The following is a 144,179-nucleotide window of genomic DNA, read 5'->3' as shown; positions in this document are numbered from 1 at the left end:
TGAGGTCTTCTTCGATTTCCTTCTTCAGAGACCTGAAGTTCTTGTCATATAGATCTTTCACTTGTTTGGTTAGAGTCACACCAAGATACTTTATATTGTTTGTGGCTATTGTGAAGGGTGTCATTTCCCTAACTTCTTTCTCAGCCTGCTTATCCTTTGAGTATATGAAGGCTACCTGGTGGAGGTTTTCGGGTCACTTAAGTAGACTATCATGTCATCTTTAAATAGTGATAATTTCACTTCTTCCTTTCCAATTTGTATCCCCTTGACCTCCTTATGTTGTCTAATTGCTCTAGCTAGAACTTCAAGTACGATATTGAAAAGATATGGAGAGAGACGACAGCCTTGTCTAGTCCCTGATTTTAGTGGGATTGCTTCAAGTTTCTCTCCATTTAGTTTGATGTTGGCTACCGGTTTGCTGTATATTGCTTTAATGATGTTTAGGTATGGGCCTCGAATTCCTGGTCTTTCCAAGACTTTTAGCATGAAAGGATGCTGAATTTTGTCAAATGCTTTTTCTGCATCCAATGAGATGATCATATGTTTTTTTTTTCTTTGAGTTTGTTTATGTAGTGGATAGCATTGATGGATTTCCTTATATTGAACCATCCATGCATCCCTGGGGTGAATCCTACTTGATCATGGTGGATGATCGTTTTCATGTGTTCTTGGATTCGGTTGGCAAGAATTTTATTAAGTATTTTTGCGTCAATATTCATAAGAGAAATTGGCCTGAAGTTCTCTTTGTTTGTTGGATCTTTGTGTGGTTTTGGTATCAGCGTAATTGTGGCTTCATAGAAGGAGTTGGGTAGAGTTCCTTCTGTCTCTATTTTGTGGAATAGTTTGAAGAGTATTGGTGTTAGGTCTTCTATGAAGGTCTGATAGAACTCTGCACTGAAGCTATCTGGTCCCTGTTTTTTTTTTGGTTGGGAGACTTTCTATGACCCTTTTTATTTCTTGAGGGGTTATGGGACTGTTTAGATGATCTATCTGATCCTGATTTAGTTTTGGTGTCAGATTTCTGTCTAGGAAACTTTCCATTTCCTCCAGATTCTCCAGTTGTGTTGAGTATAGACTTTTGTAGTAGGATCTAATGATTTTTTGAATTTCCTCAGTTTCTGTTGTTATATCTCCCTTTTCATTTCTAAGTTTGTTAATCTGGATACTGTCTCTGTGTCCTTTGGTTAGTGTGGCTAAGGGTTTATCTATCTTGTTGATTTTCTCAAAGAACCAGCTCCTGGTTTTATTGATTCTTTGTATGGTTCTCTTTGTTTCTACTTGATTGATTTCGGCCCTGAGTTTGATGATTTCCTGCCTTCTACTCCTCTTGGGTGAAATAGCTTCTTTTTGTTCCAGGGCTTTCAGGTGTGTTATTAAGCTGTTAGTGTATGCTCTCTCCATTTTCTTTTTGGAGGCACTCAGGGCTATGAGTTTTCCTCTTACTACTGCTTTCATTGTGTCCCATAGATTTGGGTATGATGTGTCTCCATTTTCATTAAGTTCTTAAAAGTCTTTAATTTCTTTATTTCTTCCTTGACCAGGGTATCATTGAGTAGAATATTGTTCAGTTTCCACGTGTATGTGGGTTTTCTGTTGCTATTGAAGACCCCTTTTACTCCATAGTGATCTGATAGGAGGCATGGGATTAGTTCGATCTTCTTATATTTGTTGAGGTCTGTCTTGTGACCAATTATATGGTCAATTTTGGAGAAGGTACCACGAGGTGCTGAGAAAAAGGTATATTCTTTTGCTTTAGGATAGATTGTTCTATATATATCTTACTCTAAGGTAGTGTTTGCCTTTGACCCTGAGGTGTGTTTCCTGTATGCAGCAAAATGTAGGGTCCTGTTTATGTATCCAGTCGGTTAGTCTATGTCTTTTTATTAGGGCATTGAGTCCATTGATGTTAAGAGATATTAAGGAATAGTGATTATTACTTCCTGTCATTTTCGATGTTATTTTTATATTTGAGTGGTTATCTTCTTTGGGGTTTGATCAGAGAAGGTTACTATCTTGCTTTTTCCAGGGTGAAGTTTCCCTCCTTGTATTGGTGTTTTCCTCCTATTATCCTTTGTAGTGCTGGGTTTGTGGATAGATATTGGGTAAACTTGGTTTTGTCATGGAATATCTTAGTTTCTCCATCTATGGTGATTGAGAGTTTTGCTGGGTATAGTAGTTTTGGCTGGCATTTGTGTTCTCTTAGAGTCTGCATGAATCTGACCGGTATCTTCTAGCCTTCATAGTCTCAGGTGAAAAGTCTGCTGTGATTCTGATAGGTCTTTCTTTATATGTTACTTGGCCTTTCTCTCTTACTGCCTTTAATATTCTTTGTTTAGTACATTTGGTGTTTTGATTATTATGTGACGGAAGGTATTTCTCTTCTGGTCCAGTCTGTTTGGAGTTCTGTAGGCTTCTTGTATATTCATGGGCATCTCTCTCTTTAGGTTAGGGAAGTTTTCTTCCATAATTTTATTGAAGATGTTTGCTGGCCCTTTAAGTTGTAAATCTTCACTCTCATCTATGCCTATAATCCTTAGGTTTGGTCTTCTCATTGTGTCCTGGATTTCCTGGATATTTTGGGTTACAAGCTTTTTGCATTTTGCATTTTCTTTAACTGTTGAGTCCATGGTTTCTATGGTATCTTCAGCATCTGAGATTCTTTCTTCTATCTCTTGTATTCTGTTGTTGATATTTGTATCTATGTCCCCTGATTTCTTCCCAAGGCTTTCTATCTCCAAAATTGTCTTCCTTTGAGTTTTCTTAGTTGTTTCTACTTCTGATTTTAGATCCTGGATGGTTTTGCTTAGCTCCTTCACTTGCGTGTTTGTGCTTTCCTGTAATTCTTTAAGAGATTTTTGTGTTTCCTCTTTCATGACCTCAGCCTGTTGACCAAAGTTTTCCTGTATTTCTTTAAGTGATTTTTGCGTTTCCTCCTTATTGGCTTTTGTATTCTCCTGAATTTCTTTCAATGATTTTTGTGTTTCCCTTGTAAGGGCTTCTAACTTTTGATCCATTTTCTCCTGAATTTCTTTAAGTATATCCTTCATGTGTTCCTGTACCAGCATCATTACCAGTGATTTTAAATCCAAATCTTGTTTTACTGGTGTGATGAGGTATCCAGGACATGCTGTTAAAGGAGAATTGGGTTCAGATGCTGCCATATTGCCTTGATTTCTGTTAGTGACATTCCCGCATTTGCCTTTTGCCATCTAGTTCTCACTGGTGTTAGTTGGTCTTGTCAATGCTGGACTCACCAATGCAAGCTGCCTCTTCCCAGGTGGCCTCTGGTGCACAGCTGACCTCCTGCACTGCCTGGAGACAGGGTGCTGTGGCCCAGGCTGTTCAGATCCGGAAGCAGACACCTGAAGGCTCCCACAGGGGCCTGCTGGACTCACCAGAGCACACTGACTCCTCCCAGCCGGCCTCCTGGATGCCCCTCTTGCCTCTTGCAGGACCTGGAGATGTGGTGTTGCAGCCCAGGCTGTTCTGGATCCAGAAGTGGAGATCTGAGAGCTCCCGCCAGAGGCCTCAGGACTGGAACCTAAGCTCTGTCCCACCGGAGCAAGTTGTGTGCTCCCAGTCTGCTGGTGTGATCTCTTAAACTGTCAGAGATGCACATCAGTGATCTTAATTCTTTCACGATACTTTCCTGCTGTGTTTAAGATCATAAGGTAGCCAAAATTCACCATTTTATGTTTTACTGTCAAGGTCACTTGTAAAGCTTGTCCCCAGGAGTCACCTGGGTTTGAGAGGAACATCTAACTCCTCCCTAGACTTCCTCTTACCACTTGTTCTGTGCATCTTCCCTGCTCTCTCCTCCCTCCCTCTCTCTCCTCCCCCCTCTCTCTTCCCCCCTCTCTCCTCCATCCCTCTCTCTCCTCCCCCCCCTCTCTCCCTTCCTCCTTCCTCCATCCCTTCTTTCTTCTTTTAGGTTAGACACTGGCTAGACCTCACCAGTTGAGATCTCCTTGGCCTCCCTTAGCAGAATAGGTGACAATTATAGAACTCTTTTAGAGATACCCACAATCCCTTGAGACTTACTTAACCTTAGATGTCAAGGGGGAAAATATACTCCCTTTTAATCTTCCTGACCTCATTAGTACAACCTCAGAGTATGGTTATGAAACACCCCGAAGGTTAGTTTTATGAGTCTGGTACTTTTAAGTACTGTGTATATTTAAATAAAAACCAAACAGTTAAATAAATGTTAATTAGGCATACATTTTTGTTCTTTGAGCCAGGTCTCATAATTATTTTGAAAAATAATCCAATAATTTGTTTGATATCAACATACTGAAATTTGATATTTTACACACCTTAGATAAGGTGCTTAGGCATCTGTAATTTAAATTTTCCAGTTTTCTTCTCTATTCTGGTAAAGCACCCAGCCATCTTATGAAACATAATAACATGAATAAGTGCACAGTGGGCAAGCCTGTCTGTGATAACCTGTCACAAGGTAACACTGTTGATGGTTGACTTGGACACTGTTTGACTTGGAAGACAGGACATGCAATTCAACCTTAATAACAGAAAGCTGAACCCAAACTGCACACATAATAAATTTATATTGCTCTGTATGCATTGTCAACACTATGGGCCTTGGTTAGTGCCCAGGTCAACCTCACAGAAAACAGAAGAGAGTACATAGCATTATCTCTCATGACCAATCTGCCATAACCCTGCTTGGCTCTTGAATGAGTGTGAGTAGCAGATAGAGATTAAATGTTAACCATGAGATAAATAATAGTCACAGTGCCTTTACTCTTTCGCTGCCCTGTTCTTCTTTCTGCCTGTCACAGAGTCAGGAGAGGAGCACAGCTCAGGAAAGGGGACTGTGAAGGACATTTTGAGATGAAATATACTTGTGTCTGAAGTGGGAAAGTCAAATTCCATCTCCAGAGTCAAATTCTTCATGAACTCAAACAGCACATGGCAATTTAGTGTACACACAAAAGACATTTATTATTCTATAAAATTGAACTTAGTGGTTTACACTGAAAGGAGACTTCTTGTTCAGTTCAGTAACTACTATCTGGACCCAAAGCCCTTTCCTTTCTTGTTAACAGTACAGATTTTCACAGATGACTCTTATCTATTGGGTCATGCACTTGAGTAGGTTGACAAAGCTTTTTCTTTCTTTCTTTCTTTCTTTCTTTCTTTCTTTCTTTCTTTCTTTCTTTCTTTCTTTCTTTCTTCCTTCCTTCCTTCCTTCCTTTCTTCCTTTCTTCCTTTCTTCCTTTCTTCCCTCCCTCCATCCTCTCCCCCTCCTTATTCTTTCTTTGTTCATATTTTTTTAAATTGATCTCCCATATATTACATCCCAATGACAATTTCTCCACCTTCCACCCCTTCCACTCCTTCTCTCCGCCTTCTCTCCACACCCAGGATCCACTTCTCCTCTTTTTCTCTCCCCATCCCCCTCCAAATAGAACAAGTCTCCCAGAGATATCAACTGAACTTTGCATAGCAAGTTACAGAAAGACTAGGCACAAACCCTTATATCAAGGCTGGATGAGAAAACCCAGTGTGAGGAAAAGGGTCCCATGTACAAGCAAAAGATTCAGAAAGAGCCCCAACTCCCACTGTCAGGAGTCCCACAAGGACATAAAAATATTCAACCATAAGGTATATGCAGAGTTCCTAGCTCAGACCCATACAGGGTCCATGTTTGTTGCTTCAGTCTCTGTGAGCCCCTATGAGCATGAGCCCTGCTTAGTTGATTGTGTGAGCCTTGTTCTTGTGTCCTCAACTCCTCTGGGCCCTATAAGCTTGCCTTTTAGAATCTGAACTTTATAAGTTTATTGGTGAGTGGCAACGAGCGCATGTGATCAGGAAGGATTAAGCCAGCAGATATCTCTGTCCAACCTGAGGTTATAGTTAGATTTGAGGTGACTAATTGCTTGGAAGTCTGTATCCTAAATAAGTATGTAATGTGCCTGCAAATAGAAGCAAGCATCCTGAAAAAACTTAATACCCTCTGTTTTTTTCTTTTCTTTAGGCTCTGCTAACAAGAAGGCTCTGTGACTGTAGGTACAAATTCCTGCAAGGAAGTACTCCAGGGGATCTTGGGGCCTTGGTTCCTAAGAAAAGAAAGTCAGGGGTTCCCAGTATTTGAAAAAGCAACTTAGTGGTGATTTGGACATAATCCTGGAGTCAGTTAGTGTCATCTGCAACAAGATGGAGAAGCAAAGGCAGAGAAGTTTTGAGTCAGGCTTGCCTTTCCCTATGCTCATCCCCTAGTCTACCTGATGAGCATTTCCAATCAGTCAATAGGAAACAGCTAGGGCTCTCTAGAATGTCCTGAGGAGAGGCCGAACTGAGAAGTGGCATCTCACACCTTACCCATGGCCCAGTTCCCTTTCAGTGTTCTTCTTTAGCAAATCATAAATCATATATTCTCTGAGAGAAACCAAAGATCCATTTACCTATGGGGGGGGTGCTTCCCTTCTCCAGCCACAGGTGATCTAGTAGTCAGAGAACTGGAGACAGAGACAGATGCAGAAAGGAAATGACTAGATACCAGCCTGTTATCCCAGTAGCCAAGAGTTACCTGCTTCATTCTGGGACCCATCCACCTACCAATTCAGAAATGGTTATTTTCAGAGATCATCTAACAGTTAGAACCAGGGGACAATAATAATCTGATCATAAACAAAACAAAACACCCCACAACAACAGCAACAAAAAATAGTTTTAATATTGAGGGTTTACTCACAATCTTATGGTTCTAAAAGGCTTGGGCAACTCCACTTCCCTGGCACTGTCCTCCACAGTACACAAAGCTTGTCTTGTAGTAGACTCAAGTCAGCTGTGCCCCACAAGTGAGGCAGTGCTTGCCAGACATCCCACAGTCATGGACTTTCTTTGACTATTCCACCCAAACTATCTCCAAGTGGGAGACTTTATGCATTACTATCTTCAGCTGCCAGCACAATGAGCAGTCCTTGGTCCCCTCTGGATCATAGTTTCTGCAAGATGACTCTAAGGAAATAATTCTCAGAAGATTCACCACAATGATGTTGCTTCCTTAATAATCACAACTGACTCCTTAGCACCAATTGACCACTACCTATTGCCCCTAAAGCAAAGGTTTCACTTTGTCTCTTCTTAATCACAGGTGATTCTTCAGCCTTGGATGACCATAACCACAGATCACATGAATGACCCTATAGTCTTTAAGACTCTCAAACTTTCCTTTAAGCCTCCACAAAGCCAGCCAGGCCTAACCAGCCCATTATTACTACCCACAGCTAACAGACAAGGTTTGTCCTCACAGGTTTGCCTCTGGTGTCCACTACATTCCCTAGACTCTGGGGCCTAGAGGAAGCAATGAGCAGAGCAGAGGCCTTTGGAGGAGACAATTTCTGGCATATCTGTGATCTGTGTCTATGAATCTAGTGTTATCCAGATGAAAAATGTTCATGCATCCTTTCAGACATGGCCAGTCTGGTTTCAAGTACATGATGAACCGGTATTTATGCCACTGTTACCTCTAAACACTCTGCCCAATTTTCAACAGAAACTGGATCTTGATATCTACCTTTATTCTTACATCTCACTATAATACCATGAGGTTTAAGACTGCAACAATCAACACCTGTAGAACTGATGTCATACCCTTTCCACGCATAAGAAGAAAAACTAAAAGGAGAATCACCCAGGTGTGCACAACACAGCAGTCTGACTTTCGATACCTAATGCTTTCCAATTTGTTGCCTCTGGGAGATTACCTGAAAGTGACTCCTTTAATAAAGATACTTGATAGAAATTGACAAGGGTTTAGGAGACATAGGAACCCACACCAGCCAGAAGCCAGCCTATCTAACTCTTAACCCATAGTAGAATCAGCTAACGGGGCGGAGACATTCTACCTCTAATTGATATTTCCCACTAAAGGTCACTTTTTAAAAAAAATAGTGCCATCTCTGTTTTCTTTTCTTTCATTTTTTAAAGATTTATTTATTTATTATACGTGAGTACACTGTAGCTGTCTTTAGACACACCAGAAGAGGGCGTCGGATCTCATTCTGGATGAGCCGCCTTGTGGTTGCTGAGATTTGAACTCAAGACCTTTGGAAGAGTGGTCACTGCCCTTACTCACTGAGCCATCTCACCAGCCCATAAAGGTCACTTTTTAATACTCCAGTTTATATTTAGGACAGATGATTCTTTCTTAAGGTTGTGGAGGACACAGTCTAGGGGATCCTTTGCTGACAACTACCTGTCCATAAAACAGCAGAAAATATATTGGGACATGTTTCAAATCTCTGACTCCCTCTGCAGAGTATCTTCTGGAGATTTACTAAGATTGGAATGGGCACTGAATCCTCTCCTTTCTTTTCAGTGACCACGAAAACAGGAGGAGTCTGTTCAGAATACTGCTTTATGTGACCCTCAGTACTCCATGACCTTAATGAATTCCTAATCTAATATTGCTTATCTAATCTTCACCATTCAGAAAAGCCTCTGAAGTAAACATTCCCTTTGACCCTTTTCCTCAAATATATAAACAGTCAAGATAAGAACCAAGAGTGAGTAATTACCACGTGTACTCATGCCTATTTGCACGTAGAGAATATAGAATGATCTTTTACCTAAACCTGTTTATGTTACAGCAATTGGAAAATGAAAATAAAAGTGGGCAGGCCCAGTGTGCACTGGGAAAGAAACAAAAACAGGCAGGAGGGAGGAAAACTTAGAAAATGACAGGCGTGTGGATGCTGGGCAGAACGAGTAGCAGAATCCTTGTTTCCAGCCTCTCAGTCTCTAATTTTAGCTATCACCATCAGAAGCTTGTCTGGTATCTGGCCCGCAGATGCCCAAATTTAGTGCTAGGGATGTAACCCAGCGCCTTTTGCATATTTAGGAAAGTTCTCTATTCCTGAGTCCCACACACAGCCCCATAGTCCACATTTCTCCACTCTCTCCATCATCCCCAGATCCTCAGAGACCAGTGTCTACTGCAAAGTGTCTCCAGCCCATACAGAAGGGAAAGCCTGAAGTGGAGAAAGTGTGTGTGGAGGGGGATTTGTCATCCATCCCAATCCAGCTAAGAATGACCCCTACCTCAGAGTTCCCATATAGTAACAACTCTTGGAGATGACATTCCTACCTCTCACCCTGAGAGTTGCAAGGAAGAGCAAGGACAAGCAGAGGAAGGGCCTTCTCCGTGGCTCTTCCCCAGGCACACTGCGTGGAAGTGTGTGCTCTCCTCGCCTTCCTCCCCAGAAAGATTCCTTGGGGTCTGTTCTTAGAATCCAGCTTGTGCTTTTACTTGACATAGGGACAAAGGGAAGCCTTAAGCTTTCACTTTGGTTCTCAAGGGAGAAATTCTCAAGCCATGAAATATAAAATTACCCTGCTCCATCAGAACCTGAGACACGCCCTCCCCCCCCCCACACCCTGCCCCTATTTCTAGTGAGGATGGAGCTGACCGGGGTTCCCATCCTGATAGTCACAGTGGACTGTCCCCTCAATTAGAAAAGAGTCTTGGAGTACTGTATAGGTTATGGCCATTTCCAAGTCCTTCTTCAAGACTGTTAGTCGGGTATATAACCTTGAGGTAGTAGTGATCTTCTTAAATCCCAGATGAGGGCCTAAGAAATGCAGTAGATTAGGAGAGGCAGTAAAGATAGTTCTCTAGGGCATTCCTCAGTTTATCCCATGACACAAAGAATTGAATGACCAGGCATGGCAGACCAAGAGATCAAGCCACAGAGAAAAGAAACGAAACATATTTATACAGCTGGGATAGGAGAAAAGCTAAGGCTGAAAGTCCTCTAGACACTGGCTTGGGTATTTTTTAGGGTTCCCGCATCATCCCCTTCTCGCTATCAGCCCTGCCTAGATACCCCAGTGCCTTCCAGCTGTTTCCCCTAACAAAGTCTTCTGGGAACAAGAAGCACCCTTTCAAGATGCCCACTTCTGCTTTCCTGACATGCCTATGTTCCTCCAACTCTCCTTTACTCAAGACCTGGTTGAGTTATGGAGAATGACCAAATGGACAGTCTACCACACAAAAGAAGTCATGGCCATGCCGGGTGGTGGTGGCGCACTCCTGTAATCCCAGCACTCTGGGAGGCAGAGGCAGGCAAATTTCTGAGTTCAAGGCCAGCCTGGTCTACAGAGTGAGTTTCCGGACAGCCAGGGCTACACAGAGAAACCCTGTCTCAAAAAAAAAAAAAAAAAAAAAAAAAAAAAAAAAAAAAAAGTCATGGCCACACTCTGTCTCTGCACTCTATTTAATTGTCAGTTTCCTTTATGTGTCAGAGCTGCCTGGCTTCCCTTGTGGCTGGGAAACTGGATCCCTTCTCTATAGGGAGCCTGGGTTGAACTTGGGTCTTCACTCTCGGTGGCATTGAGACACCTTGCTGGTCCTTGACATCTGGTTCATTAGAGTATTTCAGACACTAACAATTACAGCTATCCTTGATACAGTTAAATTTATGCCTATCATTTTACCTTTGCTTTTCATAACTGATGTCTCTTGTTTTTCTGTTTCTTCATTGCTTTAACATTAAGTAACTATTTTTCTAGTATAGTATCTTGGTTATTTTTTTTTCTCTTTTTCTTTTTCTTTTTCGTGGGGAAAGGGTATTCTGTAACCCAGGCTAGCTTTCAGCTTTGTAACCTAGGATGGACTTGCATTTTTTTTCCTTCTACTTCCATGTGCTGAGTACTGGGATAACAGGTATGGGCCACCACACCTGATTTTATGAGGTGCTGGGAATCAAACCTATGGCTTTGTGCATGTTGGGGAAGCACTTCACCAACTGACGTATTGTAGGATTGTGGGCCCTCAAGTCACCTCTGCCACTGGGCATGACCGCTTGGAGAGGCGGGACTCAGGAGGCCCATGGGCAATGTCTAGCCCCAGCACTGGGGGAAAGGGGAGCTCTAGGTAGTCCCAGTGGAGATAGTCCTTGGCTTGATGGTAGTTGGCTTGGTAGCGGTTGTGGCTGGGAGTGCAGAGAGGCTGTCTATGAAAAGTGACAGTCCATGGTTCCAAGCAGTTTATTGTCATGGTGTAGAATGGATTCATAAAAGCATACCCCACTTCTCAGGATGGGCTAGAGATTAAATACCTGTTGCAGGGAGGAATGTCTGGTAAAGGAAGCTATTGGCTAAGCCCTCCAGGACTCTAGGTACCTCATTAGCATGGACAACTCTTTCTTGAGCCTATGTGACCACAGATCATGTCTCTTTTATATGAGAAGCATGGCATATGTTCCAAGTCAGAAGTCTGGCAGGGAGCTGGGAGTCACCTAAACCTCAGGTGTGTGCCCACCAAGTCTCCCGGTCTCAACCTGTTCTACCTTACCAAACACCCCACAAAGTATATCACCAGCCCCTCTTTTCATGATTATTAAAATAGTTTTTACTTATTTTTCTATAGTTGCTTTAAGGCTTAAGACATTGATCAATCATCAATAGTTTTGGATTTATAGTAAAGAAATTAGAACTAAGATATAAATGCCTTATTCCTTACTAGTTCTTCTCTTTTGCCCCCTCTTTGGGGTATAATTTACAAATTATAAATCCAAACACATAACCATTATCCTCATTACTCTATAGAAATTTTATTTTCCAGTTGAAGAAATTAAGATGAAATCCATCATTGCCCCTCTCTCCTTCTTCCAACTACACCTGTGTAACACCCCCCTCTCTCAATATATATATTGAAGAGGGCTTATTATATATATATTAGGTTGTACTTTAAGATCTGTAGATCTGTACCTTCACTAGCCTCAGACAGTAGACTAGGGTCTAAGTTAAGATTTCTATTACTATGATAAAACATCATAGCTAACTGCAACTTAGGTAGGAAAGAGTTTATTCAATCTTATAATTCTTGGGTCACATTCTGTCACTGAGGGAAATCATGGCAGGAACCCAAGGCAGGAACTAATGGAGAAGCCATGGAGGAGTGCTTCTTTCTGGCTCACTTCTCATGGCGTGTTCAGCTTGCTTTATCTTGCTACCCAGAACCACCTGTGCACCAGTGGCACTGCCCACAGTATGCTGCTCTGCCACATCAGCTAGCAATCAAGGCCCCATAGATTGTCAACAAGCCAATCTGATGGAGGCAGTTCCTCACATGAGCTTCCTTCCTCACAGATGTCTATAGGTTTGTGTCAAGTTCAAATATGCTAGCCAGCACCACTAGGTTTGTGGTACAAGGCATGATTTTACTCCTCTTGACTGACCTGAGGTTCAATAGACTTTATTACCAAGAAGGTTTAAGAATATCTTTTTTTGATAGTCATTGCTATAGTTTATACTATCATTGTTGATTAGGAATATCGATTGCTTCTTTCCAATGGCAGCAGGCATATTTGTTTCCAATACTATGAAAGTTGTTTCTCCGGGAGGAAGCTTTCAGGACAGGCCCAGCTCGCTTTCTCCAAGTCCTGTGTTTGAAGCACATGGTGTCTTTAGTAATAGGACTCATTTTTATATTCTGGAGGTCAACAAAGGGCAACAGCATTAAACTACATTCCTTTGGGTGTCTCTCCACTCTGACCAATGACTTGAAAGGAGTTTTCTCATGTCTAGTACAGGGAGATTTGTTACTCTATGATGCTTATGTGGAACATTGTCAAACCAAACAAGATAACTTTATTTAACTATGTTCACATGTATACATATGCACTCACATGTATTATATGTAATATTATTCCTAAGAAAAATTTCAAATATCCTTAGTGTTATGTATGCTTTCTCCATCTCTTTTCTTTTCTCCCTCAGACAGGGTTTCTCTGTGTAGCCCTGGCTGTCTTGGAACTCACTTTGTAGACTAGGCTGGCCTCGAACTCAGAAATCCGCCTGCCTCTGCCTCCCAAGTGCTGGGATTAAAGGCATGCACCACCACCAGCCATATCTCTTATTTATTGATCTTTCTCCGTAACTCTAATTAAAGACCATTGTTTTTTTCTCAGTATTCTCTGCATATCACCTTTATTCTGCTATTCACATCCATAACACTTATCTTTCACCACATCGCTTTTTTACTTTCCTTGTTTTTATGGTTACTCCAGGTTTTATATTCACATCTGAAGGTTTAGATCTAGGAATCACAGATGAGAGAAAACACGTGGCATTTTTCTTTTTGCGTCTGGGTTATCTCCCTTATGTTTTCATTTACCTGTATATTTCATGATTACTTTCTCCTTTAAAGCTGAATAGTATTCCATAGTGTATATATGTCACTTTTCACTATCAATTTATCATTGTAGGACACTCTATTTCCATTCCATTTGTATGTGGCTAAACAAATATCTGTGGAGTAGGATATTAACCTAAGCAAGAGTTTAGCTGGGTTATATAGTAGGTTTTGTTGTTGTTGGTTTCTCCTTCTCCTCCTCCTCTTCCTCCTCCTCCTTCTCCTCCTCCTTCTTTCTCCTGGTTTTTGAAAGGTATTAACACTGATTTGGAGAATGACTGTACCAGTTTTAATTACATTTCCTTAATTGCCAAGGATGATGGAGAAAGTTTAAGGTATTCCATAGACATTTTTTCTTGAAAATATTCTGTTCAGATTTTTGGAAAAATTTTCATTGTATCATTTTAAAATTCTTTGAGTTTTGAGGTTTTTGTATGTTCTGGATATTAATCCTCATTCATATTGTTGTTGGGACAGGTTCTTTTCTATCTGAGGGCTTTATTTTTACTTCATCAATAGTTTCCTTTACTGTGCGGATGGTTGTGAGATTATGAAGTTCCAGCTGTCAATTACTGGTCCAGCCTGTCATTCTATGTCTTTTTCTTGGGGGAATTAAGTCCATTGATGTTAAGAGATATTAAGGAATAGTGATTGTTGCTTCCTGTTATTTTTGATGTTATTTTTATGTTTGTGTAGCTATCTTCTTTTGGGTTTGTTGAAAGATGACTTTCTTGCTTTTTCTAGGGTCTAGTTTTCCTCCTTGTATTGGTGTTTTCCATCTATTATCCTTTGTAGGGCTGGATTTGTGGAAATATAGTGTGTAAATTTGGTTTTGTCATGGAATATCTTGGTTTCTCCATCATGGTAATTGAGAGTTTTACTGGGTATAGTAGCCTGGGCTGGCATTTGTGTTCTCTTAGGGTCTGTATGGCATCTCCCCAGGACCTTCTAGCTTTCATACTCTCTGGTGAGAAGTCTGGTGTAATTCTGATAGGTCTTTATATGTTACTTGCCCTTTTTCCTTTACTGCTTTTAATATTTTTTCTTTAGTGTTTTGACTATTATGTGCTGGGAGTACTTTCTGGTCTGATCTAGTCTGTTTGGAGTTCTGTAGGCTTCTTGTATGTTCATTGGCATCTCTTTCTTTAGGTTAAGGAAGTTTTCTTCTATAAGTTTGTTGAAGATATTTACTGGCCCTGTAATTTTGGAATCTTCACTCTCTTCTATACCTATAATCCTTAGGTTTGGTCTTCTCATTGTGTTCTGGATTCCTGGATGTTTTAGGTTAAGAGCTTTTGGCATTTTGCATTTTCTTTGACTGTTGTGTCAATGTTTTCTATGGTATCTTCTGACCCTGACATTCTCTGTTCTATTTCTTGTATTCTGTGGTGATGCTAGCACACCTGACTCCTGATCTCTTTCCTAGGTTTTCTAACTCCAGGGTTGTCTCCTTTTGTGATTTATTTATTGTTTCTATTTCCATTTCTAAATCCTGGATGGTTTTGTTCAATTCCTTTATCTATTTGGCTGTGTTTTCCTGTAATTCTTTAAGGGACTCTTTTGTTTTCTCTTTAAGGGCTTCTACCTGTTTATCTGTGTTCTTTATTTTCTTAAGGAAGTTATTTATGTCCTTCTTAAAGTCCTTATCATCATCATGAGGTGTGATTTTTAAATCAGAGTCTTGCTTTTCTGGTGTGTTAGGGTATCCAGGGCTCACTGTAGTGGGAAAACTGAGTTCTGATGATGCCAAGTAGCCTTGGTTTCTGTTGCTTATGTTCTTGCTCTTGCCTCTCACCATCTGGTTATCTCTTGTGTTAGCTGTGCTGCTGTCTATGACTGTGGCTTGTCCCTCTTGCAAGCCTATGTGTCAGCACTCCTGAGAGATTAGGTCTCTTTGGGAGGAATTTGGGTACAGAGAACTGTGGCACACGGTCAGCTCTGGGGTGCGTACAGAAACCAGAAGGATCCTGTTCCTGGTTGTTCCTTGGTTCTATGAAGTCCCACACCTAGTTGTGGGGTAGTGGACCATGCCAGGAGACTTGATAAGCTTGAGTGGGCTTAGAAACCTTGAACACAAACTTGAGGACAAGTGGGAGTTTCCCTACTCCTGACCAGATTCCTGTTCTGGAACATGTTACCACAACTCCCCACATAAGAATGTGACCACTGGTCATGTAGCACAGAAATCAGTTCTCCATGCTAATCAGATATCTAAATGGGCCCTGAGGGTTTAGCCAATGAGCTTCCCTTCCTGGACATTCCTTCCTGCAAAAGGTATTTAATCTCTGGTCTTCCCTGAGGAAGTTGTATGTACTCATTTTTCCAAGATGAACAGTGAATAAACAGTAGGGGCAAACAAAACCTGTCTCTTTCTCATCAACACCCGCCATTGGGGTAAGCCTTCTTTGTACAGAGCTGCCACTTAGGTCTACCACAAAAGGCCCCTACATGACCCTGGACAATTGCTAAGTCAAGCCAGAGCTCTCCCCTCATCAATCCCCTGGGCTTATCATCCTAGGCCTAAGGGCCACCAATCTGTTCTCAACTCTTTGCAGTGGCGACTGGATGTTGAGTAGTTAGGAAACCCCCGCTTTGGCCTCAGCTTGCTGAGGCCTCATCTTAGGCTGCATTTTCCAATTCCCTGAGGGTGTATCAGCACTTCCCAAGCACCCAATGGTAGTGTAGGGTAAAATTCAGACTAGTATCCTGCATTTTGACTACTCTGCAGAGTTCCTACACTCAGGCAGTATGATATCACACTTTGTCAAAGAACTATAGGCAACTAATGATTACTGAGAGAAATACCATTAGCCTTTCCCAGGGATGAGTCCCCTTACTGGTTGTGATAATTTGTATATGCTTGTCCCACAGAGTAGCACTATTAGGAGGCATAGCCTTATTGGAGTAGGTGTGTCAGTGTGGGTATGGGCTTTAAGAACCTCGTCCTAGCTGCCTGGAAGCCAGTCTTCTCCTAGAAGCCTTCAGATGAAGATGTAGAATTCTCAGCTCCTCCTGTGCTATATCTGCCTGGATGTTGCCATGTTCCTGCCATGATGATACTGAACTGAACCTCTGAACCTGTAAGCCAGCCCCAAATAAATATGGTTCTTTATAAGAGTTGCCTTGTTAATGTTGTCTGTTCACCCTTACTAAGACACTGGTTATCCAATATAGAGTGGTCAGCCTTGCAGCCATATATACACAAAGAACAAAAGTGGACTAAGCAGGTAGTATTTAATATATCAGAGCAAAAGATACTATCAACTTGAGATTTGGAGAGCACAAGGGAAATGTTGGAGGGAAGGCACCTGGGAGACAGAGTAAAGGGCTTGGGGCAAGTAATATACTTTTTCCAAGTAGAAACATATTAAAAAACAAAAATAAATAGTTCGGTGATCTCTAAAAATTTAAAAACTCTTCGATTGGAGAAAGCTTAATTTTATCAACTTAGTAATTATTCAATTTATAATTCCTTAAGGTATCAAATTTTATATGAATATTCTTTACTATTTTACTCATGAGCTGCTAATTCTTTGACTGACTACAGAAAATATTTCATGTTATTGGCAGACCCTACTGGGTATATAGTTAAGATAATTCATAATCCCTGGTCAGACAATACAGTTACTAATTCCAGAATGGCTTGGCAGTGGTGGCACACTTTAATGCCAGCACTTGGGAGGCAGAGGAAGGCAGATTTCTGAGTTTGAGGCCAGCCTGGTCTACAGAGTGAGTTCCAGGACAGCCAGGACCACACAGAGAAAGAAAAACAACAACAACAACAACAAAAAAAACCTCACCAAAACAGTGATAGTAGCTATTGGAGCATACTGCATACTAAGGGAAGGAAAACCTTAATGTACAGCACCTTTTGGCATTTATCTGCCAAACAAAAACAAATAAATATTGGGACAACCCAATCATCCAGGAAGGATGTCAATCAATGCTGACTGACATTTTGTATTGTTACTTATCCTGACTAGTCTCTTAGTTCTTTGACCAATGTGAGTTCAGCATAGATTTCAATATGCACCTGCAGATGTATAAAGCTGTGTCTTTATTTCCTGATGCCAGTTTTTGAACTCAAGGACAAAAACAAACCCAAACTTCTTATGAAATAATCATTTTAATATCTTATTTATTTTATACAATTTGTTCTTTAACTGGACAGAACATTTACTTTTTATAACATTAAAGTCTAAGATTTAAAAGGTTTAAAACTATCTTCCAAGTCTCATATTGAGTTTAAAATAAATTGGTTTTATCAAGGCCATGGCTAGGTTCTATTTTACCTTGATCTCTCACCTGTAAATATGACCAAGTGAATTCTGCTGAACTTCTATACACACAAAAGTTTCTTAGTAACTTTTCATTACCACTAAGATAATCCTGTGCATAACAAATTTTTGCATATATGTATATAATATACTCTCACATGGGGTACGTCTAACAAGTATATCACACCTGGGGTCTGAGGCTGGTGTCTGGCATCTTCCCCAGTCACTTTCCATCTCCATCTGCTGAGGTAAGGTTTGGTTAGTCCTGAGAACAATGTTGCTTCAGGGATTCTGTCTCTCCTTGGCCTGATGGGATTAGGCACTGCCATATCGGGAACATAGCTGCCATGTTCTGGGAATTGAAACTTTGGTCCACATTCTTGCACAGGAAGCACTTTACCTGCAGCCATGCCCCCAGCCCAACAATTTATTTTTCTTGATGTATGTTGTATCATGATTCTCACACCAACCCCAATATATACTTAAGGCATTTTATCTCAGCCATGACCATTTTGTTTTCCTTTCCATCTCAGGACTATGCCTACCCCACCCCCCACCAATGGACCATTCTATTAGTTTCCAATATATTAAGAATGACTTTTGTTTATGTTATTTTTTCTTTATTCTTCTCCCAGCAGCATCCTCTAATCCTTCCACCCCTCACTTCCTTTCACTTCCAGGTCTACTGTTTCCCTTCAGAAAAGAGCAGACCTCCCTGGGATATCAATGGAACAGGGCATAACAAGATGCAATAAGTATCAGCACAAACCGTCATAGGCTGAACAAGGCAACCCAGGAGGAGGAAGAGGGTCCCAAGGGCAGGCAAAGGAGTCAGAGACAGCCTCATGCTCACTGTTAGGAGTGGCAGAAAACCCCCAAGTAGACATATATTATGTAAGTTCACTTATACTAATAAAAAGGCATTTTTCTTGACACTACAGTATAAAGGCTAATTTGTTCCATATTATATAGTTCTAATAAAGTACTCTGACAATTGTATCATATTTTATGGCATCAAGCAAATCATTTTACTTATTATTTCTATAACAAATAGTTGGTTGAAATATCTTTGCTTCAAACTAATTCCCATGTTAACTTTTTAATTATCTTTTTTCTGTGTTGTAAGAGTGATTGGGTCATATATACTGAGGCAGAAACTCAAGCAGGGACAGAGCAGGAACCACGGTGCAAAGCTGGGTAAAGGCTTGCTTCTGGGCTCCCATCCCTTCTTCCACTTCACAGGCGCTGCTTTCGGGGGCAGGCGTGGTGAGGGGCTGTATAACACCACCAACAGTGGGCTGATCCTTCCTACACCAAGCGAGTATCAAGGCATGGTCCACAGACAAGCCCATAGGCCCATCTGATGGCAGAATTTTGATTGACATTCCCCTTCCTAGGTGACTACAGTTTGTGTCAAGCTGACATAAACTAGCTGGCATTCCTCTTCCTGCTCAGGCTGCCGTGAGGGCATTCCCTCTGCAGACTTCAGCCAAAATGTGCTCTTCCTTTGGCTGCTACTGGTCATAGCTTCATCTCAGAGATAAAAAGGAACTGCTCTGAGTAGGAAGCCTGTTTTCACCCAGCCTGTTTTACATTGGGACTCCTTTACCCCCATTCATTTGGGGAATATGCCATTGCATTCTTCAATTTTACATAATAAAGACCATTCAATGTTCTGCCTCGAGTTTTGGAGGGTCACATAAGCCTGCCTATGATCACAAACTTTGTAAGAACTCACATTTTTTACCTTTCACATTCAGTTTACATTAAGACTAACTGTTGCTGGGCAGTGGTGGTGCACACCTTTAATCCCAGCACTTGGGAGGCAGAGGCAGGCAGATTTCTGAGTTTGAGGCCAGCCTGGTCTACAGAGTGAGTTCCAGGACAGCCAGGGCTACACAGAGAAACCCTGTCTCAGAAAAAAACAAAGTGTAACTGTGTATAAGGTCCATGAGTAGTTTTCCTATAATTAGCCTCTCAATACTATTGAGTCAGTAACTTTTCTAAGTAGTTCTCAGTGTCCTGGGTATATTTCAGATTCACATGTATGCAAATTTAGCTGAACTTTTTGTGTTCATATTTCTATTATTGTCTCAAACAATTTTCATTATTATAAATTAAGTAGAAATCTCAGGTAAGATGATTTCTCTTAGTTTTAATGTTTGTTTTGATTCTTTTGTGTGTGAATGTGTTTTCCATATAATTGTTAGAATACATTTTTATTAGTTCCTGTAAAGGAGGTTCTTCCACCAAAATTTAATGAAAATTGCCTTAAATTTGTTGGTTTAAGAAAAACTGCCATTTTTATAATATCAAAGCACAAGTCTCTGCTTATCTAGATCTTTCCTATCATTTGTGTCTTGAAAATTCTTACAAACCACACATATTTGTTAATACAATGGTTTTAGTGTTGCTAAGCATTTAATACTATTTTATGATTCTGTGGACAGGATGAACATACTCCCTTGTCTTCCATTGTATTACAGTCAAATGGTGCTATTATTAAGAAAAAATAAATCACTACTTTTCTCATAAACTAACTTTAAAGTTAGCACATTTGTTAAGGGCCAAAGCCTCTATGTTTTGACTGCTCAAGTGATCTGTAAAACATCCTTTATGTGAAACATAAGGACAGGAATTAACAGTTAGGGATTAATAGTTACAGCAGTCAAATGGTCTGAGTGGTAACATCACTGTGTTCCTCTGAGAGAATGGACAAGACAGGAAGGACATTGCTCATACGGCGGCAACAGCAGGAAAGTGCAGTGAGGAAGAGTAAGACAAAAAAGGAGGAAATGACTCTGTCACTTCCCGGTGACAGCAGGAAGGTATGCTTCCATAAGGTCCCAGAAAAAACATAAGATGGGGCATTTTTTTCCTGGCCATAATTTCTGTTGATTAACAAGTGCTAACCACTGTAATTATAGAATATAGTTTCACAAAACTTAATTACTATTATCTTTGGAGAATGATAAGCACAGAGACGTGGAGGGATATGTGGTCTAGGCTGAAGATGGGATGATGTCCTAATGGTTTAAGCCAGCAGGGCCCTCTCAACTGTAACTGCAGCTAGAACTGAAGATGCTGGGGGAGGAATGGTCAACACTGGGTGCATCCACTTCAGTGCCCTTCATACCACTTACACCCACTCAGGCACACCTAAGTCTACCTGGCTTGACGAGTGAAAGGTTCACTGTAATCTCTGGGAAATATAATATGGAAGGATTAGTGGAACCAGAAAGTCTCCATTTCTGTTGCTGGCCACTGGATCTGATGACTTTTTTTCATTTTTCTAGCATCCTATGTAGAATTCCCTGCACCATGGAAAGAGACAAGGATGCCCAGTCTCCCCTCTCCTCTTGTATAAACTATTCCAAGCTACTAGACAAAGAATAACCAATCAACAACCCATCACCTCTCAGGGCCCTAGCATTAATATATCCTCTGAAAAGTCCATAGAATTCCAAACATCACACAATCACAGAAACTATCTGACAAAACTACATCCTCACAAGAGCACCAGGCAAGTCACAGTCAGCAGTGAGCTTCTGTAGACAATTAGAAGCTACTAAGTCCTGATACTTGGGATTAAAATGAAAACATATTCTTATAATATTTCTGTTTTTTTTTACATTAACCAAAAATTGAAAATTGTCACTACACATACCTTCATCTTGTACAAAAACCCACTCAAAGTGGATCTTAGAACTTAATTCAAAATCCCAAACTCTCAATCTGCTGGGGATATAAAGAATGATCTCAAGACTTTTCTGAGTAGAACCCCAATAGCACAGTAATTGGCCCAAGAATTAATGGATAGGATTACATGAGATTTCAAACATTTCTGTAAAATAAAGGAAACTATCAGCAAACAGCACACAGACTGTTAGAAAATCTTTACCATCTATTGTTTAAAAAAGAAAATAGCCAAAATTTACAAAGAACTGCAAAAATTAACATGAAGGAAACAAAACTGACAATCAATAAATGGATTAAGGAAATGAACCAATAATTCTCAAAAGGAGAAACGTAAGTGGTCAATAAATATATTTTTAAAATATCCAATACCATTAAAAGTACTCAAGAGATACCATTCATCCTAGTCAGAATACCTATAATCAAAAGAGCAGACAAAAATATTGGAGTAGATATAGGGAAAGAACAACTCCCATTCACTGCTGATGGGAGTGAAAATTAATTACGCAAATCAGTTTGGAAGTTTCTCACAATATTAAAAATAGAATTACCATATGACACAGCTATACCATTCTTGTGCATAGAACAAAAGAACACCTTACCTTGCTACAAAAATATCAGTACATCCATATTTATTGTTGCCTATTTATGATGAAAAGGAAATTGAACCAGTATAGCTGTTTATCAGACACTATTCATTTGAATGGATAATGAAATTGTGGTACATATATATAATAAAATATTATACAATTGTAAAGAAAATGAAATTAGCAAGAATATTTACGGACCTAGAAAGAATGGTATTAAACAAGGTGATCCAAACTCAGAAAGAAAAATGTTCTCCCTCACATATGGACTCTGGCCTTCAATGTATTCATGTACATAAGCAAGTCTAAGCGTGGGCAGTCTTAAAGAATTAAGGGATCAAGAAGGGAAATCTTGTGCGGTGAGGAAGGATGGAGCACAGGTAAAAGGACACATAGGGTCGGAATAAGTCTAATTTTTCTAGTTTCAACTATGTTTTCTGATGGATATATATAATTTCAACTTTCTGTGTACTGAAACAGAAATAACTATTTTCACATTCCAAAATAATGCACGTGTTATTCCTTTAACATGGTGACTCTGAAAGTTGTGCTTTCTTTTTTAATTCCATTGGCCAACAGGAATTAGTCATGACTAGGCATTGAATATATTTGTCAGACTGACACATTATAAAAAGTTAACTTTAAAGAATGTTCTGAGATTTAAATCTAATACTCTACTGCTGAAGATAGCAAGCACTTTTACCTTTTAACTAAGAGGCAGTTAAGAACCACTCTCACTAACTGATAAATAATTATCTGTTACTCTAAACGTTAGAATGAAGAGAGCGTATGAGTAAGTGGGACAAACATGATATATCAAAACACTCAATGAACTGTAGGCTACAATTTCACTGCTAGAAAGGACTGGAAATTTGCAAACCCCTAAGTGGTAGATTGTTTTTATGTGGGCAGCACTGCAGGCCCCAGATCTTGCACTGTTTCTTGGTAATGTTTCTCAAAAAACTCTGATACTCAGATTTTAAACCCCTGAGCTATGCCAAAGAGTAAGTGACCGTCCAGGACTAGAATGACCTAGAAGTGGTATAAGAGCCATTTATCATAAGACCCCTAGCCTTCTGGTATACTAACAGCCCAAACCCCCAACCAGAAAGATAGTAAGTTTTACAATAGATTTCAGACTTCTAATATAGCTTTAATATATGTGTGTGTGTGTGTGTGTGTGTGTGTGTGTGTAAGACCATAAATTCACAGATTATTCAAATCCTACTGTCCTACCTTATTGTCTCGCTTTCTGTTATTTTAATGCAGGGTCCCAACAAACTTTGACCTACAATCTGTTTCTGCCTCCTAAGTGGCAGGATTACTAAGGATGCCACCATGCCCAGCTTCTCCAGGATGAAATGTGTATTAGTGACATGTCAGCAGTATCTAGAATTCAAGTCTCCCCTTTTCAATTCAGGAAATATGACTGGATGTTCTGCCCATGACTACTAACTGATGAGCTCAATATGTATCACATAATGTCCTTAGTTTTCAGTGTTAGGTATTTTTGTAGTCAGAATAGCTGTGAAGAAAAGAACACTGGATATGTTAATCAAAGTGCTCATATTTAATAGGAGTACAATTAATAGTCCATTAAAGGGAAAATTAAGAATACTTTTTAAGAAACAACAATTTCAGGTAGGCAATTGTGAGGAAGATAACAATCATACAAGCCAGGGCTACATGATTCTTCCACAGTCCCCAAGGTGACAGATCGATGCCCTGACTTATCAAGTAGCCATCACCAGTACATCTGAAATTGAAAATACACAAAATTAACTTCATTTCTAGCATGTCAAATATTAATCAATACATTCAGCATTTCTTTTGTTACATAAACCTATTGATTAGCCAAATAAATACTTCCCCTTATAATTTACAAGATATTGTGCTAAGCAACTTGTACCTAATTAAGTTTTGTTAATCCTAAAACAATCTAAAAGAGTATAACTGTTAAGTAGTTTAAGAAATTTGGCCATGTTAACAGTCTCACTAAGAACTGAGTTTCTTGCTTCTTCACATTCATTAATGTTAAACCTACAATGTTTTTGCCTACAAAGCACAGGAATACTTCAACAATGCCTTTAAAACGAAGACCTCAGCTGTAGCCATACCAGGCTCAGTCCTTCACTTGTAGCGTGCTAACCCACAAAGCGAAGGAAACAGGTCAGAATGCTACACCTGTCGAGAAGGAAGCAGGGCCTTCCTCCAGTCAGCCCTCGCCCTGCAGACACTCAGCTGGAGGACACTGCTGACAGCCACAGAGAGTAAGTAGCTCAGAACAGGATGCAGTGGCCCAGGCAGCGAATCTATCTGATGTGGCTGCTTTTCCAGAGCATGATGAGATTCAGTAGCTCCCTAAACGGCCATTCCTCTCTGCCTTGAGAGCAGGTTTCTCCTTTTGTCAGTATGAACCGCATGTGAGCATGAAGCCTGCTCCTCCTTCTCTGTACCACTTTCCCTGCCCACTCCCTCCTGACCAGCTGGGAGGGAAAGATGCCACACGAGACCAAACCCATAGTAAGTGGGCATGCAAAGAGAAGCTCGAGAAAGAACCTCTCTTCACAAGTTTCTCTGCTCACAACCAAACACAGAAAAATCATCCTATCAGCAGCAATTACTTCTACAACTGAAGGTTCAGGAGACCAGCATTCTTTTTGTTTATTAATTTCTGTATTCAAAATCAAGCCATTAGCAATTATCATAAAAAAGAATTAACATTTTCAAATAAGATCATTTAATTTATTAGAACCTGAGTTCTATTTTAATTCTTGAAAGAATGCTTCTTCTTATAGGGAGAGTTTTATTCTGTTTACACACACACACACACACACACACACACACACACACACACGGCCCTGTCTTCCATGATGTTCCTAAAGCCAGCATGAGGTGACAGGGTCACAGGATCTGGGACTCCATTTTTGCATTCACTGTCCTAGTGCTAATGACTGTCTTCCATGCTGGGCTCCTTGTTAGCACCCATTCCAGTTCAGAGACCACAAGTCTCTTCCAAACACGCAAAGCAGCCCATTTATAACCCACAAGCTCTGAAAGGGAAGAATTCAAACTGACATTCAATAAAATAATTAAGGGAATTTTAAAATGTCTCAGTCACTAGACAGGAAGCATTCTTTTTTTTTTTTTTTTTTTTTTACATCAAATGTGGATCTATCTGTGATAAGTTAAATGAACTGTTCAGCATGCTCACACGAATTACAGTATACAGAGTCCCTTTCCAGACTGGAAAATTAAGGCTCAAAAGTTTGACTCATCCCACCTCTAAATCCAGCAACTACTTACAGCACACCAAAGTAAGACTCGAACATACTCTGACCCTGAACACAAACTTACATTGTATAGTTGGCAGCACAGGTGTCATTTTCACTGAGTCCTGAACAAAAGTCTTGTCCCAAGAATTCATTATGCTGCAAAGCCTAGAATACACATAAAATCAGAGCGACATTAATAGTGTTACATTCCAAAGTGTTTCCACAGGATTATCACAACTGTATGCACAAATTTAATCTTTATTGTTATTTCTAAGAGCATGGCAAGCTGCATATGCATGTGTGTTCTCCCTCCCTCTCTCCCTCTCCCTCCCTCCCTCTCCCTCCACCTCTCCCTCTCTCCCTCTACCTCTCCCCCCCCCCTCTCTCTCTCTCTCTCTCTCTCTGCACTAAAATAGCTGAAGCCCTGGCAATCAAGAAACTTAAGGTTGGGATGCCACTTCCAACTGGCCCACAGGAAAGCCTAGTGACTAGTCAGAGCGTCCTCATCCTGATTTTGTAACCCATGAAATCTATAATTTAAATAATATAATGATGCTCAATGAATAGTGTTTATTTATAGTAACAATATTTCCTTATTTTAATACAATTGTAACTATGAAAATGAGAATGCTCATTACACTGAATTAAGATGCAGTTGTTTCTTTGTATTTGACTAACTGCTAAAACCAATACAGTTGCTGAATATTAGTCTATTTCTCTTCAGACTTATTTCAATGTAAACTATGTATAATAGTCCCCTGTCATCTCATTTACTTTCTTTTTTTTGTTTTTTTTTTCTTCATTTTTCTTTTTATTTATTTATTTTTTTATTTACATTGCAAATGATTTCCCCTTTTCTGGGTCCCCACTCCCCGCAAGTCCCATAAACCCTCTTCTGTCCCCCTATTCTTCCATCTACCCCTTCCCACTTCCCTGTTCTGGAATTCCCCTATACTCTTGCACTGAGTCTTTCCAGAACCAGGGCCCACTCCTCCATTCTTTTGGGACATCATTTAATTTGTGGATTATGTCCTGGGTATTCAAAGTTTCTAGGCTAATATCCACTTATCAGTGAGTGCCACTTTCATACTAAACAGAAACAGGGTATTTTTCATCAATTAGTCAACCTCTCCCCTTTATGTGATTTCCCCCACACCCCCCCACTCATCGTGTCCCTCCAATAATGGAGTGAAAAATCCCAGATTATTCTTTGATGCCCTAATTTCCAAGACTAATAGGAAATTATCATCCACTGTTCCTGGAAGGAAACCTTGGATGGGATAGTTTCATACTTGTGGCTAAGGAAATGACGAGGTTAGACTTTACTGTACTGTTCCTAGTCTAGAACCCAGTCATAATGACAAACAAGCATAACTTACTGTGAAGCCATATCGAGGAATGCTAAAGTACTGAAGCCAGGACAGCCAAGGCCCAATGGTTCTGAGATTCACCAAGAGGCCAGAAAAGAGCTGTAAGATGGAAAACCTGCAAGTCAGAACCAGTCCAGTAACTTTGTAACTACAGACAAGACCTCTTTTGAGGCCCCTACAAATAGACAAGTGAGACAGTGTAAGTCTGTAATCAAAATTAGAGAAGGTAAGACAAGGGATCATGAGTTCAAAGTCAGCCTAGGCTACCTGGCATGACTATATAAAAAACAAACAAACAAACAAACAAATAAACAAGCAAAACCCCTCCCTCTCAAATAACCTTCACCTTGTAAATATTTCTGTAAAGTCCAAGACAGTATGAAAACTTCTCAGGTATTGTACATACTAACAGTCTTGCTTGGCACAGAGTTGTTCTATAGTTGGTATTTATAGAATTAATGATAGGATAATATATCTATCATTAATATTATAGATTCAAGTTATTTAAAGATCCTTAATCATTTAGAATAGGTCTTCAACTTTCTGTTTTGTCACCCAAGGGTGTAGGTTAGCTCCAGGCTTCTAACACAAACCAAATTATGCAGATGTGCAATTCTCTTACTTTTAAGATGGCACAGTACTATAATATAACCTTTGCATAACCTCCATGCTTTATTACTCTTTAATTTGCGTGTATATGTGTTCTGGCTGCGTGTGTGTAAGTGCACAATGTGCATGCCTGACACTCATGGAGACCAGAGAGGGTACTAGACGCCATGGGATGACCGACAGCTATAAGCCTCCATGTGGATCAAACCTAGATCTTCAGAAAGAGCAGCCACAGGCTTTAACGGCTAAGCCATCTCTCCAGCCCACCCTTCACACTTTACATATCACAAATGTTTCAAGATTACTCATAGAGTGATTAAAATACCTAATATAACAAAAATCTAAATAAACAGTTGATATACTCTATTATTTATGAATCAGTGAGTGAATGGATGAGACAGGGAATCCCTGGCTATATAATCCATATAGTCCTGGCTGGTCTAGAATTTCCTATGTTAACCAGGTTGGCCTCAAACTTGCAGTAATTCTCCAGACACTGGCTCCTAAATGTTAGGATGTGCTGCCATTATCAGAATATACTGTTCTTTAAGGAATAATGACATAGGAGAAAATGACATACACACATGGGAAAAATGAACATTTTTTTTTCAGTTGAATCTTTTCATGTGGGAGGCAGACTGTACTAATTCTCCTTCTAATAATCCTGGAAATATAGAACACTAGAACAATTCAGAGCAGGCATGGTGCTGTACATCCAGACAAGATTTGTTACTTCCACAATTTACATTTGATAGTCATAGCTCTAGGAATAATTTTAAGTTCAGAATAATCTCCAAATTAGAACTGTTAAGAGTATGTGCAAATTTACAGCAGAAAACATAGCTAATACCTTCATGTAAGCTACAATGGCTCAGTGGTCAAGAGAATTTACTATTCTGGCAGAGGACCTGAGTTGGGTACTCAGCACCCATACTAGATGGATCTCAACTACCTATAAGTATCTGGTGCCATCTTTGGACTTTGAGAGCACTGTGCTCTTTGTAGACTCCACACAGAAGCACATACATTCACATAATTTAAAAATCAAAATAAATCTTAAGAAAAACATGACTGCCCCCAAAACAGAACCACTGGATATCAGGAATGGCCTGCTCAAGAGGAAAATAAGCAGAATAAGGTTCTTATGGGATGTGTCTAACATACTAAGAGAGCTGGGATATACAAGACAATGACAATGTTGTTGGCCTGTGTGTGCATGTTTAGAGCTGTGTTAACCAAGTACTGACTGTATGACAGGGCATCTCTGAGCAGAGTAGAGTTTGATGACTGGCTTTAAAGTCCTATTTATAAACACATAGTCAGTCCAAACAAGAATGAAAACATGGGCTGGAGAGATGGCTCAGTGGTTAAGAGCACTGACTGCTCTTCCAGACGTCTTGAGTTCAATTCCCAGCAACCACATGCTGGCTCACAACCATCTGTAATGGGATCAGGTGCCCTCTTCTGGTGTGTCTGAACAGTGTACTCACATACATAAAATAAATAAATCTTTAAAAAGTAAAAACATTCATTTCTTGCTATTTTATTTATTAGATGAGAATATGAACAGATTGTCATTTTTACATGGTATGCACACTGGTAGTTTCAAAATTCAAAAATGAAAGAACTAAACCATAGTAAATCCTCAGTTAATGACACCTCACTAAAAGATGGCCTACTCTAGTAAAGAGGATGAGCGTGTTGATGTGCTAGCTAGTCCTATTTAATGATGTAAGAGAGAAATAAATATGAGAATTGGCCCTTTCGATTTATCACTTGAGTGCAAAATTGAACAAGATTAGGAATAAGGAAACATTAAACAAAATGTGAAGTAAGTATATACTGATAGAAAACAGTCAGAAACCTAAAAAAAGGTAGGTGGACTTTGAAAATTTATACCCTTTTCTTTTTAAAGACAGTCTCCAGTAGCACAGGCTGCCCTTAGACTTATTAAGAAGCTAAAGATGACCTCACATGACTGATCCCCCTGTCTCCAAGATCTCCTTTGGGCTGAGATTATGAACATACACTATTTAGTTTTTTTTTTTTAATTTTGTTTATTTATTTATTTATTTACTTATTTACTTATTTACTTACTTACTATTTAAAAACACTTCTTAAAATATAAGAAGGACCCAAGATAGACCCCTTAGTATACACTGTTACACTTCACAAGAGCTTCACTTTCCCCTTTGTGAGAATTAAAACCATTTCTGGTTATTAAACAGGAGATGGCATGAAAAATATGCTGCTATTTTTGTGAAGAAATCAATAATGACTTTTGTTTTCAAACTTCCACTCATCAATATTGTCTAAAAGATTGTCTAATACCAGCAAGATGCCTATTTCCCATTTCCCCTTTCTGTGACTTTTCTTTGCAGGTTATCAGAGTTTCTGAATAACAAGAAACATACTAGGTACAGTGGCTTCAGTGGCAGTCATCTTGAGACAGGGTCTCACTCTGTATTCAGATCTGGACTGAATGCACAGGAACACTCCTGAGTGCCCAGATCACAGACACATACCACATGCCAGGTTAAAAACCATCATCTTAAAAGCTTATTAGTAAGGACATGTCAGCAAAGTCATAGCAACAACTTAGGTAGCAATACAGAGACTTGATAGGGTTGATGAGGACAGCCACTGCCTTCCCCAGTCCTCACTTTATTTCAGCATCTGGCTTTCTGAAAGTTTCAGAATCCTGGTGCAAAGGGTCCTCAAAGCAGGTATCTGCAACAGATGGAATAAATACAGAGAAAGAAGGGCAGGAAGCAGCTCCTCGGAGCTGTTTGTACTCACCATCATAAATACAAAAGAGATTGTCATGAGAAGTGTGGCTACAGACACCACACTTTGGCCTGCGGCTATGGCCAGTGCCATGGAACTGGCTGTATAAGCCACCATTACAAGGGTAAACATCATGATGAAAAACGCCTCCGCCGTCTTCTTCAATCCTTGGAAAGAGAAGGGTTTGTCAGTGCAGCTACTGTGTATTTGGTTTGTTTGCTGAGTAAAGAACACTGTTGACATTATCATCAGAAGTAATGAGAAAGTGTCACTCATCACCAACTCCCCTGGGTCACCAATTCATTGTTCTATCCTGTGTAACTGCATCAGCTACCAGACTTTTCCTTGCTGTGCTTATTTTAAGAGCACTATTTCAGATAGTATGTGGATTCCTTTACATATTTAATTACTAAGATTAGTTCTGAATCCACAGGTGAACAGCCACAGGAAACGCAGCAGGCTCCACGACTACTGCCTTCTCACACCCATCTCGCTTGCTGTATCTACATTAATGAAGAAACGTTAATCATAATTACATGATCTCAGGGTGGCTTAATATGGAGAGTGGAGGGTTCTCCTATCACCTGTCTCACAAGTCATAAAAAAAATGGAGCTAAGTTCTCAAACTATGTTATAAACTTTAATAAGATTACATGTGCACGTGCACGCACGCGCGCGCACATACACACACACACACACACACAAATGATTATGGGTGTGTGTGTCATACAAACTGCAAGATATGAATATATACAGAGCAAACACTGAGAGATGTGGAGATGTGTAGGTAAATGAATGTTTTCTGTTGATTGAGTTTCCTGCAGTAGAAGAAGGCAGTAATCATGGGACCAGCTGTGTTTCCTGTGGCTGTCCATCTATGGACTCAGAATTATTCTTAGTAACATGTAAGGAAATCCACAGAATATGTGAAATAGTGGTTTTATATATCTTGTGTGTGTGTGTGTGTGTGTGTGTGTGTGAGTGAGATATAATCTGTTGGTTTTAGAACAGTGACAGGAAAACAGATCAGGAATCTAAGGTTCTAGATCCCACCTCATATTCTTTATGATAAACCACGTATATAAAAATGGAAGTTTTAAACTCTATCAGTGCTTTATAAAAACAGAATGATATCTATGCATATGCGCATATATCAGTGAAAAATATGGGAAATTTGATGTCACCATCCTAAGGTGGAAGCCTAGGGACAATGTAAAATTAAATAAATAAACCTCCAACCTCAATATGGTTTTCTTACTACGGAATATAAATTGGAATATGTGAAATTATTAAAATGCTTAGGTCTCTTTCTACAGTCACATAGAAAAAGGTAAATAAAAATATACAGAGAAATTATCTTCACTTTACATCCATGACTAAAGGCACTTTCACTTGGTCTGTTACTTACCTAACATGAAGTATAATATACAAGTGAATATAACACTTGGCAAGAACCTCATGGGTAGTAAATCAGATACAATCTTTCCAAAGAAGTAAGAAGACACTCTGTAATATCCACTGATGTACTCATGTCTATAAAAACATAAAACATAGATCCCACATTAGTCTAGAAGGCACAGAACAGAAGATTGGTTGCTTGTTGCACCACTAGATTTCTAGTAAGGCAGCATCCCACATGCTCCAGGCTGCCCTCCATGTCTTCTGCCATCTTAGGTGTCAACTCCTGCGCCCTCAGCTTTAGGAGGCTCTCAGACTGTGGCTCTCTCTCATTACAGTACTTCCTCTGGCTGTAATGCAATCCAGCATCTGAAGGCCTCACTCTGAGGAAACAGTGTCTATGCACACTTGTTCTGCTCAGAGACTGCTTCTCTGATGCTGGGTTCTTCTGGAGAACTGTACCTCAAAAGTTCATCCCCAGTTACAGCGTTTTCAGCTACTCATTACAAAGAAGATGAAGCTGTTATTCTCCAAGCTCTTCAGTGTGGCTTCAGCTCATGACTCTTTTAACTTCTGCTACTCACATTTTTTTAAGCAAAACGTCTTCCTTCAAAAGTCACACCATACAACCTTATAGATTTGTCATATACCAAATCTAATCTCTCCTCTTCCTGACCTCTTTCTCCAGTTATTCTAAACTCCTCCACCAATGTCTTTGTTCCTTTTCTCTCTGTTGGTTCATTCTGCTGGCAAATATAAAGGTAAGAAAAATCTCCCCAACCTATGAAAAACACAGGAGAAAAAACACCCAGCTCCCTGCTGTGAAGCAGGCTCTTCCCAGGTTGCTACCCCTCAAGGCTTATAGCTGCTCTCTGCCCTACTGACCCACTTTAGCTGCTGTACCACCTAACTCTTCTGAAGCCCCACACCAATGTGTGACTAACCAGAAGATACTTTGAGCTCTGCTGTTGTGCTTTCCCTCACAGCACTGAGGTTGCCAAACTACAACCCAATCTTGAAACTTCTCTCTGGCAAGCAGGCAACATATTTACTTTCCCACCTTCCCTGGAACTGCCTTTTCTTAATACTATAATTGTATACATTTTCAAAAATCCATATTGTATAACACAAATATATACACATGCAATTAAGCAGATAAATAAGAGACACTAATAACACCAGGATGGTATTTTGACCCAATGGTGGATGTGACCAGTTTCATATACTCACATGAAGAGTTTCTTCTCCACTACAAACAACTCCACAGCCGACACACTGGAAAAACACTGGTTGGTAGTCAGGAAAAACAAAACCCCAGCTCTGCCAGGACAGAATGGGAACAGAAGTACCAGTCAATTCTGGGTACTCACACTAGTAGTCTACAAACGATGTACCATTAACACATCTTTAAAAAAAAACAAAAAAAAAAAAAAAAACGAAACTGTTCTGGTTAACACAGAGAGGTGCCTATGCCTAGGGGCTTAGCAGGTATAGGTGGCAACCTAAATCAATCCTCATGATCTCATGGTACCACCATGAGAGAGCTGACCCTACAAGTGCACCATCGCACATACACATACATGCACATATGTACATATGCACAGAGAAGGCAGGATGACTGTCCACACACACCAGGCACCACGTACAACCCCTCATCCCCCGTGTCTGTGGCCCTGTGGTTGTGACTATGTGACTCCACTGACTGCATGTTACAGCACACTCAGAAGTTCTTGGCCTTAGGTTGTTATGAACTGAACTGTGTGTGTTGTTCCCGTAAAATTCCCATTGAGTCAATGACCTCTTAATATGATGCTATGGGGAACATATTTTAGGGCATGTCCAACTGTGCCCTGGCACGAAGCAGAAGATGGCTATCAGTGAAGCCTATACTATCTAATCCTAACTGTCAAATTGATATATGACAGAATCACCTGGGAGGAGTCTCAATGAGGAGTCATCCGGATCAGCTGGCCTCTAGGCATGTTTACTGGAGGCCTGACTATCGTAACTGTTCACTGAAGAGAATTAAACCTGAATGTGGGTGGCACCATTTCATGGGCCAGGCCCTGGCATGTGTAGGGAAATAGAATGCCTGCTGAGCCAAACTGGCATGGAGGCCTGTGCTAATTCTCCATCTGCCAGCTGAGTCCGGCAGGCAGAGAGATCCCTGCGCTTCCTTCTCTGCTTTTGACAGTAGCTTTAAGTTCTGGCATTGACCTTCCCAAAATAATGTGGATGTTCACCCAGAATCCAAATAGTCTTTCTTCTCAAAGTTGCTTTTTGGTCAGGGTATTTTATAACAGAGATTAAAAAATAAGACTAGGATTTAGCCCAACATAAAGTTGGGAAATGGCTTAGAAACTGGGAACTGAACTCAGGGCCCTAAAAGAGCAACAAGTGTCCTCAACCTCTGAGCCACTGCGCCAGGCCACAGCAGTGTATGTACGAAGTCCTCAGCATCTAGTTCCCTCGTCTATGCTGTGTTGGCTTATAAATGGCACCCCCAATAACCATCAATTGCTAGCAACTTTGGAAACAGTCTTGCTATCTCAACCTTCAAGGAAAGTAAAAATATAATGCTATATCTCTAAGAATAGCTCTCTAGAATATTAACTGACTCTATACAGAAAGAAAACTGATTTGAACTGAATGATAGACTTTCACGTTGATTCTTTTGAAAGGAATCGGCCTTTTCCAGATGTGAAACAAATGCAACCATCCTTGATCGTAAACTGAGAATAATATCATCTATCCACTCTAGCCTCCAGATGGTGGCCTGAGGCAATGGATGCCAAACGCTGAGTGAAATCTCAATGGAAAACTGTGACTCACTCTATAGGAATTGTGATATGGACTATGATCCCAAGGTCAGTGCTTCTCACATATACTCACAGCATGACAAAGCAAAATATCTCATTGTTAAGCTGGCTGCAATACCATGTACTTTTTAGGCTCAGCTCCCTGGAAGGCTAAGGCAAGAAGATCAACTAACTCCAGACGAAGAGTTCAAGCCAGCCTGGGAATCATGGTAAGACCCCCATTTCAAAAAAAGACAAAAAAATAAATCATTTTGAAAACAAAATTTTCAATAATGTGCTGGAGAGGTATCTCACTGGTTAAGAGCATTTACTGCTCTTCCAGAGGACCTGGGTTTAATTACCAGCACCCACATGGCAGTTTACAACATCTGCAGTTTTGAACAATCTGACCCCCTCTTCTGGCATCTTCAGCACCAAGTACATACCATGTGCATAGATGCACAGTCAAAACACCCAAACACGGCCAAATCTTCAAGAAAAATTCAAGAACATAATTATGACTGAATCTACACAGATTATCGTATTAAAGAGTTAACATAAACAGTCCCACACACTCGCTCAACTTCCAAGTCAAATAAATCAAAACATACACATACCTTGTCTCAAAAGCAACAGAAGAAAAACAAATAAGCAATTCAAAATCAAAACCATGCATGCATCAACAGATACTACCAACAGAGAGAATTCCTAGAGAACTAGAGAAAATACATATAAAACTTTATCTGGTAAGCACAAATAGCCAAGAAAAATGAAGGTTTCTTAAAACTCAACAACAAAGTTTAAAAAAAATAGATGAAGGACTGAAATATGTATTTCTTAAACATTAGATGGATCTTTATTATTAAAAATAAATAATAATCATGATACAGAAAAATTGAGACCCTGTGTGTAACAGCCAAGAATATAAAATGCTACAGCTGTTATGGAAGATAAAATTACATTTCCTCAGAAAATTATCACATTTTAGCAATTTCCTGGTAAGGTTCCTGTGAGAACTGAAAGCAGGGATGCAAAATGTACTTGTAGAATTATACTATTCACAACAACTACAGGGTGGGAGCAACACAAAATTTCTGGAACAGGTAATTCGATAAACTAGATCAATTGATAGATACATTATAGACAGACAACACACAAACACACAGTGAACTCAATCAGCCTTATAAAGGCAAGTCTTACTGACTAAGCTACAAAATGGATGAACCAAGACATTACATAAGGGAAATAAATCAGTCTTCAAAGGGCAAATGCTTATGATACCACATATAGCAAGCTTCTAGAATAGCCAAATTTAGGGACACAAAGTAGGATGCTTTACTGAGGTGAGATGAGGTGGGCACAGAGTCATTACTTAACAGATATGGTGGATGCATTGGATGTTGTCAACAGACACAGTAAGTAGTGTGAATGTTATTAATGCCACTGAAGTACATACTGGTTAAAAGGATATATTACTTTTTTATGGTTATATCGATACATACATATTTATGTGTTTTGTGTGTATGAAAAATCCAACTCTTCCATTTTTCAATTCACCAACTGTAATGGTTTGTATATGCTTGGCCCAGGGAGTGGCACTATTAGGAGGTGTGGCCTTGTTGGAGTACGCATGTCACTGTGGACATGAGCTTTAATACCCTCTTCCTAGATGCCTGGAAGCCAGTCTTCTCCTGGTTGCCTTCCAAGTAAAATGTAGAACTCTCAGCTTCTCCAGCACCGTGCCTACCTGGACACTGCCACGCTCCCTGCCTTGATAATAATGGACTGAACCTCTGAACCTATAAGCCAGCCTCAATTAAATGTTGGCCTTATAAGACTTGCTTTGGATATGGTGCCTGTTCACAGTAGTAGAACCCTAAGACAGACATTGTTACCAGGGACTGGGGTAGTGCTGTTGAGAGGCCTGACCATGTTTTTGTTTGGAAGAATGTGACTTTTGGGACTTTGGGTTTGGAAACCCCATGTTTTTTTTTTTCTTTTTTTTCTTTTTTCCGAGACAGGGTTTCTTTGTATAGCCCTGGCTGTCCTGGAACTCACTCTGTAGACCAGGCTGGCCTCGAACTCAGAAATCCACCTGCCTCTGCCTCCCAGAGTGCTGGGATTACAGGCGTGTGCCACCACCGCCCAGCTGAAACCCCACGTTTTAAGTGGGGATTAATGAGCCATCCTAGTAAGATTATGGAAGGCTTTGTTGCTGTGAGTGATTTGAACTGTGCAGCCCAGGCCCAAGAAGTTTCAGTGGAAAAGAACTTCAGAATGTGGCCTAGATATTTTGGTAAAAATGTGGCTGCTTTTTGCCCTTGTCTGGAGAGTCTGCCTGAAGCTAAGGTGAAGATACGCAGATTAATTGCACTGACAAAGGAAGTCCAGGAAATTCCCTGCACAGACTTTGTTCTCTGGTTAAGTCTCATGAAGAATGTTTTGAACAAGTGTAGCAAGCTTAGAAAGGAAAAAATATATGGTTGGAGTACTAAAGGGGCACCAGGAAGTGGAATGGAGCTGGATCCGATATTCTAGGAGATAAACAGATTAACGAGTGGGAATTTGGGGCAAGATCCCACCCAGCTAAATTTAGGTCCAACAATGGTAGTACACACCTTTAATCCTAAGAGACAAAACCAAGCAGATCTCCAAGTTTCAGGCTAGCCTGGGACAGGGCCAGTTTTAGGTAAAGAAAAGATTAAGTCCAAGTGTGGTGGTACACACCTTTAATCCCAGGAGACAGAGCCATTCAGATCTCTTGAGTTCAAGGTCAATCTATAGAGCAAGTTCCAGGACAGCAAAGTAAGTTAGAACTCACTTTCAGCCATGTGACTCTGGCTTTCGAATCAAGAATAGAAGGGACTGCTGGGACAATTGATGCTGGTTAGCTAGAGCTAAGAAATTAGCACTGATTAAGAAGAGACCAGCATAACTGAGGTGAAATCTTCTGGGAAGTGTTTTCGGAGAGCACAAAGAAGCCATGTTCCAGAGATAGTTAAAGTTGTACCTCATGCTACAGCTGGACTTGGTAATATGTAAGAATCACCCAGGTGGTACTGGTTTTGAAGGCATGAAGGGGTCATGGAGAGCAGCTGAAGCCTGGCACTGTGAGAGGCTAGAAAAAGCCACTAGTGAAGGTGCAGCCTCAGTTGCAGCTGATGGCCCAGGTCTGGGGGTCATGCAAAGAAGCTGAGGCTTGGCACCATGGAGGGAGCCTGTGAGAGGCTACTGGTGAAGCCTAGCTGCAGTGGAACACCTCAGCTATTGGAGATGGCAGTACCAAGGGATGACCACCAAGAACAGCAGCAGCAGTGGAGTGGAGTCAACCAGAGCCTAGAGTGCTACAGAGGGCAGAGCTGGAGATGTAACCCAAATACTTTGGAGAAGCCCAGAAGATCATTTGTGGAACAATGTGAACTTGAAGACGCCTTGGAGATAGACTCCAATATGTTAAAGATGCCAGAGCCACAGGATACCTGCGGAGGAAGGCTGCTTGCAGAGTGGAACCAGCCCAGGAGAAAGAAGTTTGTTGCAGTCAACAACAACAAAAAAAAAGGAGTTGAAGATCTGAAGACAGCTTTGATATCGGCCATGGAAATGCGGAGTTTCCCATCTGGTTTCCTGCCTTGCTTTGGGATTACTGTTAAGTGACTGAATGAAGCTCAGATGAGACTTTGCACTTTGGACTTGTAACACTGTTGGGACTGCTATATAATATGGGGACTTTGAAAGTTGGACTAAATGTTCCTTTTTTTTATTATGCTACGGCTAGGAATGACTCCCATAGCCTCGAGTGTTTTAACAAGCCTATGAGGGCCAGGGAGTGGAACATGATGGTTTATGTATGCTTGGCCCAGGGAGTGGCACTATTAGGAGGTGTGGCCTTGTTGGAGTAGGTGTGTCAGTGTGGGCCTGGGCGTTAATACCCTCCTCCTAGCAGTCTGTCATGGTATCTGTTCACACAGTAAAACCCTAACGAAGACACCAACTCATTCCTACCAACAAAGAAAACAGTAACATTTACCCAGAACATTCATTATATTTAAATCCTTAATCAATATTCATAAACGTAAAGTAAGAGTATTTTATCAAAACTAAGATCCAAATTTCGTTGGTTTTCATCTGGAATAGATTTCTGTACCACTTTTTGAAAACGTATGCTTTTGCCCTGAATTAACCCATGCTAATTTTTATCCTACGGAATGGGGGCAAAAATTCAAATTTACTTACCTATTTTGTATTCCAGTGGAATCATTTTTCAGACCAAAGTAAATGGCACCAATAATCAGCCCCAGTATGACTGTAACAATTAACTTTTCAAAAAGAAAAATGAAAATAAAATAATTTCCATTAGAGGTTAAAATGCTTGATTATTATTTATTATTTTAAGATACATGTACGAAATCCAATTTCATAAGCACTTTAGACACTTGGCTACAATAAGTTCCTGATAAAATATGGAATGATGTGTTCCTAGACTGCTTTCTAGATTAAACTGAAATCAGAGCATTTATAGCCAGGGAACTGAGAAGTCGGCCACATATGCCCTAAGATCTACCAGTCATGGCCAGTGAAGTCTCAGGTGAGACACTGGATCCACGTACCATACGTAGGGCAATCTCAAGAGGTTGTTTTGAGAACAAACCAAAGTCCAAGAGTCTAAAAGTTTTGAACTGAAATGAACTAAGCTTTCCTGTTAATGAACAAAAAGTTTTCCATAAGAGGTTAAAATGAGAACACGATGTCTTTTCTGTTAATGTTAAAGATTAAAAACAAAAACATTAAAGCACACAGGCACAAATGGAAGTAACAGTGAACTGGGCCCCACCTATTCCAACTCTGGAGTTTACATGCATGGGAATGTAAAGAGTCACTGTCAGAATAAACAGATAACCAACCAACCAAATAAATCTATCCATCTGTCTTGCTTTCTCTAGGGGTATCCAAGCCTCCCTTTCCTGTCTTTTTTCTCACTACTTCCCCATCAGCATCAGCAAGCTATGTGCCTATGGTTACCGCAGAACACCGGAGTTGCTAATCTTCTATTTCCTCACCCACAGACCCATCTTCAATTTGTGCAGATTGCTCCCAAGAAGACTGCATCTGCATCACTTTGAGAAAAATTCTTTTAAAGGTGATTCAAGCAGCAAGTCTGACATAGTGGGTACTCTGAAAATTATACTTTGGAAAACTACACTTACTTATATATGTGCAAACTATGTATTGATAGAGCCTTCAGAATGTATTTTATAAGCTTGTCCTGCTTATAAAAATGGTACATAATGAGATTATTTATCTAAAGGATTCTATTTATGAAAATATTATTCACAGGTAATTTTTAAAATGTAACAAATATTCACCTAAAGAAAATGAAATATTCATTTATATATCTTGGATTTTTCAGAGCTCAAAGAAATCTTAATACTTTAAGAGTATCATGATATAAAGTACACCTTGAACAGAATTAAAACTGGTTATAAACATACATTTAAACATTTAATGTCCTATGTAGTTGCAGCAATACAAACATATTTGTGTGTATGAAAAAAGCCAAGTCTTCTGGTTCAAAACATGAAGAGTGTGTGCACGTGTGTGTGTGTGTGTGTGTGTGTATGTATATGTGTGTGTTTGTGTGAATGTGTGTGCACATATACACACTAGCATACACGAGAGCAGAAACCTAAAGAACCAGAAGTGTCAGCTCCTACTGGAGTTTGAGTTATACATGACTATGATTTCTCTGATGAAGGTGATGTAATGAGCTTCAGTCCTCTGCAAGAGAAGTACAAGCTCTTTTAACACCTAAGGCACGTCTCCTGCGTGGCATAAAGTAATTTGTGAAGGCCATATCTGCAAAGAAGCAAGGTAAATTAGACAAAGAGAATCATGAACTGTGAAGACTGGCTAGAAATACCATATTTGGGAGAGAATTACAAATCTCTTTGCTATTAAGGTATAAATTTAGGATGGGGAAACCCATTCACTTGGTATATTTTTATAACTCTCCTACCTAACCCTAAGCAGGCCAAGCTTATAAAATAAATTCTGAAAGTTCCATCACACATAGTTTGCACATATATAAGTAACTGTAGTCTTCCAAAGTGTAATTTTAGGAGTACTTACTATTCCAAAGTACACACTTTGTTTTTTTTTTTTTTAAGCATTCAAACTCCCTTTACTCACATTGCAAGTATTACCCTTAGAATGTTTCCATTCTAAGCCTTCCTAAAGGCTTCCAGTCATCTTTGAAACTTACTGTCCAAATAATTAGCTCCTATGATCCCGCCAGTCTTTTACTATATGTAACGGTTATGGTGGCTAGTCTGGGTTGCCAACTTGACATAGCTGGGAAGGTGGAACTTCCAATGAGAAAGCACCTCCATCAGGTGGCTTATGGACATGTCTGAGGAGCATTTTCTTTATTGCTAAATTACATAGGAGGGATTATCCCAATGTGGGCAATGCCAGTCCCGGGTAGGTAAGAAAGCCAGGGAGACAAGCCACAGGGAGTAGTCCTTCCTCCACGGTCTCTGCTTCCTTCAGTCCCTCCATAACTGACTATAACCTGTACACTTTTCTCCCCAGAGTTGCATTTCACCAGTGTTTTATCACAGCAAATAGAAAAGCAAACTTGAAACAGCTATGATACGTCCTGTACAATGGAACAGAGGAGACTTTCTATGAGCTTTTGGTATTTCTGACTTTTGTAGTTTTGAACAAAAGGGTAAAAAAATAAATTCTTCAAAAATGTTATTGTCTCTTTAGTCTAATGTGTTGATCCATTTTTTCAAAGTATGTTCTGAGTGACTACAGTTAAAAATTGTACTGAAGTTAAAAATTATGAGTTTGAGCTAGGCATGGTAGTGCATGTCTTTAATCTCAGCATTTGGGAGTCAGAGGCAGGTAGATCTCTGTGTGTTTGCCAGCCTGGTCTACAAAGGGAGTTCCAGGACTGCCAGGGCTACACAGAGAAATACTGTCTTGAAAAACCAAAAACCAAACCAAACCAAACCAAAACCAAAAATAAAAAAGAGTTCTTAGCTCCTAACAACTCTACAAGAGACAAATATAGCTTACAAATGGATTTGACCAGAAAAACATTAGCATATTAATATTAGACTAAATTTTTTATACAGTTAACACATTCATTCTAAGATTTTGCAAATATAACCACATCTGGTTATATGCCAAGTCTAAATTGTGTAAATAACTAAATGGTTCAAACCAAGTTCAACTATTTCAAACAAAAGAAAAGATTTATCATCATAACACCACTGTATCAACTCAATACTTTAAAAAATTAAAAATACACATTATAAAAAAAACCCCACGAATAGGTCAGTTAGCTGTGGTACAAGTGAAAAGCAGGGGCGGCTGTACATTTCTACTTCTGTAAGCTCATGAGCTAAGAGTGAATGTCACCAAATTTTACTACTGGGGAAGAGAACCACAAAAAGAGAATTGTTTACAATTTGAAATTGAAACCAGTATCTGTTAGCAGAGATACAATGGAGATGACAGAAAGTTATAGAAGGATAAGTAGAAAGTAAATAAAATCCTGAAACAAATGTAATAGTAGTAGAAGAAGGAGAAGACCCATCAAGAAGCAAGCTCCTCCTCGTGACTATTTCATAGCACATCCGGCATTTGTGACATTACCTGAGCTACAGAAGCTTGAGGATTCCCGAGCAGGTTTTTAAATGAACGCCTGGCAATCCATCTGAGCTGATGACAGAATGAGGTAACATATACGGGCTCTCTGACCGTCGATGTTCCTTTATTTTTCTGAGCTACTGGAAGTTGATCTAATTCAACTTTTGTTTCTCCATAGATGGCGGAGTTGATATAAAACTCAGCTAAGTTTTCTATTACTGGCTTCTCTCTCTTGGAAGGCTCATCAGTCTTGTTTGCTTTGGATCAACATAGATAAAGAAGTGAAATATTAACAATTAACAACAGATTATTTTTCATTTTTCTATGGTTCCATAATTATATAATTCCTTAATTCTACATTTGTGTGTGTGTGTGTGTGTGTGTGTGTGTGTGTGTGTATACATATATAAAACACTAGCTGGGCATGTGTTGGAACATGGTCAAGGAATGGAGTCATATAAGGAAAATTCTCAGTGCTTGTGAGGACATTTCAAGAAAACAAGACAAGAGTTGTGCTGCCACTCAGTGCCTCGCATCTGCTTCTCCCTTGGGGCAGCTAGTCCCATTGCATACCAGGCTGGACTGGAGGGAAGGAAGCTTGGCTCGGCATGGGTGAGTGCAATGCAGGATTGAGGAGTGTGAGGACAAAGAACACACCTGGCAACAGCTTTGGAGAACTGGTTCATTTATTGGGACAAAACAGGGTATTTATGCCCCTGGGGAGGTAGCCAGAGTCTTTGGGGCAAGGTTTGTGTGGCCGTATACCACTGGCAATGGCAAGGGTGTTGGACTCTTCATCTGCATACTCAACGGCTGTAGGGTTGAACACTGTGGAGTGGGCGCGCCTTATAAGATCAAACAAAGAGGGAAGCCTGATACCTGTCAGGGTAATACATTCTTACTAGGGTTGATGTGGGAGAGTCAGCTTCATGGCGCCAGGCTGGGAGAGGGAAGAGTGCCATCTCCTGACATCCTCATGACTGAGGAGGTATCTGGGGTTGATGCTCTCTTGACCCTTCCTCCATAACCCTGGGCCATTAAGGTACCACACCTTATGACCTTAGTTCCTTTAAAACATGGAATTGTCCTTGAATATGTTTTTGTGCTTCTCACAGGTATAGTGGATAGGAATTTACTTTAGATTACTCAAGATTGCTTGCTGTTACTCAACGAAATGTTTAAACTATCCTTTATATAGCCTTCTATGGAAAACCACATGTTTGCCACGTACACTTTGTCTTTGTGATTGCATACAGCCTGAACTCATGAGAATGTTACTAATTTGACCTTTCTTAACCCTCAAAGTTAAGAGGCTTTGAATAAAGCTGGCTATTACGTGAGATATTAGTCGGCCATATTCACTGGTTCTACTGCCTCTGTTGAGTGGCATTGTGCAACAGGCAGAGAAGCAAAAGTCTCTGAGTCTGAGGCCAGCCTGATCAACACAATGAGCCCAGGCTAGCCAGGGCTTCAATGTAAAACTCTCTCAAAAGAAAAAAATTATTTACTATAATTAGTTTACATATCAAAAAACCCAGCTAACTGAGCTGTGCATAGTCACATCTTATGGATACAGAAAACACTGTGATAATAAATGTATATATACATACATACACACATAAATTTAGACCCTCATTATTTAAATAGACATTATACTGTGCAGAGTTAGAATTCACTTTTAAAACGATTCTTTCTGGCCTTTACCTTCTATGGACAATACACAATGTGCTGCTTCCTGGTTTGTGTTTGTTTTGAGATAATCACTGTGTAGCCCTGGTTGGCCTGAAACTTGCTTTATAGAACAGACTGGCTTCAAACTCACTGATATCTGCTAGCCTCAGCCTCTCAGTGCTGGGATTAAAGGCATGAGCCATCATTTCAGGGTTGTTTATAAAATACTTGCGATAGCTAATCTTGGTTGTCAACTTGACTATATCTGGAATTAACCCATGTGGCTAGGTATATCTATGAGGCATTTTTCTTGATTAATTCCCTTCAGGTGGGAAGTCCAACCCTAAATCTGGATCTCTTTTTAGGATAGGAAGATCTACCTTAAATATGGGCCATACTTTTTGATGGTAGCCTATATAAAGGGTGTGGAAGATGAAAGCTTTTGCTTCTTGCCTCCTTGCCTTCACTCCCACTGGCAAGTCCATCCATCCTGCTGCTGAGGCATTCCATTTTTGGCATTAGAGCCTACTTCTTCAGGATTCCAACATACACTGAAGAACTAGAGACATCCAGCCTCTTGCTGAACAGCTACTGGATTCTTGGACTTTCTATTAGTAGACAGCCTTTACTGAACTAGCTGGACCATAGCCTGTAAGCCACTCTCATACATATATACATACATACATACATACATACATACATACATACATCTATCGATTCTGTCCTCTAGAGAACCCTGACAATACTATTAAAAATAACCATTTTAACTGATAATTTGCCTTAGAACTGATACTTTCAGATAAACACTTATTTACAAATTATATTAAAAACACTCATAGCACTTACAGAAAATAGTCTATTTACTATTTTCACATCACTGAATTAACATGAATTTTAATGGCATGATTTTTGTTTTAAGTTAGGGTCACACTATGTAGTCCTGGGTGGCCTACAAAAGAACGCTTTAATGAGTCACACTACTGGCTTGGATCAAACAATTAGACACCAATGTATGAATCTACAAGATTCATGTACCTTCATTGTCTTGCTCCTCTCTATTTAACATCACAGCAGAAGAATCTCCATTGATGACATCAAGGAAGAAATCTGCAGGATTGTTGTAGGGCTCACAGTGGTAACCTACAAGAAAAGACAATAAGAAAGGACACCACTTTGATGGTCTTGGAAAAGAGAACGTGTGTTCAGGTGAGGGAGGGAAGGCTTGGGAAGACAGAACTCACCAAGTTCTCCCCATTCTCACTCTCCCTTCCCTTCACTAACAATCCTTTTCTCATGTACTTAACAAATACTCCAATAATTCCAGAGGAATTTTGGACACTTGCAAGACTCTTGCATTGGTGTGTACTATAAATTATGAGCCACAAAGGGCCACTGATGTTCTCGAGTGCTCACCAGTCTTCTGGCCAAGATCTAAATCCAGGTCAAAACAAACAAACAAACTAAGAAACTATTGGCTGTCCTTATAAGCTCTGATTTCGAGATCTGCACTTCATTGTTGTTTCTTCAGCTACTAAGTGGGGAAATTCTAATTCTCTTCTGTCATCCTGCCATCATTCCAAATAGAGAGCAAGTTTTGGGCAGCATTCTCAAGGGAAGATAGACAGTACACCGCACTTTAATTCTGGTCTCAGCTTTATAGTTCTCTCAAACTGGCCCGAAGTCAGTCTCAAATTCATAGCTCCTGAACTCCCCACTTATTTAGGCTCAATTATTCAATTTTTTTTCTTAAAAAAAAACATTTCTTATGTATATGGGTACTTTGCCTGCATGTGGGCCTGGTGCCTGCAGAGCCAGAAGACAGGGGATCTCTGTGGACTGGAGTTACAGAAGCTTGGGAGCCGCCAAGTGAGCGCTAGGACTCAAACTAGGGTTCCCTAAAAGTGAAGACAGTGCTCTTAACCAAGGAACGCTCAAGTATTTTAAATGACAGATTAATTTTTTTAAAAAATAAGAATGATAATGAATATTTAAAAGTATATATGAGGTTATAAAGAATCATTTATAATTATAGCCAGGTATGTCTAAAATGAAAAAGATATCTACTGAATATAAAAAGATGGGCTGGAGAGATGGCTCAGTGGTTAAGAGCTCGGACTGTTCTTCCAGAGGTCCTGAGTTCAATTCCCAGCAATCATCCATATGGTGGCTCACAACCATCTGTAATTGGCTCTGATGCCCTCTTCTGGTATGTCTAAAGACAGTTACACTGTACTCATACACATAAAATAAATAAATCTTAAAAAAAAAAAAAAAGAAATAAATCACAGGGCTGGAGGTGGCTCAGCAGTTAAGAGCACTTGTTCTTACAGAGAACCTAGGTTTGCACCCAGCACTTTTATTGCAGCTCAGAACTATCTATTAACTCCACTTCCAAGGGGATACAATTCACTGTTCTGATCTCTGAGGGAACCAGCCCTACATATGATGCATATAGATATATATACAGATGAACCAATTCATACATATAATGAATGAATCAAACAAATCTTAAAGAAATCACAAATGTCAAAAATGCAGGCTCATCAAAGTGAGATTTGAGACTAGTCACTCTACTAGTGAGTCACTCAGACCCACCCAGACTAAATTATCAATCCCACATCACTAGAAAGGCAGGGATCATTTCCATGACATGACTACCCCCCACCCTCCAATCAGAGCAAAGCATGATTGCACACCTGTAGCTTGTGAAAACTGATCTGCCATGATCATCCATGTAGTTAAGGAGACAACAATCCTAGTGTTTGCAAAAACTGTTCAACTGACCAAACTGCTAGGTGTGAATCTACTCTCACATCTACTGAGTTTTCAGGGAAAGATCACCATGACTGGGAAACTGAAGCAGTGTTGATGGATACACTTGGGCACAAATGATACAGATATTCAAGTAGCACAGGAAAGGTTAAAGGTCTACACAAACAAGCACAATGAAGAGAAACAGTATCACAAAACTGAGCAACGGTACTTACCATGGAGGAGCCATGGTAAGTTACAGGAAGACTAAACAGCAGGCCTGCGGACCCTCTGCAATATCCACAATTCTGTGAATAAAGGACCTACCACACAGGAAACAATCAAATATACCTGCTGATGCAAAGTACTCCAAGGCCTTCTGTGCTGGCCCATGGAACATGAGTTTCCCAGAAGCCAGCAAGGTGAGGCTGTCAAACAACTTAAAGATGGAATACCGAGGCTGATGAATGGAGAAGATGATTGTTCGACCCTGCTTAGACATCCTACACGACAAGAAGAAAAGTAATGAGTCATTAAGAATCTGGTCCTCACATTTATTGTTAAAGAGTACTTTATTCCTTCTCTTAGAACATCTGTTCCAATTTCAACTTGATTTTCTCTTATACACATAATGTATTGCTCATCTCAAGGTATACGTTTGAGATCATCACTTCTCTTACATGTTTTTAAGTATCAACTGTATGCAAGGAAAATTAAACTTGATGCTTTGAAAAACAAGCGTAGCCGGGAGTATAGCAGTCTTGGAGATCAGTTGTAAATAAAGTGTTTAGCATGTGATAGTTCTTGGACTTAATCCTTAGAAACAAACAAGAACCAAGTCAAACGAATCCTGCCAGGATTTCTTAAGAAAGGAACAGTTGGAGAATGGATTCCACTAAACCTTAGAATGCTTACTGTCAAATGCAGTCAGTGGGACAGTCTTCACAGATACTGAATAAGAGTCTTGGGAGAATACATAATTCACACACACACACACACACATACACACACACACACACACACACAAGAAAGATAAAGAAAGGCTTGTACTAAGGTGTGGAAACACATACAGCAGGGCACTCAGGGAGAAGAAGGACCCTCTTGCTTGCAAATGCAGAAGCAAACAGAGTAAGTTCTGGGACTACACAAACTCCGTCTCAAAAAACAAAAGCAAAAACAAACAGAAACTCACCATTACCACCATTAATATCCCACCAAGCCAAAATATCAATAACTGAATAACTGAAATAGAATATGAAAGACACACATCTAGGAGTTATTGTACATCAAATACAAAATATAAAGCTCAGTCTGAAGTTTATCAAGTAGAATATCAAAGGCCTCACAAGAGTGACCTAAGGAAGAAAAGATACGCAAGGAAGAAAAACACATCAAACAAACTTACACAAGAAGGTCTACTCAGTAAACTGTAGGTCAATGTTACAGAGCAAGTATCAGTCTGTGTGTGTGTGTGTGTGTTTCTGTGTGTGTGTGTGTATGTGTGTATGTGTATGAACATGTGTGTATAGTGATGATGTTAGATGAAGAAACTAAGTACAGAGAATGCAGCAAAATTTATGAAACCAACCTAGGTGTCAATACCAGAGAAACGTGCAAACAAAAGTTCCTGGCATTTGCAGGAAAGGAGATTTTATGAGAAAACCATGTTAAATAAATTAATCTAGTCTCATAAAGACAAATATCTTTCATCTTCTCTCATCTGGGTTCCCATATCTTATAGATACATAAAATCATGCATGTATCTATGACATAAAATTAGTAGTGAGACTGTCTAGGGGACAAAAGGGCACAGGATTAGAAATGTGAAATGGGGAGTGAGGGAATACAGAGGGGGCATGCTCACCACACTCCATATTTGTGTGAAAATGTTCTTATAGAACACAGTAGCATGGTACAAATGAGTATATGCAACGAAATTTGAAGCTCAAAAGGAAGAGAGACTGGAGTAAACAGACCCAGGATGAACATTCAGTCAGGATCTGTATGAACTGGAAGGCAACAGGGAGGAACCTGGAGGAAGCAGAGCTGTGTGAGGCCTGATCCTCAGAGCTGGCCTGAGGACTAGGGACATCAGAGTGACCATATGCTCTAAGAGTCCCCAGGGAAGACTCCCAGGCTCCATTTCCGACATTCAGAAGCAATGGCTGCACATCTATCAGCCTGCAGGTGGTATGTTTGCACAGTAGTGCAGATTTCTGTTGTTAAACTACCTAGTCTGTGGTGTTTTGTTGTAACTGTATGCTACCTACATACAACCCTAAAGTAACTAGGTTCTTGTGTCTATTTGATGTTCCAGACATATCAAGCATGTTGTCTTGGGGCCAATGGCTGTCCTCTCCAGCCAGATTCTGTTCCATCTAGAGCCAGGCCTCACTCTCCTACACCCAGGTCCCTTGTCCATGCCCAAGAGCCTCCATGACCTTCTTGCTATTTAAAACAGCAACCCCGCCCCACCACAGACCTCCTTCTCTATATTCTTATCAACCATTCTGAGCATCTTTTCTTTCCCTTTAACAGAGGAGGAAGAAATCTGGTTGTCAAGGTGCCACATATAAGTGACTCAATAGCATATAAATGAAAATGTCCTGTAGCATTTACCTTTTCAGGAGCAAAAGGACAGCATTGGCTGTGCTTGAGTCCAAACCAGTTGTGGGCTCATCGAGGAAGAGGATGGAAGGGTCAGTGATCAGTTCCATTCCGATGCTTGTCCTTTTTCTTTCTCCTCCAGAGATACCACGGGTGAACTGAGTTCCAACCTAGAGCAAGTGTCAACTTTGTCAACCAGGGTGAACACGATTGCCATTACTTGGTAGATGGGGCTAATGGTGCGGCCCAGATTGTCTCCGGATGTGTCTTGTAAGCACACACCCACCGCCTGCCTCTGTGGGGATGCTGTATTGTCTTTACTCTGAAGATTACTGGCTTATCAACACCAAAACACCTGGGGGAAGATGGTTTCTTTTTTATCAGATGAGTAAACTGAAGCTCCAGTTGGAGCTGCAGTGCAGCCTGACCTCAAAGTAAGGTCCGTGCTTTTTAAAAAATATTTAATTTTTTTAAAGATTTATTTATTTTATTTATATGAGTCTGGCACTGTACCTGTCAGACATACCAGAAGAGGGAATGGGATTCCATTACAAATGGTTGTGAGCCACCATGTGGTTGCCGGGAACTGAACTCAAGACCTCTAGAAGAGCTGCCAGTGCTCTTAACCGCTAAGCCATCTCTCCAGCTCAAGGTCTGTGCTTATAACAGTCTGTTATCCCTCAGAAGCCATTCAATTTATTTGGTTTCTCACCAAGTTGGCTAAGCCTCAGGAATCTACCTGTCTCTGCCTCCCCAGTGCAAAGGTTACAAGAGAGTACCCCCACACCACACAAGGCTGGCTTTCCATGGGTGCTGGGGACTGAAGTCAGGTCCTTGTGCTTGTAAGCAGGTTCCCAGTTGTGACACAGGTAATAAAGAGAAAAGGGAAGCACACTGGCCATAATTTACAAGCATCCAGCACCTAAACCCCACACTGCCCAAAGGTTCCTAAACAGACTGAGACTAGGAGGAGCAGAAAGTTCCCATTCCACCACACCATGTTAAGTACCTTTCAGTCTCCAAGTTCAGAACCATGCAAGGTTATTTTTCCCAACAAAATAATAGTACATGAATGGCTGCTAGCAACTACCAAGAAAAACAACAGTCCCTTATGACTGCCATTATCCATGGCCTCTAAGGAATTAAATAATTATGGGCAGGAGGGTTAAACTACAACCACTGTATTTTCACCCAATGCCCAAATGTCTGCTTAGCCAAAACTAGATAGACTGATGATTTATAAAGTTCACCCACTGTCTCAATTTCTCTTCTTGATCCTAATTAATATTCAAAAGGAGAAGCACCTTCTTTCTCTTTGTTACTCTCTTACTAACACAGCCTGGTATGTAGGAGTCTGGAAACAAAGGCTGACAGTAGGTAAGGAAGAAAGGAGAAACAAAAGAAACTGAGGAGAAATAAGACTGTCTAAAGAAAGACTACAGAAAAGTAACTTGAACCCTGGACAAATTATAAGTAAATCCTAATGTGATTTATATTTATAATTTTCAAATATAAATTTGAAAGCCAAATTATAGCAAGATGTTGCATACAGAGCAAGAACCTTTGAATTCTTGTCTTTCTTGTGTCACAACTATTCCTCCACAAGCAGCAAAGGACTTAGGGCAGATAAAGGCTGAGCTCTGACTAGAAGAGTGAGGTAGGGAAGAGCATATAGGAAAAGCCATATGAAGAATCTGTTTCCCTGCTGGGCTACACTCCATTTCCAGGAATCAATCATTTTTCATTTTTTGTTTGTTTTTTTTTTTTCACCTTGATTTCTATCTAGAATTCATTTAGCCAGTTACTTTTTCATTATACAAACAGCAGTTACTTTTAGCCCCAGACATTATAGGAAACTTTTAGATAACGTTATATTGCTTACACAGGGTAATTTCCTGGCTATAATACTGTGAGAGGGTTTCATACCTTGGAATCAGCTACTTTGTCCAGACCTAACTCTTTAATGATCGTGTTAATCCGTTCGTTCTTTTCATCATTCTCCATAGTCGTTGGAAGCCGAAGAGCTGCTGAGAACTGTAAGTTTTCTCTCACCGTCAGGGTGCCCATCACAACGTCATCCTTAAGGCAAGGTGGCATTTTAGTGAGATATGGGAGGGAGCCTTTTCTATGACCATGACTTGTGTATACGACTTGAGTTCAGTCCATATACATAACACATCCAAGGTAAAACTCTGGCTACTGGTAAACTGCAAGTTCTCTTGAGTTGCAGTGACTGCACAGACAGACACATGCAAGGTTCAATGGCTTCGTTTTCATTACCTAAAGAACACGTGTAAAAGTACTACTATCTCAAGGCTGCCTGATGGAAGGATTTGGGTAAGATAATGACAATGTGAAGAAAGAAAGTAAAGGCTGAGTAAACCTTATTTTTTTGGTGGAAATCATATAGCAGCCAAAACTGGTATCACTGCCTCACAAGGGCCATAGTACAGGTATGCTGTCTTTCACTTAATATCACTGCCAGTGTAGTAGATTATGAAAATCTGATGCAAATACACAGATTCTACCAGCATGTTATATATTCAATTGGAAGCAATCTATACTACAAGCAAACATACTTGCACAAATATGGCCCAGATCTACTAATACTCACTTGAACCACATAACCTGAACTGCATTTGAAATTGGCAGGTTGAGGTGCCCCGTTTATTAAAACATCTCCAGATAATCCTCGTGGATCTTTCCTTGCTGCTAAGACATCTAGCAACCTGTAAAGGACACACGTTATGAGGATTTTCTTTTTTGGTTTTTTTTTTCCCCTTCAACACAAGCCATATGGCTTAGCTGTTCTACATGCAAATCCTGCTATTTGATATGTTTATAGTTTAAAAACAAATGTATAGGCTGATCATGGTGACACACACCTTTCCTGCCAGCACTCAGGAGGCAAAGGGAGGAGGATCTATGAGAGTTCAAGGCCGACTTAGACTACTACTGCCAGTGAGTCCAGGCTAGCCAGGGCTACAAAGCTGAGGTCCTACTTCAAAATCAAACAGGAAGAAAAGAGAAAAAAAGTTTACATGCTTTAAGTTCTCGGTTTCCTTTCCATTATGTGCTACAGCAAAAAAACGAAACTATAAAAGCAAGAAAACATTGGCTAAAATATTAAGACCTCCCCAAATGACCATCTTGGTTAACAGACCTTGGAGATCGCAAGACAGGTTAACATGCTGTTTAACGAATACTCAAGACTTCAGTTGTACCTTCTCTAAATGCCTTCAGTTTTAGCATTACTTCATCTTTTTCCTCCTTCCTAGTACATGATATGGCCTTCCACTGTATACCAATCATTTCATCATATACTAGTAACCCCATATTATCCACCATACCTAAGACCAGACCACATATAGACTGCAAATAATGAGCTAACATCTGCTTATGTAAATGTGATGCTTAATGAAGAGTAAAGGCTTATTTATTTGTATGTTATACTCACGAAGACTTGCCTCCGCCTGTGGGTCCCAGAATAGCGTTAAGACCAGGTTTCATGATCCCACTAGAAACAAAACCATATTGTTTTATTGCTGTATTTTATATGAAGTTCTTAAGACTTATTGCCTACATTGAATACACTAATAAGGGAAGATTAAATGCAAACCAACACAGCCTCTTAAAATGAACAAAGAATCACCGATACTAGATGTCTAACCCAAAGGCTGTCAACCACAAGTACCTGTAAGAAAGAGCTCAGTCCTTCTTAATTCCTTTCTTTTATTATTGTTTTGTAATTTGCTCTTGAAACAACTTAATCTTCTGGAAATGGCATAGCCAATATTTCTTGATGTTGAGTTGGGATACAACTCAGTAGTTTAACCCATGCTTATCCTGCATGAGGCCCTGGGCTCCGTCCCAATAACAGCAACGAAGATCTTTTAAGTAAGAAAGATTCTAATATAAGGTTCTTAAAATAACAGATTCCTGAAATAAGGAAGGGAGACTCTCAAATGAGATCATTTTAACATTCCTTTTAACTTATATAAAGTACACAACCGTTTTTGAGTAAAGCTAATGATTAGTACCTTTAAACTGTTTTCACTTATAATCAAAACTTGAAGATTGCCAGTGGAAAATATTCTCATTACTAAAATATAATCAGAATAAAAAGTCAAGTATCTTAAATCAAAGTCTCCACATTAGGACAGAAGCATCACCAGTACTTAACACTAGAGCAAAACATGTCAGGTAGGCAAGACAGCTCAGCTGGTAAAACACACAGCTATGCAACTCTGAAGACCAGTTTGACCCTCAGAATCCATGGTGGAAGGAGAGAACTCACTCCCAAAGCTGCCCTCTGACCAACATATGTGTGCCCTGGTCTGTCTGTCTATCTGTCTCTGTCTGTCTGTCTGTCTGTCTGTCTGTCTCTTTTTCTTATAACACACATAGACAAACACACAAAAATAAATTTGCAACAATGAAAATTATGTTACTAATTAGAGAGGGAAACAGTCTTGGAAGAGATTGCCATTCCTGTGAAATGTTTAATGACTTACAGACACACAATACACAGCCATCCATTTCAACCAACTAAATGGATATTTAGACTGATTAAGAAAGAATAATTGCAGCAATGTTGACTGTGATGATATCTGTGAAAGTATGAATATTATCCTGACAGTGACAAGTGGGATGGCTAAAGAAAATAAACAAGAGAAAGGGGAATTAAGGGCAAGGAACAGCTGCACAGGAATGGTGAAGAGAGGTGAAGAGTTGTCCCATACAATACCCTTTGTGGTGTTCAGCCCCTAGAACTTTTAAGTAGGTCGAGCTGTATTCCACAGAACACAGGATCTATTCCCTGCACTTAAATCAAAGAGAAACTCACCATGTATTGCATGATACCTGATGTATCACAATTATATGAGGGCTGATGTGGATTAAGGTAAAATGTACGTTTTGCTTTGCTTGTTAACTGATGTACCTCTTTGTGAAATATCAGACAAATATGACAACAGGCCACTAAGCCTCAATCAAGTTGTAACACAAAAAAAATCTTATTCTTTTACTGTGTTACCCCTCTCCCTGTCCAACATACAAAGAGATGCCAGAGAAAATTTTCAGTGTGCATACATTTATACCTCTTGATGTATCATCTGTATTAATAGCTACCTAGTACCAGCTTCTAAAATGAACAGAACTTTTATTTAGTAAGGATTCAATGCCGTGAAACTATTTCAGTATTTAAAAATATCTACTTATAGAGACTAAGACATCCAGAGTGATTTAAGCAGAAATGACATACTAGAATGGTTTAATAAGTCTCTGGGGTTGGCTTATATTTACACTAAATTCTACCATTAAAGAAAACAATAGTGCCAGATTCTAAGAGTCCTAACCTGAGGCAGTGGTTAATTCCAATTACTCATGATTGTTTGATATGTGTTATGGAAACAGAGACCCTCTTGGTCCATTCCATCTTAGGAGGTGAAGTAAGATAAGAAAACAAGCAGATAAACAAATGAAAAAATAAAGTCTGGTTCTTCCTGGATCAGCACAGGTCACCTGTTTCCTGTTTTCATCAGGTTTGTGATATGAATGGAACTATGTTTTCAGAGCTATCAGCTGTTATGCCATGATGCCAGGGCTCAGTTACAAGGCTGCTGTATGGCTAATAAACATGAAAAGTTATGATATCTGCCTTTATAGAAAGTATCTGCTGATGACTTCTGTTCTACTCTTGACCTACATTTTCCTCACTGCCCCCACCCTACCCTTTTCCCTAGTGTCACTCCCCTCTGGCCATTTCCTACTCTGATTATTGCTTTACAGCTTTGCATGCAAGATTAACCCTCCAGTAAGAACTGTGGCAAGAAGACTTTGCTCACTTTTCTGAATACATAAAATGAAATATTGGAGGATGTTGTCATTTTTATTGCACTGTAGTGGATAACAGCCAATTCTTCTGTCCTATTTTGCTTATAGACAGTTTTGAAGGAGCGCCATTTCCCCGCATGCAGATACCCAGAAACACAAACACACTTCCTCAATCCTGATGCCCATTCCTCCAACTCACAGCAATCTGCTTCAGTTCTATCTTTTCATCCTCTGCCACAGCAGAAATTAACACAGTGAAAGAACACCAGCTTCTAATTCCTAAGTGAAATATAAAGTCTCTGAGAACAGAAAAAAAAATCTGTGTAACATCAATAACCTAGCAGGCATTCAAAACTTATTGAATAAAGGAATCTACATCTGTATTGTTGAGGCTTTTGTCTGAAAACAGTTCCTATCACTATAACCCAGGCTAAAACTCACTATGTAGCTCTGACTTGTCTTCAATGCACAGAAATCTTCCGGCCTCAACCTCCTGACTGGTGAGATCACAGGCTGGGACTTCTACAAAGAACATTTTTATTTAAAAAAGCAAAAACACAAAAATACAAAACAAAACAAGCAAAGCAAAACAAGCCATAAATTAAGATAATCTTATTGATAAATGTCATCTTCATGTATCACTTAAAACTAAGTTCTATTAATAAGAAATCAAAAACAACTTAGTTACTATAAGTATCAGTCCAGAAAATTTAGTTTTATATTATCATTTGTGATTTCTTATTCAAATAATGTATTAATCCTTTCTATTAAAGGGATGTGGTGGGCACATCTGTAAGCCCAGATCCTGGAACAGAGAAATGGGAAGATCAGGAATTTAAGACATCCTTGCTTTAATGGTGAATTTAAGGTTAATTTGAGAGTCATTAATCCTTGTTTCAAAAAGTCAAAAACATTAATAATAACAACAACAACAACAACAACAACAACAACAACTTCTGATCACTTCTATTAGACTTCTCTTCCCTGTCTCAGTAGGAAGACTATATGAATCCTGCCCAGCCAACACCAGCACCCAAGTACAGGAACTTCAAAGAGGATGGGCAACAAAGATATAGCCACAAGCTAGCAGATTATTACTTATCTGTATTACTCGCCCCCCTTCTCCTCCGGATGGAAGAAAAATGAGCTGATCATTAAGAATAATGAAGAATGGTGAAGGCTGGAGATGAATCTTAGCATAGAATGAACGCTCGTATGTTTATGACCCCATAGAGAAGGGCTGGGGGTGGAGGGAATGATCAACAAGTTTAAAACATCCTGATGGGAAAGAAAAGAGGCAAATTCAGAACAGGTGTAAAGCATTAGATTATAACTGATACATCAATGAGGAATTATGTGTTATCTATATACAGACAGCTACAGAAAAGCCAGGAAACTTCCAGTAAACGAGAGTAGACGCCCACTAACTGCCCCTTCACCAAAGCTTTACACTGGACTAACTTCTATCATTCCACCTAACAAGATCTGTATGCATCTGAACATGAGAGATTTTTTTTCATACCATGATTCACCTTTTGAGTCAGGGTTACCTCACTTAGTATGATGTTCTCTAGCTCCATCCATTTGCCTAAGAATTTCATGAATTTATTGTTTCTAATGGCTGAATAGTACTCCAAGTATGTGAATGTCTAGGTGTGCGTGCGTGCGCGTGTGTGTGTGTGTGTGTGTGTGTGTGTGTGTGTGTGTGTAGGAAATCTAGCTCTTCTCATTCAGAAAGCAGAGGCAGTACACTGTGACAGCAATGAAAACTCTAAGTACCCAGATCCTGGTTATAAAAATGAGCATCCTGAGTGCAAGTCACAGGCAGGGTTAATGACCAGTGATTCTAGAACTTCCTCCTATATCAAAGAAATACTAAAAACAAGGAATAAATCAAAGTTGCAAAGAGTGCTGGAAATCATCCTGAAAGATCCCCCTGCAACCAAGTCGAGAACAAAAGGAACACCAGCACTATAGTGCCGGTGCATTACTGCTGAAGGCCAGTGAGGAAAACAGAGATTCAGGAGTATATACAGTTGTTAGTTACTCTTCTGTTGCTGTGATATAATACCAGGACCAAAAGCAACTTAAGAGTTTATTTAGCTTATGGTTCCAGAGGGCAAGATGTCCACAGCCGCTGGAAAGGCTGGCAGCAGAAAACAGAAATGGAGAGCTCATATTGCAACTGCTCTTCGAAATCAGAGAATGCAAGAACTGTGGTAAGGCTATCTACCCTCAAAGTCAGCCCACTTTCTCCAACAAGTCTCCACCTCTAAAGGTTCCATAATATCTTCCAACAGTTCTCCCAGCTGGGGACCATGTGTTCAGATTTAAGAGCCTACGGATGCCCTTTCTCATTCACAACAGTAAATGAAAGAAGAGATGACACAGCTCTTCCCAAGTGAAATGCAAACTATGAGATGATGTTAATAGAAAAGAACCCTTTGGAATCTCTCACGGTGGAGCCGTATCCAGACACGAGTCATCTCAGAGTCTGCAACTCACAAATTTATATTAAATGAGGAATAGGGTTCTGGAAGAATATCAGGAGACTCTTCCATACCGTACCAATCAAGTACAAAGAGTCGAATTCCTAACATTCTGGTATAGCTTAACAGACAATAACATCACCAAGTAATCAATTTTATTATCACAAGTGGATGAAACAGCATGTTGGATGAAGCAAAGAAACATGTTGGAGGAAGAAAAAAACCACAGGATGTGGCAGTCAATCAACTGTGAGAAATCTTCAGAGGCCTGACTACCTAGGTCATGAGGCTACTACAGTTCCCCCCTGCCTGCTGCCAGTCAACTAAGTGATTCCATGAGAAGGTCCTCTTTCTATACCACTTGAACTAGAGGAATTGGACATAGAAGAGTGCCAAGTAAATAGCCTAGTTTTATAAGAATCCCTCAAACCACCAATGACAGTGGGTACAAGGGTGACAGCAAAGTCAGTGGTGCATTATCAGGGAAACTGGGTGGAGTGTCATGTTCGTACAAGTTTAATTCTGAAGTTATTTCAAATAAGTTGCTTAAGAATCTTCCCAGGAGTATAATGAATTCCCCTCCCTACCTCCACATGTACTGGTATATATGATAGACATACATGTACTGAGAAGGTGATTTCTTCCAGACATCTTGAAGACCAGGGAACTCACATGTTGAGTGTTGAGTATGGAGACAAAGAAAGTGTAAGAGAAAGATCATACAACAGGGAGGAAAACCTTTGGCATTCTCAAGAACAGATTTTGTCTGGTTTTCTTCTCACACAGGAAAAGAAGAAATAATGATTCAACGAAAAATTGATTCTCATTAGGTTTTTTAGAATGCAATCACTGCTTTGAATGGGGATGCTATTATTAAACACAGATAAAAAACAAAGTGATGAAAGCAATCCTTCCTGCATCACACAGACTCTGCTTATTTGAAGCCGACAGAAGGAAAAAGATTAGAAAACCTGGGGCTGGTGGGGGGGGGGGGCATGAATGACCTTTTAAGTCATGATCATTTCAGGTCTTGAAGCCTGAACTAGATGTAGTGAGCATGAGTACTAATCCTAGCTGTCCCTTTAATTGAGCCTGGATCACAAGATATACTCAACATATGGAGCCATTTCCTTCACTGCCTTGAAGAGTCACAAGGGTCTGGGAGCATGGTTTAGTTAGAAGACATCTGCCAAGTATGCACAAAGCTCTAGGTTTAATCCTCAACACTACACACATAACATGCACACACCCATGCAGAGTACCAGCTCACAGTATGCACTATAAATCTATCTAAACAGTTCTTATTCAAATAATATTGCCTTTATCTTTCTTTTATTACTTCATTAAAATACAGAGTTTATTTCACATGTCTCCCTACCATTTCCACATCTGACCACCACTGTTACTATGTCCTATCATAACATTCCATACATACTTAAAACCAAGTTAAGGGTGGAGTTCCGTCCTTGAAAACTAAACAGGCATCTGATACAACACATTCTTGGCTATAGAACCTGGACAACTTTTATCAGACTTGGTAGGAAAAGTTCTCACTTTGCATTATAAAAAGGACAGGTATCAAACTGTTTAAACCATTTTCTTAAAGAGACTTCCTCTTCTACCAGAGTTCTTGAATAGACTCTCGGTCAGTCACCCAGAAACAATTCTTCACACAACTAATGAACTTGGCTTCCACTTGGGAAGAGAACCACTTTTTTCTACACTTGCTTACATTTTTGCCTTAATGTCTTCTACAGAACTAGGTCCTTTTGGTGTTTTAGGAGTTTTTACTTGTTTTTTTGAAGGACTCTTGATCATTTGATGTTGATGGTTTTGAAGGACTCTTGATCCTTTGGTGTTGATGGTTTTAAGTAATTTCCATTTTGATCTGATTTTTGTGCATTTTTGGCTGGGGTATCTTGTACAGATTTCTTCAGTCTCCTCTTCATCAAAATCACCATCATCTTCATCATCATCTTCATGAAGTTTTCCTTTTTTCTGGGGAACCTTGTTACCACCTCCAGGAGCAGATCACTTTCCAGACATGCCTAAGAGTTTTACACCCTCCCCACCTTCATCTTCTGACTCTGCATCTTCCTCTACAGCTACTAGGTGCTGTCCACTAATGTGCATGGCCCTGAACCACACATCAACCTTAAGACCACAGGTGGTGTGATTTCGAAGCCCCCAAGGGAAACCATTGGTTGTACAGACATTTTCAAAGTTGCCAGTGTTACTTTAACTGGACTGCCTTCACAGTTCATTGCTTCTGCCTCTACAATGTGTAATCCATCTTTTGCCCCTGCTACTAAACTGACCGTTCTTAATGATAACTAGTGCTCATTTTCATCATTCTCCACTTTAAAGTGATAGTCTCTGCCAGCCTTTAGTTCACAACCGAAAGGTAGTTCTGAGGCCTGAGAGGGCTCATGTCCATGTTCACAAGTCTTCCATGAGGTGGAAGCATGCACTTCGGTGTGTGAGAACAGACACGCAGGGCAGAATCAAGCCAAGGACCACCTTTATCTTTCAATACAAATGTGAAGTGATGGATGGATTGTGTGTGTGTGTGTGTGTGTGTGTGTGTGTGTGTGTGTGTGTACCAAACCGACTGCCTTGTGTATGACTGACAACCCACCTATTGATAAACTATATAATTGCTAGATTGTTATGCTTCAAAAAAGATATCTGTTTTTCATAAGTCAATTCTATCTAAGCACATACAAAAGGTAACAGCTTTGCACTCAACAGACATCCGTTTCCTCTTAGTTAGGATTACCTAACCTAAGAAGGAAAAGAAAGGGAAGCATGCCAGCAGGTTTGGTCCCATGGGTAGCTATAATTCTGCCATGCCATGCTCCTGGCCTCAGGCCAAGCCAGTCTCAGAACCCCATCATTTTTTTTCTACCTACATCCAAAAATTCTCTCCCATATTTTGTCATCTTCCTGCTTTCTGGAGGAAGTAGGTCGGTATTAGCAGGGAGAAAATATAGTTCCATATAAAACATCAAGAAAACGGAAGTATATGATTCCAAATAGCCCTGTAGTTACATTGGGTGAAATAACTCTTATAACTGCTCTCCAGCCCAAGAGACACAAAAGAAGATGGGCTGTCTGAACAAACCCAAACTGATTTATCGCTCAAGTGTAGACTCACTTCTCTAGAAACCAGGTAAGGATGAAAAGCTTAATAACAACCAACAGGCCAGAGGTCACATTCTAGTCATAGTCAGCTATTCTGCACTCTAGTTCCTATTTTACTACCATATTCTGATCATAAACTCATCCCCTGACCAAAGAACAAATACCACACATGACTAAGTGCTTTTGAAGCAGAGCTGGCTACACTAAGGTGGAACCCCAAATCCTCATCACTTTGGGCTTTAATTCAGTGAAACGAGAGTTGCCTTACATGTTAATATTTTCTACCTTTGTTTTTGTTTTCTTTTGTTGTTTTGTTTTGTTGTTTTGTTTTGTTGGAGGCAAATTTTCACATAGTGCAGGATGCCCTTGATCTTCTGATCCTCCTGCCTCCATCTCCCAAGGGCCGGGATGACAAACTTGCTGGCACATGACTTTATGTGCTTCTAGGAACCGAATTCAAAGCTCTATGCATGCTAAGTAAGCACTTACAAACTGAGCCATATCTCAAGCCCCTTTATGTGTCTTTATAATGTAGAGAAAGTACTAAGTAAATCTTTATAGTCTACAATGTGCTCACCACAAATAAGCCATCTATTAAAACAGGTGTATTTGAAAAACCAAAGGACTTTCAAATTATACTGCACTTCTACCTCATTTTTACCAGAATATAATAAACAAAAAGTACACACATATTAAAAAGTGTATTAGCAAGTCTTCTATTTCAAAGACTGGGAAATTAAGTCTGAGATTATAACTTCATTACAATCAACACCTCAAAAATTGCAGTCAGACCTCCACCTTTAAAACGTAAGATTTACCAGTCTTAACAAAATGATATATTAAAACGTTCAATTTCTCAAAAATATAAAACCATGTTTTAAGTTTCTTTGCAAGTAATATATATGCCTAACAAGAGATCAAGTAACTAATGTCCTAGTTTAGACAAAAGGAATGAAAGGATGTGTCTATATACATATTACAAAGACATGAACTGAAGTATCTACAGCAACTGTTGAGAATAGAAATTCTGGTTAGATAAATAAAGCAACCTTTTAAAGAGTCCATACACTTACTTGATATCCGATAGTATTTCTTTCTCAACTCTTTTCCGGGCTAGAAACCCACTCTTTACTTTCACTCGATAGGTGATGTGATGAAAACTCAGCACATCTCCTTCTGCGAGTGTCTTCACGGCTCTGCAGCTCATCCCAGGAAGGCCATTGTTGTTTCTCTGTGACATCGGTACTAACACGTGGTCATTACTAGAAGCCATCTTTAGGATCTATGCCTTTCTGCAGAGGCAAAAGCAACAGTCAATGAATAGCATGAATAAAAGAGTGCATCAACACAGAAACCAGCACTTTTCTTTTGGGTTGTGAGCCTAGCCTGTAAGGCTGAGCTATCTCTCTAGCTGAAATAATAGAACTTTTAAGTCTAATTAAATCTATATTATTAAGTCTAATTAAATATATATTAAGTCTAATTAATTCTATATTATTATAAGTCTTTAAACTGTTCTGTTCATCTGTAGATTCCTTTCAAATGGACATTCTTCTCACATCACTGGGTGAGAAGCACCTTAGGTCAGGTAACATGGAACAGACATAATTCTGAGTGCCTCTGCTCCCATTGGCTTTCCAAAGCCTAAGAAACGGGACCTTAATTTTATGCAAAGTACTATATCTAGTCAAATAGAAAAAGGATGGGTAACTTTTTATCTTGTCTAGTTTTAAAGCTTATATAGTAAAGCTTAAATTCAGAACACATGATTGTTCAATCTTTAGAGTTTGTACCCTGTTATTAGCAAATGTCCAGTACAGGAGGGTTCTCTGATTACCAGACTTTGTGTCTCTAGTTATTTTGTCCCTTCAAGAACAACTCTCAAACTGCCTCCAGTGAAAAGACCATAATGGAGAAATACATTTAAATTCTAGGATAACTTAAAATGTGGAAACTATTAACTACATCAAATGAATAATTAAACAATGCTGGACTTTAAAGTAAAAACTGAGAATTAAGTTTTCAGATCACGATTATAATGCTTCATAAGATACACTATTAAAAAGCCCCTTGAAAATATGATGACTCTGAGACCTGAAGGTTACCTGAGCTTAGGCAACAGGCTTAGCAGGTTACATTCAATCACCTTAGTTTCCATATTTAAAAGATATCAACCCATGAAGAACTTTATTTCTATTTTTCCTGCGTTTTGTTTCACATGTGCGAAATTTGTATGTGCAGACATGAGAAAGTGATCAGGGACTTTACTTCACTGCTGTCCTCTCCTTTCTAGAATTTTGGTTCCTACAAAAATTATACAAGAAATATCTAGGAATAAATTTCTAAAATTATGAACACTGTCACCATCAAGGAAAGAGAAACTCCAGATTTAAGGAGCACTTCATTAGAGTGTGTGGGGAGAACAGGATTAAAATAATCCCTCATGCATGGAACTGAGACCTGAGAAGGGAAGGGAAGGGAGGGGAAACAATAGAACCAATATTTTAAAAAATGTTGGGCAGTATTTTTCCAAACAGATTAAAGTTTCAAGTCTCAGAATGAAGTTCCAAAAACAACAAGCATAATAGATACAGAGCAATCCAAATGTGTTCCAGGCAAAATGCACACATTTCTGAATAATGGTTTTATATCTGAAATATAGCATTTATTACTATTCATGTATAAAAATGGACTAATAAAATATATCATAGTAACTATCCAAAGTTTATTCTGAAGCATTTGAAAAAAAAAAGCAAAGTGATATAGAAACTGTACTGCTATATTTTAATTATTTTGTTAAATCTCTCCACATCTTCAGAAACCAAGATATGTCAATGCAAACACACCAATCAAGTCTTCTCCTACTAACCCCACGGTGGCTACTTTCTATACTCCCAAAACAATGTAAGAATCAGGAATATATGACTTAGATTGGTCATTGACTCAAAAAATAAACAAAATTGAATATTTTTTTATTCGATATATTTTTTATTTACATTTCAAATGATTTCCCCTTTTCTGGCTCCCCACTCCCCGAAAGTCACATAAGCCCCCTTCCCTCCCCCTGTTCTCCCATCCACCCCTTCCCACTTCCCTGTTCTGGTTTTGCCCTATACTGCTACACTGAGTCTTTCCAGAACCAGGGGCCACTCCTCCGTTCTTCTTGGATATCATTTGATGTGTGGATTATGTTTTGGGTATTCCAATTTTCTAGGCTAATATCCACTTATTAGTGAGTGCATACCATGATTAATCTTTTGAGACTGGGTTACCTCACTTAGTATGATGTTCTCCAGCTCCATCCATTTGTCTAGGAATTTCATGAATTCATTGTTTCTAATGGCTCAATTGTGTATATATACCACATTTTTGCATCCATTCTTCCATTAAAACTGAGGGTTTTTTTTTCTTTTGTAAAATACTCACTAATAAAAGGCTACAACTGTAACTAAGGTTAAAAGAACCAAAGAACAAGCAAATGGAGATCTGGAATTGATAGAGCAGTAATGATGTTAACCAATGTTAACCATGTGTGCAGTTGATTGTCTTCCTGGTAGCCAGGGGAGCTGAGTCTGTACCCTCCCTGCTGAGCAGCTACTTAATTCCTAAGTGGAGTTCTACAACCTCCCTCACAGGCTTAGGGCCTTCCTGTCTCAGAGTTACAACCTAGTAGATTGGATAGGAATACCACTTAGCAGGAATGAGAAAGACTCAAAAGAAGGGAAAGAAAATGGGACAAATTCTGGAACTCTCCTATGGAAAGACACATCATCCTAAGTTGAAACAAAAAAAAATACATTAAGGATTAAAAAAAAAAAGGAAGTATGAGATCTTCATACCATACCACAGCATTCGACTTCTAGTTAAAGTAGATGATTTCACAAAAGTGCCACCATCACATTCACAGTAACCTTTCCTGTGGTGGTTGCCTTTCTGAAATCAACTCAGACCGAATGCGGACTTTGCGTGATAAAAATGTAACATCCTACCTTGTTGTTTTCTGGTTTCTAGAGGGCTGCTACTCACATGGGGGTTTCGCATTTTCTGTATGCCAGGACCTGCTTTATAGATGATGAAAAGTACACCCAAGTAGGACAGGCCAACTCTGTCCTCAGACAGACCTGCCCATGTGTTAACTGCAGTACGTGCTAGCAGCCACGGGTCAGAGTACAGAGCTAGACACGTACATTTTTTCTACTGTAAACAATTCTCGAATATAGAGAGCTAGTATCTGCTTCACAGCCACAGGGTCACTGATTAAATGCCTAAACTACTTATTGACATTAGGAAGGAGTTACAGGCTTCAAATCACAAATGGAAAAGAAAAAGACCACCTAAAGCATGGTTTTTAACTTCAAAAATCATTCCTTACATTTAAAATGCCTTCTGTTATTAAGTGCTTTTTATGTGTCCATCATCTGACACATCTACCTTAAAGCATCTGGAACTGAAAACACTCTAGACTGCTTAGTAATTAGGTTTGTAATTAGTCCACTGACATAGTTCTAGGCTTTCCCATCATGGTAGCCGTGATCTGAGGACAAGACAGATATGGAGAAACACCCCATAGTAGAAGGCACAAGTCTGGCTAGTTTTATGGTAACTTAACACAAGCTAGAGCTGTGGGCAAGCCGTGGGACACTTGCTTTCTTGACTGACGATAAGAGAGCCCAGCTCACGGTGGATGGTCCTGTCCCTGGGTAGGTAAGTGGTCTTGAATTATAAAAGAAAGAAAACTGATCAAGCCAGGAGGAACTACACTCCTCCATGAATGCGGCTTCAGTTCCTGCTTCCAGGTTCCTGACCTGGATTCCCTCAGTGATGCATTATAAGCTTTAAAGTAATGTTAATCTCAAAGTTGCTTTTGGTTATAGTATTTTATCACAGCAATAGAAACCTTAATTGTTTTCAAAGAACACTCCCGACTGTTTCATGGTGTGAATGTTGGACAAAGCTTTGGAATTAAATGCAGAAGTAAGGGCCAGTTAGTGTTGAAAACTAGGGTAGGTCTGCTTGCAAAGGGAGCATGTATATGAGTATTACAGAAAGGATCTTGGGTTCTAGAGCTACAAATGAACTTTTGTTAAAACCAACTAAGCACGAACAAGATGACTCTCCTAGATGACCAACTGCCTTGGCCTCTTTGAATCTTCTTTTTGCAAAAATATATTTCCTGAGTTTTCCTTTTTCTTTAAGATTTTAAAACATTTTATGTTTCTGTCTCCATCTTCCTCTCCCTCCTTCCCTCCTTCCCTCCCTGCTCCCCTCCCTCTCTCCTTCTCCCTCTCCCTCTCTCTTTCCCTCTCTCTCTCTCACTCTCTCTCTCTCTCTCTCTCTCTCTGTGTGTGTGTGTGTGTGTGTGTGTGATTTGTGTGCAGGTGCCCAAGAAGGAGGCACTGGGTCCTCTGGTGATGGAGTTAAAGATGGCTATAAGCTGACCAAAGTGGGTACCAGTAACTAAACCAGGTCCTTCACGGACCAGGAAGATGATTCAGTGGGTAAATACACTTGAATCTGAGTTCAATCCCATCATCCCAGACGGTGAAAGGAAAAGAATCAACTGTTACAAGTTGTCCTCTGACCTCCACAGGTGTTCTGTGGTACACACACACACACACACACACACACACAAAGATACACACACATACAGACATAATAAAATAAATAATTGCAAAAATAGGCAAATATATAAAAAATGAGAACTGGGTATGGTTCAGTGAGTAAAGTGTTTGCTGTTAAATCATGAAGACCAGAGTTCAATCGCCACCAGCTATGTAGACATGTCAGGGATGCCTGTCATCTCAGCGGTGGAGAGCTGGAGACAGGAAGATCCTTAAGGATTCCAAGCCAGACAATCTGGCCAAATCAGCAAGCTGCAAGTTCTGTGAAAAGACTGTCTCAAAACATAAGAGCGACTTAGCAAGCAAGATCCAACATCAACTTTTGGCTTCCGCCATATGCCTGCTTCTGTGTAGGTATACATATGAGCATGGATACATACAAAACAACAGACAAAAGACCCAATTAGCAAAAGAAAAGGTCTATTTGTGCATATCTTCTTCTATATACGGGTCTCAGTCCCATATATAGCCCTGGAACTAAAAAGATTGGGGGAGGGGAGGGAGTATCATACAAAATTTGGCAACAGTAAAGGTATCTGAATAAATGGCCAAAATTAAATTCAGATTTAAAATCAAGCTGATAATGACACTATGTTTTTCCCGGCAGAGCTCACCCATGTCTCATCAGATAACATGTGCCCTTGGCATTATACATGCCACCATACAACAGCAATAAATGCAGTCTGAGTACTGTGGCTTAGATTTCACTGTTATATGTTATGAACTAGGAGAAAGGTACAATTTTACTGCACAAAATTTTCTACTCTTAAAGAAGCATAAAAGTGAGCTGAGCTAAAGAGATGGCTCACAAGCTAAGAGTACTTGTCGCTCTTCCAGAAGACCCAGGTTTGATTCCCAGAACTCACACAGAAATTCCCAGAACTCACAGTTCAAATTATCTGTAACTCTATTTCCAGGGGATCTAACAGTCTTACGGTATCTGAGGCAACACGTATACAACTGTGGTGCAAAAACACCCATTCACATAAAATAAAAGTAAACGAATCAAAGGAGGAGGAGATGGAGATGGAGAAGCAGCAGCAGAAGAATGGTTTTGTTACAGAAAACAAAGCCATAATACTTTCCTATTATTCCTCATAAGTATCTAAATAATGTGTCTTCTATTAAATATATCCAGTGTTAATACATTATGTGTTAAGATGTTTTATTTTTAAAATGCTGGTTGAAATGCTAACTTGATCTTCATTAAAAGAAATTATTACATGAATTTTGGCTTGAGATTAGAACAGGATTTGCTGAGTTTCTGAAACAGCCACAGACATGCCACTGCTAATTCGTATGTATCTATGTGAAGTGGTATTCCTAGCACTAAGAATTATAAAATCAAAATACTGATCATCTCAGATATTTCATTAAAGATAACAAATACACCCATTTTCATTACATGCACAAATTTGCTTTTGTCTTTAATAAATAACTCATATCTCTCTCTATCTCTCTCTATATCTCTCTCTCTCTCTCTCTCTCTATATATATATATATATATATACATATATATATATATATAAAACAATATCAAACACTTGTTCTAAAATAGATTTATCTCCACTTGTTTGCCATAGCACCAATATCAAAGGGATCTCATTTCCCCACATTTTGGCAGTGTTTCTTTTCTTGACACTGGTGTTTCTGCCTGGGGGAAAATGAAATCTGAAAGTACTATTTCCTTGCATTTTCCCAATAGCTAAAGATGTTCAAGACTGTTACAGATATTTCTTGGTCATTTTACTTTTTTCTTTCAAAATTTCTCTCACCCATAATCTATTTTGAATTGGTTGTTTGATTCTTTGCTTTTGGAGTCCTTTACATATTCTGGATTTTAATTATTTGTCAGCTGTATAGTTGACAATTATTCTTTATACAGAAGATTCTACTTCACTCAACTGACTGTTTCCTTGGCTGTACAAGAACTTTTTAAGTTTTATAGGGTCCTATTTGTCAACTGTTAGCCTTAACTCCTGAGCAAATGGAATCTTATTCAGAAAGTCCTTTCCTATGCCTATATCTTAGAGGTCTATTGCCTGTCTTTCAGATTTCATGGAAAAGTCTTTGATCCACCTAGAGTTGAATTTTGTGCATGGTAATAGATACTAGCTTACTGTCATTCTTCTACATGTGGCCCAACTGTTTTCCAAGTCTTTTCTGCAGCATGTTCTGTTTGTATCTCTAAGAACTAAGGTTCAGGGATCATCCCAAATGATGGATGGATGGATGGATGGATTGTAAGAGCCAGAGAACCACAATATGGCAGTGAGATAGCCTTCTTCTATATTTGACAAGACAGCTACACCCATGAAATATCAACAAGACGGTAGCCTAAACAAGACCTACATGACAACAACTGCCAGTGTACATGGGGTAAATATGACGGGACCCATCCCTAGATGAAGAACGCTATAGAGGCAGCTAATGGCTGCTGAGAGGGAGAATCAGTTGTTTCCAGGGATAAGGCCATTGAGATAGACTGTCTAATCTTAAGTGATCACCTCTAAACACATATACATAGGAGCAACACTCAACAGTCAACAGGTTTTGTACACACATACAAACACACACACATATGCATGCATGGACATGCAATTAAAAAAGATAATTTGAGAGTGAGGACACACTAGAGGAGTTCAGGGGGCAGGAGAATTGGAAATGATGTAAATACAGTACTTGTGTATAAAATTCTGAAAAAAAACCTGCCCAATTTTTAAAAAAATAACTTTATTAATGCTTAATTATCAGCAAATGTTAATTTATATACATATATAACCATATACCCTACCAGGTTATTTCATTAAAAAGTCTCTTAGGTTAAAGATGACTGAGTGGGGAAAGGTTAAAGCTTGATTTACTCTGCAAAGAAATTCCCCCCCCCACAATGATAGTCTAGAGGGGCTGGGTGGTTGAGGGTTCTCTCCCTCCTAGGGTTAAAAGGAAGAGTCTAGGTTTCCAGTCACAGGTTTGGGAAGCTGAGGGGAAGAGAGCTAAGGCCGATGAGGACCATTTTACCATTACATCTTCCCCAAACCATCTGTAACAGGCAAAACACCCACATAAATATGAAACCCCTTTGTAAATGCAAACTTAATACAAAAATATACATTTATACTCTTTATGTGTAGTTGGAGGGAAAACACTGAGTTTTATCACTGTCCATGGACTTATAACAGGCTTATAGTCAATTCAAACACCACAAGAGGTATATTTTGGTCTGGTTCTTTCTGGCAGCCTCTAAACAGATTTAATGAATAGATCATACAAATAAGAGCTGTTTTAATTGAATTACTAATTAAATATCAAAATTATAATTATTATCAATTAATTTGGGGTTTTTTAATCTTGGGTTAACGTTCTCTACCTTGGTAGCTAGAACAATTGCAGAGTCCATAGAAGAAATGTCTGTCTTTGGCTTCCCATCCTAAATCATCTCTCTCCTAAGTAATCTTGTCTTCCCCACTACCCCACTCAAGCATTCTACCAACTTACTAATCTATTTTGGCAGCTCGCTTCTTCCAGTTAGATATTCTGACCAACTTATACTGTCTACTATTCTCAGTCAATGAAATGTGTTGGCAGACACTCAGAAGAGATAAAATAATGTCAAATGGACTAGAGTTCACAGGAGAGGCCTGGACACATTTAAAGGGCATTAAGTCCTGAAGCCAGAGTAAGGAGGACCGTAATTTTGAGCTTGAGACATTCAAATTCTCCCAACTCCTTATCTGCTTGAAAGAATGGAATACAAAAAGAAGTCTTTTCACAAATCCATTCTAGAAACTAAACGCAGTGGGGGTCAGCCCAATATAAACACTGTCACAGAAATACCACATTATCCACCTGCTGTGCTAAAAAGATACACCATTCCATTTGTGTGCGGTACCATGTCCATGCACATGCACACCCACTCATGTGGAGGCCAGAGAACAACGTGTAAGGGTCAGTGGCTCCCTCCACCACGTAGGGCCTGAGGATTGAACTCAGGTTGTCAAGCATGGGGCAAGTGGCTTTATGTACCAAGTCATGAAGAAGGCCCAAGACCTAGTTACATTAAAGTGGTTTGTTTCCTCACAACTGCCCCTCCCCACCTGCCCATTTCAAGATGAAAATGGTGAATGAGAAAGTGGACCATAGCACTGCAATCCTTGTACCCAGCAGGCTTAGGCAGGGGGAATCTCAGGAATTCAAGGCCAGGTTAGGCATGGTAAGACCCTGTCTCAAATAATAAGTAAATAAATAGGCCCCAATTCCATCTTTCCCCTTGACTTACAGTTTTCTCTCAATGTGCAGTTAAAATTTCCCTTATTGGTCTGGTTCTTCTCAATTCAGTTCACATATCCAAATATTCAACCTGAGAAGGGAAAAGGGTTTTTCCTCTACTACACCATAGGCACTGAGATTCAGGGACTGAGATTCAGATCAGGAAGCACCAGCTACAGGTACACATTGGCTAAAGTTCAAAATTAGCAGCAGTGAGCCAACAAATTATATTAAAAAGTGACTTAACAAAAACCTGGTTCCTGATGTGTAAAAAAAATCCACAAATAGAACTCTTCAACTTGTTTTTAGTATTGCAGCTAAACACAACAGCATCAGTTTAAAAATTACCTGTGACCTGGGATTCTCCAATCCCTAACCCAGCAGCTGTCTCCTATTAATAGGTAGTCACAAATGAAAAATTAGTTTTCTCCAACAGAGTCTCACTGGGGATATAAACCACTTTTAAGCCAGGCCCCATGCTCAGTAGTAGATGCCCCCAAACAAAATTAATTCAGTGGCATTTTTAGAGGTTCCCTGCCTCAGAATGGGTTGCCAGGACTTTTTTTTAAAACCTCACAGATACTTTGTATATACATTATGGCTTCTGGCTTTACGTTTTTAAGGGATTTTTCTGTATGCAAATGTGTTTCTATATGTATTTACTGACCTTTGGCTTCGGCTCTGGTTCTTCTGTTTGTTTTGTCCTATTCTGATTTGCTTTCATATTTTCTAATTTTTATTACTATTTATTATTCCTTAGATTCTTGTTTGCATGCTAATGAGAGAGATTTCAGTAAGTGGGTAGGTAGGAGTTGTGTGAGGGGAAACTATACTCAGAATATGTTGTATTTTTAATTATCTATTTTCAATAAAAACAATTGCCTGTGCTACTCTGTTTCCTTTGGAAACCATCAGGAGATAGGCTATAAGGGAGCATCAAGCACGATCCACCAGACACATTCACCTGAGCATATGTAGCATGTGAAACAGACAATGTGACTGCGAAATTCAGACTTCCTTAATTTTAATTCAATTTCTACATGATACTGAGCAAGATGATACAAGTCTACATTACTTCTAGTTTTAGTATATATTTATTATTATTAATTATTTATAAACAACTTTATGAAGCCCTAAGATTTTTCTATATCTTATACAAATTCATTCCTGAGTTTCTAAATAGTACAAACCATGGCTGGTGAAACAGCTCAGTGGATACCTGCTGCCTGGTAAACTAAGTTTAATTCTTAGAACCCACATGTTTGAGGGGAAGAACCAACTCCAAGTTCTCTTTGACCTCTCCATGCTCATTGTAACACAAGCACACACTCACACCTGTACACACACAGACTGTTTAAAAAGTTTTAAAATAAACAGTAGTATATTTTTTCAACATCATCAAGTGCATAAATAAAATTTAAAGTAAACATCACCAGGTAACTGCTACATACTTCTAGCTGAAAATAACAACTCTGTAACATGAGCACAGCCTAAAGGAAATACTTCTGTTTTCACAACTGTCTTCTATGTGCTAAGTTGATCTTTTTCCTCACACAAAACAAATGAGATGAGTCGCAAAGAATTAGACCTGATCTCTAAAGAGAAATTAGTAAGCTTCATACTATTTTGTTTAGTATTTCAAATATGAGTATGAGGGAGGGAAAAGATCAAGTTAAATAACTATAACCTTTCAAGATAACCCCTAAAAAAACACTCCTTACAGATGTGCAAGGTCACTAATTATAAATACAAAGATTTGAGTTACAGCATTAACAACCTAGGCCAGGTCACAAAGCATGAACAGTCCTTCTCCCACTAGCATTTTATTTAGATCACATTGCAAGCCTCCTAGAAATTAGCCTCAGCAGCTAAATACCCTTACCACCAAGCCACATGCCTTGAGTTCATTCCCCAGAGACATGCATGCACGCACACATATATACAAACACACAAAAAAATAATAAATGTACTCAAGTTTCAATAATAACCAATTCTACAAGTTGTATTTGTAAGATAGACATATTGGCCCATAGGAGTTCAAGGCCAGCCATCGGCTACATGGAGAATCTGAAGTTACCATGGGCTACATGGGACCTTATTTCATAAAAGCAAGAAAAACAGGCTATGGCATACCTATAAGGTCCAGTGCTGTGGCATTTGGGAGGTAGAAGGAAGAGGATCAGTAGTTCAAGACCATTCTCTACTACTTGGTTCATAGCCAGCATGTGTTACAGGAGACACTGTCTCAAAACGACAAAAATTAATTAAAACTATAAGTCATAATTCATGAAAACTGAGTCTGCCAGCAGATTACAGCTATAAAAGAAGGGGTCTAATGTTGTCTATTATTTCTGGATCCTTCAGATCTCCTCATACCCTATTCTCAATGATCCCTATAAATAAAAGACAATGTGCCACAGGTATTAAAATCACTAGCCATCATGGTAAGGATGAGATTTTAAAACTTGACCAGAAATATTATAGCGGTTATTACTAAACTACAAATAAAATTTAGAAAGGGAATAAACACAAATGAAGAAACTTTGCTTCAAAATTTTGAAAGGTAGGACAAGTCCCAAACACTACAATCTAAGAACTCTAACCTAACCCTGACTGGCATCGTGGGAAGTTGAACATCAGTGAATGGGAAGAGATCACAGAATTTTAGGTCCTAAAAGCCAAAGCAAAAATGAGAATACCAGGAAAATATGAGGTTGGATTTCTCAATTAGAATTTTACAGGAAACTGGACAGCACAGGGTCTATATCCTAGTCCTTTCTAACAAGTCTAACATGTGTATAATACATGAACACTACATTAAGGTCAATATTCATGTTCAGTTCCATTTTATAATTAAATAAACATAATCACAATCAGATGTCAATAAGCTTAAACAGAAAATCAGAAATCAATAGCAGCACTGTTTCTCAAAATTACTGTGAGACTTAGAGTGGTACATCATATTAGAACCCACAATTATAATAGAAGAAACCTCTATTCCACGGACACATCATCTCAAATCCAATAATGCACTCTGGGGGAGCGGGGTCCTGACAAGACTCCCAACTGGCAGGGAAATGACCAGGGTGGGGTTAATAAAACTCAGGTCAGCATGAATTTAGCAGGTTCTGGGTTAAAACTTCTCTTTCTTCTTCTTTTCTCCTCCTCCTCTTCCTCCTCTTCCTCCTTCTCCTCTTCCTCCTCCTCCTCTTCTCCCCCCTCCTCCTCCTCCTTCTAAGATTTATTTATTGTTATATGTAAGCACACTGCAGCTGTCTTCAGACACACCTGAAGGTGTCAGATCTCATTACGAATGGTTCTGAGCCACCACGTGGTTGCTGGGTTTTAAACTTGGGACCTTTAGAAGAGCAGTCAATGTTCTTAACCACAGAGCCATCTCACCGGCCCGGGTCAAAACTTCTTAAGTCTTACCAATCAGTTTATTTTATTATAGATTTAAGCAGTAAAACTTTAGAGGAAAGTTTCAATATAACAATCATCATAACAGAGCTTTAGGCATGACTACACCAAAATTCCCTTGCAAAGTGTGTCTCTTTAGCAAAGCACCTGTGATCTTTACCATAAGAATGAGTTCTATTAACTGATTAACAGTGTTCAAGGAAAGGCTCTAGGGAGGAGGGATTCATAAAGATGGGTTCTATAGACTGAGAGGATTGCTCAGGATCTTGGGGAATTTGGATGGAGGCTGGGTTCCACAGAACAGCAAAAGATCACCAGGCAGTTAGACAATATCCACTCCAGCCTTTGGGGTAAGCAGGTGCCATTTCCTCCCTTAGAAGAAAAGAGCCTGCCTGTTTACAAATTCTGGTTTCTAGTGTTTTCTGTAAGCTGTGCCCCCTACAATGGATCATTGTAATCTGTGCCACTGTTATCAGGAACAACAGAAATATTTATTTGAAATTTAACTTAACATTTCACCATTATAAATTTAACCAAGTCAAAGGTTAAAAAACATAGAGGGAGAGTGTCTCAAATTCTGGGCATATTACATTATGTTCTTATCTTTGAAAAAAAAGCACAGGAAATAGAAATATTGCTACGGACTTTTATTTTGAGAAGGAGGCAAGTTTAAAGACTTGCCCAAAAAATAATTCTAAAGAGGAAAGGCTTCACGACTGACATAAGTACACTTGTGAAAATCTACACAACTTCCTTTCATATACATTATTATTAATTAGTATACATCTTTTTTTAAAAAAAGATTTATTGATTTATTATTATATGTAAGTACACAGTAGCTGTCTTCAGACACACCAGAAGAGGGTGTCAGGTCTTGTTACGGATGGTTGTGAGCCACCATGTGGTGCTGGGCTTTGAACTCAGGATCTTCAGAAGAGCAGTCAGTGCTCTTAGAGAGCTGAGCCATCCCTTCAGCCCCAAAAGTAACCTGTGAGATTTGAACTTGAGACCCCCTGGTTTTCTAGACCAGTGCTCTAACCACTGAGCTATAGAGCCAATCACATCAGTATAATCTTAATGAAGCCACTAAGATGATAAAAATATTTCTGGTTCCTTACCAGAGCCTAATAAACAGAAGCTAATAATATGTGGAATATTTATTTTATAATACTCAGTAGGTCAGTATTTGATTTAAAAACTTCAGCTCCTATATCTTGTCAAATTTATCAGTCTCATATAAAGAGGAAATCCAAACTGAGGACAAGAGTCAGGCCTTATCTAACATAAGAAGCTGAATGCTGTAGTAGTCAGGGTGAAGATCACACGTAGTGGGAGAGAGTGCCTACTGACATGCACAGATGTACAGGCCCCAGATGCTATTAACATCCAAGAGAGAACCAGAGGATACCTGGTCCCCAAAACAAACTTAATTTTCCATATCATTCTAAATAAACATAACCAGAGCATCAGGTTTGATTCATGACAATGAGCCTATAAATGTTTGCAATCCTAGAAGAAGGAAATGCTTCAACAAATGATGGTAGTGGTAAATACATAAAAATAGCATAGCATCCAACTCTGTGTCAAAATCTGGGAAAATCTGAGCAGCAAACCAAATATGGATAACACTGGATTAAGAAGTAAATAATGAAATAAAGGTTAACATTGGATTAAGAACTAAATAACGAAATAAAATTGCATGAGTCAATACCGACACAAATAGCTAAATAAGTGAAAGAAAGGTACAGCTAACTGCACCTTAGAGGAAAAAAAGGGATTAGAAATACAGGAGTGAGACTCCTTTCAAATATGTCACTAAAACAATTATAAAGTGCAACATGTTACCCAAATCAGGTAAAAATTTGCCAAGGAGAAGTTTGAGGAGAAACAGGATACACAGAGTTCAAGTGTGTCTCCTAAGACACACCGTATCGGCAAAAGGAAAGGTGAAATCCTTCCTCAAGGTGATTATGATCCATAAGAACATGTTATCAGCCTCTCATACCCTGGTATACTGACAGGATGCATTTAGATAGGTATTTCATCTTCCTTATATTGTTCCCCTAAAGCAGAGTTATCAATCTAGTCATGAAAAAGTATCAAACACAAAGGAGATGGACTGTACACATTAATGAACTGATGTCTTCTTGAATGTCAAGACCATAAATAAGACAAGACTTCTTTTTATATATATTGGACTAAATATATAGCAGTAAACTATAATGTGGCAAATTTAGATGAATCTCTAGATAAAAACAATGGAAAGACAAAAGAAAGAACATTAGCAGCGGCTGGTTCTCCAGTACCGCGCTAACCTTAGATGAGGAGGAGCTCTGTTAGCTGTTAGTTCCGGCAGGTACCGCCGACTGCTCTGGACGAGACTGCCATGTTGTTTACCTGAAACTCTTTAGTAATACTTCAACATTAAGACAAGTAAGAAAATAAACATTTGTCAATGTTTATATTGAAAGTATGATCGTTGCTCATGAAAATATTTTAAATTCAAATCTGTATTTAACTCAGTCAAGGCTACATTGTTGCAATGCACTATTTTATAAAACAGTAATATAAAATGTTTCTTGAAATGCATACATTTCTGATTAGCAGAAGCTGAGATGAAGTCAGTTATGAGCCCCTCCTATAACCCAAGCTTCAGGGCATTCCCTGGACTTATGAGGTAGAGCATCTGCTGCGTCTTTTCCCATTTAAAGTGAAGGAATGAAGGAAGCAGTGGCAATTGCTTTTTGTTGAAAACTCAAGCCACTTCAATGAACTCTTAGTAAAGTGGTAAGTATTTATGACCTTTGGGGATCTTACTCAACTTCCACAAGTGGAACTCTGAAGAAAGACTGAGCAGAGATCTTTATCTATACCTGGAATTCAAGATGTAATGTATATTTACGGAAATGAATAGCAAAGAAAGAATCTCAGTGGAATGGATCCACTGCCTAAGGTGGCTACTTACTCACTGGGTAAATCAAGGCCGCACTGCCAAATAAATTCTATTTGTGGCTTAGATTTGAAGGCTGGGGGTGAATTAGAATGGCACTACTAGATTTAGCCATGACAAGTTATACTACTAGATTTTAACTAAAAGTAGCCTGCTGCTCTATAATGTTTCAAGTATGCATTTTACTTTAAGTATTTATCATAGGAGCTATATTTAGGTATATAAAACACAGTGTTTCTCTTCTACTGCACTCTCACAAAATGAACACCCCTGAAACAGGACTGGAGACAGTCACATACACCAAGTAACTTTCCAGTGACCACCAGCTTTGGTATCCAATAATTTAGTTGTATTCTAACTCTATCTTGTTGGCCATCTCTAAGGACTCAGTTCGATTAGACAGCCCCTATTTCACACATCAATCCAAGTAGTAAGCTGTCACCTGTACTTCTAAATGACCGGTTATAATTCATGTTTCCCACAGCCTCTCTTATGTTGAATAAATACAGATAGGTTCACTCTCTACTTATGATTACCAGAACTAAAGGACATTGACAGCCAAGCACAGCAGCGTGTAACTATAATCCCAGCAGTAGGGAGGCAGAGGAAGGGGGAGGACTGCAAGTTCAAGGCCATCCCTGGTCTACATAGCAAGTTCCAGGCCAACAACAGCTACAATTAGACCCTATATAAAAAGCACAAAACAAAACAAAAAGACAGTTATAATGGCACAGATGAAAGACAAGAAAAATACCTACTCACAGAGATGTCAAGTAGGGTCCTCAGGAAAAAGGGTTTTAGCTTCTATTTTGCAGAGCTGACAGATGGCCACTTCTCTGAATGCTAATGCATTTATCAGACAAGTGAATCTATCTGTTCAGGTATTACTGATTAACAAGTTTTATAGAGCTGAACCACCAGTCTTCTTCCTCCTGTTTCAGAGGGCCACAGGTGGAGCTAAGCCTTAAATCTCTCATCTCTAGGTCTTTCTGAGACCATGCCCATCCTAAGGCTACCTAGGAGCCCCACCCTAGGTCACCTCACTCACATAAACTGGGCTGTGAACAAACTAGGCATTCTGGTTGGGGCCAAAGGTATAATTCTGTGATGAATCTCAGAAAACTAACCCTATTAAGAATAACAAAAGACACAAAATCTCAGAAGATGCTAAGGACTTGGGGGAGGTCTCTGACTGGGGTGAGGAACAGATGAAATATATTTTGTATTGTGCCACAGTAACATATCCATGTTACTGGACAGGAGCAAAGAGTTAGAGAGATTACAAATCTAAGTTAGATCACAGGGTGCAAAGGTAAGACCAGGGTCTCTTCGATTTCCCTACCACTATAGGTATACATGGAAATAATGGAGAAATCTTATCTCCTCAACGTCTACTCTTCCTGCAATTGTATTCTTTCTGTGTTCACTAGTAATAATTTTAATAACAAAATTATAGTTATTAAAAGATAAGAGGTTATAACTACAATAATGTTTACAATAAAAAAGTCAGTCTAAATTAACTTCTATCCATGTACTAATTAACTGTCCCTAGAGCTGTATTTCCTAAAGCAGGACCCACCAGCTCTATGTGACTTGAAATGTGCACAGTGTGAACTTAGATATGCTGCACACGTTAGTAAGACATACAGCAGATTTTCATTATAAAAATCTATCAATATCGACTGCACTTTTAAATTATATTTAATATAGTATTTTATACACTGTTATTTGTAGAAAAATACAATATTTTATAGGTTCCAAACAATATGTTGTCTTCTTTGCACCTCACAACTATGAACTTAACTTGGTAAGAGAGGATATGAGCTACTGACCTCCTAGAATCGGGTCCCTAGCACTTCAAATGTTTCTCAGGCCATGACTCCCACCTGTTTAATACTTACATAGCATAAAAGCTTGAACAATTAAACCACTTAGCATTTCCAATAACAATACTAAATGTTCACAGCCTAATGTACTACTCTCCTGGAACTTCAAATGAACCATACAGGAAACCATTCAGGGTTCCTTCAGTAAAATATGGATCAAGTTAACAAATCCCTTGTTCCCTGGTCTCAAGAAATTGTGACACAGATGTGAAGAGACTTATTAAATGGTAGGAAAGGAACAGTACAGTTTATAGACCCAAGTTCAATCTGCATTTTTCTATTAGCGCATGTTCTTATCTCCTTTCTGCATGCCTTTATAGTGAGTTACTCTCAGGACTTGCAGGATATATAGAAAATATACATTCACGGACCAAGGAGATAGCTCAGTCAGTAGAGTCCTTGCAAACTTTAAGGCCTGAGTTGTTATCTGAATGCTAGTGAGACAGCAATGGGAAGAGAGGTGGGTCCCTGGGACTAGCTGATAAGCCATAAAGCCTACTAGGTGAGCTCTAAACAATAGTGTGAGATTCTCTGGACAAACAAGGATGGGCTGAGAAAGGACACCAGAGCTTGTCCTCTGCCCTCCCCCCAGCATTCACAGGTTAGGCTGAGGGAGAGAAGAGAGAGGATGAAGGATAAGAATGGGAGGAGAAAGAGGAAGATAAAAAGAAGAGACAGAGAGACTCGGTGAACACTGATACAAGTTCATAGTCCTTTCCTTCTAGACTCTAGATTTTGTTCCCTACGAGCATGTGATTAAACTTCCTACCTTGAGGCAGCTTACGTGTGAGCCTGAGAGTGGCTATAAAACACACTTGCACACTAAAGTCCACTCCTTGTAATTATTCCAGGGATAGGAAGAGTTTACGTTAAACTAATGGAGTGATTCATGAAAAGTGAAAGGTTCTCTTCTTTTAAAATAAGTTGTCCCTTACTTCCTACACCTTCTTTGCTCCAGTATAATCATGATGGGTCAGGTACCAGGCCTAACTCCTGAGTAAGGACAGTTGGGGTCATAGGGCCTCTGGGAGTCTTCCTCATTCTCTGAAGTATGATCACCTGGAATGCCGTCAGAGGGAAGTCACAAAACTTAATACTTTCTAGAAACCTACCCTTTACCCTGCAGGATAGATTGACGGATTTTGGACAAGTTAGTTACCGGATGCTCCCTGGCCTTAATTTCTAGCCATTTCCCCCAGGCTCAATACAAATTCAGACATCAACTCAGGTTCCATAGGTTCTCTGATCTCACCAAGACTGCATTCACCCTTCCTGAGAAACTGCACATAAGTGTGAGGTTCATCATCACTGGAGTAGGAGAGACAATCTTGGTCAACCCATCTCCACTCACATCTAGTTTAATTAACTGGTATATGGCCACCTTTGAATGATTCTCTAAACACTTCATGTGTCTTTATAAGTAAATGAATTTTGAACTCAAAATCTCTCAGGGACTTCCCAGCGAAAGGGAAATGACTGTAAGGCAAAGGCAAAAAGTAACGATAAAAGTTAAGACTCAACTATCCACAGAAACCTTTTCAGTATTATTTTAGTAACTATTGTAATAAGAAGGTCAATTTTTAAAGTTAATTATTAAAACTCAATAGCTTGGTGTGTCAGTGCCCTGGAGTAGTCCCCGTGCTGAAACGGCTGACACAAGAGAATTGTTTGAACTCGAGTTCTTAGCCAGCCTGGGAGTCATAAAAAGACCCCTTCAGTGGAAAATTAATAAAGAATGAACGAATAGACAGATAAATAAATGAAAGTAGAATATGACAAGAGTAATCAAAATGCATTTCATTCGGGCATGCAATTGTCAAAGAACAAAATGTAAGGTCAAAGGCAAAACATAATAAAAGTAAGAGTCAACTCTCCACAGAAAGGTTCCAAAGGGAGTCCAGTAAGTAACAATGCACCTAAAATTGTCAAACTTTAGGCCCGGGGGTGGGGTGGGGTGTTAAGAACAGGCTGTTCAGTCCCCTTGTAAACTTCTCCTCCTCGGTGGTGCTGAGTCTCGTTCAGCCAGTTTAATCTATCCATCCAAGATCTCTTATCCTTTCCAAACACTTGGAGCAAGAAAGGGTTGGACTTTATCCTCCCCGCTATCACCGCACCGCACAAGTTTCAGGAGAAAGAGAAATGACTGAACTGTCAGTCCTTGTTGCCTCCTTACTTTCACAACCCACACCACGCGGGCCCCTCGCCCCCACGCCGCGACCCACAGGGCGGCCCGCTCGCCCACGCGGCGTCTGGCACACTCCCGGGGCTTCCCCGCACTCCGCTCACCTCGCTGTCCCGGGCGGAGCAGCAGCCGCGCTGCCCAGACTCGCACGCAGACCTGCACTCGCTCGCCCGCCCGGAGCTTCTGCCCGCCCCGCACCGGCGCCCGAGGCCCCGCCGCGGTGACGTCAGCTCGCGCCGCCCCGCAGCTCGCTCACAGGAGAAGCCGGTCCCAGGAGCAGCTGGACACATGTGGGCGGGGGGCTTCCTGCACTCCAGAGGCGCCGAGGGCGGACAGCCAGGGTCATGGTGGAGGCGAGGCGCTGCCCTGGAATCAGAGGCCTCGAAGAAAGATATACTCGGAGTACCTTCACCCTTGTGAACTTGGAGGAACCTCAAGATACTGAAGATACAATTTAGGCAAATTACTATTATAACTGTGGCAGGCTGGACTTTGGACTCTCCCAGGATTTAGAGATGGGATAGATGGTCTCCTGATGAAAGAAGGGGCGCTGCTCCTGAAATTATCCCATTCCCTTCTTGTCTGGGAATTTTACCAGACAACTTGCAAAAATGGAAGGATCCTATGCTAGAAACTGGGGACTTCTCTTAGGTGGATGGACAGAACGCCATAAAACAAACAAACAAACGTATAAACTGGAAGACACCAGCTATGGCTGCAGTCTTAGGGTTTCTATTCCTTTGATGAAACACCATGACCAAAAGCAACCTGAGGAGAAAAGGGCTTGTTCTGCTTACACTTACACACCATGGTCAATCATTGAAAGCAGTCAGGGCAAGAACTCAAACAGGGCTAGAATCTGGAGGTAGGATCTGATGCAGAGGCCATGGAGGAGTGGGGCTTACTATCTGGATCACAGCTTGCAAAGTTTGTTTTATAGAACCCAGGACCACCAGCCCAGGAGTGTCTCCTGCCTGTAATGGGCTGGGCCCATATCAACTGCTAATTAAGAAAATACCTTACAGGCTTGCCTACAGTCAGATACTAAGGACACTTTTTTTTCCAATTGAGAGTCCCTCTTCTGGAGGATTCTAGCTTGTGGCAAGTTGATAACAAGATAGCTTAGACATTTGGCCCCTTGTGAGCCTGACACACCAATACAACACTATTTAACAATAACTTTTCAATTTTTTAACATTCCCAAGATCTTAATAAATACAACATAAAACATAAAAGTCAAGTAGTCTTTACAAATTCAAACAATTTAAAAGTTCTTTCATTCTCATTTTTTTTTTAATCTAAAGTCTCTTCAAATTTGTGTGCTCCTTTAAACATTTGGTTTTTTTGTTTTGTTTTTTGGCTTGGTTGGTTGGTTGGGGGTTTTGGGGGGGTTTTTTGTTTGTTTTGTTTTTTCAAGACAGGGTTTCTCTGTGTAGCCCCGGCTGTCCTGGAACTCACTGTGTAGACCAGGCTGGCCTCTTCAGAAATCCTCCTGCCTCTGCCTCCCAAGTGCTGGGATTAAAAGCACGCACCAGCTGTTCAATCCTTTCTTATTCCAAGAAGAAAATATCAGGCACAGTCACAATCAGATCAGAGGAAAACCAAAGTCCAGTGATGTAAGGCTCTGTGCCAGGCTTCTGAGACTCGTGTGAGATGCATGTCACGGAAGGTCTTCTGGGCTAGTCCAAAGGGCTTGCCATCCTACACACAGTTTGTCTTGTAGGCTGTCCACTCTAGGTCTGCTGCTGTCCTTGGCAGTCATCCCATGGCACTGGTGTCTCCAAAACATTGGGGTCTTCTGCTACAACTGGACTATACTTTCACCCCTGACTTCTCCTGGGCTTTCTTCTAGGACTCCAGCCCGGCCACCAAGTGCCAAGCCGCAGGCAGCTTCCTTACATGAGCCTTCTGTGCCTTCAAAACCAGTACCACCTGGTGAGTACCAGGATCTGCTACCTGATCTGATACTGAGGAAAACTCCGACTATCTCTGGAGCATAGCATCTGGAGCATAGCGTCTGTATTCCAGTGTGCTGAAACACTTCCCAGTGGGTCTCTCACCTCAATGGTGCTGGGCAAAATTTCAGCTAATTTCTCACACCCAACTAACTGACATCAATTGTCTTGGTGAAGCAAAGGTTTCGATGAGTGTTTCTGGTATCTTGTTAATCACAGTTATTTCTCCAACCCCACCCAGATGACCAGCACCACAGATTCTTAATTCAAAGTAGCAAATGGCCGCAACAGTCTTTAAATTTCCCCCTGAACTTCACTAGCCATGACTCAACCTATCTAGGATAGCTACTAACAATGTTACCAAGAAAGATGTGATCCCTTTTTGGGGTTCTTAGTTTCTGTGGTTTAAATACAAAACAAAACAAAATAAACAAACAAAAACACCCTCGGAATAAAAAAAATTAAAAAAAAAAAACACCCTCAAAACAATGGGGTAGGCAAGCTGAACCTTAGTGTCTATTGATACAAGGTTTATAGGAGGGAGATGAGGAACAGGAAGAAGAGGAAGAGGAAAAGCTCTCCCTCTTTTGCATTAGAGGTGGGTAGGGCTTGGAGTGACCCAGGGGTCTGAAAAAACACGCTTGGACTTTGCCAGTATCTGAAAAAAAGAAAAAGAAAAATGAAGAAAAGGGGAAAGGTCAACAGTGTTTCCAAGGGAGGGGCTCTGTAAGGAAGCCTACTGAGTGGGAGGGCACTTCTGGAACAGACACATACACTGTTTCTTTTCTTTTTTTTAGTTTTTTTATTTTTAGCTTTTAATTTTTATTTATTTTTATTCTTATTAAACTAATCATTTATTTTAAAATACACAATTCAGTATTGACTTATTTAAGTCATCAAAATAATTTATAATAGTTAAATGCCTCTTAAATATACATGCTATCTTCTGAAGCTAAAAGTAATATGCACTCAACCAGTTGAGTTTTTTTGTTGGTTTTTTGTTTGTGTGTTTGTTTGTTTGTCTTGGTATTTTTGAGACAGGGTTTTTCTGTATAGCCCTGGCTGTCTAGAACTCATTCTGTAAACCAGGCTGTCCTCAGACTCCGAAATCTGCCTGCCTCTGCCTTGTATTGGGATCAAAGGTGTGCACCACTACTGCCTGGTACTCAATCAGTTTTTAAAATCTGTTTGGAACATTAAAAATGTTAGAAGTATAAAATAAAAAATCTATGAAGTCTGAAAGACTTGACCAGTCTTACCTACCGGACCACCCGAGTGGACCACGCAGAGATGGAAAATAGATGCAAAACACATGAGGATTTTTTTTATTTTTATCTTTATAAAGAACTCAAGAAGTTAGACTCCAGAAAACCAAACAACCCTATTAAAAAATGGGGTACAGAGTTAAACAAAGAATTCTCACCTGAAGAACTTTGGATGGTGGAGAAGCATCTTAAAAAATGCTCAAATTCATTAGTCATTAGGGAAATGCAAATCAAAACAACCCTAAGATTTCATCTTACACCAGTCAGAATGGCTAAGATTAAAAATTCAGGAGACAGCAGGTGTTGGAGAGGGTGTGGAGAAAGAGGAACACTCCTCCACTGCTGGTGGGGTTGCAAATTGGTACAACCACTCTGGAAAGCAGTCTGGCGGTTCCTCTGAAAACTGGGCACCTCACTTCCAGAAGATCCTGCTATACCACTCCTGGGCATATACCCAGAGGATTCCCCACCATATAATAAGGATACATGCTCTACTATGTTCATAGCAGCCCTATTTATAATTGCCAGATGCTGGAAAGAACCCAGGTATCCCTCAACAGAAGAGTGGATGCAAAAAATGTGGTATATCTACACAATGGAGTACTATTCAGCCATTAGAAACAATGAATTCATGAAATTCTTAGGCAAATGGATGGAGCTAGAGAACATCATACTAAGTGAGGTAACCCAGACTCAAAAGGTGAATCATGGTATGCACTCACTAATAAGTGGTTATTAACCTAGAAAACTGGAATACCCAAAACATAATCCACACATCAAATGAGATACAAGAAGAAAGGAGGAGTGGGTCCCTGGTTCTGGAAAGACTCAGTGAAACAGTATTCGGCAAAACCAGAACGGGGAACTGGGAAGGGGTGGGAGGGAGGACAGGGGAAGAGAAGGGGGCTTACGGGACTTTCGGGGAGGGGGGGCTAGAAAAGGGGAAATCATTTGAAATGTAAATAAATTATATCGAATAAAAAAAATTAAAAAAAATACTAACATGCTAGGGTCACTGCATATGAAGAGTGACCCCACCCTCCAAGCTGTGGACTTTTTATACAGACCCCAGGGCAGACTCCATTAGGCACAATGTGATTGGCAGAACGGTATCTTTGAACAGATTGGTCCACTAGTGGATGAGGTAAATGGCCAATGGTCAGTATTGTCAGTCCTTTGGAATGTGTCTTCACCCCTAGGTCAGTCTCTCCCTCCCTGCTGTGGTCTGAGGAATGCAACCCAGCTGCTGACCTGAGTTAACTCTTTGATTCCTTTATGAAAGGAAATTGTGAAAAGTTCCTGATTAAATAGAAACTGTTTCATCTCCAAGGAAGAATACCCAGTGTAACTGTGGCTTCATAGAATAAATTGGGTAGTGTTCCTTCTGTTTCTATTTTATGGAACAGTTTGAAGAGTATTGGTATTAAGTCTTCTTTGAAGGTCTGATAGAATTCTGAACTAAACCCATCTGGTCCTGGGCTCTTTTTTGGTTGGAAGATTTTAATGACTACTTCTACTTCTTTAGGGGTTATGGGACTGTTTAGATAGTCTATCTGATCCTGATTTAACTTTGGTATTTGGTACCTGTCTAGGAAATTGTCCTTATTTTATTTCATCCATATTTTCCAATTTTGTTGAATATAGAATTTAGTAGGATCTGATGATTTTTTGAATTTCCTCAGATTCTGTTGTTATATTTCCCTTTTCATTTCTGATTTTGTTAATTTGCATATTGTCCCTGTGCCCTCTGGTTAGTCTGCTAAGGGTTTATCTATCTTGTTGATTTTCTCAAAGAACCAGCTCCTGGTTTGGTTAACTTTTTTGAATAGTTCTTTTTATTTCTACTTAGTTGATTTCAGCCCCAAGTTTGAGACAAGAACACTGTTTCTTTAAGGGATCAACTGCTGCATCGCCTTGGCAGCCCACCTGGATTAGCTGTTATGGGAAGAGATAATAGTAAGTAATGATCTAATCTTCGAAGTAGAACAGAATGTCACATCTGCGCCCAAGCCAGAGCTACGTCATTCTTTGACCAAGAAGATGTAGCTTGACCTCAACACCCTAAAGCCTCCACCATTTCATATGCTATTTTAAATTCCCAGGAGTAACAAAGTTGATGTCTACTTTTCTAGTTTTACCAAGGAAATGGGAAGTGGATTCTAAATTAACCATGACTTCAGTGCCCCCACCCCCAAGCCTGGCAATGAAGGACTAGCTACCTAACAACAGTTTCATTTTGGGTCAAAAGCAAAGCAGGAATTCTCCACACTGCATCTCTAATCTTAGCCCCAAAAGACGCAGGTAAAATTTTCTTATTTATTTATTTTTGGTTTTCTAGTTCTTAAATCACTGTGTAGTCTTGTGCTTAAACCAAGCATCCCAAACTAATGTTAGATATCTTAGAAATGTGTTTTAGTTCAATTTTTAATTATGTTTTTGAGTGTTGGAGTGAGGGTGTGTGTATGTCTGTTTGCGTGTTGAGGGTAGGGTGTGTATGTCTGTGTGTTGGGGTGGGGGTGTGTGTATGTCTGTGTGTTGGGGGTGGGGGTGTGTGTATGTCTGTGTGTTGGGGGTGGGAGTGTGTATGTCTGTTCCAGTGCCTGGGAAGTTCCAGAAGCCGACCTCCTGGAGCTAGTGTTGTGTTTCCCATGGGTGCATGGAACCGGCTAGTCTTCTCCAAGAACAGTATGCACTCTTAAATACTGAGTCATCTCTCTGCCTCCCCCTTCCATTATCCTCAGAAAGATTTTAAATTTTTATTTGAGAATAATAAACGCATAATTAACTACTACAGGGTCATATTATAAGAAAAAAATTGTACACACTTCATTACTGATCAAGTGCTGAGTTCGTGAGTTTCTGTCCTTTGGAAATCAACAGCTGGGTACACACACTGCATTTTTTTAGTCACTGGGGTAAAGGTCTCTTTTTCTTTTTTTTTTTTTTTTATTATTCGATATAATTTATTTACATTTCAAATGATTTCCCCTTTTCTAGCCCCGCCCACTCCCCCCGAAAGTCCTGTAAGCCCCCTTCTCTTCCCCTGTCCTCCCTCCCTCCCACCCCTTCCCAGTTCCCCGTTCTGGTTTTGCCAAATACTGTTTCACTGAGTCTTTCCAGAACCAGGGACCACTCCTGCTTTCTTCTTGTATCTCATTTGATGTGTGGATTATGTTTTGGGAACCTAGAAAGGTCTCTTTTTCATGTCTTGGTCTTGTTAATAAAAGAGTGGACTCAGGAGGGAGCTCTAGGATGACGTCATTGGAGTTAGAGGAATAAACTGGCCAAACAAGCTGGAGAGCTCTACACCATCAGGAGAAAGGGGGAGGTGCTATGCTTTTTGGATGTAGAAGTAAAGAAAATGGCCAGGTCATTGGATACCTGACTATCCCTGCATGGGGGAACAGAAGAAATCAGAGAGAGTGGGTGTTTTCCAGATATCAGGGCAAGCATGTAACCATCCTGGCAGGAATGAAGACACTCTAAAGAGACACTAGTGGCCATCCCTTTGTTTGTCAGACTGTTGAAACAATGGTTCCCCAAAATTGGAATTTCCCCAGAAATCTCATTTTGGGAGTAAGCAAAGGCTGAAGCCTGGTACTGGCCAGAGGAGGGCAGAGACTGCACACATTCTCCCTGGTCAGACCTTGCAAGTGTCTGCATCCCAGAAAACAATGGGCCAGTCATTGAAGGACGAAATTTGACCAGGACTTCTTAGTTTTGCTTACCCTTTTCCTTTCCATTTACACCTAAACCTCATGTCAGGACCCCAAAGATGGAACTGCTGGCAAGGGGGATGTGTCACTCCACCTGCTTTTTTTCTTCATCTTTCCTTTGTGTACATAGTGAATACATTTCCCTTTTTTCTGCTTCCCACTCTTGCTTCTTTCACTATTTATCGGCCAGTCCTGGCTTGTAAGGGATGCCAGGGCCCTGGCTCTGACCTTAATGACTCTCTCTATTAACAGAGCAGACTGACGATGTCCTCTGGGTCCAGGGGATAAGAGACAGAGTGGGAAAGGGAGGACTTAGTGATTAAGAGCACTTGATGCTCTTACTGAAGATCTAGGTTTGGTTCCTTGTATCAACATGGTGGCTAACAGCCATCCATAACTCCAGGGGACATGCCACCTTCTTCTGAACTCTTAGGGTACCAGGCATGTACCTGGCACACATATGTACTTGCAGGCAAAACATTTGAACACATAGAGTAAAAAGTAAGTCAAAAATTTTAAGAGTGGGTTAAGGATAAAGTTAGTTTTCAGTTTTCTGAGTTAGAACTCAGAAAGAGAGCCTAACTCAGAAAACAAAGGGCCGAAGGCTAGACAAGGGAAACTCCTGCTATTTATACCAAAAGAATATTATCTGATGCTGACCAAGCTACTGACCTGACCAGCGAGTATGGAAATAATCACAGTGACTAGAGGCTCTGGAGTATATCAGTGCATCTTAGAAGCATAGCTATTCCACGTTTGATTTCATCCTCAGGTATATCGTACTCATCATCTTTTGTCTGTATGCTGGTCTTCAGATCATAATCTAGGAGATTCTTATTCAAACATTGCAGGTGTTCTCATCCTGGTCAAAGCAAGGAACACACTTGTCATCTAAACCACAAGGATGACATCAAACACTGGCCAAGCATTTTGAAAAGGGGCTACACACCATTAAGTATTTCAGAGGATGCCACTCTCTGAAGAATACAGTAAGAATACAGATCATCAACCACACCCCTTGTATCAGAGGATAACATCATGATAGCATTCACATGTTGATGATCCAAAGGGAGTGGAGATGCCTGATGTCTACATCCAAAAGAACTTTAAGGGCCATGGGCCTTGGGTTGTGGTATTTGTAGCAAAGAAAGATGACATGAATATTTACATGCCCCACCTGCCTACAGATGGCCTTGGCTTCTTGTTCTCTGTGTACAAAGCCATGTTAAAGAGACTGGCAGTGTCTGGTGTCACAGACATCCACTCTCTAACATATGACCTCTCTTCTCTGTTACCTAGGAAGTCTCATGGTGACAAGGCCCACTCTTAGAACTAATGCTGAATGTGGAAACATCAGTTGCAAAGAGCTGGGGGAAAGAACCATTCATTACATTACTTGGTGCTCATGTCCTGCCTGACTTCCAAGGATCTGATTTTCCAGTAGGGCTTCTCCTAGGACTGAGAGCTTCTGCCTTGACATTTCTGCTGTCTACAAATATGTGTCTATTCAGTATCACTCCAACTTAAAATAAAATACTGGAAGACCAGCTATATGCAAAATTTTGCTCCCCTTGTTCTATTTATAGCTATCACAACCTCTTTGGTACTTGTCTAAAAAAAAAAAGGAGGAAAGAAGAAAGAAAGGAAGGCAAGCAAGCAAGCAGGCAGGAAGGAAACAAACAAACAGAAAAGAGTGGTGGTTAGATAGCCCAGTAGTAAAAGCAGTCCCTAAGCCTGATTTGAATTTCATCTTAGGACCACTGTGGAAGCAGAGAACTGATTTCTACACATTGTCCTCTGACTTCCTGGCAAGTACACCCTGCTCCCATGTTTTATGGTATAATAAAAAAAATTTAAAGTACATACCACTTAACTCTATGAAGAGAAAAACTCAGTTCCCTCGCCACAGTGTAACTATAGCCAGCCAGGTGCCTTGACAGATGTATGTTGTCCTTTCTTCCTTCCTTCCTTCCCTCCCTCCTTCCTTCCTCCCTTTCTTTCTTCTTCTTTCCTTCCTCCCCACCTCCACCCCACCCAGGCAGGCCTCAAACTTGCTATGTAACCAAAGAATTATTTTGACATTCTGATCATTCTTCCTCTACCTTCCACGAGTTGAGATTATAGGTATGCACCACACCCAGTTTTAAGTAGCACTGGCAGCAGAACTCCCCAGCAGAGTTGCATTCTCAGCTAGAGAGCAGTGGAGTTCTTTTTTTTTTTTTTTAATAAAGTTATGCGTGCATGTGTGTGTGTGTGTGTATGTGTGTGTATGTGTATGTGTGTGTGTATGTGTGTGTACATACGCATATGCCATGATGTACATACAGAGGGTCAGAGGACAACTTACAGAGGTCATTTCTTTCCTTTCACCATGGAGATTCAGGGAATTAAATTTGGATTATTAAGCATGATAGTAAGAGCTGCTGAACCATCTTGCTGGTTCAAGGAAAGTGTTCTAATTAGGGAAAACAGAAAGATTAAATGAATAGATGGTAACTAATGCTTTTCCCTGAAGTTGAAGCATCTGCTGAAAATGGCTTATGGTTCGCTTTTCATTCATGGTGTCTGACTCATTTAAACAACACAGTAAGGCTAGTGTGCTTTAGGTCTCAGAAGCAGGTCTTAGAAAATTCTCTCTTCTCTCTCTCTCTCTCTCTCTCTCTCTCTCTCTCTCTCTCTCTCTCTCTCTTTCTCTCTCTCTCATACACATACACACACATACTAATATTAATTATTTGAAATTCTAATCTTATTTTTTCTGATGTCTTGTCAGCAAGTATGCAGAAGAGAAATCCAATTTTCTTCAGAAATTACATATTTGGTACATGTCTTCACCAGCCTCTATTTTAGGCTCTAGAAAGGAGCAAGGAATTAGAACTGTACCTTCTCTTTGTGGTTTTATTTTGTTTTGCATTGCTGGAGATAGAACCCAGGTCATGCTAGACAAACATACTCTGCCACTGATCTATACCCCAGTAATAAAATATATTTCAAAAATAATCCCATGCCATACCAAGCTACAAAGGCACCCAGAAAGGGCTGGACATGTGGGCCTTGCTTGGTCTCCTCATCTTAGCTAGCACTGAGTCATGCCATTTACCCAGTCACATTTCCGCAGGGCTGTTCATGCTTCAGCTGTGCCTAGTCAATTGAAGTCTCCACAGAAAGACAAAGAGCATGGTCCAGGGAGCTTCAGGACAGCTGAACACACAGAAAACTCATCTGTATGCTGAATGGGTACTGCACCCCAGCTCCATGTTCCATGGGATGGAAATCCCATGCTTGAGATCCCTGCAGATATCACTTGATATGTATCTCTTCATCTGGATGCGTACGTGTAACCTTTACAATATCCGTTTCCTCAACTCAGTTTAGCCACTGGAACAAATGAAGGGAACCTGGGTATGGAGTCATGGGAACTTTTAGCCACTTAGCCTACAGCTTCAACACTACAGACTCTCAACTGAATCTTAAATAGAAGACACCAGGAAGACTGAGCCCTCAACCTGTAGAAACGGAGTGACATTGTCTCCGGGGTCAGAACTAAAACTGACTAGAAGAATCTAGCTTATATCTGCTGAAGAATTTGTGGCTACCTTGCTGGTAGAGAGAACCCATATAGCTTTGAGGTCACTGAAATCTGTGTTGATTATTATTCAGTAGAAAGAGAGAACAAACACAGTTTGTTTCCCAGTGGATTATAAAATAGTAAATTGAAGAAAATAGCTGGGGATTGTGCCCCCCTTTAATCCAGCCTATATTTACTTTCTTCTATTGTGACCACAAACCCAGTGACTTAAAGTAAGACAAAATTATCATCTTACATATCTGTAAATCATAAGCCCAATATAGAACAATCTTCCAGACTAGGATAAAGCTGTCAATATAGGTGTTCCTTTCTAGAACCATTTCATTCTCGTAGAGGTTGCTTGTATTCCTTGCTCATTGGCTCATGCCTCCATCTTTAAAGCTGTAACACAGCATCTCTCTGTGTGTTCCTGTTTCCCATCTCTCACTCTTATAGCTGTTGCTCTCTTCCACTTAAAATGATAAATAGCCTTGAACTCACTTCACTATGTAGGTTAACATACAGATCCTCTGGGGATTAAGGAGACATCTTGGGAAGGCATAATTTTTTGCCTATGACAAAGCCCTAAAAAAATTGGAAGGGTTGGACTGAAGAGATGGCTTAGTGGTTAAAAGCACTGACTACTCTTCCAGAGGTCCTGAGTTCAAATCCCAGCACCTACATGATGGCTCACAATCACCTGTAATGAGATCTGATGCCCTTCTCTCATGTATCTGAAGACAGCTAGAGTCTACTTACATATAATAAATACATAAATCTTTAAAAAATTTAGAAGGGTATACAAATAAAGGAAGCATCTAATAACTCAATGAATTGGGAGGAAGATTACTTTAAGTGAAGATATTTATGATAAAAGTCAGGTAGAAAGGCAATTTGGAAGCTTCTCCTATCTGACAGAAAGCAAAGCTTTTGGGGAATAAAGCTGTCATTAATTTCTTAGGAGAAAATCCTCGTCAGGAAGGGGCTACTTGAATGAGTGGCCACACCTACTTGAATGAGTGGCAGCATGACCAAATGTCATAGTCTGTGGTGCCTACCATCGGTTTCTCTAAATGCTCTTTTTTTCCTCCATAGAAGCACTTTGTCCACATCCTTTCTCCACTTAAGTCTGCATACAAATTCCTACCTTTTCAGAAAGGGCTTTCATTTGCATGCCTCTGTATGCACGTAGATACATCTTCATTTCCTGCCCATTATTTAATCTGTGTACTGTAGGATCATTTGTAGGTTCCCAAACAAAAGACCTAAATTGGCCAATAAAAAGTTTTTCTCTTACCACTAATAAATCACACAGGAAGACTACAGAGCCTTCCAGGGGCCCTAATATTGGACAACATATGCATAATGGCGTGAGAACTAAACAGAGCACAGATTTGTCTTTCACAGAGATGTGAAGGTAAAGAGGGTTGAATAAACTCCACGAGGTGCATGTCCACCAGAAAACAAACACAGTTTCCTTTTGCTCTTTGTGTTTTAATCACAGTAGCCGAAACCTGAGACAATGTAGTTTTACTGATAGGTAAGGCAATAGAGGAGCAGAGAAGGGGATTGAATAAGTGAATGTGGTTTGTTTTCCTAGGGAAATGAAGTCAGGGATAGCCAAATGGAAAGAGACACACCGAGGGTTTCTGGAAAGCTGAAGCAGCTCAAGAAGAAGTTAGAACCCAGCACTTAGATTGTGGAAATGGAAGACAGGTATATTTGTTTTCTTTCTACATATAACAGATTAGCACCTTAAAACAACACCTAGCTCTCAAGTCCTACCATCAGGATTTCACAATAGGTTAGAGCTCAGGGTACCATAAGACCAAAGCAAAATGGCAATCGACCACACTTTTAGCTGGAGATTCTTACAGTCCAAGCACTGGTAAAATTGCATTCCCTCTGATTTTATGACCGAGCCTCATATGATTTCACTGACTGACAACTAGGGCTACCTCATATCCTCCTTTTTCTATGTGAGACCCACCCCAACCTCCAAAAACCTCTTCACAACAGATTCTTTTTTAAGAATAAGATAACATGTGTGTTTGGGGATGGATGCTTGCTATAGTGCATCTGTAAAGATCAGAAAACAACTTGTAGGATTTGCTCCTTCCACTGTGTGGCTACCCTGCAATGAACTCAGGTCATCAGGCCTGTGGCAGTCATCTTTGCCTACACAGCCATCTTGCTGGTCCATGTTGAATCTTTTAGAAACTTTGAAACAATCTCTTTCCTACCTTTTAAATGGCTCACATAAATGAATCAGGCCCCTCAAGCTCACCATTTGAGAATCAACTGATTTGATTATAGGGAGTTATATATCTTCACTGTCTATTGAAGGGTTCTGGGGGAAAGAGAACCATTCCCTTCAGATGTGTAGCCACTTTTGAACATTCTAGTCGCCAATGGATGGCTCCATACCTATGGTCAGGCAGTTGGCCCTGGTTAAACTTAGTAGGACAAAATATAAAACAAAAGAATGGTAGTACTGGAAAGGGACCCATAAGAGAAGATATTGACAGGTGTAGGAGAATGCCAAGAAGAACTAGGGAAGTGAGTTCTCAAGATGTATCTGTTGTCCTTTTCATTTTCTCCTTATTGTGAAAAGCCCCAAGAGTAGAGAGAACCAAGTGCAGAACTACTTTTTGCATATGATCAACTAGAGGCCAATCTTAGTCTCATTGATACTCCTTTTGTTTCCTCCTATCTCATATGTTTTGGAACCTATTTCAAAGAGGTAATTTTATTGACAAACAACTTCAGCTATATCTATAAAAAAATGACTGCATCTTCCAAGCAAAATCCTAATACTAAGGTAACCATCCTGGCAGAAGAGCAGACATTCTACAAAGAAACACTGGGATCCCCCTCTCTGGTGATTTAAATGTGAAATGTCCCCTATAGGCTCATTCATCTCAACACATGGTGGTCTCTAGTTAGTGGTGCTGCTTGGGAAGATTTGGGAGGTGTGGCATTGCTAGAGGAAGTATGTCACCTGAGGATGAGCTTTGGGATTGAAAGCCTCATGCCAGCCACGTCTAGCTCATTCTCTCTGCTTCATTCTTGTGCATCACCTGTGATCTCTCTCAGCTTCCTGCTGAGACCCCATGCCTGTCTGCCAGGAGCCAAACTGACCTTACTTTATGGTTAGATGCCATTTTAAAGATAGGCTTAGGTTTTGACTTCTCCTCAGCTACAGAACTTGGAGAAATCAGGTGGTCGATGGTCACTGTGCCCTGCCAGAAGAAGAAAACATCTTACAGCTGCCAGAGATTCACCTTGGCAGAATGCCCGAGCTACGTGGAAAATCCCACTTGCCTTACTTCTTCCCCTCCCTATAAATTTCCTGAGAAAATACAGTTTTTGGGGCCTTGAACAAAGTTGGTCTTGTCCTCGTTCTTCGTTTCTCCCGTCCTTTCCATTCTCTGCCTTCTGTCCTAGGGTCCTAGGTTGAAAACCCCCGAGGGCTGGGGCAACTGGCACCCGACATGGGCGCCCTCCCTAAGTAAGGATCACAGAGAACGTCTTCTTCATGGACCGGCTGCTCATCATTTGGAACCACTGACTCATCAGGTTGTGGTTGATCACCACAGAAGCACTTGTTTGTGGGAGATCCAGGGTAATTAATTGATCACCACAGAAACGCCTATCAGTGGGAGATCCGGTGTAAGTCAGACAACACATTATAGAACAGGCAGTAAGTAAAGCAGGAGGCTTTTCTTTATGGTCTCATGGAGGCCCTCAAGGTGTCAGGAATAACGGTTAAAAAGTAAGATCTTCACAAATGTTTTAATTTTATATAAAATAAAATAAACAAAAATAAAAAAACAGGTGCTAGAAAATTCTTAGCTCAAGTATATTTATACTGTGCATGGCTCTCAGAAGTAGAAATGGTAAAAATATAAATGAAAAACATACATAGTGAGGAGGAATTGGAGAGGTTAGAAAAGCAGGGCACTGGGGAGCAACTATCAGTGGCTGCCACTGTGCCTCCTCTTCTCTGGCAAAATTCCCAGAAGAAGGAGGAGATAAAGAGTTAGATCTTGAACGAGAGAGAGAGAGAGAGAGAGAGAGAGAGAGAGAGAGAGAGAGAGAGAGAGAGTCAGAGACAGAGACAGAAAGAAAGAAAGTAGGTTTCAGAATTGTTCCATGTCTGGGACATTGCATCAAAAGAAGGAAAATGGTTAAAAGCTATTTCAGAGCACTCCTGGGGACAAGAGGAAAGTAAGAGACGTCCTGCTTCCTCTCTAGATCCTACTGGAGATATCCTTAGCTCTGGTTAGGATATCTGGATCTCTTTGGGACATCAAGTTCTCTTCCCTCTCCGTCTATTGTCTGTCCTTGGTGCACCATATGTCTATCCATATGTCTGTCAATTTATGTTTGTTTGAATGACAGTTGCTCTGTGTTTCATGTTAAAAAAAATGGTTAAAACTTTATCTGCTGGCTGTCTACCGCTTGATTTAGTTTAACTTGTTTAAAAGGCACTCTGAATTTTTACAAGAGAAACTGATAGGTTACCCTGCATTATGGCTGGAAGTCAAGTGCAGCTGGAGAAGCCCTGCTTGGGGCTGATCATCTACACAAGCTGCTCTTAAAGGGGCCAACAGCTTTTCAACATCTTTGGTAAGAGAACTGATGGCTGTTTTTTTTCCTAGAAAAACCTCTGTAATTGTGTTTATTGGGTTCAACAAGTGACAAGGTGCTTTTCTCTTGAAATTATAGTTAAAAAATGTAAGAAACTTTTGTCTGGTTTAAATAAGTATATGTTTATAGCAACTTCACATTTGTTTCTGACTGGTTTTTTAGATATAAATATATTCTACATGTCTTGGTTATAGAGTATTAACTTATAAGTTATTGGGTATGATTAAAAATTTATAACATTGGTAACAGAAAGTTAGCTTAAAATTAGTAACTCAGGCTTGGAATCATTCTAAAGAACATATGGCATGAGCCAACCCAGAAAAACAGGTCTCTAAAGATACTTCTAAATTGAGATAATATTTATGTAATTCTTTATCCTAGAAACTAGACTTATAAAAGATAGAATTTGGAACAATGTCTTTTTACTGATACATTAAGAGCTATACTGTCATGCATTCATAAGTAAGAACTGGCAGTCAAACTTTGTTTGTGGAAGTAATGCTTTTGATATTGATTTTAAAGAAAATAGATAGTTTAAAACTGAGTTTTGTTCTTCAAAATTATGGGTATGTTCTAATTTTTTTTTTTTTTTTTGGTCTTTGAGACAGGGTTTCTCTGTGTAGCCTTAGCTGTCCTGGAACTCACTCTGTAGACCAGGCTGGCCTCGAACTCAGAAATCTGCCTGCCTCTGCCTCCCAAGTGCTGGGATTAAAGGCATGTGCCACCACCGCCCAACCGGTATGTTCTAATATTACAAAAGAAATTTAAAAATATAGTTAAACTGCCAATGTTCCATTAGTTGCAGTTTACAATTCAATCACAAGCTCAGGATTTTAGCTCATCCATATTTATAATTAAAAAAATATCAGGCAAGTGGACTAGTTATATCCTAAACAACTTCTGGCACAGAAAATTCAAATAAGAAAAGATAGTTTATTTGATTTAAATGATTTTCAAAAGCTTTGAGAAAATGTTAATTTGTTAAGACCTCACCTTAAGCTTGCTACAGGAGAACTTAAACTTCTGCTTGGTAGTCTCAAGGGGAATGCAAATCCTAATCCCCTGGACAATGAACTGATGAGGGATAAATAACTTTGCAAAAAAGTCAATTGTTGGCTGTTTCACAGCAGTTCTTTGGCAAAAGGGACCATTAATGCAAATTCATATTTCCTCATATCCAAGTAAAGTTTGAACACCCTATTAGGAATCTGTTGCTATGTTAATACCAAATTGTAAGATAGAATCATAAAAATATTTTATAAAAGAAATTGATGAAATATTATTCCTTAATCCAAACAGCAATTACATTGGTTATTGCAGAATATTAATATTTGGCCTATTGCACAGCAAACTTTTTAGGCAAATTTGATAATCGTTATTCTAAAGACATTTTTAGAACTTGCCTCTATGCATACTTTTGTAAATGTATACATGCAACCAATAAAAATGCATTTACTATATTTATAAACAGCTCCTCTAATGGTAGAGAAACATATAATTAGATCACATGTTTATTCTCTTAAATTTTCCTCCTGCTTCACAAATAATTAAATTACATGCTATAGCCACTGTTTATACCAAACTTTTAATTTGTAGACTGATAATTAAAATAGATAGCTCATGGCTTATAATTGCTTAAAATTATATTTTTATAGATATCACTAATTCTCAAATTTTATACAAATACAGCTTAGTTTAAGAAGCATGTACTGTTCCTTTCTTTTCTTTTCTTTTCTTTTTTTTTTTTGGATTTGTTGTTTTCGAGACAGGGTTTCTCAGAATAGCCGTGGCTGTCCTGGAACTCACTCTGTAGACCAGGCTGGCCTCGAACTCAGAAATCTGCCTGCCTCTGCCTCCCAGAGTGTTGGAATTACAAGCGTGCACCACCACTGTCCAGCACATGTACTGTTTCTTGCTTTTAGGACACTTAAAAGCTAATATTAGATTGTCCAGACTCCATAATGAGGACAATGCCACAGCAGGTTTACATATCAGGCAGATTATAGACTTTACACAAGAACAATTAGCCAAACAACCTCATTCTTTACATCATCAAAATAATAATAGCTTAATACAATAATTTGATATTTCTAGAAAATATGTAAGTCAAATTATAAAGACTTGCCCTCACTGTCCTCAGTTTCTTCCTGTACCACATAATAGTGTTAATCCTTGAGGATTTGTACCTAATCAAGACAAATAAATGCAACTCATATTTTTGATTTAAAAATAAAAATATACATATGATTATTGACAGCGTTTCAAGCTTTCTAGCCACAACTTTTTTAACAGGGGAAGCAACTAAAAATAAAATTAGTCATTGCCTATGTTGTTTTTCTATACTAATGTTTCAAATCGGATTAAGACAAATATTATAACTGACTATTACAGTCAGTTATTTGAGATGTTTTGTTAACAACTTAATATTAGTAATATTACTGAGATTCCTTATCATCCTCAAGGAAAAGATATTGTGGAACAGGCCCATGGAACTTTAAAACAATATTTTTATAAATAAAAGAGGGGAGAATCATATCTCCAACACCACAAAAATTTTAAAATTTCAATGCCAAGGAACTCTGAGTGTGGAGAAGAGGGAATGATTGAGTTTTTTCTGCAGGATGCTGAAGGAACATGCTAGCTGCCAGAGTATCCTGATGTGGGGACAAAGAATGATGCTGATTATAATCACTGAAAGTGGCTGCGGTCCTTGACACTCTTGGATGCCTCCTACTAATGCTGACAACACAGACATCTTCACACTTAACATCCCTCCTTGCATGGCTATTGTATTTAGCAGAAAATTGGACAAATTATACAGTTTAAAGGGGAGATATTGGTTACTGATGATTGCCCCCCTTCAGGGTGTCAAAAGGCCATATATTTAAATTTTACAAATTTAAAGTGTAGATCAGGTAGAATGTGGCCTTCTTGGCTCGTAACAACCCTTTGTTTTCTTTAAGACAGCCACAGGATTTACTTTGGTTGTCTGGGCCCCTTGGGATAGCCGCTGGACTTCTGTAAAAGGAGCCATGTATGTGAGCGGGAAAGAAAGTCAGCCTAGCCGCAGGATTTATATCTGGCGCTCTTTTGTTCAAGTACAATCTGCTGTCTATTCTAATATTTTAAATACAGTACGAGAGCTTAATAGCCAGCTTTCTTTTTAATTTTTTTGTTTGTTTGTTTTATTTGAGACAGGGTTTCTCTGTGTAGCCCTGGCTATCCTGGAACTCACACTGTAGACCAAGCTGGCCTTGAACTCAGAAACCCGCCTGCCTCTGTCTCCCAAGAGCTGCGATTAAAGGTATGCACCACCACCGCCAGGTAATAGCCAGCTTTCTGTCTCTCCTGCTACTCATCCATTTTCTTGGATTTCCCTCTTGAGGGAAGGGCTGATGTTGGCCAATGTTTCAGGATTGGGAAACCTTTCTTCATGTTTTTTGTGTGCTATGTTGGGCCATCCGCCCTGTCTTAGTCAGGGTTTCTATTCCTGCACAAACATCATGACCAAGAAGCAAGCTGGGGAGGAAAGGGTTTATTGAGCCTACACTTCCACATTGCAGTTCATCACTAAAGGAAGTCAGGACTGGAACTCAAGCAGGTCAGGAAGCAGGAGCTGATGCAGAGGCCACGGAGGGATGTTTCTTACTGGCTTGCTTCCCCTGGCTTGCTCAGCCTGCTCTCTTATAGAACCCAAGAGCACCAGACCAAAGGTGGTACTACCCACAAGGGGCCCTCCCCGCTGATGACTAATTGAGAAAATGCCCCACAACTGGATCTCATGGAGGCACTTCCCCAACTGAAGCTCCTTTCTCTGTGATAACTCCAGCCTGTGTCAAGTTGACACACAAAACTAGCCAGTACACGCCCTTAGTAGCTGTCCCCTCTTGTTTTGCATTAAACTCTACAACAGTAAAATCAATGAAGACCTCTCCTATTCCTAAGGTTGAACTCTACTGGACTGGCCATTCCCCAAATTTCCTTTTTGTTATTGAGACTCTAGAAAAGGAAGATGCACTATTATTCAGTCTCCATCTTCTGATATTTTGTCCCAGGTGGATATTTTATTTGGTTTAATGGCATCCTCACTAAAAACTTGTCAAAAAATATAGATCTTTCCATGTTGTGGCTCCCTGTTACCTTGATTCCTCACCTAATTTTTCGTACCCCTGCAGAAATTTTTATGTCTTCTAAACATTTCAGAAGAGAGAAACATGCATTATTTTTGCCCTTTGTAATCGGCCTTTCCATGACTACCTCTGTGGTGGCCACTGGGTTGGCAGGTGGATCATTTGGACATTCCATTGCAGTTACCAATAAGTTAGCTAAACAATTTCAATTAGTTATAGAGGCTTCTGCTGAATCTCTGGCTTCTCTGCAAAGGCAAATAACCTCACTTGCCCAAGTTACCTTGCAGAATCCCTGTGCCTTAGAACTTCTCACAGCTGAGAAGTGTGGAACATGCCTTTTTCTTAAGCAAGAATGTTGCTATTATGTTAATGAATCTGGCCTGATAGAATTACAGGTGCATAAACTCCATAAGCTGAGTGAGGATCTACAGAGACAGAAATTTTCTAGAGCTGCCACTGATTGGTGGGAATCCTCCATGTTTTCCCTCCTGATGCCCCTTTGTTGGGCCCTTGCTTTGTGTGCTTTTGATAGCTATTTTAGGACCCTTTATTTTAAATTGATTGACAGGATTCATTAGACAACAGGCTGACTCCGTGACATTCAAAAACCATACAGATACATTATCATCAAGTTGATTTAGCTGACAGAGGCCTGGCTAAGCCATGCGATGACATCGCCCACACAGGGGATGCTTAGAAACTCAGAGCTATGCACACTGGTTCAGCACAGCATGAACTTAGTATGGGCACCTGCAGGGGGTATAAGGCAAAGCACTGCAGGGGGAGGACCCAATTGTCTGCTTCTGAGTCCTTGGTGAAGCACACCTGATTTGCATAGGGGTTGGTGTCTGTCCTCAGATCATCTACACTATGTGGGGGTCTTCCACCAAGTTAGGCTCTGCCCCTCCTCTCCAAAAGACACCAAGAGCTGCCTAAGATATGGAAAGAACAATCCTCTGTTCCCCACGAGAGGAATTGGGTCACTGATTCCCCTCCTCTTGGTTAGGAAGACGAAGAGGTTCCTCTTGTGCATCAATGAGACCTATAGATGTCTGCATTCTCCCCGGCCTCACAAAAATTAAATAAAAAGGGAGGAGATGCCAGGAGCCAAACTGACCTTACTTTATGGTTAGATTCCATTTTAAAGATAGGCTTAGGTTCTGACTTCTCCTCAGCTACAGAACTTGGAGAAATCAGGTGGTCGATGGTCACTGCGCCCTGCCAGAAGAAGAAAACATCTTACAACTGCCAGAGATTCACCTTGGCAGAATGCCCAGGCTATGTGGAAAATCCCACTTGCCTTACTTTTTCCCCTGCCTGTATAAATTCCCTGAGAAAATACAGTTTTGGGCGCCTTGAAAAAAGTTGGTCTTGGCTTTGTTCTTCGTTTCTCCTGTCCTTTTCATTCTCTGCCCTTCTCTCCTAGGGTCCCCTGTCGAAAACCCCCGAGGGCTGGGGCACCTGCTCATTGCCAGGACTTCCCACCATGATGAATTCTACTGCCTTTGGAACCCTAAACACAAATTAACTCTTCTTTAAGATGCCTTCGCTCATGGTATTTTATAACAGAAACAGAAAAGTAGCTAAAATGACCTCTCTTTGGCTGTCAGACTCCAAGGTACTAGAGTTCCCCCAACTGGTCTCATGCTAGGGAAGAAAAGAAATAGGCTGTGGTGCTAACCAAAGGAGAAGCCTGTTTGTTTCTTAGAGAAGGGCTCTCACACAGTACAGACAATTTTCAAGACAAATTGGAAACAAGATGGCAGACGGTGATGGGTCAATGATAGCATTATTACACTTCAACCCAGACTGACTCATCCATACTTATTGCCCTCCATTTAAACTAAACCTCAGGTTAGAATGTCAAAGATGGAATTGAGAGATGGTGGGCGTCTTTATTTTGTTCTCTTTCCAGGGCGGCCATGTTGAGTAAATCTGTCTCTGCTTTTCCTATTACTTGTCTCTTTAACTGGCCCATCCAGCCCAAGTGGCAGTATTTGTACCTCAAAAGCTCTGGTAGAACTAATTAATATCACACTTAAACAACAGAGAAGCTTTTCTAAGTAAACTCCTGTCTCACGCATGCCAGACAGCTGTGCCTCCAGCCTGACAATTACTTGATATCATGAAACATCCAGTCATTATTCAAATTTCCACAATTGCCTCATAATTGTTAACATTTTAAAATTATTTTCCCCCATAAGCTCTTAATTGACAGGACCCCCTTCATACTCTATTATCTCCTTATAATTTGTCTTGGGCTAAAACTGTGTGCTTCAGAATTTCCAATGTCAAGTCCCAACTCCAATTTCTTAGGATGTGACTCTATTTGGAGACAGGGCCTTTTAAAAAATGGTTAAATTAAAAGAAGATCTTTAGTGTGGGTTTTAATTCAAACTGACATGTGTCCTTACAGAAGGAAATTTGGACTCACAAAGACATCAGAGATGCTTATACACATAAAGATCACATAAGCATAAAACACAGATAGTTGTGTGCAAGAAAATAAAAGAAACCAGATCCAGCCACATTGGTTTTGACCCTCTAGACTAAACCTCTGAGAAAGTAAATGCCTATCCTTTTTCAAACAGTCTATGCTATTTTGTTATGGCTGTCCCAGAAAGTAGATTTATAATTCATTTAAGAAACTAGATTGCTATTTTCTTTATGATTGAATCTCCATAATGCCACCACCAGATTCTTCTGTCTTCCATGTTTGTCTGTGTTTAAAATAATAAATCTGTAATCTTGGAAGCTGAAGATGGTACAGAACTTGCCAGTTTGGAGACCCTAGATTTAGTAGTAGTATCACGCAAACAGTATAAACCATATCAAATGAAAGCAAATATTTTTGGTCATTCGAAAAAGGAATACTAGCCCCCAAAATTTTGCTTGATAGCAAACCCCAGGTAATTAGGAAAAGTTGTAATAAAAAGCTCTAGAAATGAATAGTTAAACCCCATTCCATGATTAAACCCCACCTGGTGACTATGTATGGTCCTTTTAATATATTACCAAATTTGATTTCCTAGGGTGTTGTTAAGGACTCTGGTACTGTTCATAAAAGACACTGATATATGGTTCTCTTATAGTCCTGTTATCTAGCTTTGATATCAGGGTATTGTATGCTGACCTCATACAATACAAAGAATTTCTTCATTTACAACATTTAGAACAATTTAAAAAAGATTAATTAGTGTTTTGATTTTTTAATTGATATTTAATTTATTCTTCGATAATTGTTTTTACTACTATGGCTCTGCAGTGAAACAAGAAATCAAGTATGAACCTTCACATTGTTCTTTTTATTCAGAATGGCTTTGGGTATTCAAGGTTTTTTGTGCTTCCATATGAATTTCAAGATTTTTTTTCTGTTTATGTGAAGAATAGAAATGGGATAGCATTGAATCTGTAGGTTGTGTTTGATAAGATGACCATTTTCACAATATTCATTCTTCCAGTTAATAAGAGCTCTATACATCTTCCAGTGTCTTCTTCAGTTTATTTCTGTTTGTTTTAAAGGTATGTTATTATCAGGCTTATAAACTTGTTAGGAATTTCTAGAGAGAAATTTTAATCCCGCAACAATGCTGCAATGCAAAACGATCACATCTAAAGGACACTCTAGGTCTATATGATCTGGCTGGAATACAGACAATGTAGATAAGTACAGTTTGTAGAAGGAAGCAACCATGTTGGAAAGTGACATCTGACTGAGGGGCAGACAAAATGATGAATCAGAGAAATATATGACAAAATGTGTTAGTGATAGGATACACCGAACTCTTACAAGAACAGCACAGAAAGAAAGGACTGAAGAAAGGAAAGGGAGAGAGAGAGGAAGAGAGAGAGAGGAAGAGAGAGAGAGGAAGAGAGAGAGAGAGAGTTTCACCAGGACAGTTTCGTAGGGACAGGTTGCAGGTGAAGACAGAATGAGTCAGAGAATGAGGAGGAGCCAGGAGAATAGAACAGATTGTCAGAGCTTTTATGAGGCCAAACAGAGCAATTCAGTGAGAAGCTGAGAGAAGCCAGATTGAATCAGTTTAGAAGATTAAATTATGGAGAGGCTAGAAGTTTCAAGGCCTAGGCCTAGGGATAGATAGAACAGAGAAAGAAATGCTCTGTATTCACACTGTATTCACACAGCTTGAATACAGCTCTCACCTCACCCCTCCATCTGAGGAAATAAAAATTACATTCATGATTTTCTTTATTGAGGGAAATTTGAATGGGATTTTTTCCCTAATTTCTTTCTCAGCATGTTTATCATTCGAATATAGAAAATCATCTTTTAATTTTGTATTCTGACAGTTTGCTGACAGTGTTTTTCAGCTCCAAGAGTTATGTGAAAGAGTGTTTAGGATCTCTTAATTATAGAATCACATCATCCACAAATAAAAATACTCTAAATTCTTCTTCTTTTTTCTTAGTTTCTGTTCCTGTTGCTGTGGCAAGATAACCTGACAAAAACAGCTTAAGGGAGAAAATTTTACCTTACCACTCAAGGTACTGTTTTTTATGTCAGGAAAGTCAAGGCAGCAGGAGCTTTGAAGCAGCTGCTCACATAACATCTACCTTTACAAAACATCTATAATGCTTCTTAGTGCACCTCCCTTTTCCCATGATTTTATATTGTTCAAGATCTTCTACCAAAGTAATTGTCTGGTCCATAGTCAATATGGGTCTTCCCACGTCAGTTAATATAATCCAAGATAACCCCCTTAACCATGCTCAGGGTCCCATATCTCAGGTGATTCTAGATTCTGTGATGTTAATTGACACCAACAACCACACATTCCTATTAGTGTCCAATACTGGCTTGTTTTGTATGTCAACTCTACACAAGCTAGAGTCATCAGAGAAAAGGAAACTCAGTTGAGGAAATGCCTCTTTGAGATCCATCTGTAAGGCATTTCTCAATTAGTGTGGTCAATGACGGAGGGCCAAAGTCATAGTGGTTGGTACCATCCCTCAGCTGGTGGTCCTGGGTTTTATAAGAAAGTAACGTGACTAAACCATGTGAGCAAGCTAGTAATCACCACCCCTCCACGGCCTATATATGAGATCCTGCCTCTAAGTTCCTGCCTTGTTTAAGGTCCTGTCCTGAATAAACCCTTTCCCCATACCAACTTGCATTTGGATTATAGTATTTCATTGCAGCAGTAGAAATCCTAAGGCATGCCCCTGTGTGTGCTTTCTCTGTCATATTGCTCTAAAACTTTAAACACTATTTTGAAGAAGAGTAGAGAAAGAGGATAGCTTTGAGGTTTTTCTTCATATATCTATATATCACTATATAGTATATATTATAACAGGTTTTATTGTTTATACTCTTTATTATAGATATATGTTCCCTTCATTTTTTATCTCTTCAAACTTTTTAAAGATTTTATTTATTTAGTTATTATGAGTACACTGTGGCTGTCTTCACACACATACCAGAAGAGTGCATAGGATACTATTACAGATGGTTGTAAGACACCATGTGGTTACTGAGAATTGAACTCAGGACCTGTGGAAGAGCAGTCAGTGCTCTTAACTACTGAGCTATCTTCTCCAGTCCCTCTTCAAACTTTTTTATGACTACGGAACTTTTTTCAAAGACCTTCTATGCACCTTTTTAAATGATCAGAAAATTTCTCTTTTAAATGTATTGATTCCCCGGCATTGTGATATGTCCTTAAATTCCATTTCAAGGTATTTTGAGAATTATTATATTTGTGTAAAACAGAGAGATTGAGTTACAATGATCTTTGTTGTTGATAAGTGCTTTCTAGGTAGGTTACTTTGGTGTCGTTACTCATAGATCTGTTTAAATTGCTTGTCTAATATTTATTTCATATTGGTAAGTCATATGTATCTAGAATTTTATTTAGTCACTTTAGAGTTTTCCAGTGTATCAGAATATAGAATTTATATGCATGTCCTAATGGTCCTCAATCTTGATTATAGGTGTCTTTACCTACTGATCTATTTCACCAACACCTTCTGGTTTAAAATTTTTCTGTTAAGCAATCAGCTATTATTTAGATGGACCTGCCTCTATGTATTACTTGATGTTTCTCTCTTATACATTTCACTCTACTTTGTTGTTCCATATATTGTTAACTATAATATGGGGAATATCTTTTTCTGATCTTGTCCATTGGGCATTCTAAATGTCTATAGTTTTTGTTTACTAAATAAAAATAAATATTTAAATAAAACAAAAAGTTTTATTTAAAATGTTTTCTTTGTCCTTGTCAAGCATTTCTTCTATGTCCATGGCTCATAAAATTTGGACTTTTCATGGTGTACTACTATGCATCTCACATATTTCATACATTTTCATTATTATGTTTTTGTCACTGACCGAGTATTCCAATTCTTCTGTGTTGTCTTCAAGCCCAGATATTCTGTCCTCCCCATTATTCATTCTCTCCATTCTACTGGTGAGGTTTTCTACTTAGCATCCTATTTACCTTATTGCAGACACTTCTGGAAGATCTCTCGGGTGACAGGCCACTTAGTATAGTACGTCCTGCTCTCTGATGCTCTGCTTGGAGCCTTATGAAAGGTCCTTTAGACACTCACTTTTATGCTTCCCGAGTACTGAGTTCTGAGTCAATATTGTGGATTGACTGAGAAATGTTCCCCAAAGGCTCATGTGTTTAGACAATTGCTCTCCAATTAGTGGTGCTGTTTGGGGGAGGTTCTGTAACCTTTAAGAGGTGAAACCTTCCTAAAGGAAGTACATAAGTGCGGAAAGGCTTTAAGGTTTTATAGCTTCATTGTGAGTGGAAAAAAATACAATCTTTTTCCTTTTGTCCCCCACCAAATGCTATGGACTAGAATCTTCTGGAAAAGTTAAGAAAAATTAAACCCCTTGTTCTAAAAGTTACCTCTGGTCATGGTATTTTATCACAGCAACAGAAAAGAAACTAATACACTCACTGTAGCAGTATTCTGTTGGCCCCATTTTAGTTAATACTCCTAGAACACTCATTGTGAGCATCCAGAGTATGACTCACAAATGGTCTTAGGCTGCCAAGCTGCCAGTGCAGGAGGAATCTGTTCACAGTGGCATCTCAAGGCTATCCGGCAAGTGTTGAGTGCCCAGTGCTGAAAAGAGTGAGCTTTCTGGGCATTTCCTTCTAACAAGGCTGCTGATGCCTTTGTACATCTATTTGCTCCCATCTCTTTAAACTGTCTACCACTGAACATATGGTTCAGATACTGTTCAAAGCCCCTGGAGACTCTGGCAGGAAATAAACTAGGTGCCATCCACCATCTTCTTAGTTCCCTACTCTTTTTTCTATAAAATTTACAGCCATGTCCCAATTTTGCTTCCTTGTTTTATTAATTTCAGTCTCTTTAACCTTTCTTTGTCAATCAAGGTAAATGGCTATCAGTTTCATTCATCTCAAATAAAAATCATTTGATCTCATGGTACTATTTTTATACTTGTAGGTATACTAACATAAGATATTAAGGTGGTTGATTCATAATTTTATGATTAACTACTTATTTGTCTCCCTTATTTGTCTCACCAGTAGGTGTTCAAATGAAACCAAGAAGTCAATTTAAAGAGACATCCAAAACTATACAAATCCCAAATGGAAAGGAAGCTCGGGACAGTGGTAAGTAAGCAGTCATACTTTATCTGGCGTGCACACTATCATTCCCAAAAATGCATGGACTCTTGCTTGTTGTTGCTTTGCTTTTGTAAAACAAGTTGTTTCTATAGTGAATTTCCATTATGGTTATATTTAGAGTTCAAAGTTCTTCATTGTCTTTGACATCCAATTCTTTTTATCTCTAGCCAGCAAATGTTACAAAGAATAACTGATTGTTTTTACACTTCTTCCCTCGATGCATTAACTACATCTCTGTGTTTTGCTTTGATCCTCAGTTGTACTCTGTATGCTTCATAAAACCACATGTACAGAAATTATGATTAAATCAATCAAACGTGCAAGAAATTACTTGAAAGTATTTTTATGTCATTTAGGCCCTTTCCAACTGTATTAGTACATGATTTTGCCAAGGATGTGTTACTCTTTGCTTAGTTTAAATGTCAGTGAATAAATAGATTTCACATTGTGGCATAATAATTCCAGGATACCACAGAGCTGCTTCCAGGACTGCACAAATTCTTTGTGTGCGTATCATTTCTAAATATATTTTAAACATTCTGAAAATGAAAATATAAATCAGACTGGGAGAATATATCCAAATCAGATGTAGGAAAACAACTTTTACCTATATCATAATATCCACCCCCAAATAGAAATAATGTGTGTTTCTATGTGTGTGCTTAAGCAAATATATTTATATACTGTGCTAGTGATATCTTGTCAACTGGATTCAACCAAAGTCACATAGAGGAGAGAACCTCAGTTAGGAAAATGCCTCCATCAGATTGGCCTGTAGGCATGTCTTTGTGTCATCTTCTTGATTGTTTGTTATGGGACGGTCCCTCCTCCTGTGGGTAGTGCTACCCCTGGGCAGGCCATCCTATAAGGGATAAGGAAACCAGTGAACTATGAGCCTGAAAGCAAGCCAGTCAGGGGCACGCCTCCACTGTGCTCTCTGCTGAGGTTCTTTAGGTTCACTCCTTGGCATCCCTTACTGATGGTCTGAGAAATGGAAGTGTGAGTCAAATAAACTCTTCCCTTCCCCAGGTTGCTTTTGGTTATGTTTTATTGCAAAAACAGAAAACAAACTAGGGAATATATCAAACAAATATGCCATATATATAATCTATATATACACACATATATAGTATAATATATAGACATATATAATGTACTTTTGATCCTTGCATAAACCAAATTAAAATGCAAGTGTTGTATTTTCCCCTTAGGACAAAAGATAAAAGAACAACTTTTATACAGAATATATAAAGAATGGTGGCAATGTAATATCAAGAAATAAAGAAAAGGGGTAATGATCTACACAGTGGTTTCAAAGATATATGAATGGTCCATGGCTTGTATCATCAGTCCTTGGCAAATACAAATTGAAACTCCAATGAGCCATCATTTCATATTTCCTAAACTGGCTAAAATAAAATACACAGACAACAGCAAGGTAGTGGAGAGGGTACAAGAACTGCAATGCTCACACGTAGATGATGGGTGTGTAACATAGTTTGAGGTTTTATTTTAAAGGTAGAATATAATTTTTAACATGATTACATGGTCATAAGAAATTTCTATAAGCAAAGGGTTCTGGTAGCATTATTCACAATAGAAGAAGCAGAAAGTCTCTCAGATCAGAGGTACATAAATAAAATGTGATATAGCTGTATAGGGGAAAAGCACTACATCATCATCATCATAATAATAATAACAATAAAATATAAACAACAATAATAATACTGAGTCATGCTACAAAGTAGACAAACCCCAAAAATATACCAAGCAAGTGATGACCTGACAAGAAGACTCTGGTATTCCACTTATGAAATGCTTAGAAAGGCAAAACTTTACAATCAAATTATCTGCGGCTTGATTAGAAATGAGACTTCATTAGGGAGTCTTTGTGACCTGACATAAATGTCTTAAAATCGGTGTTCATCCTAAAGGATGATAATTATTTTTAGAGTTCAACATACCTAAGAAAAGTCTGTATTTTAGAAACATTAGATTGTACACCTTAAATGCATGAATTGATTGGAGTGTGAGGCTCAGTGGCAAAGCCTATGCAATGCTTTAAAGGCCCTTGCAAAAGGCAAAAAAAAAAAAGAGTATGGGATCTAAATTTCAATAAAGCTTTTTAACCCAATAAGCAAAAACATACCTTCTAAATATATATAAATTATTTGATACTTACAGGAAACTGTCAAAATCGTATTTAATATATTTTATTGTATATTGTATAATATGGATATGCACATATGTGTATGATATTAGATACCTGAATGTTAACTTGTACTTTTTAATTTGCCTCCAAATAAATAATCTCTGGTCATCTCTATTCACCAGTGAATCATAAAATTATAAAACATCAAAACAATACAAAAATCTAAAACCATTTCTGACTGCTAGGCCAAGAATCAAACTTTTCTCATTATCAAAACAAAGGCAGTAGTGAGTTCAATTTAGAGGCTTACTATAATGTCTTATGTGTAAATTCTTTCCACAACACTTTCATATTCATCAAAAAATACTCTATTATTTATTGACTAACTTTCTAGGAAGTCAATATTATTTTTAATTCTTAAAAGGTAAAGTATTTATGCTAATTACAGCTTTTCATGTATTGGGTCGTGCAATTAGTTTTAATTTAAAAGGGTGGTGGTGGGGTTCTAGTGCCAAACCCCAAATGTCTGAATTTCCTGGCTGATAGGTAGTACAAATGTATCAAACTCAACATTTTTACCAGTGAGCTGATACAAACCCCTTAAGCTTAAAAAGAATGTCTTATTAGTGTACCATAAGGCTACCGTGAAAGCAGTAGATAATTGCCATTTTGTGTCTTTTATCTGTTATTTCATAGTTTATTAGGGTATTAGTCACAGGTGTCCCTTAAAGGAATGGAATTGATAGAATCACTGTATATGATATGATTCGGATAATCTAACAATGGCTGTCTCCCAATGGACAGGTCAAGAATCAAACTGTCATTCAAACTGGATGTTTCAGTAGTTCCTATCTGATGCTGCATCGCCAGAAAGGCTTGGGGAGCTACTGGTCTTCAGTCTACATTGGAGTCATGAAGCAATGGGGTTCTAATAACTGTTGGTGTGGGTTGTACAGGCCAATTCATCTATGGAAGAAGAGAGAGACACTGCAGGATGAATTTAGACCTCTCAGGCAGCAGGGGCAACAGCCTCTCAAGGACTGACCTTGACAACTTCCTAAAACCTTTTTATTGTTACACAAAAGTCTCTTTTAGCAAGTCAACTTCTGCATACCAAAACATCTTATCAGATCTCAGGGTTGTCTTGAAAGGCCCATCCCCTAAGCAGTTCCCAGCCAAACTAACTTCCTGGTTGGCCAGGTGTCTTGGAGATTAAGTTATGCAAACTCCATGGACCCCACTCATCCCTTTTGTGGAAACCTGGTACCTTCTCTAGCTAGACACCATAATCATGCTACCAGCTACACCCATCCCACCACCTGAGAACTGTTCCTCTCCAGGGAAGTTACTAGAATCACACCAGTAGCTCTTCCCATTCCTGTGACCTGCCTAAGGAACACATACCCTGACTACCTTCCTAAGCCCCTTTCTGCCTCCCTTTCACACAAAGAAGCTCAATTTGAGGCACTGAGCCCATCTACTGCTACCTAGTACCCTTGTCCCATCCATAGCTGGGAAGTTTAGATTCCCACCTCAACTCCATCCATTCTCATCAGCTCTGCCCTTTGCTATGACCGAAGGACTACCCTAAGCAATGAACAGACACTAGGTATGCACTAGCGACTCTATCCATCCCCTGCAACTCACTAAAGTACCACATGTCTTATGATTGCCTTCTGCTTCCCTTCCACCTATCTTCCCTTCAGGGAGGGAATCTTGGTCTCATAACACCAACTCTACATAAGGTAAAGTCCTTAAACACCTCTCCCAGACTCCCAAAGACTGACTGAGAATCAGATAACATTTTATGTATGAAAGTTGTGCAATATGAGCAACTGGCAAGACTACAAAACAAGGAAGGAAAGGAACGATGGAAGGCTTAACATTGGCTCACAATATCTCTCTTTGGCCAGGAAGAAGGTAGTGTTTGTCAAGGTAATACCAAGAAGAAGCAGCCATTTAGATTCTAGGTGGTGAGTTTCCATGCCCTTTGGTGCCACAAAGTATAGAAAAAAAAACTAGATGAAAGTTTTAAACAGAAATGTGGTGGGAGGCTTGTCAGAGACAGGTGGAAGATACATGCATGTCTGTGCTTCAGGTCCGTCATGGGGCTTTCTGGCCCCTAGATAAAATGATTCCTGGAGAAGAGGACGACTGAACACATCGGCCATGCATTCTGCACATTTGCTTCCAGCACTGTCGCTGAACCAGCTGGTGCAGGTTCAGAGGCCATGCCTGGAGTTAGACTGTGGTACCTACCACCAAGCATCCAGAACTCTGGCTGGAATCCTCACATTCAGTGTCATGATGCACATAAGCAAATGGATGCAGAGGTGCCTAAGGCCCAGAATACAATTTCTCACCATTTCCATGGATTTCCCTTTGCACATGGCAACCAGAATCTTTATCAACTAAGTCTAGAAGTTCAGTTGACTGTAAGGAGAAACTCTAGAAAGTTAACACTGTTTTCTTGCCCTTAGGAACTAGAGATTATTCTTACAGTCTCTGAGCCTAAGACCCCGAGATGACCATAAATGTTAAAGCCAGTGTAATCAGGGTTGAGGGTTTCAGAAAGAACCACCCTAAAGCTTTGATGTTTTCAGAATATAGCACATGAAAATTCGGAAAGACTCTTGTTTCCAAAATAAATGATAAATCTGTTGGGTGTGGTCAACATTTATACAAAATGACAGCAGAATTTCTTTTGTCATGGGGAAAAACGAGACTTTAATAATAACTAATATAAAGTAAATTGCAGTCTTTGGGCAGCAATCAAACTTAAGTGACATGAACATAAACACAGCACTATTGCGCTGCTCATGAGCACAAGTCAAGGTTAGAGCAAGACAAGTCATGCTAGCTCAGTCAGCTGCTAAGCCAGCTGCCAAAGGCTCAGTGGTGACCTACAGGTTCTGAAATAGAAAAGCAATTTTCATTCTAGGAAGATTTAGAATTAATCATAGAAACCACCATCTTAGAAGGAACCTCATTAAGACACAAGTTCTCAAAACCTCCCATCTTGCAGGAAAGCTCATTAAGCCCAGGACATAAACAATAGGTTTCAGTAAGTCCCTGGAACCAACTAGACATACAGGGCCCTGCCCTCCTGAAGCACATGGAAGAACTAAAAACTGCTGAGAGACATTCTCAGACCAGCCAGATCACCTGAGAGACAGAGATCAGCCAAGCTTAAAAGACTCTCATATAAACTGAACCACCTGGAAGAGGCTCAAACCAACTGATATAACAGAAAAGGACACTCTCTGACATACTGACCTACCTTTAGGCCATACTACAATTTTTCCAGATCCCATGACGGATGATATTTTGGAGAAATAGCTGTCTTTGAGTCATTTCTGCCCTGTATGTAACTCCTCATTCATATTCCCATAAGCAACCTCAGTAAAACTCAATGGTTCACCAAGTTGAATTTTGATGGTATCTTCACTTTGTTCTATCATTAGCTCTTCCTTTATCTGAAGTGAGTAATCATTCACTTCTATCCAGAAATAGTGTCATATATGTTATACTATTGTAGGACATTGATAACTAAGATTAACCATATTTATAATTTATTTATTTTAGTTTTCATTGATTAATCATTTATTATGAAATGGTCTTTAGCCCAGACTGCCCATGAATAATAGCCTGATATTCCTGCCTCCACTTCCTAAATACGGAGATTAGAGGTATGCGCCACTACACTGGTATACCTTCGATTTACTTACCTTATATCAGTTATTTGAGTACTACAAAAGGCTTGATTTTATGTTAAAAAATGTTAGTACCTTAGAGTACAGGAAAAAAGTTAGCGGAGTAGGACCATTTTCCTAAGTAAGCACTGTTTCAAGACCTTGGCATATATGAAGAACAGAAGCTCACCATTCCTGGTATTACAACTCTTTAATATGGTTTTGGTGATCTCTAACCATAAAATTGTTTTTGTTGCTACTTCATAACTGTAATTTTGCTACTGCTATGAGTAGTACTACCTTTGTTTTATAATGGCTTTAGGCAACCCCTGTGAAAGGATTGCCCCCAAAGAGGTTGTGACCCACAGGTTGAGAACCACTGCTATAACATGTAGAAAATACAGTCTCACATCAGACATTCTGACTCTCTGGCTCTTACAAGCTTTCCACTTTTCCTTTCATGATAGTCTTTTAGCCTTAGGTATATGGACTGGGTTGTAGATGAGCTGACTTGGAACTCTATAGTCAGTTGTGAGGAAAGAATATTCTTATCAGACACTGGGTTCCTATAAACATTGCAAGGGAGGAATGATGAGACTGTTGACCACAAGCAAAAGATAACATTGTCTTTATGCAAGCAGAAGAGGTGTAGTTTTTAAAATGAGTGTGCATTTATGTGTTATTTATTAGTTTATGTGTCATTTTTAGTTATTTTTAACAGCAACTGGATTGGAATCAGTGTGCATATAGGAAGAGAGGTTGAAAGTTTGGTCTCTTCTGTTTGAAGATGGAAAAGAAACTAACTAAAATGTAATTGGCATAAATATCATTTAATGTTTAAGATTAGAATCTTGATTTTACCAAATAAACCTTTGGAGAGCCATGAATTCAGATAGCCAGTGGGATAATGTGCATGTTGATGAAGTGAAACATTGTTCCCTCCTGGCGTTTTGGGAAGACTTTTCAATGATTTTCAAAGAAATCAAATATCTTTGGTGATTATACTTCAGAGAAGCGAGAAGGTTCTCGGGTTTCCTGCCAGTGCAAGCTGAAGAAAAGAGAACTCCAGGGATTCTTTGGCCATTTCCTTCTGTGTCCCCACTAGTGGATGTGCTTCAGGAAAAAGCAAAGAGCTTCTGGCCAAGGAGGAAGCAGCTTGGAGAAAGCAAAGCCCACACTAAGAACTGGCAGTACCTTCGGTGACCCACCAGCATTGTTCAAGCCCAACCTATCTTCCTGTTTTCATAGAACTTGCAATCATATTTTGCATTTAACTGGCACATATTGCAACAACTTGGGACTTGCTTTCAAACTTATTTCCATACAAACTCCTCCACTCTACCAAATTTAAATACCATTGTTGAAACAAGCATAGCTACAAATTTAACCTATCAAAGCTACAGAAGAAAACAGGTATGGTTTTCTGTTATGTTCTTTGAGCTAAACCTTAATTTTGAGTAGTCTGGAGTTGATTTTAAAATCTCAAAGTAAAGATAGAGCATACTACTTGCTGTTTGGGACAAGAATAGAGGACTTAGAAATAAGCCCACATGACCACAGCCAGGTAATTTTTTGAGACAAGATCTCATAGATCCCATGATGGACTCCAGCTAGCTATATCACTGAGGATAACCTTAAACTTTTGATCCTCCTGCCTGTACTTCTCTAGTGCTGGGATTACAAACCTATGTCACTACTCCCAGTTTGTGTGGTACTGGAGGTCAAACCTAGGGCTTTCTGTTAGATAAGATCTCTCTCTATACCTGAACCATATCCTCACCCCCAACTTAGTGACATTTCCACGTGGGCAGCTAGAACCTACATAGAGCAAAGCAATCACTCTTCAATAAATGTTGCTGGGGAGACTAGATAGCTATACAAAACAGGATTAATCTAAAAACCACATAAACATAGCTCAAAATGGATGAAAATCTTAAACATTAGACCAGAAACTCTGAAATATCAGTAGGAAAATATAGGGGAAGGTTTCAAGAAATTGGTCTGGGTAAAGATTTTGGAGAGGTCTATTATTCCTAAAGTTCAGGCAAAACTAACAACTGAGGCTATGTCAAACTGACACACTATGTATAGCAAAGGAAATAATTAATAACGTAAAGAGATAACCTAAGAAATTCAAAATATTTATAGAGTATTCATATAACAAGGGATTAACATATAAGAAACTTAGCCATAACTATAAAACAAAATAACTGCATAAAAAAACAGGGCAAATGTTCAAATACACATTCTCAAAAGACGATAATAAATTAACCAGAAGCATATGAAAAATATTCAATGGGAAGCCATTGAGATAGCTCAGAGGATAAAGGCACTTGCGGCTAAGGATCATATCCTGAGTTCAATCTCATTACCTACATAGTACAAGAAAAACTCATCCTCAAAATGTGTTCTCTGACTTTCACATGTGCCATGCCATGCACACATTCCTCCACTGACAAAATAAACACTAAAGAAAAAATATCCATCCATCCCAAGGACCAAGCCACAGAACTGTCAAATAAGTCAGCTTATCACCTAGAAGACTGCAGTGAGTGGAGATCTTGAGAGTCAGTGCTTGTCGATGTTTACTGTGAACAAGGGTCACTGTGGACCTGGATGAACATGTAGATTTTGAGGATGGGTCTCAGTGAGCAGAGATGCCAGCATTTCTACTGCATTTCTGCAGGTCTCTCAGATCCATGAGTATCAAAGGAGGAATTTGATAGAGATCAAAGACCGATTCCTTTTCAAGCTCTAAGGAAATAACACAAGGTCAAGCCCCATCCTCCTCCACAAAACCTCAACTTCTTTCTCTCTTGAAGCATCTCAAGACATAAGAATTACTGGTGTAATAAGGACTACTGGCCCTCAGTCATGAATCCCCTAGCCCTACACATGATGACACCTGTCCCACTGCCTTTCCTTTCTTCTTTTTTCTTTCCTTCTTTCTTTCCTTCCTTGTTTTCTCTTTTTAAACTTCGTAAAATTCTAGAATTTAAACACACAAATACACACACACATACACACACACACAATCAAAATAATGGGGTTTTTATTGGAGGCCATTGTGCTTGATAGTTTTATGTCAACTTGGCACAAGCTAAGTCATCTACCTCGATAACAAATGCCTGCAGGGTTGCTCTGTGCAAACTGGTGTTGGGCTTGGGGTGATCGGAACACATGGACAGACAGATGGATGATACAGAAACAACACACAGACATTGCTGAAGACAGCACCCACACAGCTCGTTGAATATGGAGAGGTTGACTTGGTGCCTGCATGGAGCTTTCACCCCTAAGCTCTAGTCTCTTTGGTGTGGGGAGATACTTTGCAGGCTACCAAAAAGAAACACCAATCCAGCCCCAAAACCTTTAACCTACAATCTTCCTTGCCTACAAAATGTGCTGGGGCATTGCTGATACAGAACATGGGGAGTGGCCAGACAATTTCTGACCTATTCCATAGCAGGGATCCCATGTCTGACACTTCTTGAATGGCCAGAAACTGGAGACGGGATAGCCCAGAGACCTAGGGTAGAATGAAGCATGACTGGTTTAAAAAAAAAAATCAGTGTAACAATTCCTAATGATATTCTGCTATACTCATAGATTGGCGCCTTATCCAATAGTCATCAGAGAGGTTTCTTCCAGAAGCAGGTGGGAGTGGATGCAGAAACCCACAGCCAGACATCATTAGGAGAGAAGGTATAAATTGGGGGCCTCCATTAGATCCCTTCCTTGGAGCTTAAGGTCCCATGGAAGAGTGTGTAGAAAGATTGTAGGTGTCAGAGGAAATGGAGAACACCAGGAGAACATGGCCCAAGGAATCAACTAAGCAGAGCTCATTTGGGCTTACAGCGACCAAAGCAGTAAGCAAAGGTCCTGCAAGGGTCTGCACCAGGTCCCTCCCCCATATCTGTTGTAGGATGTTAGCTTGATGTCTCCGTGTGCTTCCTGTGGGCAGGCATGTCTTTCACTCTTGCCTGCTCTTGGAATGCTTTTTCTGTTATTGGGTTCCCTTTCTAACCTCTGTGTAAGGGCTTTTGCCTTGTCTTATTGAATAAGACTTACTGTGTCTTGATTTCATGTGTATGGTTGTTGTCCTTTGAAGGCTTGCTCTTTTCTGGAGGGAGATGGATGGGGATCATAGGAGTGGTGGAGGGGAAACTGATCAGGATGTATTATATGAGAGAAGAATCTATTTTCAATTAAAAAGCAAAAACCTCTGTAAGATCAGGTTGTAGGCAAACCAGTAAGGCATTGTCTGAATTAGTGATTATTGTGGGCTGCCCATTGTGGGCAGTGCCAACCCTGGTCTGGTGGTCCTGGGTTCTATAGGAAAATAGGCTGAGCAAACCAGAAGGAGTAGGAGCAAGTCAGTAAGCAAAGCCCCTCCATGGCTTCTGCATCATCTCTTTTTCCAGGTTTGAGCCCTTTTTGAGTGTTGGGAACCAGAGAGCTTGGTTCAACACCCCCAGCTGAGCTTTTTGCACAGGTTTCTTGAGAGCAAAACATCCCGTGGCTTAGCTTAATTCCTGCCTTCCTGCCCGGTGTGGTACGGACTTCCCAGGTGCCTGACCTATGACTATAATTGTTTTCTCCTGTTCCTTCCCTGGCCTCTAGTATATATATATATATATATATATATATATATATATATATATATATATATTGCTAGTCTCTCACTAAAGCTTTGGCATTCTCCTTGCAGAATGACCCGTGTCTGTGTTTTTTGTCAATCCCCCAGGCCTACGCCCGATACTCGTAGCGTGGCAGCGCAGGCGCTGTCAAATGGAGGTCCCACCGAGATCGGGAAAGAGAGGAGCACCTGATGGGATCGTTCCAAGGAAAGCTGGCCGGCAAAAGGAAGAGGAACGTATTGGGGAATATATGTTGCAAGAAACAAAGTAAAAGTGAGTACAGGATGGCACCATGGGGATAATAAGTTCCACCTTAAAATTGGTGGATCAACTGGGGGTTCTGCTTAGGTAACAGGTATTGGATTCAAGGTTAAAACAGCTAGGGTGTGACAACAAATTGGGATGGTGAATTTTATTAGGCAAATTGTCAGCAGTATAAAACTGCATCAGGCAAGAGGAATGTGGCATAAAATAAAATAAAAAGAGTAAAAGACAAAAAACAGATTTTAGAAACATGGAAGAGAAAGAGAAAGAGAGAAGGAAAATGGATTCAAAATTCTCTTAGGGACAAGGGGAAACATGGAGACGTCCTGTTTCCTCTATTGACCCTACTGGAGATATTATTAGTACTGGTTACAAGTGCTCTTTCCTCTCTATGTATTGTTTTTGGTGCACCAATTTGTTCACATGTGTCTGTCCTTGTTTCATTGTTTGAATGATTGTCCTATGTTTCATGTTGAAAAGAAAAAATGGTAAAAACTTTATTTCATGTTGAAAAGAAAAATTGGTAAAAACTTTATCTACTGGATGTCCATCTCTTGATCCAGTCTCAGGTTACACAGCAAAGGCTGATTTAAGCTGCCCTGCATTTAGCTAGGAGTCAAGCACAGCTAGAGAAAAGCTGCTTTTAAAAGGGCCAGCAGCTTCTCAAGTTCTAGGGCAAGTAGGCTGATAGTTATTTCTCCTATTGGGTACAAAGTGCTTTTTCTCTTGAAATTGCAGCTAGAAAAAAAAAGTTTGGTTTAAATTTATAAGATTCATGTAGTTGCTTCATTTTTGTTTCTGATTGGTCTTAAAGGTATAAGTACAGTGGCCCCTTTCTAAGGAGAAAATGGAGGCAGCTCATCACCTAGTACAAGAACAACTTCAGGCAGGACAATATTACCTTAAATCTTACATTAGAGAATATTTTATGCTAGATAGAACTTCATTTCTTGACTCCTGTCTTGTGCTTTGCAATGATTCCTTGAATACTAAACCATGTGTTTTAGTCCCATCTTCTATAGTTTGAAAAGTCTCATGAACAGGAAGAAGACAAGAAGAAATTGTTCTAGTGGATTGTGTGTATTGACAAACTACTGCGAATATGAAGATATTGCTGTAGTTGAAGAGTTCCTGGAATTGTGTCTATTCCTCTAAATGATGAAGGGAGATTCCTTGTCACCTTGTATTACCATCAGAGAGACTTTGGCATTATTGCCACCCCTGATTTAAAAAGGTCTGGTTCTATGGCACTGGGGTTTTTGGCTTGTGAAGCTGCCACATTGGGATTGTTCCTGCTAAACTGTATGTGCAAACAACAAAACCAGTCCAGAGCAATAATTGAACAAGTGCTTAGGCACAGGATAATACATCTGCTCAAATTTGGCTCAGCTTGTAACGAGAATAGTTAGTCTATGACGGGCAACTCCTTTGCAGTCCACACCAACCTAAGACAGGGGCTCTGGGACTGGCAGAGATTCCCAGAGATGGGTAATGGGAGTTGGACCGAAGGTGTCCTAAGACAGATACTATTCATTCTTTAAAAAAATAAAAAAGGGGGAGTTGTTGAGAACCAGAGAGCTTGGCTCAACATCCCCTGCTGAGCTTTTTTTGCACAAGTTTCTTGAGAGCAAAACATCCCATGGCTTAGCTTGATTCTTGCCTTCCTGCCCAGGGTGGTATGGACTTCCCAGGTGCCTGACCTATGACTATAATTGTTTTCTCCTGTTCCTTCCCTGGCCTCTAGTATATATATTGCTAGTCTCTCAGTAAAGCTTTGGCATTCTCCTTGCAGAATGACCCGTGTCTGTTTTTTGTCAATTCCCCAGGCCTACGCCCGATACTCAGTACCATGGCAGCGCGGGTGCTGTCATTTGAGTTCTTTTCCTGACTTTGATGATGAACAGTTCTGTGGAAGTATAATCTAAATAAACCCTTTCCTCCCCAATTTGCTTTTTCATCATAATATTTCATTGTAGCAATAGAAACTCTAAGTTAGAACGAGAATTGTGGGTTATTTTGGTAGCAGACCTGACCATGTTGTTTTGGGGAGTTTTGAGGAAGGACTCCAGAACTTTAGGCAAGAAAAGATTTCAACTGTTCAATGCCTTTGAGCTGTTCTGTAGGAGTTGGGAAGACATGAATGTTGAGGGCAATGCAGATGATGGAGGCCTGGCTTGTCAAGTTTCAGAAGAAAGTTTAAAGACTCTATCAGGGCCACTTGTTACTTTAAAAAGATCCATTGGTTCTTTTTAGCTGGGACTGAAAAATCAACTGTGAGTAACAAAAACACCAGAACTACTAAAGTGGAATCTTTGCTTTGATGGGATACTTGATGCTGGTGGACTAGAGCTAAGAAATAAGCAGTGATTCAGAAGAGACCAGCATTACTGAGGTGAAATCTTCTGGGAAGTAGTTCCCAAGAGCACTCTGGAGCGGTGTTCCAGGGGTGGCCTCACAAGAGCACACTGAGGCTGTGTTCCAGAGGCAGCCCTGCACTGGCAACCAAACTTGGTACTGTAAGAGTCACCCAGTTTGAAGTCACCACCAGTGGGCTTGAAGGCATGAAGGCATGAAAACCAGCTGAGGTTTGGCACTGTGAGAAGCCAGGAGACCACTGGGGAAGATGCAACCTCAGTGGCTGTAGAAGGCTCTGGACTAAAGGAGTCATGCCCAGAAGTTGAAGCTCAGCACCATGAAGGAGCCCAGGAAATGCTACTGATGGAAGTGCAGCTCAATTGCAGCAGAAAAGCCCATTGTGGAGATGCTAGTAACCATGGGATGCACACCAGTAAGAGCAACAACTGAGGAATGGAGACAGCTAGAGCTTAGAAGAAAGGCTGTGTGTGTGGTAAAGAGTGGAGTCAGAGAAGTGACCTAAGCCCCTTGGAGGAGCCCAGAAGACTGTGAGAAAATCCCAGAGATTGGAAGCAGAGTTACTTATATTTTTGGGGTTTAATTGTACTTTTATTAGATTGTGACTGCACCTTTTTTCTTCCCTCTTGAAATAAGAAACTTATTTTTTATTTTATAGGACCCCATAGTTGAGAGACTTTGAACTTTAAAAGACTTTGGATTTTAAAAGTGATTGGCTATTTATAAAGAGACTGAACTTAATGTGTTTAAATTTGTAAAGACTAGGCAACTTCTCAAGTTATTTTATTTCTCATGTGAGATCTATGGGATAAATGAAAAAGGAAAAATATAGCTTAACAATGATGTGCTTGTGTGTCACGTTGAGAAAAGGTCGGTTACGCTGAACAGTCTTATGTCAATTAGACACACACTAGTCATCTGAGAGGAGAGAACCTATATTAAGAAGATGCTTTGGGCTGCAGAGATGGCTCAGCAGTTAAGAACACTGAGGCAGTGCTCTTCCAGAGATCCTAAATTCAGTTCCCAGCAACCACATGGTGGCTCACAACCATCAGTAATAGGATCTGATGTCCTCCTCTGGTATGTCTGAAGATAGCGACAGTGTACTCAAACGAAATAAAATCTAAAAAATAAAAAAAGAAGAAAAAGAAAATGCCTCCAGAAGATTGGATGTTAGCAAGCCTGTGCAAGTCATTTTCTGGATTAGTGGTTGATGGGGAGGGCCCAACACATGGTGGGTGTTGCCATCCCTGGGGTGGTGTCCTGAGTACTTTAAGAAAGCAGACTGAGCAAGCCATTAGAAGCCAGGCAGTAAGAAACCCCCCTCCATGGCCTCTGTATCAGCTCCTGCCTCCAGGTTCCTGTTCTGTTTGAGTTCCAATCTTGACTTCCTTCAATAATAAACAGTGGAGTGGAAGTGGAAGACAAATAAACCCTTTCCTCCCCAACTTGTGTTTTGGTCATGGTGTTTCATCACAGCAATAGAAACCCTAACTAAGACTGTCATATTAAATACACTGCTTAGTTTCAAATAATAGTTCCCACTTGCATCTCAATCTGTCCTGTCTCCTTGCACAAGCACAAGAACATGTGACAGTAATTTACAGAATGTCATTTTGTACTTGTTGGCCACTAGCCTCTGCCTCCCTCAGCTTTTGTATCCTGTACTCAGCCTGAATCTCATGCACACATGGTATTGCTGTATGTGCTGTGTGTGTGTGTATGTGTGTATGTGTGTGTGTGTGTGTGTGTGTGTGTGTGTGTTCAATGATTCGACTTAGACCTATATCAGTGTCACTAAGAACCCTTATTTTGAGTTTGTCAAAAGAGTCATCTAGCTTATGGGATGATGTATTGTCACAAAGTGGTATTTTCCACAATATTTTAGAGCGGATTTTTTTGTGCTCTTTTGAGAAAATCTGCCCATTTGTTTTCCCTCTGAGCAAAGGGATTGTTGTCCTGGAATGATTTAGTTTATGAGATGCATTTTTGATGTTTTATTATTAATAAAAATGTCTAATCCTTATCCTGCACTTAGAATGTCGAATACTTTCAAAACACTTGACACCATTCAATGTTCATCCTCCTAATAAGCTAGGCTCAAAGGCATGAATGCCCTGCTTAACAGAAGAGATAATCAAGGTGATGCCCAAGCGAAAACACCTAGGAGGAAGGAGAAAGGGATCAGCAGGCTGAAACTTTTGCTACCTAATTTCTCTGTTCTGCTGATCTCCATGTTGTTTATACCAATCCACGTGCATGTCTCTTCATTAAATATTCTTAGTTTGTTTCCCTTTTAAATAAAAATATTTTTACCTTCGCTTATTTTATGTATAGGAGTGTTTTAGCTGTGTGTGTTATGTGTACCAAGTATGTGCTTACAGCATAAGGAGATCGATCAGAAGAGAACATTGGCTGAATACCCTGAGAGTGGAGTTACAGATTGTAGGAAGCCCTGTAGGAAGAACTGCAACTGCTGTTAGCCACTGATCCATCTCTCCAGTATCCCCCACCCCACTTTCAAGTCTTTCTGTTGTGCCTAGCCTCCTCCTTGTTAGCTGGGACTATAGGCACCATGTGTCCAGCTGCCGTTTCATGTTCGCGGTAAACTGGGGGAGATAGAATTCTATTCATCTGATGTTCTTCACCTTATCCACAGCATCCTTCTTCTCTCAACATGTCCCACCAAGTCAGTGCATTTGCTACCAGTGAAGAACCCACACTATCCTGAGTTTAATCTGCACTAAGTTGATATTCATGGGAATAGAAAAAGAAATCAGTGGAGAAACAATACCAGCAAAGTTTCCTACTTCCAGTCAGTAGGAAAGCGAACACCATTGCTCCTGCTTTGCAGAAAGGAAAACAAGGTCAGAGATTTTTGCTCAGTGGTCCTGGGATAGAGCAGCCAGGGGGGTGGCAGAAGCTGAACCTGTGTCTTGCTCTCTGTCCACCTAAGCAAAGGTCAGTGAGGACTTCATGCTGGTATTATGAACATTTACAGAGTGTCATCATTTCTGTGGGTGTTCCCCTATCATCCCTTAACAAAAACTATTCACTATATTTATTTCCAAAATGTGGATTTTAATGACAAATATAGTACTTGTATGAAATTATCAAAAACTAAAAACATAAATTAAAATATTAAAAATACAAAATATATATTTTATTCCATATTTATATATGTTGCAGAAAATATTAAAAAAGTGAACCCGCCAATTCACCTGCCCCGCCAGGACTCAGCACCATGTCCCATCAGGATCCCACTCTGTGCCGTTCTTGCCCTGCAGACCCACACTCCAGTAACCAATTAAAGCAAAACTTTAAAAGCTTAATTAATCAGTCAGATTTATGTATCAGTCAGCACAGAGCTATTCTCTCCCATGTAGTTCCCACAGCATCTCAGTTGTGTTCCCCCTCCATCATCAGAGGATCCACACTCAAGTAACCAAGTAAAGCAAAACTCTTAAAGCTTAACTAACCAATCAGATTTATTTAGAAAATATTGCAATTTACAAGATGCCAATACAGTAATTTAAGAGCCAACTGATAATGATAAAAGCTTTATCCTAATATTTCTCACCTTATAAAAACTGAGCTATTTTGGCTAGTATATGTCACATAGGTCCACATCTGAATCCATCTTGGTTCCATTCCCTTCTCCTCCTGCTACCTCTGTCCCTCCCCAACTTCTAGCTCCACCTCCCCTTTCCTGGCCAATCACAGGCCTTCCACTACACTAATACGATTGGCCAGAAAAATCCTGCAACAAATATCACTAAAATCTGAATGAGTTTTCCAATCAATAGTATTTTATAATATTGGCTAAGTGATGCTTATGATGACATAATATTGCTGTATACAGGTATAAACATCAAAAGTATCAACACTAAATTTTATAGCTTTTGTAGATTAAAAATCCTGAATTGTCACCTTTACCTTTTGAAATCAAATAGATTTCAAAAGGAAGTAATACAATTGCAGTCTTAGGTCCTCAAGTCAATTTACAATCAAAAGAACATCACAGGGTAATTTACACAAATGAAAATTCCTAACGTAGCTCTAGACAACGTAATTTCATGGCACTGCTGTCCTTGGCCAAAACAGCATTATGCAATTATATAACTCTATTTACTGTTCCTTGGTGTTTAGATATATAGGTCAATTCTGCAAAGTCAGCTAAAACAAATGTGTGGAGGTCAGAAGACAACCAGCGGGAGTTAATTCTCTCCTTTCACAATGTGAAACCTGCTGATCAAACCCAGATCTTCTGCTTGATTGTAAGTGTGCTTATCTACTGACCTATCTTGCTGATTCCATTTATGGAGCATTTAAGTGTCTGTAATAGCAATACACTTAGAGGCAGAAGTTGTGAGGATGTCAAGATGATCATAACTGACTCAAAGACAACTTAAAGGAATCAGTCTCTGAAGATGAACTTTTAGGAATAATTTAACCACTGAATTAAACTAAATTTTTGTTTTCAGTTTTAGCTATGCATACTTGACATTTTCTTAAATAACAAAGTTTACATCTTATATAGCTGAGACCTTACCTCAGATGAATCATTCAGGTAGAAAAGAGGTGGGTAATTCAGTAGAATTCTATGATTCAGAAGTTAAAAAAAAAATTCTAAGTGAAACAAAAGGGTTTTTGTGGTTTCTCTGTTTGCTCATTTGTTTCTTAGAAATAGTAGTTTTGCTGCTAGTGCTATATAAAATAATAATAAAATAATGATAAGCCAGTTATAGTGGCACAAGTCTGTAATCTCAGCACTCAGGAGACTTGAGAAAGGAGAACACATTTGAAGCCAGTCGGGGATGTATACTAAATTCCAGTTCAGCTGGGGCTACTAAGGAGATCTTGTCTTAAAACTTTTTTTGTTACTGTTGTGGTTTTTTGGGGGGGAGAGTGTAAATTTTGCTTATATATCATCTCAGAAAGCATGAGACCCATGGTAAGCTTCATCCAACCTGAACTGTTTGTTATCATCTTGGGCCTGAAGATGCCTTAATTAGCTCTGTGGACTCATTATGACCAAGACCATTTATTAAAAGAAGCATTTAACTGGGACCTTGCTGAACATTTTGGAGCTATTCTATGATCATCATGGCAGGAAGCCTGGTGGCAGAGAGACAGGCATGGTGGCAGAGCAGTACCTGGGAGCTCACATTTGATTTATGAGAGTGACCAAGACCATTTATTAAAAGAAGCATTTAACTGGGACCTTGCTGAACATTTTGGAGCTATTCTATGATCATCATGGCAGGAAGCCTGGTGGCAGAGAGACAGGCATGGTGGCAGAGCAGTACCTGGGAGCTCACATTTGATTTATGAGAGGAGGAGAGCAAGACTGGGCCTAGTGCGGGCTTCGGAACTTCAAAGCTGAAGTCCAGTGATACATCCCTTCCAAAAAGGCCACACCTCCTAATTCTTCCTAAACAGTTCCAACAACTAGAATCTCAGCATTCAAATATATGAACCTATGGGAGCCATTCTCACTCAAACCATCACAATGCCAAAAAGGTCCATTGGACAGGCTGCTAATATTGGACTCTGTCCTAGGGATTCCATTGCTGTGAAGAGACACCATGACCAAAGCAACTCTTATAAAAGACAATTTTAAATTGGGCCTGGCTTACAAATTCAGAGATTCAGTTCATTATTATCACGGTAGGAAGCATGGCAGCATCCAGACAGATATGGTGCTGAAGAAGAAACTGAGAGTTTTACATCTTGATCCAAAAGCAGCCAGGAGAGGACTCCTTCTTGAAGGCAGTTAGAAGGAAGTTCTCTTTCATGCTAGGTAGAGCCTGAGCATAGGAGAAGACCCCCAAAGCCCATCCTGAGAGTCTCACACATTTCCTCCAATATGACCACGCTTACCAACATGCCATTCATTATGGGCCAAGCATATTCAAACCACCACGAACTCCAAGCTTAATTCCAGGATGATTGCTACTCACCAAACAGGATATAGAGGGGTGTTCATTTCTCCCAGGTAAATGTAAGGCTTGGAAAAGAAATGGCACTTGTTCCATATGGTAATTTTAATATTGAAAATACTGGTGAGACTCCTGGAAGAGTTATATAGCTGAGACCTTATCTCAGATGAATAATTCAGATTGAAAAGAGGAAGGTAATTCAGAAGAATTCCCATGATCTAGTGGTTGGCCCCACACCCATGTACATATGACCAGCACTAAGTAGGTTTAGTGGGTAAAAGAAGAGGAAGGAGGAGGAGGAAGAGGAGGCAGAGGAGGAGGAGGAAGAGGAGGAGGAGAAGTTGTTGAAGTTGTTGGGAGGAGAACATGTTGGTGGAGATATGAGGGGTAAATTTGGGAGAGAGGTGAGATTTCATATTTTAATTTATAGATGTACAAAGTCTCAAAATATTTTCATGAAAAAAGAGAGAAAACAAAGAGCAAAATAAAGGTTGTAGACAGAAACAAACGATGAACATACCTGCCAATTCTGTGGAAAGACTGTGGGCCACCAGCTATTTATGTTTCTAGTACCATAGGGCTCTTATATAATAAAACAAAGTAAAAATAAAAATAAAGTAAAAAGTTTAAGCAAAGCTATGTCATTCAAGCAAATGGCAAGTGTTCTCATGCAGTGGGGACCAGGAGAGGGGGAGATAGAGGGAGAAAGGGAGAGGGAGCGAAGAGAGAATATAGCAATATAGCAATGCCACAAATAACTTAAGGGCAAAACAGAAACTTCTGATATTTGCTATTTTCACTAATTACCCATGCCTTTTTGCCCAAGTTTTAAGAGAACTGAAAGGGTTGCCTGTGTTTGTGCCTTAGTGGTAAGTTTCATTTTACTTATTTCTAAAGACATGTCTGTTTTGAAAACCTAAACACTGTACTCACGAGTACAACCATTTGACAGTCTCTTAGTTTAAAATATTAATTCATATATGAATTAAATATCCTCTGGCTGAAATTTAAAAACAAAGTGTATTAGCTACCTTTCTTGCATTATGATAAAATACTTAGCAAAGGGAAACTTTAGGAAGAAAAGGGTTTACTTGTCTCAAAGCTTGAGGGCATATTGCCTTACAGAGAGGACATTCTGGAAGCAGGGGCATTTGGCCACTAATCACACTGCATCGGCACCCAGGACGCAGAACGAAATGGATGCTGGTTCCCAGCTTGCTTTCTCCTTATTCAGCTGGGACCAACCTACAGAAGGATGTCATCTACATTTAGGGTGGGTCTTCTAGAAAGTTCTTTTGTCTCCAAAATTATATAAGATTTTGTCAAGCTAACAACCAGTACTAAACACTACAATATGACTTGGGGAGAATATATTAAAATTTCAATATTTTATTGAACAGGACCAAAACAAATCATGAAATACCATCTTAGTTTTCTTTTATTTGGGACGTTGGTCTTGTTCTGTGTTGTTTAGGTTTGTTTTTTAACTAGTTATTAATTTAAAAGTTATATGTATGTCTATCTGTGAGTTTTTGAGTATAAGGACAGGGAGTGCTACAGAGTCCAGAAAATCAGAAAAAGTTCAGAGTTCCTGGAGTTGAATACAGGCCTGTGGAAGCCAGAAGAGGGCATCCCATTCCCTGGAGTTGTGGTTATGCAGTTACGAATCATCACGTATGCAGATACAGCATGCATCATGGATACTCTGGAAGAGGCATACATGATCTTAATAGATGAGCCATCTCAAAACATAAAAACCCCTTGATTTTTTTCAGGGTATGTGTTGTTGTGGGGGTTTTATTGTTGTCTTTGTTTTGTTTTGTTTTTTGCAGCAGAGTTTTAGCTTAGCTGGCCTGAAATTCAGTTGGTAGCCCAGACTAGTCTTGAGCTCAAGGCAATACTCCTATGTTTCCTTTCCCATTGCTGGGGTTTTAAGTGTGTGTTATGGTGTCCAGCACTTTCTAGTTTATTTTCAAATATTGTCCCTGGAAGTCCATTTATATTCTTCATGTACTCCTACTAGTATACCCCCCACATGATGGTGGGATGGCAGAGGATGGTATATAATAAAGAATATAGAAATAAAAATGACCTAATGGCTACTTAGAGGATGCTGGTAGGTAGTCCATATGCATGAAGGACATTTCAAAGGCACAATACAACCAAGACTTGATTTCATTTGGATTTAAGAAATGAGAATACTTCCCTGGACGCTGTGGAACAAATTTTAATCCCAGCACTCAAGAGGCAGAGGCAGGTGGATCTCTATGAGTTTGAGGCCAGCCTGGTCTAAAAAGTGAGTCCAGGATAGCCAGGGATCTGTTTCACAGAGAAACCCTGTCTCAGAAAAATCAAAACAAGGGGTGGGTGGGGAAGGAGAGAGGAAGAGAGAGAGAGAGAAAGAGAGAGAGACAGAGAGAGACAGAGAGACAGAGAGAGACAGAGAGACAGAGAGAGACACACAGAGAGAAACAGAAAGAGAGAATGAGAATGCTTTGAGTAATTAAAAGATAACATTTTTAACAGAAATATTTAAATAGAAAAATCATTTGGGAATCTTGAGATAACTAAAGCCAGTAGAGCTACACAATCACAAAACTGGCAATCTAAGTTTGATCTCTGGATATCACAAGGTGGCAGGAAGGGAATCCACACCTGAAAGTTGTCTCTGACCTACACAAGTGCCGTGGCAGAAGCCAACACACACACACACACACACACTTCAAAGGGTGTGTCTGAACATAAAGGTTTTAATGTATGTAACATGAAAGACTTATCTAAAACTAAGACAAGTTCAGAAAAATTGCCATAGAAGACAAGAAAAAAAAATGAATGTAACCAAAACTGTAAGACTACTCCAGGCTAGTTTTGAATGCCCTAACTACTTTTCTGAATGCAGCAAATCTCTTATTTGAAATATAGTGCAATTATATCAGGTGGCAACATAAAATGTATAGTAAAAATAGTTAGGGAGATGGAGTAAAGAGGAGAGGGTTTCCCTGCCTTCAAGATGAAAGCCAATTTGTCCACTTTTCCATTTTCATTTTCAGTATTGTAGGAATTAGGACTTTGGAGCTGGATAGACGCCTGAGCCATTGAAGACTAGGCTCTCAAACAGAAACATAAGAAACTGGAGATTTGTATGGAGAGAAGAACATGTGTCCTAGTTTACATGGCAAGGACTCACACATTCTCCCACTCCAACATTAATCGTGCCTCTAACTGGTTGTTTCAGAAGTGTGTGTGTATGTGTGTGTGTGTGTTATGAAGTTGAGGGGAAAATGTGCTGGGGGAGTTCTCAAGGGGCTGGAAGGAGACAATAGAATATGTATATATTCAACATATATTATATACATGTATGAAGAGAAGGAGAATCATTTGCTTGACTCTGGCGCCCTCTGGTGATTAAAGTACAAAACATGTTTATGCAAGTACATTTTCCCCAAAGCATTAGGACATTCACATTCTGATACTGTTTATTCCTAGAGGTGAAACCAACACAAACTATTAACATTCCAAATCAGACCATCTAGCAATCCTCCCAAAGCTCAGCTTTGAATTCCACATCCTTAAACTTTGTTCCTGTCATATGAATCTCATGACCACTGCCATCTTTGTGACTCTCCAGCATGCCTTTTGTCTCAGTTCTCAGTAACTCAGTCCACAGATGGCCTTCCCAACACTCTTCCTGCTTTTGCAACGTTCTCCTAGGTAATGTCTTGGGGTCTGCCACCCCCAAATCTTGTCTTCTTTTCAAGTCACATTAGTGACCCAATTCTAATAACCCTGGACGCCCACAAAAACCTGCACACTACTGCCTCACTGTGCTTCGTCCTATGCAGCCTTCTTTAGCTCCTATGACTGCTGAAAGTCCACAAGCTTTTGCTATATTCACACCCCCGAGAGCACCTAGACTGCCTCTTTCACCTAGGCTGACTCTAGACAAAACCCAAAAACTAACTTCTTTGTTCTTTATTTTCATCCTGAAGCATAATGACTCCTCTGATTTTAAATTCAGGGTCAAGAATCCTAATGTCTCACTGGTATCCAGCTGATACTATATGGCTGCAATCACCAGCTTTTCTCACTGTGGTGTGTGTGTGTGTGTGTGTGTGTGTGTGTGTGTCTGTGTCTGTGTCTGTGTGTGTATGAGAGAGAGAGAGACAGAGAGGCAGAGAGAGACAGAGACAGAGAAAGAGAGAAAGAGAGACAGAGAGACACAGACAGAGAGACACAGACAGAGAGACAGAGAGTCTGTCTCGCTCTGTGACCCAGGCTGGCCTCAATGTCATGATTCTCCTGCCTCAGCCTCCCAGGTGCTGAAAGCACAAGAATGTGCCACCACTTCTGCGCTTATTTTTCTATTTCAATAGTCATCAGATTCATTCATTCATTCATTCATACTCCCAATCATATCCTCCCCACAAATGCATGTGTGTGCCATTCTCCGGTGATAATATTATTTTCTGCTTTACTGAGAAATGGAAGCAAAAGGGACCTTTGAGATTACTGGCAATGCCCACCTACTTTATTCTAATGAGAGGCGCAGTCTACCATTCCGTGTAAAGGCCGGGGCAGCTGCTTTGTACTAAACCCCATCTCTCCCCACGCTCATTGACAGCCCTTTCCTCTTTCTCCTCTGCATCATCTTATAAATATGACGTCACTAGTCACAGCATAAGCATGCTGGTATTTACTTACCCCATTTTCAGTCTCTCTTTTAACCCACATTTCCTTCCAATTGTTCTATTGTTCTGCTCTCTTTTACAACAATACTCTTCAAAAATCCCCACAAATTCCATCGGCTCTCGAGTCTTGTCCTTGTTCCCTTTCGCGCCCACTCTACTCAGTGAGACTAATCATAAACTGCTGAATTAAATGTGACATGGTTTTATAGGAAGCAATAGATATCTGGACGGACTGTCAGAGACAGTGACTTGGGCCTCCTCCAGGGGAGCAAGCTCATCCTAGCAACGTGCTGCTGTAGGAGTTGTCAACTTACATCAGCAGGATCTGAGGAGGGGCTGGGGATGTGTGGCTCTTAGGGGCTATAACCATCAAAGCGAAGTGTGGACTCACATATCTACAGTCCCACTGCTAAGGAGGCTGAGTCTGGGAAACAGCAAACTGCAAGCGTAAGGCCAGCCTTGGAATCCCAATCACCCAAACAAACTGCAATTAAAGCAAAGCCATTGACAGGGCATTCTTCCCAAGGGCCACAATTTGGAGTACAACTTGCTGGTGGAATAAAGAAGATGGCAGTAACAGTTTCAAAGGGATCGCTAATAAAAGTCTGTAGTCTGCAATTGAAAAATCAGAAAATCTCTAACATAATTTAGACAAAAGATAGCAACATTTATAGAAATAGCATGCACATCATGCTCAGCCAGGGGATGGGGCATGTCTATCTTCAACTTGACTCTCTGGGATAACACTTCATTAAAAATTCACTACACAAATTCACTGATGAGAGCCAGCAGGTAGCATAGAAGCTAAAGAAACTTACTGCTAAGCACAACTGCCAAAGATTAATCACTAGGACCCACACCACACGGTGGAAGGAGAGAATCAACTTCTACAAGTTGTTCTCTGACCTTTACACAAGCTCTATGGTATCATCGCATGCTCCCCTAACCAAATAAATGTTTAAAAATGAATTGATTTGAACTAGAGAATTGGCTCAGCTATTAAGAGTTCTTGCTGTATAATTATGAAAATCAGTTTGAATTGCAGCATCTTTGTAACAAGTTGGACATCTCATGTATTCCTGTAACCCCCACTCTGAGATGGGCCAGAGAAAGGAGGATGACTGGGGATTGCTGACTTCTATCCTACCGAGAAAATGAGTTTCACATTCAGAAACCAGAGAGACTCTGGTTCAAAGTAGATATAGGGTAATAAAGGTGGGTATCTTGATGCCCTTTCCTGGCTGCTATGTACATAGATAAATGTGTGTACCTATAATCAGTGTGCATGCACTTGTACAGACACATATACTGATGAATACTTAATACATACATACGTATGTATGTATATATATATATATATATATATATATATATATATATATATTTTAAAACTGCTTGGTAGCTATGGCTCACATCTGATATTGGTAACTCAGACACAAAGAAGACATAATAATAGATGATTTAAATATGAAGATTTCTGTAGGTCAGACAGAATGGTAGGTGTGACTGATATGGAAATGGGTACCCTAACCTCAGGGAGTCAGCAGTGAAATCAAGGCCAGCTTCACTGTTAGAGAGAATGTGGTACAACTTCCAGGGTAAGCTAGACGGATGAGAGGTAAGCAGACTTCTCTGACCTGTTGTGCTCTATGGCAAGAGCACATCCATCATGGGACAGAGATTCTCATGACATACACAGAGAGAAAGAAATCTCCACCTGGGAGGCAGAAACTTAGGGGACCAGAGCATGTCTTATACCTAACACCCAAGCCCTAAGTCAGTGCAGAGACTGGGAGCCCTGGGAACTCTTTTCCTCCTACCCTCCACCAAATTTTTCTTCCCTCTCCTGGCTATTTTCCTCTCTCTCTTTCTCTCTCTCTCTCTCTCTCTCTCTCTCTCTCTCTCTCTCTCTCTCTCTCTCTCTCTGTGTGTGTGTGTGTGTGGTGTATGTGTCCCACTGTATTTAATTAGTATTGCTTGCATGGGGGAGGGGTGGATTATTAACAGATACAAGTGGAACCTGAGTCTTAGATTAAAATTATTATACAGAAGATACTTATATTTAAAAGGTGTGTTTTATTTAACAATCTTACATAAGGAGCACAATTGGTCCTGGTTGAGAACTACTGATACAAATAAGTATTTATCAATAATTACATGTGGTAAGCCTCAGTAAATGTCAATTCTCAGGATATATTAGTTCAACAGCAGGGTACAGGTCAGTAGGAAGACATCCCCACAGCCCTGGTTCAAGTACCAGCACAACCACTCCTCACAAAGCCATAAAAAATAGTGGTTAAGGAAACTACTCACCAGGATTCTGGTTTAATAACATTAGGATAATATCTGTGGATTTGGATTTGCAATTAATAGCCAATAATAATCACCATAAGTTTGTCAATTAGTATTGGTCGAGAAATACACTTTGGATAGTGCTGCTCCAAAGAGATCTACTCAGGGAGACTCTTGGAAAAGGAAACAGCCCACACTTACAGGGGTTATTAAATATGACCTCTGAAATTGTCTAGCTGACCTAAAAATATTCAAAGACTGAACTTTGCAGGTGAGCATACAGGTGGCAGGCCTTGCAGAGTGGCAGCTTCAAGGGCAGCGGGGATTAAACGGGTTCTACTGAACTTGCCCTCCCACTCCGGAGAACACAGAAACAACACAGAGATGAATCCCTAATCCAAAAGTCCAAAAACTGAAATAGTCCAGAGTCTGAAGCTTTTGGAGTAACAAAATATTGAAAATTGCACAAGTGGCCTTCTGTGACACGTCACAGTAAAAACATGGGTGCAGTTGCCTTCAGACTGCATTGCAACGTGTATGCGAATAATGAAATGTAAACATATTTTGCACTTAGATTTGGGTCTGATCCCCATATATGGTATATGAGGTTTGGAAATACCCACTTGAACCCAAAATTCACTATATACCCCTAGTATGATAAAAGAGCTGACGTCATAGAACGGTGGATGGGCCTGTGGAGGGTGCCATTCAACTGCAGTGTGTGCTGCGGTCTTAAGCCAGCAGTAACTAGTGAATACAAATGCCCCAGTGTGGGAACCACACAGTGATTACTCCATCCACACTGGTCTTCTGCTTCACCCACGCCTTTCTCCACTCTGTCTGCCTTTCTCTCTGTCTTTGTCCAACAAATAGCACTTTGTTGTTAAACCTCCTTTTGCCTCCTCCCTGAGTATCTCTTATATACTGTTTCATACACTTGTTTTCCCTTTCTTTATTATCTATGAGGTAAGTTTCAAACAAGCAGGGATTTCTGGTTCTGTCTTCTAGGGGTGCCATGATCCCAGCCGGACTGACCTGAAGAGTAAAGAGCACCTCTGCCTAGGTCCACCGTGGATGCTTGGCAAACTTCTGCTGACAAAGATCTGACAAGGTATTTCAGATTTCTGAGCTTGCAGCTTCCTCTCAGCACTCCTCTCTTGTGTTATGGCACAAAAGCAGCATGGACTGGTGACTAAATAAATAGCAGCATGGGCTGGTCAATAAATGTGTGATGCATGGAGAGGAAAGACAGGGCTTTGCTCAAAGATGAACATAGAGAAAAGGGGGACACCTCCATCCTAACCTGGCAGACCTGGCTTACAGCACCTAGGAACTCCTTCAGAGCAACTTCTGAATTTAAAGAACCAGAATGAAAGACAGCCAGCGCAGGGATATTGTTTGATTTTGTTTTCTTCAACGATTTGATCACGTGCTCAGCCAAATCTGGTCCTGTCTCTACCTTCCAGCCCATTCTTAAAAAGCAAAATCTCTAGAGACCTAAGTTTAGCCCTTATTACTTACTCAAGGCTGGAATATAAACATGGAGGTTGTTAAAAGGCAGAATCTGAGGGCTGGGGATACAGCTTAGAGGTAGGATGCTGACTGGCCTGTCACACATGAATTTGATTTCAATCCCTACATAAAATTTTGAAATTCTAAGGCAAATACTTGTAGTGCATGACTTTAATCCTGGCATCAAGAAGTGGGGACAGGCAAATCAAGTTTGAGGCCAGCTTGGTCTACATAGCCTGTTGGAGACCAACCAGAGCTACATAGTGAGACCCTGTCTTTAAAATAAAATAAACTAAAAAGCAAATAGAGCTCAGAGTCACAGCAGGGCTGTTTTTAATTTCCAGTTCCCTGTGGCACTACAAATGAAATATGCTAGGCAAGTGACCAACTACTGAGCTACATCTCCAGTTCTTGTTTTAATTTCTTTAATTAGCTAAATTCGGTTTCCTGCTGATTATACGCATGTATGCAACACATTCTGACTACTCTTAAACCCCCATAATATCATCCTATATTTTAATAAGATCCTCAAGTGACTCCTACACATAGTAAAGCGTAAAAAGTACAGATCAAATCACACATTTGTCAATGAACAAGTAAAAAAAACACCCCAAAACCTTGTATGTAGCATGAAGATATAAAAACAAGACAGGTCTGGGAGAACAGCTGAGAGGTAGGTTGCATGCATAACGCCCTAAGATCTCTGACAGGAGAAAACAGGAAAGACAACTTACCTCAGCTTTGTGTGATGAGGTGTTAGAGGGAGAGCAGTTCAGGCCTCAGTGAGATCCAGCAACCAACGTTATACACTGGAGAAAGACCTCAGCTAGGATCTATGCCTGCCACAAAAGCCACCCTAAGAGTAGTGTCCACTCCTGCTTGCAGGAGAGTTGAGAAAAAGTCAGGAGAGGAGAAGGAAGAAAGATTTATCAGTTCCCAATGTTGATAAGTTTTGCCTCAAGAGAGAGGCAAAATCAAGACTTAGCTTCCAGGAAATTAATGAATAGCCTCAATTAATTTCAGGATGAAAATAACGAATATCTGTTAGCTGGTTATCCTGAATGTGGGTTCCAACTGAAGACAACCTAACCCCTCTTAACAGCTTTGAAGTTTTTCCTGGAGTTGCTGTCAAGGAGACTGGAAATGAGGAAATCCAGAGAGAGACATCTTTTTATATCTTGTGCTCTGGGCAGCAGCATCTACAGCCTTAACAGCAACTCTATTTTAGAACCGAGAGAGTAAATCTATTTTAGCAGCGCTTCCCTGGTCCCCGCCCCATCCCCGCGTAAACTTCCTGTCTTTTAGCCCTATGGAAAGGGGGTTCTCCTTTCGCAGGCTCTGCCTTTTACAAAAAAAAAAATAGTAAAAAGGAAGAAGATACATTTAAAAAGGAAGCGAACGAAACCAAGGCAAAACCAGAGTTAGGTTTCACTGCTAGGCCCACGGGAGATTGAAAAAGGAAAGGCAAGCTGGACGTGGAATGAGCGAAGGCACGCTGTCCTTACTTAAACAAAAGCTGTGAACCGCTGGTCAGAGGGTCGTGACAGAATTCTGAAATGTCTGAAGTTACTTACATGCCTCAGACGGTGGAGGGAGGAAAGAGAAAACGGTTTCTTTTATTTTTCAGAGACTATTTTATAGCAGCGGCACAGAAAGCTAAAGGTCATTTAATATAACACGAAGCTGCTTAATCTGGCCTCGCATTGTCACCACAGTTAGGGCCAAAGCCTGTGCTCTGACGGTCAGCCACACAGTCTATTAAAAAAACAAACGTAAAAAAGCAAGGGAAAATCAATCATACCATGGAAAGAAAGAAGGGCAAACAGATCCACGGACGGACGGAGGGACACACACACACACACACACACACACACACACACACACACACCCCGCTACTCCCTTCCCCCTTCTCCTCCCCCCCCCCCCCCACGCGTCCTTGTTAAGGTTCCTACTGGTCTGGCCAATCACTGCAGTCTGAGATACAAGCTTTCTGGTGGGTCATCTGAGAAGTTGTAAATATCTCTCTCCAGGACAGTTCTTTGTCAAGCTTAAAAGGCTTCCTAGCTGCTTCTCAGCCTTTCCTTTCTCCCAGCAGGAGAGATCCTTGGGTAAATTGTAATTTCATTGGGTCCATTGTTTCAATAGAGGGCCAAAAGGACAGGCACGAGTGTCTGCACCACATGGTGGCTCACAACCATCGTTACAACTACAGTGTACTCATATACATAAAATAAGTAAATAAATCTTTTATAAAACATGGTATTTAATATATCTAACATTTATAAGTACTGTTTAAATTTAAATTAAGTATGTGTTAAAATTTAAGCCATCAAATAGTTAAGATGACATGGAGTTTTTGTTGTTAGAAACAGCATTTACTCTTTATTGTACTTAAGAGGTAACAAAGTTGGATAAGACATCCAGATCAGGACAGAGTTTGCACTGTGACTTAATTATTCATTTTTAAGCTAATAACAAGGATAACTACTTTTTAACTACCTTTTAAAATATATCATTATGTTGTAATAATATATTAATAATCTGTAAACTCTAAAATATCTGTATAAGCCTTAAAGTAGCTTGCTTTTTGTTTTGTTTTGTTTTAGATGTATTTATTATTATATGTAAGTACATGGTAGCTGTCTTCAGACACACCAAAAGAGGGTGTCAGATCTCATTATGGATGGTTGTGAGCCACCATGTGGTTGCTGGGATTTGAACTCAGGGCCTTCGGGAGAGCAGTCAGTGCTCCTACCCTCTGAGCCATCTCACCAGCCCTAAAGTAGGTTTTTAAATGTTAATTTTAAAAATTATTTAGAGTTGTCTCTCACATAGTTCTTGAAAAATGCATTCATTTGTTTGATTTTAAAGAGACAGTAGTAGTAAAAAGAAATCCATGAACATCTTTAAAGTATTCATATCCATATGTATATTCACATATATGTGAAACATACACAAAAACACGGACATAAATTATCTTCATAATTTTTGGAATAGAGTTTAGCATTTCAAGTGAGTGCAATTATTCATAGATCATATCCTGCAGCAAGAGCAACCATCTCTTAAAGTTAATATATGTCCTCAGGCAAAAAGGGCGGGAACCGGGATAAGGATCAAAGAGATAGCATCCTGAGCTGTACAGTGTGATGTGTAAGTCTTACCCCTAAAAGAAGATTAGAAAATGTTTTAATTTAAAAGCTCATGTTAATCGTTCCCCTTTAAGATGTGTTCCCTTTAACATGAGTACTCTGGTTTCTGTGTTGACATGTATTATGAAAACAACAACAAAACACATAACCACATGTATGCTGTTTATATATACATTATCATACATAATAGACATTTAATAACTGGGTGGTCAGTGGCAGTGCACAGCTTTAATTCCAGGACTCAGGAGGCAGAGGCAGGTGGATTTCTGTGAGTTTGGGGCCAGCATGGTCCGCACAGAGAGACTGTCTCAAAAATTCAAAACCACACACAAAAAAAAGATTTTGAAGATTATTATTTGTTTATATTTCCTATAATCTTCATTGTGAAAAAGAAACAAAATAGAGACCTCCAGTAAACATGTAAATCTATTAATTTATATGTGGTCCAGGACAAAAAAAAAAAACCCGAAAACAATAAATACATACATACATGTAACAGTTTTATACTAAGAATAGTTTTTATACCAAGAATAATTATTCTTTTTGCATTAAATGTAGAAAAGTGACCTAGAATGTTAAAGAAATAATAAGACAAGCAAGCCATCACTGGGATAACCACCAAAATAATTTATGAATGATGCAAAACTGCCACAATGTTCTAAAGGCGAGAGAGCTGAGTATATGGTCAAAAGCATAGATAGCTGGAAGTTAGAATCTGCTGGCTCACAATTGTAACACTCATTAAATAAACTTAGACTTAAACAAGAATATGTTGAAGAAATAATATGAGTTTTATGTTAATATATATATATGAGATGAAATCTATATAGTATGTATATTTAGATTCTGTTTTGGAAGGAAATCCTGATCAGTTTAATGTATATGACATTAACTTTTATAGTTTAATAAAATCTTGACTCCAACAAATGTTATTTTTTAAAACAATAAGCATTTTGAGGCTTATGAAACATTTAACATTTCCAGATTTATTATTACTGTCTTAAAACAATTATTTATTCTTTGTGAGTTTCACATCATGTACCCCCAATCCCACTCATCTCCCTATCCTTTCATACCTGCCCTCTGTCCTTGCAACCTCCCCCCAAAATAAAATAAATAATGAAATATAGCATAGAAAACATTTATTGTGTAAGCTATAGCTTTGGATCTGCAGGACCAGCGCTTTCACAGGCTCCAGCAGTTCACAGATGAGGTAGATGTTGGGGTGGCCCAACTCAAAGCCCTGGATGCCGACCCGAGTGACAGTCGGCCTGCCAGCTCTCCTGCACCCACACCACCAGGGGCAGCTCTCCAGTACTGCCCTGGGTAGCTCAGCCAGTGCTGGAGCTGGCAAGGGGCAGAATCAGCTCGCCTGCTCTCTGTTAAGGGTTGATCTGTTGCTATGTATTTAATGCTGAATTCTGTACCTGAAGGTCTAAGCCTTGTGCAATCCTTGTTTCTTAATTTAAAAACTATTGGTTGCATAAAAATGGCTACAGCCAATTCCTGGAGGGATTAGAAGTAAGCAGGTTTTGAGTTAGCAGAGAGGAAGGAGGAAGCACGGTGGGAGGAGACTGACCACAAGCACAGGACCAGGAGAAACAGCGAGTGTTTGGGGAACTCCGCTGGGGACGAACCCAGGCCAGCAGTTAGAAAAGTAGATTAGGGGTTATTCCCTAGTAATGGTCAAACCAAATAAAATAACCATAGTCTAAGTCACGTCTTTCGTAAGCTATTCAGGTATAAGTTTGAATTGGTTTAACTACAGCCCCCATGCCCTCTGAGCAGGTTCACCTGCAGCGCTGGCCCCAGGTCCAGGTCAAACTGTGCTTCCTAGGTGAGGTACAGGGTCTGCTCTGTCTGCTGTGCTGCAGCCTGTGAGGGACAGGGACAGTTCTGCTCTCATGACCCTGGGGCCACCTCTGCATTTCTCAGGTGGTGAAGGTCAAAGGGGAGCGAGGGCATCTCCCCTGCATCCATGCCGGCTTAGAGCAGACTGGCGCTCTCCCACACTCAGTGCTCTCCGGGGCTGGCTTGCCCATACCCTACCGCAACCCAGCTCTAGTGTGCGGCCCATATGAGAAGCAGGGCCCGCTCTCCAGAGTGCTGCCACAGGTGGAAAGTGGGGCCAGTGAGAGGTGGGCTCTGAAAACCCCTGGGCATCAGTGTGGTCCCAGGCAGCAGCACAGACCAGGGACTTCCACGGGGTCTTTAGTAGTAATATAATCACAGATATCGATTACAGAATCCTGCTGCTCCATGGTCATAGACGCAGATGTGACGCTCAGCAGTAGCGTGGGGTTTCACCATGGCCTCAGGTGACAGGTTAGACTGTTCTACTCCACTGATGCGTGGGTCTCCAGCTCCGCCTCTCTCTTCACAAAGCTACAAATGTTCTGCTTCTTTTTCTCTCCCATCTCTCCACCACATACTTGTACACTGTAGTGACTTCCGCTGAAGGAGAGCCAAGAGGCTGGAGGGCCCCGTATGAATCTACAGCCTGCCAATGCTGTGTGGTAGTGGGTGGCCTCTGGGTGCCTCGGTTCATCTGTGCCACTGAGTATCATGGAAGTGGACAGGACTCTGGTTGTCCTTGGCCCACAAAGCACGATGTGGCCTGGAGGCAGGCAGGACCCCAAAGATGTTATTTTAATGAGTTTAAAGACATTTAGAGTAACAAAATATATAACGTAGTGAATATTTATAAGTGCTTGATATATGATCACAATATTTAAAATTGTGAATATGCATGTGTATTTTAATTGGGCATACAAAAAGCAACTTTTTCTGTTTTTTATTTTAATTTTTTGTTATATTCAACACAATATATATTTTTATAAAATCATAAAAATGATGGACATGTTATTAAATGAACATAAAAAGATAGTCTTTTGTTTGTTTTGTTTTGTTTTTAGTAGAGCTTAAAATCTTGGCTCTTATTGAGGTACACACCCAAAATAAGAACAATTTTTAGACATTGGAATTTATTGTAATAAGGCTGTACTTCAACCTCCTTCACATCACCAAAGGATTTTACCTCCATAGTAGCTAAGTTAAGAGTTGACAGGTCTGCTGTGCCAAGGAATGAATTTCAGGAAGTTATTTAGATGCAAATTTCCTGCTATGGTCAAGGCTATTTGACTTGAGTGATTGTCATCATTCTCAGCCCACAGGGAACAGGTTACATTCATTTAAGAAATGGTGTGTGTATTAAGATGGTCATTCCTTAAAGTCATTTATCAACATTTATAAAGTCATTGTTCAATGAACAATGGTTCTGCTTAGAGGGTGGCGCAGACATTAGATGAGGGTAAGATTCTGGTTCATTGGCTGTGATGATTTTGAAAAGCATTCATCTCAGAAAAAGAGTAACTTTAAGGTTATCTTCTTCAAAATTGATATAATAATTATAAATATCAAGCAAAACATTCAGTCTCACTCTTTGTTGTTCTCTTACAAGCCACCTCCCAAATTAATTGTCTATGTTTCTTTTGTCTGTATAAATAATTTTGAAATATGTAAGTTGTTCTGAAAACCATGGTATGGTGTAAGATCATCAAATAAACAATCCTACTAATAGAGAGGCTGAGATAGAAGCATGATTGCAAGACCATTATGTGGTGCACAGCAAGACACTGTCACATACAAACAAGCAGAAAGTATATATGGATTGTACAATATTGGACCTATTTCTCCAATTACCAAAGTAGACCACTGGGTGAGAGCCAACAAATATCTAATTCCTCATGTTTGTGAATTGAAATCCATAAGGATATATTGGTAATATTAATTTTTTTATTAAGAGATATTAAGAAAAAGTGATTGTTACTTCCTGTTATTTTTGTTGTTAGAGGTGGGATTATGTTTGTGTAGGTTTGCTGAAAGATTACATTCTTGCTTTTTCTAGTGTGTAGTTTCCCTCCTTGTGTTGGTGTTTTCCATCTATTATCCTTTGTTAAGGCTGGATTTGTGGAAATATATCGTGTAAATTTGGTTTTGTTGCAGAATATCTTGTTTTCTCCATCTATGGTAATTGAGAGTTTTGCTGGATATAGTAGCCCAGGCTGGCATTTGTGCACTCTTAGGGTCTGTATGACATCTGCCCAGGATCGTTTATCTTTCATACTATCTGGTGAGAAGTCTGGTGTAATTCTGATAGGTCTGCCTTTGTATGTTACTTGAACTTTTTTCCTTACTGCTTTTAATATTGTTTCTTTATTTAGTGCATTTGGTGTTTTGATTATTATGTGATGGGAGAAATTTCTGTTCTGGTCCAATGTATTTGGAGTTCTGTAGGCTTCTTGTATGTTCATGAACATCTCTTTCTTTAGGTTAGGGAAGTTTTCTTCTATAATTTTGTTGAAGATATTTACTGGTCCTTTAAGTTGGGAATCTTCACTCTGTTCTATACCTATTATCCTTAGGTTTGGTCTTCTCATTGTGTCCTGGATTTCCTGGATATTTTGGGTTAGGAGCTTTTGGCTTTTTGCATTTTCTGAATGTTGTGTCAATGTTTTCAATAGTATCTTCTGCACCTGAGATTCTCTCTTCTATCTCTTTTATTCTGTTGGTGATGTTTGTGTCTCTGACTCCTGATCTCTTTCCTAGGTTTTCTAGCTTCAGGGTTGTCTCATTTTGTGGTCTCTTTATTGTTTCTAGTTCCATTTTTACATCTTAGATGGTTTTGTCATTTCTTTCACCTGTTTGATTGTGTTTTCCTGTAATTCTTTAAGGGATTTTTGTGTTTCCTCTTTAAGGGATTCTAGATGTTTACCTATGTTGTCCTGCATTTTTTTTAAGGGAGTTATTTATGCCCTTCTTAAAGTCCTCTATGAGAAGTGATTTTAGATCGAAATCTTGCTTTTCTGATGTGATGGTGTATCTAGGACTAGCTATGGTGGAAGAATTGGGTTCTGATGATGCCAAGTAACCTTAGTTTCTGTTCCTTATGTTCTTGCCCTTGTCTTCCACCATCTGGTTATCTCTAGTGCTACCTGCCTTTGCTATATCTGACTGGAGTCTGTCCTTCCTGTAATCCTGGATGTGTCAGAACTCCTCAGAGTTAAGCTGTGTCTGTAATCCTATGATTCTAGGATCCTGTGATCCTGAGATCCTGGTGTGACCAAGCTCCTGGGATTCTGTGATCCTGGGCATGTAAAAGTGCCTGGGAGTTGAGTTTCCTCTGGGTGTTGTGGGACTGGCTGTGGAGTTTGTACCCAAAGTCTGCTCAAGACACTGGCCCAGGCAGTGGAGGACCCCATGCCTGCTTTCTGGCAGACTTCCTGTGTGTCTGGGCCCCACTGGTCCCAGTAACTCCTGGTGTTGGGACAAATGTTGTGTCAAAATGTAATTTTATCACATTAGAAAAACATCTTACCTCTTTGATATGGAGAATCCCATAGAAAAGTATCCTGTCTATTCAAGGTCAGGCTATCCTAGCTAACTTAGCCCTGGATCCTCTTCCAGTTAACAGTTCATCTTAGCTGCCTGTTTGTGAGCAACCCCTTCCTGCTGACTAATTGCTTATCTTAGCCTCTGTTAAAACTGCTCGCTTCGAACTACTTGCTCTGCAAAGCCCTCTCTGCAGCTCCTGAACAAGATTCCTAGACAGGTCTCTGCCATTAAAAACCTGGATTCTGGACACTCGGGGCACACCTAGATCCCCAAAGACTTAGGTATGGTCCCAGACAACTAGAATAAATTCAACTGGCTAGACACTGTGTCTGAGTGGTCATCTATAGTGAGCTTCTGGTGACACTTGGAGATTGTCACCCAAGTCAGAGATAAGTCTAGACACTTCTCAAAAAGCCAATAAAAGAGCCAAAAATAAATAAATAATAAAATTTTTAAAAAAGGAAAGCAAAAAAGGGAAATTTACTTAATGGAGCCCCATTGAGAAGAGGGACAAAGAAATCTAACAGATCCCTCATGTCCCCTCAAGTCCATTTTTAGGGTCCTGAATGAGCATACAATTTAAATAGAGGGCTAAGGATTTAGCATCTAAGCAGTCCTGGTCAGGCTCATCTTTGACTGTTCCTTATCTGGGTTTTAGTCTCATCCTGTAAAGTGGCCTGACAAGATATTAAAATTGTGTGAAGCCTCTTTCTGGGA

General features: G+C 39.8%; 1 protein-coding gene, 2 long non-coding RNA genes and 1 pseudogene across 8 annotated transcripts; 2 read left to right on the top strand and 2 right to left on the bottom strand.

The window, feature by feature from the left end:
* Positions 1-23,274: 23,274 nt before the first annotated feature.
* LOC127678681 (broad substrate specificity ATP-binding cassette transporter ABCG2) lies at positions 23,275-136,142 on the bottom strand. 2 transcript variants are annotated; one of them, XM_052173824.1, is made up of 16 exons: positions 135,654-136,142; positions 61,189-61,407; positions 52,105-52,164; positions 51,262-51,376; positions 50,574-50,726; positions 48,660-48,817; positions 46,392-46,543; positions 44,325-44,429; positions 41,625-41,875; positions 38,196-38,278; positions 32,395-32,484; positions 31,175-31,299; positions 29,779-29,933; positions 26,380-26,469; positions 25,083-25,165; positions 23,275-23,481 (listed from the first exon to the last, which is right to left on the bottom strand). In XM_052173824.1, exons 2-16 carry the CDS (start codon positions 61,386-61,388, stop codon positions 23,334-23,336), a joined length of 1,968 nt encoding a protein of 655 aa, XP_052029784.1. In that variant the 5' UTR covers positions 61,389-61,407; positions 135,654-136,142; the 3' UTR covers positions 23,275-23,333. The 2 variants fall into 2 exon arrangements, with proteins under 2 accessions (XP_052029784.1, XP_052029783.1); XM_052173823.1 differs by lacking the exon at positions 135,654-136,142 and adding an exon at positions 80,548-80,635.
* Positions 57,981-59,520, bottom strand: LOC127678683 (nucleophosmin-like; annotated as a pseudogene).
* Positions 82,064-85,951, top strand: LOC127678685 (uncharacterized). The gene is made up of 3 exons (XR_007976618.1): positions 82,064-82,378; positions 85,513-85,619; positions 85,796-85,951. It is a non-coding gene; the product is annotated as an uncharacterized LOC127678685 (long non-coding RNA).
* LOC127678684 (uncharacterized) lies at positions 95,061-121,162 on the top strand. 5 transcript variants are annotated; one of them, XR_007976616.1, is made up of 6 exons: positions 95,061-95,579; positions 101,157-101,348; positions 104,161-104,236; positions 107,266-107,349; positions 117,956-118,121; positions 119,135-121,162. It is a non-coding gene; the product is annotated as an uncharacterized LOC127678684 (long non-coding RNA). The 5 variants fall into 5 exon arrangements; XR_007976614.1 differs by having other exon boundaries at positions 117,956-121,162; XR_007976613.1 differs by lacking the exons at positions 117,956-118,121; positions 119,135-121,162 and adding an exon at positions 110,321-112,946.
* Positions 136,143-144,179: the final 8,037 nt, after the last annotated feature.

This window comes from Apodemus sylvaticus, chromosome 2 (genome assembly GCF_947179515.1).
Source record: "Apodemus sylvaticus chromosome 2, mApoSyl1.1, whole genome shotgun sequence".
Taxonomy (NCBI): Eukaryota; Metazoa; Chordata; class Mammalia; order Rodentia; family Muridae; genus Apodemus; species Apodemus sylvaticus.
The sequence above is the reverse complement of the archived record's forward strand: the minus strand, read 5'-3'. Positions and strand labels throughout refer to the sequence as shown.

Bases quoted from the DNA above. Each gene is read 5' to 3' on its own strand.
- LOC127678681 (XM_052173824.1), bottom strand. From the start codon at position 61,388: ATGGCTTCTAGTAATGACCACGTGTTAGTACCGATGTCACAGAGAAAC. The intron at 41,876-44,324 runs GTACATGAATCT...GTTGATCCAAAG, and splicing joins AGAGGAGCAAGACAATGAAG to CAAACAAGACTGATGAGCCT. The intron at 23,482-25,082 runs GTAAGTTTGTGT...TTTCAATTTCAG, and splicing joins TGTGCTGCCAACTATACAAT to ATGTACTGGTGATGGCTACT.